At 32.1% G+C, this 135,971-nt stretch overlaps 1 protein-coding gene across 1 annotated transcript; it reads right to left on the reverse strand.

Moving 5' to 3' along the window:
* Positions 1–585: 585 nt before the first annotated feature.
* Positions 586–55,097, reverse strand: LOC143049569 (uncharacterized). Its single transcript, XM_076223172.1, has 15 exons — positions 55,005–55,097; positions 43,709–43,782; positions 42,544–42,626; positions 26,325–26,621; positions 24,713–25,026; positions 23,071–23,212; positions 19,252–21,244; positions 17,742–17,845; positions 15,733–16,131; positions 11,010–11,179; positions 9,490–9,601; positions 8,685–8,792; positions 7,316–7,591; positions 5,847–5,900; positions 586–5,537 (listed from the first exon to the last, which is right to left on the reverse strand). Exons 1-15 carry the CDS (start codon positions 55,095–55,097, stop codon positions 5,341–5,343), a joined length of 4,416 nt encoding a protein of 1,471 aa, XP_076079287.1. The 3' UTR covers positions 586–5,340.
* Between the last annotated feature and the right edge of the window lie 80,874 nt (positions 55,098–135,971).

Consider the following 135,971-nt stretch of genomic DNA (forward strand, 5'->3'; position numbering starts at 1 on the left):
GCAATAAATGTTTAACTATTATACATTATCATAAATGACAAAGTTCCAAGTTTGGAGACCAGTAGAAGCTTAACAAACCATGTAACCAGCATGTCTAATTTCAGAAAAAATGTTCTTTCATGATTTTCAATTTTTAATTTTTTTCTTTCAGAAAATCTAAATCCAGACTATTTGCACACATTTAGTATAGATACTTAAACGTCATAAAATGAAAGTTTTACCGTGAAAACAACAAAAGGACTTAGCAGGTATGTATCATATTAGTAGAAATTGACAAAATTTGGACAACCCATAATTTTTGGAAAATTTAAAGATGGTCGAAATTCCGACAATACTGCACTTGTTTACTATATGTTCAGACTAGTGTACACGTAAAGTATAAATCTTATTGGTTAAAATCTGGAGCAGTTAGTAAAATAAACTATTTACCTTTTGGGACAAAAGGACATACTGACAGGGGTAAAAAAAAATCATATACTCAATTGAAACCAAATGCGAATCCTCAACTAATTGGCAGATTCTGAATTAAATGATGACCACAAAGGTTTATTTCATTTGGCAAAATCAAAAAAACAAAACCAAAAATATTTTATGAATAATATATTTTTATTAATAAGCAACACAACTAGTCTAAATATATCAATACAAATCTTGTTATCGTTTATAAGCACAATACAGGCATGTTTCAGATATCAAATAGTCATCTTTTTTTACTTGAAAACTTATTCCAACTACAATGTACATTTTTGTCTATAAATATTAAATAGTCAAGTTTATTTTCTCAATTTTCTTTCCTTTCCTCTTCAACACCATAATCATATTGACCAAGTTTCTTATTGTGTATTACTTGCAATCATAAAAGTCACTTTGTCCAAATTTGCTGAACTTACCAGATCTGACAAAAATGACAGAATACACAATAGAGAATTTGCCAACAATAAAGGTGTGCTTGAATTTAAATTTGGTTGAACTCTTTGAACCTTCTTGTCCATCTTATTTATGTCAAACATGTTTTTTTTCAAATACCAGCTGTACTTTTCCAAATATTTATGACTTAAAAACAATGAATTAAAGACAATGATATAGATATAAATAACAATTAAACTAACAAACTAATTAGTCTGACATTTAAAAAATACATAAATCAAAACCTCTCCAAGATAAGGCATTTAAAATTATAACTACTGTGCATACATTTTGTGGATGTTTTTTCCTCAAAACACAATCTTTTCTCTAAGTCTAATCAAATAGCATGACAATAAAGTCTTCATGAAAATTGAACACGTTTGATTGTATTTAAACATTTTACCAAACATCAACCCTGTTAAGCCGTATATACAGCATGGTAAAGTTTATAATTCGAGATTTAGACAAAAGAATTTAATAGTCAAATCCCCAATAAAGTATGGGTGGCAAATATAATTAACCAACCTTATTAAACTCAGGAAAGTTTGCTATTCTATTGTTCATTCAAGTTTTGAGAGAACCAGCACTTGATCTAACAATTGTTTATAAGATTTGTATATTAAGTTGCTTATAATGTACTATCTTAACTTTAAACATTGTATTTTTCATGTGAAAATTATTGACTTTAAACTAAATCATTCACATGATTAAAAAAAATATTGGTTTGAAGCTGATCCATTAACTAATAAGTAATGTCTGGAAGTTGACCATCACTACGCATAAAGACTTTGCAGGGTGTCATGTATGTCCTCTGTATAAAATATCAAACTTTATGTAGCCATTTAAAAAGACTTAAAACTATTCCTATATATATGGAGCTTTCATTCATAGTCAAATACTGATAATGCAAGATAATCTAAGAATTCTTTTGTATAAATTAACTGATCATTATTTCAAACATTTTTTATGAAAATCTCAAGAAGGTATACTTATGCCACCTTGATGATCATTAAACTCAAAAATATATAGGTAAACAAACTTTCAGATGTTCACCAATGATCCATCTATATATCAGAAATAGTATCTGCAGAACAGAACTAAACACAGAATTTTATGAAGTTTTATTTAACTTGGGAAATTGTCAAAAAAGGTAATTCAATACATGTTGTTAGTTAGAAAGGTATATAGCACGGCTGATCTAATCACCTATACCTTTGTCATAACAGCAGAAAGTAGTTATATTTATACAGAAAAAAAAACGTTATCAACTACTACCAATAACAGTTCCACTTGTTATACACTTTGTAATATGGCTTCCCATCTATGAACTCTATTCATATAGTATAATGCTTACTACTGATAAGAAATATAAATATATATAATCTTACCAGTATGAAACTCTCCAATTTATTCATGGAGAAATAGCATTCAATTATAAACAAACAATATCATTTTTAAGCTAAGATGAATATTACTAAGCAATGTCAATTGGAATCATAATAATAAAACAAATTAAATAAAAGCTATAGACAGGTCTGATGCTGCATTTGACTTAACAGAAATTGTGTCTATCCCATTTTGATAATTCATTAAAATATTAAATTAACTATTTCAGATAAATCTGATAAAGAAACACAAACAACATTTTTATAAGAAGTTAAAGGAAACAAATATTTTTTTAATATTAATCATCTCAATAAAACAAAATAATAAATATAAATTTCAAAATAGCATTTTGGGATATTCTAGATCTTATATTTCATAATCGATAAGATTTTTTTATGAGGAATATATTGAAAATTCTGAATCAAAATGTTTTTTAATATAACAAAAATTGGCAAAAAAAAACCAATTATCATAAGAAAAATAAATAGACAAAACCTTGACCAATTGTAAAAACATGAACAGACAAACGCAAATTCATATAAAACACAACACTAAGCTAATATTGATCAACACCAAAATCCAAAGGGTGAACTCAAGTGCTCAGAAGAATAACTACCTCCTGTTAGACCCGTGACACGCTTTGCGTTGTTAAACAAATATATTATCTTTAAATAGTAAGAACAACGTCAAATCAAATTAAGTCCCTGTTGAATTTCATTCATCAGGATTCTACAGGAATAATACTTAAATATTCATTTGAAAACAAATTTCTTCACTTGAGGTATCTTAATCAAAGAGGATAATATATCTGCTATCATTAGAGGCTCATAAGTCTATATGTCAACATCTTTATAAATTTTTCAAGTGGAATTTTTAAAACAAGATTTTTTTTTACCAAACCTCCAAATTCAACTCATCATTGAACAAACAGTTACTTTCTAGATTCCTTATACCTCTTTTATCAAGCTGAAAACACATGTTAAGAATTTCATAAAAAAAGCTGATTTAGTTATTACTACAGACAATATACTCACATATACATATAAGACAAAATCATGTTGTATGAAATGAATGTCAATGATATAGTACAATACTGTTCTGCTTGTTAATTTAAAAAAAAAATCAAGGCTCTTTTGATGAGAATAGTTTTCTTTGATGCTCTTGAAGATCAGTTCAATAGCTTATCATTTTGAATTTATCTCGTTTCGAAATTCAAATGATCTTTTATCTAATATAAGAAAAAACATATTTAAAAAAAAAATCAGTTTGAAACATAAAATTGAACACACTTATGCAATCACAAATACTGTTCCTCAGAAGTTTTTAAATTATCACCTTCTTGAATATGATTAATTTCATAAATATACATGTAAATCAATATACATATATTGATAAACAATAAACCCCTATAAATCTTCTAGAATATGACTACTTTTTCAAATATATATGTAAATCAATATTAATAAACAATAAACACACACACATCTTCTTGATTATGTTAACATTCATAAATATACATGTTAATCAATATTAATAAACAATAAACACACATACGTTTTCTTGATTATGTTAACATTCATAAATATACATGTTAATCAATATTTATTAACAATAAACATGATAAATAGAGAATAATACATGGTTAAATCCGTATCATATGTTGTATCAACCCGAGGCACCAATATCAGCCCAAAGGATGATATTGGTTGGGGGTGATACGGCATGTGATACGGATTGTGACTTTTTTTATACGTTTTATCATATATTTCAACAGGAGAGAATTATATTATATGAACTGTTTTTTTATCCATAGCACTGGGTTACCTTCAGTTCTATTTTTGTCTTGTTTTAAAACCTTAAAAGAACTGCACAATTACTTATGTGAAGCACCTGGGTTACCTTACAATTTGCGTGCTGTTGCTTTAAAAATATTTTGTTTATTGTATTTTTTTGTGTGTTTTGTATTTTTCCTAGTTGCATTTAGTGTGCCAAAAAATATGAAAACTTGACGTTCATGACGTTACATGCCAAACAATGACGTCATTCAATAAATTGCGTCACGCTCGAATGATCATTCATTTTGGACCTATTTTTAGGGAAAAAATTTCTTAAGCTTACAAAAATAAAAACTGACTTTATGTATAAAAAAAAAGTAGGGGTGTGATAAAGGGTGCACATCAAAGTTGAACAATATGGATTAGACAGCATTGCGGCAAAACTACTGTATTTACTACTAAATATATGATAAACACTCATAAAACTTCTTGAAAATGACTACTTTTACAAATATACATGTATATCAGTATTGATAAATAATAAACACACATCTTCTTGAACAATATCCCACAAATACATATGTTTGTATACTCCAGTTGACCCAAACAGTATTTGAAAAACAATAAACACACAAAATACACAAATAAGTAAAGTAACAACAAAATAAAATTCAAAACATTTAGAGAAATTCCTCATAGTATTTTAGATCACTCCAAATATCAATCATCAAGTTATTCATCACAAAAAACTAATATTTATCAAGCTAATCATCACAAACAGTAATCTTATATTCATCAAAATATTCATCAAATACAATAATCAAAGCTTATTAAGATGTTTTCAATGTTTTTAAAAGAAAAGGTTTGAATGTTGAAATAATACATTTACCATTACAGTTAAATTATCATTTGATAATATTTTTTAGTTAAAAGGTTTATCTATACAAACATATTTTACTGTTCAAATTTATAAATAAGTGCAAAACATCTTATACACATATATTAATTTCATTTATAGCAAACACACGCTGACCTGAGCAAAAACATAAATTCCAAAACTTCTTAGGAATCAAAATCAAAATATTTTTTTTAAACTGGTATTGTTCAACATCAATCATACAAACATTTTCACAACAATTTCAATAGAGTTTGCAACTGTCAACATAAGGTGAATATATAAAAAGATTTTTTTTTATATACGATTCAGATATTTAAAAAAATTCTTTAAACTTTTATTAATGACATTGCTTAATAAATGTTTCTAATAGTATATTCAAGCCAAGTATGTTTTTACAGTGCCTTTAATATACACTCTACACATAGGACATTTTCTCATTGCTGGAGCACAATCAATGCAGCAGGCAAGGTGTCCACATGGTAGAAAAGCTATAGATACGTTTTTATCCATACAAATTTTACACATCACCTGTTCTTTCAATTGGGTATTTTCTTCTTGCAAGGATCTGATTTCTGTAAATAAACAATATTTCATGCCATATTAAACAAGAAGATACACCTTATGTCCTGCAAAGTATTTCCCTGCTCATTTCTAAACATAGACATTGACTACATATATTTTAAGCATAGTCATAAAGGAAGAAATAGGCAAGTAACAGTGAAAGTAATGTTACTCTAAGAAAAACTTGATCTGTGTTGGGTGGTCATAAGAATTGTGTATAAGTTTTATAACATTTGGTTGAGGTAAACTCCAGTTACAGAATGGTTCTAAAGAGTCAATGAATTTGGATATCAGTCTGAGATGTTCTAGAGAAAACTTACCAGCATCACTGACTTTTGAATGGGCAGTTGCAGCTAGTGCACCTTCTTGGGCACCTAATAAAACATAAAAGATACAATATGTTAATGAATTTAGCACAAGATACCAATTGTTTTTAGAGCAAACAGTACAGTTAAAGGGGAGCTAATGACCTCAATAACATAAAATGTTATTTTTTGCCACATCAAACTATGATATTTTTCAACAAATGTTTATCATTCAAATTGATTTAACTTGAAAACTAGTACATTGACCCCCCTCTTTTTAATAAAATGCTTTGCTGAGCGCAGCTGGATATGTCTGCCAAGGGTCTAACCTTGAACAGTTGGGGCAAAAACGGAATTAATATTCAAGCTTGATACAGGTCTGAATTTGGATTGTAATTAAATGTTTGACATATTATAGGTTTCTGAATAAATGTAGTCAAAGAACTTGAAATTGTTAATATGAATTGAATTTATATTCAACTAAAGGTTTCATGCTGTTGTGCAATACACTGTGCTGTTGCTCAATACTTAGTAAATCTGTTGTCAGACTATCAACAAATAAAGTTAAATTTATTCTCAATGTCATATAAGAAATTGATGAAAATTAAAAGGGAGCTTACATCAATAGATATAAACAATTCACCAAAGTTTCATGAGAATTGCTGAGAGCTGCATTTTTGAGGTGATTGTCCAAGAACTGGAAAATACCACCTTTTTGAAGAATAAACCCTCATAACTCAGATATGTAAAATATGAAATTTATAAAATTCTAAAGGGAGCTAACATCAATAAATATAAACAATTCACTTAAGTTTCCTAAGAATTGCTGACAGCATTTTTGAGTTTTTGTCCGAAAACTGGAAAATCACCCTTTTTTTTATGACTAAAACCCTTTAACTCAGAAACATAAAATCTAAAATTTATAGAAATCGAAAGGGAGCTTATTTCAATAGATATAAACAATTTACCACAATTACTAGCAAGTTGGTGAAAGCAATCTCGATTTATTGTATGAAAACTGGAAAATCCCCCTTTTCTTAATGAATAAAACCCCACAACTCATAAACTTAAATCTAAAAAAATGCCCCTTTTTTATGACTAAAACCATCTAACTCAGAAACGTAAAATCTAAAATTTATAAAAAACGAAAAGGAGCTCACATCAATAGATATAAACAATGCACCAAAGTTTTATACAAATTGTTTAAAGTGTTTTTGAGTTAATGTTCGACATGTTGACGACAGAAAAAATGCATCATTTTTTTCAATTTTCAGTTATAGTTCAACGAGCCAAAGTTGTATTCAAAATTGTAGCAAAATATGTGATAAGCCCATTTACCGTTCCTTGACCTAAAAGACAAGTCAAATTTATTGAAATTGTACCTGAAAATAACAATTTCTGTTTAGACAGTAGATCATCATAATAGGCTGTCTGGACTCATTTTATAAAACTTTTAACATTAAATACTTTTTCACATCACTTACCTGCTTCTGTGGTCTTATTTTCAAGTGAGCTAACTGATAAAGATGGGAGTGATGGTATTGAACTTTCGGGTGGATTAGCAGGCTGAGCCTGAATGATCCTCTGATTTGTCTGTCTTTCAACTGATGATGTAGACATTTGTAAGTTTTGTTGTCGAGACTGACTTCCACTTACAAGCTGAGTGTTTTCAGAGTTTACAGCTGTATTTGACCCTAGTTCATTATCATCAATAGAAAATACAACTTCAAGAAGTTCAGTTGCTTCTATTTTCTCTTTTCCTAAAATGTAAAGTCAGCAAAAAGATGATTTCAAACTCTCATTCATGTGTAGAAAAAAATAGCATGAGATGAAGATACATGCACTTGTTTCAGAAGAAATAGAAAGTATGAAATGGCTGCTTTGTCTCTTATCATAAAACAGTACTATAAATCTATCAAATAATATCCTTACATGTTATTACACATTAGTTTATCTTATTAATTATAACAGTTATGAACTATGAGGCACATATTTACTATAAACTTTGAAGAAATAACATAAGAATTTGCCAGAATTTCATCATTTGTTTTTTCATCTTCTTCATAATTTGTGCAAGAGCATAACCACCATTTTTTTTTGCCACATAACGTCTCATACACTTAGCATTAATGCTTATACATGTATAACATTTATAGTAAAATCAAATGCCCCTCCGAAAAACCAGGCCATCTCAATACTAAGGTGCAATGAAACAATCAATTTGTAGATCTCAGTTTGCTTATTTTATCTATTCTGTTTTGTTCCTGTTTTCTATAGCCATTGTAGCATGTGTAGTATTCAAGAAAATTTCCAACATGACAGAGGCTCCAAAAAGCCTAAATTGTTGACCTAGTGTATATTAGTTCCTGAGAAAGAAACACAACACAAACTTATATTGTTGACTAGCTCAAGCACTGCATAGAATAGTCTTGTATAGTCCGCAGTTTTATTCTTCAAATTTGAACCTACCAGTCAAAGTGCAGACTAAAGAGTACAGTAAGCAAGAAATGAAAGAAACAAGAATGTGTCCATAGTTCATCGATGCCCAATCCACACTATCATTTTCTATATTCAGTGGACCGTAAAATTGAGATAAATTTGGCATTAACATTAGAAGGATCATGTCATAGGGAACATTTGTATACAGTTTCAAGTTGATTGGACTTCACCTTCATCAAAAACTACCTTGACCTAAAACTACTGAGTATCCATCTTGACTAACAATGGCCAACCGTGCAAGGGCTGTATAGCCAGTCAAGGTCAATAACAAGTTATGATGGTCATTGCAATTGAAAAAATCCTTCTACTTAAGATCTTAGAGTTATATTTAGTAGTTATCAAGAACACATTTACCTGGATTATTACGTTTCATGATATCAATAGCTCTTTGTACTATCTCATCAGTATATCCCATCTCTCTTACACTTGCCACAGCTGGATCAACATTGACATTGGCAGCAACTGCAAAAGTCATTTGCATGTGTAATGTTATTAATAAGATTTTAACTATATGGGAAAAATTAGTTCTACTAAATTGTATTTTATGTACTTTTTTCAACCAAATTGATGCTTTCCAAACTCAACATAACATCAAAATTACTCAGTATTTGAATATATATTATTCATTTCTTTTACACACTTAGATTTAATGCAGTTATAAAGTGAGGCAGGTTGTTTTTCAGAAAATCAAACAATCTGCTATTTTTTATTCATTGCCACGAAGAATGATAACTCTTCTGAATAAAAACACTAAAAACATTTGAAACAATCACAGTCACTGTCAAAGTCGGAATTATAATTTTTTGTAGCATCTTTTTAAAAGGTTACCTCTCTTAAAGGTTCCTTTTAATACTTTCCTTGAGTGATTGCTAAATACAGATTTGATGGTGTTATATAAAAGGTTTATTGCACTTATATTGATGAAAATTGTCCCAACAGTGTACAATATTGGACTTACAAGCAATATGATATACTGTTCGGGTCAATTTTCCCAATATAAGTGCAAAAGCCCTAAAATATATTACACCCTGGTACTAGCTATTTCATATTTAGATGGACATATAAAGTGTAGAAAACTGTATGCTGTCCTGTAGATGTATTTTCTTTTTTCATTCATTGATGTTAAATCCACATGTTCAATTCCTTTTTTTTAGTATACCTGGCAGAGATTCAAAAGTAGCAGGAGTGGGTGCCTGTGTTTCTGTTTCTGGCATATTTGTCGTAACTGCAGTCTGATTCTTGGCACTACCTGATGCATTTCCAGAGGCTTGCTGTAAATGATACACAAATATTTTTGTAAGACCAAGGATTTGTATAGTAAGATCTTACTATACAAATCCTTGATAAGACAAAGTAGCAGATTAAAAAGAGAAAATACATAACTTAGAAATTTAAGCATTATAGTGCCTACAGACTTAATCAAAATATCCATTTTCATTTTATAACATCAACTATATTTAGTTGTTGGAATCTATTTGTATGACAAAAAAACACAAAAAGCTGTCTAACAAACAACTTTTTTCTGACCTATAGTTGTTAATTTCTGTGTCTTTTTGTCTCTTATGAAGAGTTGTCTCATTAGCAATCATACCACATCTTCTTTTTTATATATTCATTAACTCTGGATGTGTCAGCTCCCATAACAAATAAAGTTTAAAGCCATTTTTAGAAGTGAAAATGTGAGAATGAAAGTCCACATAACTATCATTTTCACAAAGTTTTAGAAGTCTGTAATATTTGGACAAATCAGCAGAGCAGAATCAAACTTCAACTTAATCTAGTCAAAGCCTGATATTTCGACAAATATCAATAGGGCAGTAACAAATTTAATTTGATCTGTAACTCATTCTAGTTGACTTACTTTAAACTAAAAATTAACTTAATATGTGAAGGTGTTTAGACAAAAAGTACCTGTTTAACTGTAATTTTCATAGTCAAAAGCCATTAATTTCAAAAAATTATGGTGGAGCAGAACCAAACATAAAATCAATCTCTTACTCGTCATAGTTGAATCACATACTAAAATTCAGCTCATTATGAAAAGGGGTAAGAAAATAAATCTGAATAACTGTTCCTTGTGGAATTACAGAATTAGGGATAAGGGTAAACTATACTGCCTGCTGACCGATTTGTGGCATATTATATCGGATCATTCAATTGGACATCAGAATAATATAAAATGAAGAATGTGTCTATGTGCCACAGATTCTGCCTCTTGAAAATATGCAAGAGTCAACTTCCGTATTCACAAAGTTAAGATTGTTTTCTGCTAGAAGGCTTTGTATCTAAGTTTCATAACATTTGGTTATATAATTAAGAAACTAAAGATAGAGAAAGAAGGCGACAGATTAAGCAATTTTTATGCTTATAAAGGGGCATAACTATGAATGGCAAAAGTGAAACCACCCAATTTTGAATTTGATTTGTTATTTGTATAATATACATTGTGCATAAATAAGTTCAATACTATTTGGTTGAGGAAAATTAAAGCTAGAGAATGAAAACCAATTTTGGGGATATTTGGGACTGACAGGACAAACAGACATGGGTAACTGGTTAAAATATGACATCTAATATGTCTTATAAAATTAGCAGTATCAATTCAACTGCACCAGAGTTATAGGTATCTTTTCACATTTAATGACACCTCTATGATGCTTTATCATTTGGTTATCTTACCATTTCAGCTTGACGTTTGACAATGATTTCCACAAATCTATGACCTCTGTTTTGTCTAACAAATGCACATTTTGAAAACCACCGAGCATGCTCCACCCAAGGGTCATCTCCAGCATCCCAGTTTCTTAGCCCTCCACCACAGAAAAAGCATCTGCAGTAATCATTATAGCCTGAAAAGTATTAATTTCAGTTAATATAGTTCAGTAACATTTTGTTTATAGACTTCGCTGAGTGCAGCCTTATACAATTGCAGAGGTTGAACTCTGAACCGTTGTGGCAAATTTGGAGACAATATTCAAGCTTGATTCTGTCTGAATTTGGATTGTGATCAAATTTTTGACATAGTATAGGTTTCTGACACAAAATAAATGTCAAGATCTTACAAATCTATTGCACAATACTGTGCAATTAAGATTATTCTTAAAAATTAAAAAAAATTAAAATAAAATTTGAAACCCCTTAACTTTTTGATCCTTCTACTTGTGGTATTAAACATTGTGATACCATTTCAGAGCAATGGAAATACTTAAAGACAAGTTAACGTACTGAAATTAGAAAAATGCTTGTTTTGGGCCCCTTTTTCCAAAACGGTGGGGACCATCATCCCAAAAATCAATCCCAACCTCTCTTTTGTGGTATTGAACCTTCTTAATAAATTTCATAGAGATTCATTTAATTAAACTGAAGTTATTGTCTGGACACCAAATGTGCCTTCGGACAGCGCAGACGACGACAACATCATACCATTATATGAACCCAATTTTTTATTTGCGGTCATATAAAAAAGGAAAACTGTAGATTTAATGTAAACATTAAACAGAAAAATGCAATAAATACTTACGGCATTCTAAAATTTAAGATGCAGTTGCCCACTTCCATCAAAATGTATCTATACATCAAATTCAACAAGCATTTCAATCTTTGAAACTATAACCTTTTTTTTTAACAAAAACAGAAAAAAGGTTCACTGTTATTTACAACGTAATAACATTCAGACATCTCTTACAAGTAACTTTCATCTATTTTGAAAAATGATTGTTGGTAAGTAATAAGATCTTCTGAATTGTGAACATCCTTCAACAGTCTGGTGGTAACCTATAATTTCAAGCAAAATATTTTGTTGTTGAAGTCTTGTTTCTCTAATTACCTATATCAAACAAAATGCAAAAACGGTTTTTTAAGGTACTATATATATTGTCAATTACTTCTGACATATCTTCTATGTTTCCTCATTTTTTGGAGAAAAAAATAGTAAGGGCGTGGAAACAGAATATTCAACAATTTTCCATTCCCAAAATGGACAGAACTCTGAAAGTGATGATACATATTTCAATCTTAGTCTGAGTCAGGTGGAAATAACGTATTGTGTGAAGGTATATGTTTTAAAACCTTTAGTAGAGGTAAAATAAGGTTAGATTGTGGAATTGTCAAACTCAACATTTTTTTTCATTTAAAAGGTAACATAACTCAAGAAGGATGGTAGAGACGCAATCCAATTTCAAATTCAATCTGTGTTCCAAAGTAATAGGAATTGTGTTTCAGTTTCAGAACATTTGGTTGTGGTAAAGGTTAGAGAATGGAAGCCAAACTTGAGAAGTACAGATAAAAGTTGGGTAAGCCTTAATGCCCCTTCCTCAATGGTTGGGGCATAAAACTGACCAAATTCATATGAAACCTGCAAGTAGGACATCTACACCTTACAATCATTCCATGCACCAATTTTAGTGGCCCTATTGCTTTATGTATCTAAGAAACAGATCAACACAATAAAACATGTACAATGGCTAAGATGTGTCGAAATGACACAAATGGTCCAGTCTCAAAAAGTTGAAAATCTGCAATTTCAACAACACTTGTGAACACAAACATGATGGTGGTCTCACATATAAAAAATCAGCAATTTTTAAAGTCATAAACCCTAAAATTTCTGCAAAACACATCGGAGCAAAACTAAACTTAAACTTGATCTGTAACTCATCATGGTTAACTCACATACAAACAATCCAGCCCAATATCTGAAGGCATTTAATTAAAATGTCTGTATAACTGTGATTTTCAGCAATTTATCAAAAGTCCATAGCCTGTAATTTCTGCAAAAATTAGCAAAGTGAAACTAAACTTGAACTTGATCTGTAATTCATCATGGTTAACTCACATACCAAAAAACCAGCCCAATATCTGAAGGCATTTAGAAAAAAATGTCTGTATAACTGTGATTTTCAACAATTTATCAAAGTCCATAGCCTGTAATTTCAGCAAAAAATTAGCAGAGTGGAACTAAACTTAAACTTGATCTGTAACTCATCATGGTCAACTCACAAACCAACCAGATGCTCCGCAGGACGCAGCTTTATACGACCGCAGAGGTTGAACCCTGAACAGTTGGGGCAAGTATGGACACAACATTCAAGCTGGATTCAGCTCTAAATTCGGATTGTGATTAAATAGTTGACACAGCATAGGTTTCTGACACAGAATGAATGTGGTCTAATGAACTTAAAATATTTTTTTTGCCTTTGAGCAATTCACTATGCTGTTGAATATTAATCCTCTCAAAAAAATGTTTGAAGAAATGTTCTTTTTATTTATGAAATCTGAAATGAGAAAAATTTAACCCCCCCCCCATTTTTTTTTCACATCCCACTTTCCCTTTTTCCAAAACTGATCTCAATTCAAATTTCTAATGGAGTTTGCAACAATAACAACTCATTTAAATACATCATAAAATATTAAAATGTAAAATAAAGTGCTTGTTGTCACTGAATGGTAAAGATTGTTTTAATTTATCAGTTGGTAGTAAAAGTGAATACCTATACATTGTATATTGTATAAAACAATGATTTAAGTTGATTCAACTACTATTCTGGACAAAGAAAGATAACTCCAATTGAAAATCTCTATCTATTGCACAATATTGTGCAAATAGATATTTCTTGCTATTGCGCAATACTGTGCAATTGAAAATATTTGCTATTGCACAATACTGTGCAATTGAAGTTTTCTTGCTATTGGGCAATACTGTGCAATTGAAAATTTCTTGCTATTGCACAATACTGTGCAATTGAAGATTTTTTGCTATTGCTGAATACTGTGCAATTGAAAATTTCTTGCTATTGCACAATACGTAATATAATAATTTTGGATCCTGATTTGAACCAACTTGAAAACTGGGCCCATCATCAAAAATCTAAGTACATGTTTAGATTCAGCATATCAAAGAACTTTAATGTAGACCAATTTGAAAACAGGATCAAAAATTAAGAATCTACATACACAGTTAGATTTGGCATAACAAAGAACCCCAATTATTCAATTTTTGATGAAATCAAACAAAGTTCAATTTTGGACCCTTTGGACCCCTTATTCTTAAACTGTTGAGACCAAAACTCCCAAAATCAAACCCAACTTTCCTTTTGTGGTCATAAACCTTGTGTTTAAATTTCATAGATTTCTATTTACTTATACTAAAGTTATTGTGCGAAAACCAAGAATAATGCTTATTTGGGCCCTTTTTTGGCCCCTAATTCCTAAACTGTTGGAACCAAAACTCCCAAAATCAATCCCCACCTTCCTTTTGTGGTCATAAACCCTGTGTCACAATTTCATAGATTTCTATTCACTTTTACTAAAGTTAGAGTGCGAAAACTAAAAGTATTCGGACGACGACGACGACTACGACGACGCAGACGTCGACGCCAACGTCATACCAATATACGAACAAAAAATTTTCAATTTTTGCGGTCGTATAAAAATCAGTCGAATATCTGAAGGCATTTAGAAAATATGTCTTTATAACTGTGATTTTCAACAATTTATCAAAGTCCAAATTCTGTAATTTCAGCAAAAAATTAACGGAGTGAAAATAAACTTAAATTTGATCTGTAACTCATCATGATGGTTAACTCACATTCTGAAAATTAGCCCAATATCTGAAAAAAAAGTCTGTATAATGTTTGTTGCGGAATGACAGACAAGGGTAAACTATCTGGCACTGACAACTTGTTGCGGGGCCATAAAAATGAGTTCAAGGGCATAAAAGCACTGACAAATATACATGAACATCTTACAATCCTTCCATACACCAAATATAGTTGATCTATTGCTCATGTTATCTGATAAACATTGATTAATGAAGATCAAATGAAACCTGCCACTCAGACATTCATTCCATACACCATATGTAGTTGACTGTATGTATGCTTATAGTATCTGAGATGCAGACTTGACCACAAAAAACCTTGATTACTGATCAATGAAATGAGGTACGAACAGACTGACAGGCAAATGGTGGGGTATAATAACCTTGCAATGATTTTATATACACATCATAGGGTATAGCTGACTCATATAAACCCTGACTCCAAATTTCAGAAATCCTTGTAATGTAGTTCCTGAGATAAATGTGACGAAAAATTTTCAACTTCTTGGATGTCATGTGTAAATTGATGTAAGTGTCCCTGAACAGGAAGTTGTTGAGTGATGAATCTGAAAACGCATCACACAATTAAACTGGCTTATATAAACCTTAAAACAAAATTTCAGAAATCTTTATGACATGTATGATGCAGTGCCTGAGAAAGATTCCACAAAAATTGGACTGATGGATGAAAGAACAGGACAGACTGCGATAATAGTATACCTCAGTATACAGAGAACAGTATACCCCCACTTTTTTTTAAAGCAGGGGTTTAATAAAAATGCTTTTATATAATTTATAATCTACCTGCATAAAAAAAGCCAGCGAGTGCCATATCTCTTGGTGCTTGGTCTAGGTATCCAGGCCATCCTTGGAAAGTACTAATTCTGACACTTAACTGAGCATATGCAGGGTATTTTGGCCTTTCAATTGTAATTCCAAGTTCTTCAGCTCTGTCTCCACCACCAATTGGCTGACGAGCAGGTCTTTCTAATACATCTGCTGGTCTTTGTGAATTATTATGGCCTGTAGTGGATAGTGAAGCTTGGTCTGTTGAGACAATGGACTGTTGCAATGTTGTATTGGGTTGTCTGCTATGATATTCCATTCTACTATCTGCTGTATTATTTAATGCACTCTGCACAGCGGATGGTTGTACAAGTCCATTCTGAGAAGTTGCAACATTGTTCTGGACAACAACATTTTCTGTAAGGTAAAATTAGAAGTCATTCACATGCAAAATTACAAATTATTTTTTCCTGGATGAATTGGTCCTGAAGAAACTCATTTAGCATGGATAACTGATTACATTACAGATTTAATTGTTAACAGAGATTTTCAGTTCACATCAAAACTAAGATCCTTGAACATCATGAACATATATCTATTAAAAGGACCCTTTGGGGAAGTGGGTGATTTGTGATTAAAATGGCACAAAAAAAATAGAAGAAAGTGCCCATTGGACTCATATGCCCCTGTTTGTAAATATTGTCAATGTTCTTATTCAAACTAATTAACTTTTAATTCAGCAATTCTTCCATTTATAAAGGGACATAATTTGAGGTGTAAGGTGATCCAAAATTGCTTCTATCTTCATATTCTAACTGTGATTGATAGTTGTTTAATTAGCAATCATAGCACACAAAAAAAAAAACAAACCAATTTCTATTTTGTGCATAAGTTTCATAACAATTGGTTGAGAAAGAGGAAAGTTAAGAGTGTGAATATGGCAAATTCAATCATTTTTTCCATTTATAAAGGGACAATAAGTTGAATAACAAAGGAAGGGTGAAAGCTTACGTGATACCACTAAAATTTAACCTTGATCTGTGTTTGGTGGCAATAAGCATTGTGTATAAGTTTCATAACATTTAACTGAGGCAAATAAAAGTTAGAAAGGGGGGTGGGTGGGTATCAATAATTATATATATTGCTTCCAAGATAAATATTAATGGACCATAGTGAAGCTTTTAATTTTTAGCTTTCATTAAATTTCATATAAAACCTTTTTCTTCGTATTATCTTCTACATATCAAACCATAATCAGATAGAATTACAGCTTATTTTACTAACTTTCTCATGATGAATAAACTAGCAAATTTGTCAAGACTTATGGCAAAAGACTATTTCCATATTACTGACTCTTTAGTCCCAATTGCATACCATTCAACAGGTTACTTTCTTTGTGGTATGACATCCTGGTACTTTAACATATGGTAAAGTAAAAGTAACTTTAAAGAACTTTCCTCTCAATGTGTTTAATTTTAATTCCTATGGTGAGTACCAGAATGTCCTACCAGAGGAAGTAACCTGTTGAAAAATTATATAATCCAGAGTCAAACGTTGGTAATAAGAAAATTATTAGAGCTGGATATAACGGATTAGCCATTAGACACTTGTGTCAAAGGATATGTTGATGTTTAGATATATGTCTTTTGTAACTTTTTAAAGTTGTTTAATAAACAAATAACACATATTTCCTTTACTCATTTATAAGTAACTAAGGCTTACTTACATATGTCAGCTGCGTCAGATAGAAATCAATCTTATGCAAGTGTACGTGAACATGTACATGTATTTAACTCTGATTGATTTCGGAACATTCATATACCAAATACAATGAAATAAAGGTTGAGGTTTGTTCCCTTTTAAAGCATTCGATCAACAATTCAACTTGCAAACAGTCCCAAACTTTTCATTGAAATTTTTTTCCAAACCAAAATAGGTTAACAGATGTAGAAATGTAGATTTGCATAAGGTGGATTTCTATCTGACAAAGCTCATATGTTGATAAAGATGTACACATAAAAACATACCTAAAGCATTTCTTTGTGAAACACCTATACCATTTGTCAATGCTGGCCTATGCTGATCTTGTGCTCTTACTGGGATATTTGTACTCTCAATACCACACACCATTCTTTAGAAAAGAAGAAATAATGTTATTCATTTAATCTAATTCTTTTTAACTTCTGTGGACTATTTATTGAACCAATTTTCACAGAAAATTTAATATAATGCCAAAATCAAGTATCAATAAAATTAATTTTTTCAATCCACTAAAATTGGTACCCATGTACATATTAAATAAATCCAAAATACATTTTATTGTACCATCATTACATGCAATGATGCTGTCTAAATGCTAACTTTTAAGGAAAATCAATGATTTATTAAATAATATTCATTTTTATTTTTAAACATTTAGAGAGCACCTTCTGAAATGCTTTGCATGCTTTACTGATAATGATTGAATTTTTATGATGTTGAAAGTCCCTAAGATAAGGTCTTTTTACAGGTATTATGAAAAATTTATAGATTAATTATAAAATTATTACTAAAAAAATGTTTGATAAAAATTTCAAAGTATTAACTACACAAATGTTTCAAATGAAATGAAACATGCCTAAAAATCCCATAAACATGAGATGCTTTAATGCTTATACATTTGTACTATCTTATTCCAAACATACTTGATATACTTTTAAACAGGGATTCACTTTTAAAATGACCTATAATAACAGTTTAGCATGTAAACTGTGCAAAATTTTCAATGTCATGGGTCTATATATGGGTCACAGCTAAATGCCCCACCGTAAATATGCACGAGTCAATGTACTAATTATTGACACTATTGTTTCTTCTAAAGCTGATAACATATATTTCTACATGTTGATATTAGTAATTGCTTACAGAATTGAATGCCCTTTATGTCCAACAACATTTGGCATGTTTGGTAGAGGTAAACTAAATTTAGAGTAAAAAATGACAGAATTGTCAATTTTTCCATCTATAAAGAGGCATAACTCGAAATCAATAAAAATGACACGACTGATTTCAAACTAGTTCTGTGTTTTGTGGTTATATAACCTTGTGTATAAGATTATACTCCAAGAAATGATAAATTTCAAGTATCTCCCAAAAGAGCAAATATTAACAAAAATAAAAACCCTGACCATATGCACACCTTCAATATATGTACAAACAGCCATCAAAGTGAAAACTTCCTAGGATTCAAACTGTTGGAGGAGTTATGCAAACAAAAATATATATCCATAACAGGACAGACGCGTAAGGATAGAAAGCTTTAAGGCAGAAGGACGGATTGATGGACAGGGATAAAACAATATGCCTCCTAACTTCTAGTTTCAGGAGGAAAAAAATGGAGTCGCAAATAAATGCAGACAAAAGCTGTGATGTCAATGACACAGAGATTAAGATTGGTATATGTCTGGGTTCTGTGACTTGAGACCAAGGCCCAACCAAAATAACTACCATCATGCTATACTGCTTAATGTTTTGAACAATTTCTATGTTTGAACTCACCTGCAATCAGGGGATCTCTGTCTATGTATTTCTCTTGGATTGTCCCATCTTTTAAAACCATAATATTCCATCCCACAACTGAAACACTTGACCCTGTCTTCAGTTCCAAGATAAATAAATCCTTCATTTGCAAGTGTAAGGGAACTGACAGGTATTCTGACAGGAAAATCTTCAAAAGTTTTCACTCTCATCCACTCATAACATATAACTTGTTCAAAGGTAAATTCCTTGCCAGCAACACATTCTCTAAAGTAACTTCCTAAAGAGTTAGCAGAAAATGTTGGGTTATTCTGGGCCTCAAGGCGTAACTGATAAGCAGTAGAAATTGATGTATTGACAGTTGAACTTGTAGCTCCTGTTGAACCTTGACCATCATGTCCTCCAACAGCCATTCCAAGCATATTTGCAGATGAACTTGAAGGAACATTAGATTCTTCTATTGAGACTAGACCATCAGGTTCATCATCCTTTTCTGGGACACTTTTTGAAGATTGGGGACCACTGTTAATGTCATTCTTAGTTGGGCCATCTAACAAATCCCTTGTATCATTTCTGTTATCTTCATGATTTTCTAAATCATATCTGCGATTGCCAACGTTAAAACCAGGATCATCACTTTCTATATCAGATGCTTGACTACTGTGCTGATCATTTCTAGTAGCTAGCTGACAATCCGGCAACTTTCTAGCAACAGGACAAACTACCAAATCTTGATGAGTTTTCTGTGTCTTGTAATTTATAATTTCATCTAAAAACTTTCTTTTGCCATTTCCTTCCTGTTTTTCTTTCTGTAACAGTAAATCCTCCTCCTCAGATGGTAGTTCATTTTCTAACAAAGAAAAAAATCCTGAATCTCCAGCGGTATTTTTTCTTCCTCCAACATGCTCATTAATATCAGTTCTTGGTGAGACAAATTTGATATTTTCAGAGGACTCAATTCTGTGATGAACACATTCACATTCAACATCTTCTATGTTTCTATTAATATAACTAGATGTGAATGTAGGCTGGGTTTCAATTGACAAACTGTCCTCATTTATACCAATATCATTATTTACAGAAGCAAATTCGTTATCTTCCTTATCAAAATCTGAAATCTCTGATTCCGCTTTCTGAGCTTTAATCTGATCATACATAAATTCATCTGGCATTCTTTCCATATCACTCTCATTATAATCTTGATATAATGGAGTTGAACTTAACTCTCCTTCCAACCTGTTCCAAATAATCTTTTCATTCAAGCAACTGCATATATCCCTATTTCTATGTATTAAGCAGTCACATAATTTCTTTTCTTTTCTTTTTGCAATTAAACTAGGAATTTCTTCAGTACTGCATACACTGTATATATCATCTAGCTCTGTATATGCATCATCAGATATCTCTTCAAGCTCTGTATCTTTCTCATCAGATATCTCATCAAATTCTGTAAGTGTCAAGTCAGGGACATCGTTGGACAAATAACAATCAACAAACGTAAACTGACATGCTAAACAAGGGCATGAGGCTCCAATGTAACAATCTTTATCATCTAAATAATCCAAATACTCTGATTTTAATTTGATTTGTGAATCATCTCCATCAAATTCAGATATTTCTTCAATATCACATCTCTCATTTTGCATGTCTGCATCTGCATTTGTTTTGTCAAGACAGTTATCTGTATAAGCATGATCATCTTCAACACAAAAATCATTTTTTGAAAAGTACAGGAGCTTCAAGAGTATATACAAATATGCGATGTCCACTTTTTTGCAATTATGTTGTAACTCTGTTCTCCTTGCAATATCAATTACAGAAAGTACATGCTGTTTTCTTCTTTTCAGCAATCTGTGCCTATAATTTATATCTTGTTTAATCTCTGATTTACTTGTGTGTTTTTTAAAGCTGCGTTCCTGATGGAAAACCATTGCCAGGCATGCCCATACCATCACCCAGGCAAAAGCCATATTTATGTGATGCATATCTTCAGTATTCTTACGCTTTGTGTTTTCTAAAGAATATAAGATAACAAAATAAATGTTCCACAAAATCTGGAATAAAGATTCTAAAGAATAAAAGAATTTGGATAATAATTATAACAAGCATTCTGAGAGTATTGCATGGCAATACATAGTCCCCCTTCAGGGTAAAAATTACATTATACTGGAACAAAATGTGAACTTGTTCTATAACTTGCCACGGTGTAAACAGTGTGAAACTCTGATTATATTAGTGAATTTTTCAAGTCCAAGTATAAAAATACACTGCTGGCTCTGTATATGATAATCTTCTAGCATAAACTTCAATATATCAAGTTCCAAATAACCACAATATATCATATGAGAGAAGTTATGATGACAAGTTGGTTACTAAATATTTTAAATATTTTTTAACATTGTCAATATCTAGAGGTGAAACTGTAAATAAAAGGCTCCAATGAGCTTGTTTTGCTTAAGTTTAAGAAGAGATGATTATTGATTTTATTGGATCATATGAAAGAGGACCTGCGATTCATCAATCCTGTAAAATTTTGTTAATGTTGGTTACACACTTTTGGTTGAAATTATGCATCAAAAACTGTTGCAAGAATAAAATTGGGTATTCAAAAGGCATTTTTAAAACATGTTTTGAAAAGTCATGAAAATGCATGTAAACCACATCAAAAATTCTTGACATTAGCTTCAAGACATCTGTGTACATAATATACTATCTAGCACTTCTTTAATCTGACACTTAATTTTTAATTTATTCAGGCTATTTTCACTGAATGTGCTTCTCATTTTTATTTATCTGAAAACCATCCAGAAATGTCATGATTGCAATGGTTAGAGGTCTTATAGGGCCTGACATTTCTATGTCCAAAGACAATTAAAACTTTAACTGTATCCTTCCAATTTCAGTCTACAATGCTTCAGTCTAGAAAATAATCATTATCCAGGTCTAAACAACTGTACTAGCTGAGAATTCTATTCATTGGAAAGTCATCATAAATGCTTTATACTTCATTATGTAATGATGCAAGTATACTGCAGTATTATTATTCTTTGGGGCCCCAGAGTTCTTGAAAAAAATAAATAGGAAATGTTTCCATGGGACAGAGATGATGCCCCCACTTGTATATAACATTATAAAGGGACATAACTCAAAACTATAAATGTGATGCTACTAAATTCTAACTTGATCTGTGTTATAAGGAAATAAGTATTGTGTACAAAATTCAAAACATTTGGTTGAGGCAAACTAACATGGGAGAGTGGAAACTAAAAATTCCACAACTTTTCTATTTGAAAGGGTCATAACTCTTGAGCATTAAACCTGACATAAGCAAAAATTCAAACCTGATCTGTGTTTTGTGGTAATAAGCTTTGTGTATAAGTTTCATAACACTTGGTTGAAGCAAAGTAAAGTTAGGGAACAGAAACCAATTTAGGAATGTATGGGCGGACGTACAGATGGACAAGGGTAAAACGTAATGCCCTCACCGATATGACGTGGGCATAAAAATTCCTGGTGATCCTGGAAAAAATCTGCTGGTAATCACTGTTATTTCTATTGCAAAATACCCAAAGTTGTGTTGGTTCTTTGCAAAAATAAGGAGGTCAAAACCTTTTGACCACCACTTTATGAGAACCCTGTCCAGGGAATATAAAAGGATAAATTCAACATCTTGTCTTTTGCATAAAATTAAAAGAAATCTAATTCCTGATCACATGTATCTTTAAGATGTTTAATACAAGAGCAAATGCTCTACATTATGGGTTAGATAGAGTGACTGACAGCAAGAATAAAATATCTTTCTTTGCGGGGGTACTATTTAAAATTTTAGAATCAACCTACCATTTGTCTTTCCAAAATTATTGTAGTGTGTAGATTCTTCAAATTCTTCTTTTTTCCCTTTGCAGTAAGCCATGTTTTTGTTTCCTTCGATAACAATGTCTGTCATCAAGCATTTCATTTTTTTTTTCTCGAAAGAAGTCGGCTAAAACAGATAAAAATAAATCCACTTTAATTAAGAAAATAAATCAAAATAAGTTTTATTTAGATCTTTAAAACCCTCCTACTGATATACAATATATGGGTGTTCTATAAAAAAACAAGCATTCTGTGAGTATTTACTGGCAATGCAGAGTCCTCTTCTGGTTAAAAATTTGTTGTATATGACAAAAATTCAAACTTGATCTATAACTTGTCATGGTGTAAAATACATAACAAATATTAAGTCAAAATCTTCAAGCATGATGAATAAAAACCAAAGGCTGTCAGAGTGACAGAACACCGGTATTCCTGCAGAGGTCAAGCCATGAACAGTTGAGCAAGTATAGACACACCATTTAAGATTAAAACAGCTCTGAATTTGGTAACCCGAATAATTCAGTTGTTATATTACGCTCCCTATTGATCACTACATTAAAACCTTGAAAGGCGGAGAGAATCGGACAGGTTAATGAGTTATGAATTTGGATTTTGAATGAATATTTGACACAGCATAAGTTTTTGACACAAAATGTACTGAAAAAATTGAAATCAGCCATTTACCTTTTATGGTCAAATATCCAAAATCTAATTATATAAGTACATTGTTAGAAATAGATTACATGTATCAAACATGCCAAAGAACCACAAGAATTCAATTTTTGATGAAATACTTGTAAATTACTCAATTTCTGTTTAAAGGGAAATAACTAAAAATTCATATTATAAAAATCCCTTTTGCTACAATAAGGTCTACAACTCAATAACAAGAACAGCTTAAATCATGAAAATTAAACTTGTCCTTCGTTTAGTCACAGGAAACAACATACCTAAATTTGATAAGATTTCGTCAAAGCATTTTATGTAAATGAACAGATACTGTTCGGCATCCCCTTACATCCCCAAATTCACATGTAAATAACAAATCAGCCCTTGTCAGGCTGTATAAGAGTAAGAACAAGGAAGAGATGTACTCCTAAAACAGTATCTCACTCCTTATTAAAAAGAAAACATAATAATCTAATTGAGTGACTAAAATACAGTTGTATAGGAGTGATTTCAAATTTGGTTACTTGTAAATAAGTTCTGATCGTAATAACTTTGTCAAAAATTACTGAAAATCAAAAAGAGTGCTTATCTAAGTAAATGCTCAGCTGGTAAAAGAGATCCTTTTGTTTTATCAGGTGTAAGAATTTCTAAATATGTCAATATTTACACTTCTTTATTTTTGTTTTATTATTTTGAAGTTAAAACATTGTTTTATATGCTCTATAGAATTTGATTTTGTGTTTGAAAAGGTTACTAATTCTTAATCAATATTTTTCACATTGAAGCCAGTTAAATGTAAAGGAACTGCAATAATGCTATCTTATTACCATAAATCAGATGTTAGAATTTTTCTCTCATAAATTTTTTTTTTTTTTTGTGTCTTTAAGTTTTATATAATGTAAAGATATATACCGAACAAAATACCTCAACACACATGATTAGAGGATCTTTTCCTTACCTGGATTTCTGGTGTTGTATTTTCTTTCCAAAGCTTACAAATAAAAACTGATGTACTGTTCCTGAGCATTAATGGCATTTGTACTATCAAGTCAAGTTTATAACTGCCATTTGTCAAACATTCAATGTCCAACCATTTTGATAGCAGCAACAGCTCTTCTTTACAGAAGACATCACTATCTATACCTTCAGACATTAAATTCCATTCAAGTGCTATTGAAGTGTATGTATTCCTGCATACCAGGTGTTTAAAGGCATCAAGTAACAAGGCATGTTCATGATGTAGATTGTGTGTTGCCCAAACCTCATTCTCACCTGAACAAAAAAATTTAACAATGAAAAAAAAACCAATAATGTTTTAATATAATCATGATAATGTAACTTATGAATTCTGTCACCAGCATGTGTCTTTAAAGATACCTATTTTTCTTTCCCCTCCAACTTTTTGGACTTTATCAAAAAATCTTTTGAACTATTTATATAACATGGTAGATACGACACTCATGTACCCATCTGCTGCAAAATTAAGTAAGATCATCTGAAGAAACTTAATTTTGATTTGTTACTCACAAATTAGCTTATCAATGCAAAATTGGCTTTATATATATACATGAGTATTTATAATCATGATATTGATATAAAGTACCAACAAGTACAATTTCTATGAAATTTTCCAATAAATTTTAACATGTTAAAAAAAGAAAATATCCATCTTAATAACTTGAATGCCTGAAAGCCTGATTTTAAAACTTTCTTGCTATCGTACCCAATGATTCGACCTTGAATACCCATGAGGGTCTTGCAAGGTCTGTACATGATTGTAAAATAAACCAAGAATATGTTTCTGGAACACAGATACCCACATGTAAATATGCATGAGTCAACTTCCACTTACAGATGCAGGATTCTCCAAGTTAAGACCGTTTTGTGATAATAAGCATATAAGTTTCCTAACATTTGGTTGAGGCAAACTAAAGATAGAGATCAATAATGATAGATTTAGCAGTTTTTCTATTTCTAATAGGGACATAACTCATGAATGGTAAAATTGACACCACCCAATTTCAAATTTGATCTGTGTTTTGTAGTAATAAGCATTGTGTATAAGTATTATAAAATTTAGTTTATGCAAACTGATATTAAAAATTTTTTTATGTTTATAAAGAGGCTTAACTCATGAACAGTAAAAGTGACGCCGACCAATTTTGAACAAGATCTGTGTTTTGTGGTCAAAAGCATGGTATATAAATATCATTAGGCTCACGTAATGCCCCCTCTGCTATGGTGGGGCCATAATGTTTTAATTTAAGCCAAGCTGGTTGGAAGGCATGTCGCCTTGACACATTTTGCAACAAGATGCCCGATGATGAAAGTTTGATTCCAATTAGCATGATTAGACTTGTAGTTTTAGAGAAAATTTTGTAAAATGCAATAAACACAATGATAAAGTTGGATGATGATGTTTATTAACAGTTGCTAGTGATAAGAACAGCTTACTTGCCTCTAGGTGTCTGGTGAGCAAAAAAGGTAGACACAAAAAATTCCTTTATCCTGATGGACTCACATGAACTGAACCTGACTTGGCTTATATCAAAAATAAATATTTTACATACCAGAAGATTTATTGTTCAAGCCATAGTACTGTATCATTTTCTCTGAAAGTCTATCTTTCCAAATGGTTCGTACAGCAGGAGGGTGAAATTTCAAATAAACTTCAATATTCTTTTTTAAGACATGTATGAAGTTCCCAGGTAGTATTGTGATAAGGTTCCCACTTTCATCTTTGTCTCCAATGTCTTGATAAGTCCTTTGTTTCTTTATTGTACTAATATACATGAAATAATGTTCCAAACAATCAGATGACTTCATCTGTTCACTCCATTTAGGAGAATCTTTATATGGTGTTTTTCCTTCAATAAAAAATTCTTATAATTATGTTTTTTTTCTGCTATTCCTGTGAAATAACCAATAAAACTAAGCCTTTTATTTGTTTTTAGTGTCACTGAGAGCATGTGCAGTCATCATGGTCATAAAAATATAAAACAACACGTTTAATAATTTATTGCGTCCGAAGCGCTTTTCTGGATTTAACTTCATCAGGAACGCTCAAAGCCAAACATTTGAAATCCGAAGATGTATATTTTTATATGACCATCCATACATCGATCATTCCTGCAAAGTTATACAATTGTATAAGTGGTCACAGGTGTAATTGAAGATAACCAAGTGAAACGTGTGATGACTGTATCACATTTTCCCCTATACATCTAGTGCCCTAAATTATATTTGTTTGTGGTTATTGAACCATAAAAAGGAAACTATTAAAATACAATTGACAATTACAAGACAGAAATGTCAGACTATGAGTAAACCTTAACAAGATATGGTGTTCCAGTTCTTCAGCCATATACAATGAAACACTGACACTTCTAGCTTATTCAAAAAAAAAAATTTCATGTTTTTTTTACATCTGAAGATTATGTTTTAAAGTATATTGATGGTCTGTATAATTACTGAAATTGTATACAATTAGGGAAATTTATAGCTCAAAATATTGCACAGACCCATGTCTTTCATTGAAAACTACACATTGAACTCTTAATGTTTTGGTGTTGCTTTTCAAATATGCTTTTTGGGTAACTTGTAGGTGTTATTGACAAACACCCAGATCTCCAATACAATTGGACATGGGTTGCAATTGATATACAAAAATAGACTGAAAAGATATAACAGCAATAAACTCTTGTGTAATAAGCATCTACCTATATTATACAAGTTATTATTGCAATTATGTCTAAAAATAGATTCTGTAATCATATCTGCAACAATTGACAAATGAGGCTTCCAAGAGTTTGATTATCTCACCTTGTAAAAATTGCAATCAGTATAAAATCTTCTATAACCAGTTTAAAAATTTAGCCAGTTTGACTTTATTGCAGATCACATTTTGCTTTTGAAATAATTTTGACCAACATTCAATTACAAAAGGATATACATGATATATTCCTAATATAAAATATAAAATGCCTGATATGACCACAGAGGTCAAACCCTAAACAGTTGGGGCAAGTTTGGACACAATATTCTAGCTTGATAGTGACTGAGTTTGGATTGTGATAAAATTTTCGACATAATATAGATTTTTGAGTGACACAAAATAAATGATTTCAAAGATCTAAAAAATTTGAAATGGCACATCCTATTTACTAGTACCTAGTAAGGTCTGATATCCAAAATCGAACAACATGGTTCATATGTGGTTAGTTTCAGCATATAAAAAACACTAAAAAATTCAATTTTAGTTTAAATCAAACAAAGTTTAATTTTGGACAGTTTAAACCTTAATGCATTTGTAATTTGAAAACAGGGACACAACAAGAACGTGTCCCAAAAACATGGATGCCCAATCCACACTATCATTTTCTATGTTCAGTGGACAGTGAAAATGGGATAAAATCTCTAATTTGGCATTAAAATTAGAAAGATCATATCATAGGGAACATGTTTACTAAGTTTCAAGTTGATTTGACTTTAACTTCACCAAAAACAACCTCAACCAAAAACTTTTAACCTGAAGAGGGATGAACAAAGAATGGATGAATGGATGGACAGACGCACAGACCAGAAAACATAATGCCCATAAATGGGGCATAAAAAAAATAGTACATTAAGATTCAGCATATCATAGAGCCACAATAGTTCAGTTTTTGATGAAATCAAGCGAAGTTTAATTTTAGACCCTTTAAACCTCAATATAGACAAAAATGAGGCCCACATATTCAAAATAAAATGCTTTGCTGAGTGCAGTTCTGCAGCCTGATACGACCCCAGAGGTCAAACCTTGCACAAATTTGGACACAATATTCAAGCTTGATACTGTCTGAATTTGGATTGTCATGATTGTGATAAAAAAATTACATAATATAGGCTTCTGACACAAAATAAATGTGGTCAAAGATCTTTCAAACATTTTGAAGATTTCTTCTTGAAACTTTTCAAAAGTTGAAATTTGAAAAGTTTTTAAAAAAATATACCGGTAAATCCCTTTAAATCAAAGCACCAAAGGCGCTGTAGGCAGTTAAATAAAAAAAGCAGAGGCAAACTTGGCAGAAGTTAAGACAAATATTGTTGAAAAACTGGTGAAAATATTATCTCGGCTATTTCTCAAGTATTGAATAATTTTTGTACCCTAAAAGTTTCACTATCCAATCCCGCCACTTTCAAAAGTTATGTCCAATTATTTATTTTAACATTTTTATTAGTTTTTATTGTTTTACATTTGTAATTCCTGGTCTTTTAAAGCTTACTATGCATTATACATGAAGGTTTTGCTAATAGTTACAAGCTGCATGGAGGAATATACAACTGCTTACCAAATACCATTGACTTTTCATAAGTTGTCCTTTTTGAACAAACCTTTCGTTTTCTAGTTTGAATGGTTTTACACTAGTAATTTCTGGGCCCTTTATAGCTTGTTGTTCGGTGTGAGCCAAGAAATTAAAAGTGACAAAGTTTATCCAACTGCACACCAAATATCATAAATAACTGACCTTATCAAAAACTAATACATATTAGTCAATAGACCATGACAAAGGGGGTGGGCTAAATATTCTGGTAATGATACCTACATAATTTTTGTATGTTCCTGTCCCAAGTCAGGAGCCTGTAATTCAGTAGCTGTCGTTTGTTTATGTGTTACATACCGTAGAAAAGGGTGTATAGTCCGCGGTTTTTTACCCTGGAAATGAAATTGATGGATGCGGTGCGGACTATGCAGTACTATAGGATTTCATGACATTTTTTTTCTGAGGTTTGGCCAAGTAAACAGAAACATCATGTGTTGTCAATGTTATAATGTATTCTTGACAACTCTTTGTATTTTTTAGAAATAAAAGTATTCTTGACTACTCTTTGTTATTATTTTTAAATAAAATAAACAATCTAAGGGAGCTACCATTTGATTTTTATGGGGGGGCTAGGATGAAATTTGAAAAAAATAGGCAGGACAGGAGTTTTGAGTAAAAAAAAAAGGCAGGATGAGCAACTTTGTAAAAAAAAAAGGCAGGATGACAATTTGTGTAAAAAAAGTCAGGATAACTAGTAAAAAAAAAGGCAGGACCGAATAGAGTAAAAAATAAAAAGGCAGGACAGAGATTACAACTAAAAAAAAAAAGCAGGACAAAATTTTTCATCCTAGCCCCCCCATAAAAATCAAATGGTAGCTCCCTAACAGTGTTGACTTAGTAATTTGCATAAAATCAGCCTTTGATCGAATGTCCGCTTCGTTTCGGATTTGGTAAAATTTGTGTCCTTGCATTTTAACAGTGTACCTGAATCCTGAATATCAATAAAAGATGAACCTTCAATGGTGAAACCATTATAGTCAAGATAAAACCTAGTGAAATCTTCCCAAGATCGATTTCGTTTAATGTTATTCACGTGTGTACAAGAAAACCACGATGCGCCATTTTGAATATTTGTGATTAAATTATCAAATCAAAGCGCTGTAAGCGCTGAAGGCAGTTAACCAAAAACCAAGGCAACCGTAATTATGAAAACTGTGGCAATGTTGCCTCAACATTAAACATTCATATATAGTACATTCATGTTTATCTAATGATTTATTTATAAAGGCAAATAATTTATATGTCATCAAGGTTTCAAAAGCAATGCATATATCAATGTATATTTTTATATGGTGAGTCTGCAGTGGGACAAGTTCCCAATGATTGCAGTTGTTCTACTTGGTAGTTAACCTTGGTTTTATTTGACTGCTAGAAGTTCAATTTGACTTAGTATGAACATGTAATAGTATGAATGGACTGGTTTCCCTGGAAAGAAAACTGAGTTTGTGTTCTATAGTACAAAAGTTATGAGACACGAATCAGACAAATGTTCACTACAACAGGGATCAAAGGTGAGGTCTGACTGTCCCATACATATGAATATATATAATTTAAGGGTGGGGATCTCAACGGTTTTCAAGTTCTCAAACAGGTAGGGGTAGGCAGAGGATTTAGGGGGGCAGGGGGCCCAGCCCCCCCCCCCCTTTTGGGAAAAAAATTGGTTGCTTATATAGGGAATCACTGAAGCGTGACTGGAGCGGGCCCCTCTTAGGTCAGTCATTGGGCCCCACTTATGAAAATTTCTGAATCCGCCACTAGGGGTAGGGTGACCCTAGGGACTTCCCCTACATTTCATTTTATTTGTTATATTGTCCCATACATGAATATATATGGTTTAGGGGTGGGGATCTCATTGGTTTCCAAGTTCTCAAACAGGAGGGGTCGGGTGACCCCAGGGACTCCCCTATATTTCATTTAATTAGTTATATTGACCCATACATGAATATATATTGTTTTGGTGTGGGGATCTCGACCGTTTCCAAGTTCTCAAACAGGAGGGTTGGGATGACCACAGGGACTTCCCCTATATTTCATTTGATTTGTTATATTGTCCCATACATGAGTATATATGGTTTAGGGGTAAGGATCTTGACCATTTCCAAATTCTCAAACAGGAGGGTGAACAGTGACCTCAGGGACTCCCCCTATCTTTCATTTGAATTGTTATATTGTCCCGTACATGAATATATATGGTTAAGGGGTGGCGATCTCAATGGGTTTCAAATTCTCAAACAGGAGGGGGTGGGTGACCCAAGGGACTCCCCCTATATTTCATCTGATTTGTTATATTGTCCCATACATGAATATATATGGTTTAGGGGTGGGGAACTCGACCATTTTAAAATTCTAAAACAGGAAGGGTGGGGTGACCCCCAGCGACTCTTCCTATATTTCATTTGATTTTTCATATTGTCACAAACATGAATATATATGGTTAAGGGGTGTGGATCTCGACCGTTTCCAAGTTCTCAAACAGGAGGGGGTGGGGTAACTCCATGGACTCCCCCTATATTTCATTTTTTATTTATTATATTGTCCTAAACTTGAATATATGCAGGGGCAGATTCAGACGGGGGAGGGTTACGGGCTTGCACCCCCCTTAAATTTGCAAAGCATGGGTTGTTCTCAGCTTAATAAAGAATATTCCGATAATTTTACCTCAATTTTTTTTAGCCTCGCTCTGCTCGGCGAAAATTTAAGTTTGCGCCCCTCCTAACCTAAAATCCTGGATCTGCCCCTCATATGGTTTAGGGGTGGGGAGCTCGACCGTTTCCAAGTTATCAAACAGGAGGGGGTAGAGTGGCCCAAAGAATGCCACCTATATATCATATGATTTACTTACATTAAGGTATATATAATATAGTTGCATTATTTGTGAAAATAAAGAAAGAAACTTTCAGCTACTTTAATTGACCCTTCAAAATTGAGAAAAACAAATAACCCCTCGAAATTGCAGTAATATGTTTACACTTTAAAAGCATCTCACATGCATTATCATTATTTATCATTTATAAAGAAACTTTAGACTGTGACCATGAACATGTATATAATAATTGTTAGATATACTGTTCCCAGCTGTCACGTTGTATTGGATTTTTAAATTAAAATTTGTCAAAAAGTAATTTTGAGTTTCTGAATAAAATATTTTTCTGCTTTTTCTTTCTTTTACATATATCTTTTGGTTTAAAATACTAGTGTTTATATTCATTTACCATGCATAGATGTATTTTTTCACCTGCTTGGATTTATTTTGTAAATGATCGCCAAACCCGGAATTACCCTTATCCGCTTCCGGAATCGGATCCGATTTAGAATTCACGGCCGCCATTGTTATGTGTTTACAATGTTGTTTTTGTCAATCAGATACGATTTTACTCGAATTTATACAATATTTGTCGGCGATTTTCTGTATAAAGCTAGCGGTTGAACAAAATGAACATCGCCAACATGGATAATAATGATAAAAATAAGTTTTTAACTCGTTTAATTGGAGACTTTGGTGAACATGGTGAAAAGGTTTGCAAAGTAATTTCTTATTAAATTCTTTCAAGTGGAAGGTGACTACGTCGGGCGTAGCTAGAAACCAACTATCCTAGTCGAAATTCCGCTTTCAAAAGTGGAAGGTCGCGGACCTCGGACCACCGCTAATTTGCACACCTGCCTCCAAATTGAAAAGCTACGAAAATTTCTTTTTCTAATTTGAAATTGCCGCCAACAGCATGAACAGTTAAACTTATTATATAATAGACTACTGACGTAGTTGTACTACGTATTGATGACAAACAATATTCCTACGACTTTTGTCATTTGGGAAATCTAAACTACTTGTCTTAAGAGATTTTCGGCGATTAAATATTTCATACAATTGTTCTTTGACATCTTAGCTAAAAGCACAAGTCATAATGAACTACACAAGGATTCTTAATAAGCACTACTTCCTATGTGTAACTTTAAAACTTTTGGATAAATCGACGATCATTTAAGGTTTTTCTGGTCATATTTTTTGTAATCCAGAATAAAAAGTATTAAAAAAGTGTTCAATTAGTTATATATAACATAGTAGCAAGCTAGATAATAACAATGGCAAGTATTTCAAGATTTATTGGGTAGAACACAAATCTAGGGTGCTCGCATAATGCAGCTTAACTGCATAAAAATTTCGTATCCGACTTTTTGTGTTTAACTCTTAACTTGTCGACTTAAATAAATCAAGACCTAACATTTTTAAATTTTAATTTGTAACCATTAATACTGAAAGTGTTAACCTGAAAGAAGTGGAATTTTGTATACGAAACTATATTTCCAGGTGAAAGGTCACATTGTACAGGTGTATCGTCTTACATGAATGAGTTTACAGGTTTGTGTGTAAAGCAATTAATTAACCATGTCAACTTTAGATTTTCCTCTAAGTTCAGTATTTTTGTGATTTTACTTTAAACTAAAACACGATGAAGGAAACCATCTTGAAATGACCTTAATTGACATCGACAAAATCTATAAATACGTATTCAAATGAGGTCCCGATTGAAATTGCAACGGCCCTGATCGAGGGGAGGGTCTAAAACGCGGAAATGGAAAACGCGGAAATGAAAAATGAGTGTATTATAACTAATATCTTTGGAACCGCTAAAGCTAAATTAATAAATAAAACTGATTTTGAAAGCTAATATAATAGTCTATAAGGTAAAATTAAAAATATATATATTTGATTATGCTTTTTTACCGAAAAGTTGACCGGAAGGCTTTCTTAGTGCGACTCTGGCAACAAACTTTTGAACATTAAAACTTAAATTCACGAAAAAGCATATAACCCGGTCAAAGTCTGTAAATTGACTCTTAAAGACATTTAAATGACAAATAATATGATGTAAAGAAATAAATAAATATATTACTATAAAAGGACAAAAAGTTGACCGGAAGAACCCCTTGTACACAAATATTGAAATGAAATTTTCATTTTTGAATTAAAATTCACAAAAATATAAAAAGCCCGGTCAAAGTCTGTAAATTGACTCTTAAAGACATTTAAATGACAAATAATATTATATAAAGAAAAAAATAAATATATTACTATAAAAGGACAAAAAGTTGACCGGAAGAACCCCTTGTACACAAATATTGAAATGAAATTTTCAACTTTGAATTAAAATTCACAAAAATATAAAAAGCCCGGTCAAAGTCTGTAAACTGACTCTTAAAGACATTTAAATGACAAATAATATTATATAAAGAAAAAAATAAATGTATTACTATAAAAGGGCAAAAAGTTGACCGGAAGGCCCCCTTGTACACAAATATTGAAGCGAAATTTTCAACTTTTAATTAAAATTCACAAAAATATAAAAAGCCCGGTCAAAGTCTGTCAATTGATGCTTTAAGACATTTGAGTAGATAATAAATAATATGTAATAAAATTAATGAGCAAAACATTCAAATAAAGACAGGAAATTGTAGACCGACATTCTCTTTAATGCTTTTGAATCTATCTCTTAATATTAAATTTTATGAAGATTTTTAAATCAACCTTACACGCTATATCATATTAGGTGATGCTTATTAATTATTTTATTTTATTTATGTTTGATTGCATTATTTAAGTATAAATTATATATTAAATGATTAATAATTAGTTTTTTTTCGCTCTCATCATGTATGTAAGGAATGTCGTTTTAAAAAGAGAAAATGATTGGAAAGAGCTACCAGTAGATTTACTGGCTTTGGGTTTTTATTACATACAAAATTTTGAGAATTATGAAATTTTACGTGGACGTTCTGGTTTAGGAAATTATCATTTGAAAAAAGAGTTTAGTAGAGCATTTATTTCACCATCAGATGTTATTTTTCCAAAAAGAATTGTAAGTCCAGATGAGGTAATTGAATATTTAAAAAACGACAAGCCACTTTTTCAGTCTAATTCTTTCCAATCTGACACTGATCCTTTAGGCAATTTAAATTCACAGGAAATCATAAAACAAATGAAAACACTAGTACTAATCAGGTCAAATTAGAAAATAATGAGGTAATAGCTAATCAACAACCTGTCATAGAATACCCGACTGATAGCAGTCAACAAAGTTTGGCACGATTTATTGTTGACAATAATTTAATTACTTTGGTTCCACAACAAGGTGCGTTTATTGTAAATGGCAGGAAAGGAAAATACTGTGTAACTCTTTTTCCAAAAGAAACATGTCAATGTGAATCCTCATCTACTTGTTTTCATATTTTGGCTGCAAAAATGAGTATAGGGTTACAACCAACAAAAAAAGATAACGTCGTTAGTTTAAGGGCCCTTTCAAATAATAGCAAGAAAAAAATTGACAAAAAATCAGGAAGAAAACAACCAAGAGCAAATGATTATGGAATTGAATTCGAACCTGCGCCAGATTCACAATTTTCTATAAATACTCCTTTAAAGCAAAAATTGATGACAACACCTTCAACGAATGGTAGCATAAAACCTAATAAAACGCCTAAAATATCAACCGAATTTTCAACTCCTAAATCAAAAAAAAAAAAACTTGAACTAAGTGTTATCGAAGAAGATGCGGGGGAAACACATATTATAGATGAGAAAAAAAAATTCGACCGAAGTTAATAAATCACTCCCTGTGAAAAAAAAAAGATAGACGATATCAACTTAGATGAAATGGAAACCCCCACTAAAAAAACAAAAACTCTATCAGATCTCCGGTGGATAGGGTATTGCAGTCAACAACACAAACAAAATATTTTAAATAATAATTATCTTTGTTCTGATATCATTATTTCAACACAAAATCTTCTGAAATTTGAGAATATCAGTTGACGCAAATCTACGGTAAAGACAAGAAAAAATTAATTATAAGAATACCCGATGTCCAAAAACAACAAAACAGCATAGATTGTGGACTTTTTGCAATTGCAAATGCTCTTGAATTTTGTCAAACTGGGTTTAAAGGAGGTACTCATATCACGAGCAAAAATATATGAGAGAACATTTAATTCATTGTCTTGAAAATGGTAAATTCACACATTTTCCAAAAAATAATTTCGGTAAAACTCCTAAAAATCTGAAAACTAAAACCCACATAATCTCAATAAACTGTGACTGTGGAAAACCCGATACGATAGAGGATATGGTAGGTTGTGAAGGGAAAACAGGGCGTAAAATGTGTGATGTCTGGACACATCGGTCTTGTGCTAAAAAAAATATGAAAGAAAACAGCTGGTTCTGCGAAGTTCATAGATAGTTCAACTGAAATTTTATATCAATTTAAAGCCCCGATTTACAGTTTAGATAAATCTGAAATAAATCTTAAAAATGTTAACAATACATAAATAGATAAATTAATGCCACTGAGTTAATCAATAAATAATTAAGCAAAATAAGGAGAGAAAAAAAGAAATAAATCTTAAAAATGTTAACAATATTAGCTATTCTTGAAATTAATTAAAACATTAATTATCCTACATAAATAGATAAATTAATGCCACTGAGTTAATCAATAAATAATTAAGCAAAATAAGGAGAAAAAAAAAACCAAAAAAAAAACAATAACTCTGCCAACGCCGGTCCCAAGCCCGGGTGAAAAAGGAGGAGGGTTGTTAATACCAAAATGGAACATTTGAAATATCAGAAATGATAAGTATGTTGATACTATTGAAATTAAATTAAATGTAATAGAAATAGCAAGTTCAAAGTTGAAAATTTCACTTCAATATTTGTATATAAGGATGCGTTCCGGTCAACTTTTTGCCCTTTTATAGTAATATATTTATTTTTGTCTTTATATCATATTATTTGTCATTTAAATGTTTTTAAGAGTCAATTAACAGACTTTGACCGGGCTTTTTATATTTTTGTGAATTTTAATTAAAAGTTGAAAATTTCGCTTCAATATTTGTGTACAAGGGGGCCTTCCGGTCAACTTTTTACCCTTTTATATTAATATATTGATTTTTGTTTTTATATCATATTATTTGTCATTTAAATGTCTATAAGAGTCAACTTACAGACTTTGACCGGGCTTTTTATATTTTTTGTGAATTATAATTCAAAGTTAAAAAGTTCACTTCAATATTTGTGTACAAGGGGCCCTTCCGGTCAACCTTTTGCCCTTTTATAGTAATATATTTATTTATTTCTTTATATCATATTATTTGTCATTTAATTGTCTTTAAGAGGCAATTTACAGACTTTGACCGGGCTTTTTATATGTTTGTGAATTTTAATTCAAAGTTGAAATTTTCACTTCAATATTTGTGTACAAGGGGGCCTTCCGGTCAACTTTTTGCCCTTTTATAGTAATATATCTATTTTGTTCTTTATATCATATTGTTTGTCATTTAAATATCTTTAAGAGTCATTTTACAGACTTTGACCGGATTATAAGCTTTTTTGTGAATTTAAGTTTTAATGTACAAAAATGTGTTGCCTGATTCACACAAAGAAAGTCTTCCGGTCAACTTTTCGATAAAAGAACATATTCAAATATATTTTTTTTTAATTTTATCTTATAGACCATTATGTTAGCTTTCAAAATCAGTTTTATTTATTAATTTAGCTTTAGCGGTTCCAAAGATATCAGTTATAATACACCCATTTTTCTCTTCCGCGTTTTTCATTTCCGCGTTTTAGACCTTCCCCTGATCGAGTATAATGTTTGGGGGTTTACACGATACATAGCAAGTACGGAGAGACACGATGACAATTAATAACATCAGCTTGCAGTAAATAATTAAATAAAATACATATCTTCATACAATGTAGAAATAAAATAATCAAGTATTCTTACAAATCCAAGACTTATACTACAGAGAGGAAGTAAGACAGTGCTTTTAAATATTTACCTTAAGTAGGATGGAATCCACCAAATTCAACGGCGTAATAGCCGCAAAATAATATCCATGCGCCGTTCATGCCATTTAGCAAATTTTAATGCCTTCATTACAAACATTTTCGGCGATGAAATTATTCTTACAATAGTTCACTTACATCTTCCTCAAAAGCACAGACGATAAAAAGCTATGCTTAACTTTTTAATTAGCACTTTTTCAAATGGGGAACATCAATTGTTTTGGGAAAATCGACGATCATTTAAGTAATCTTACTTATATTTATTGTTTTTTATAACAAAAAGTCTGAAAAAAATGTCTAATAAGTTATAAAGAAACTACCAGACCTGCCAGATCAGAGCAATGGCACTTTTTCAAAAAATCCCAGGGGGAACCCAAACCCAGGGTGCTCGCATAAGGCAGCTTAACTGCCTAAAAATTGGGGAACCCCCCCCCCCCTTTTTAAAACCCCCTTGGAGGAATAACCCCAAATCTCAATCTCAGCCTTTCCTTGTAGTACAATTTCAGAGAGATCCATACACATAAACAAAGTTATTGTCTGGTAACTAGAACCAGATGCTCCGCAGGGCGTAGCTTTATACGACCGCAGAGGTTGAACCCTGAACGGTTAGGGCAAGTATGGACACAACATTCAAGCTGGATTCAGCTCTAAATTTGGATTGTGATTAAATAGTTGACACAGCATAGGTTTCTGACACAGAATGAATGTGTTCTAATGAACTTAAAATTTTTGTTTCTCTTAGAGCAATTCACTATGCTGTTGAATATTAATCCTCTCAAAAAAATGTTTGAAGAAATTTTCTTTTTTATTTATGAAATTTCAAATGAGAAAAATTGAACCCAATTTTTTTAATCACATCCCCCTTTCCCTTATTCCAAAACTAATCTCAATTAAAATTTCTAATGGAGTTTGCAACAATAACTACTCATTTAAATACATCATAAAATATTAAGGTGTAAAAAAACTGCTTGTTATCACTGAATGGTAAAGATTATTTCAATTTATCAGTTGGTAGTAAAAAGTGAATATACATTGTATATTGTATATAACAAAGATTTAAGTTGATTCTGGACAAAGAAAGATAACTCTAATTAAAAAAAAATTTGATATTTCACAATATTGTGCAATTAGATATTTCTTGCCATTGCGCAATACTGTGCAATTGAAAAGACTTGCTATTGCACAATACTTAATATAATAATTTTAGATCCTGATTTGGACCAACTTGAAAACTGGGCCCATAATAAAAAATCTAAGTACATTTTTGGATTCAGCATATCAAAGAACTTCAAGATTTCAATTTTTGTTAAAATCAGACTAAGTTTAACTTTGGACCCTTTGGACTTTAGTGTAGACCAATTTGAAAACAGGACCAAAAATGAAGAATCTACATACACAGTTAGATTTGGTATATCAAAGAACCCCATTTATTCAATTTTTGATGAAATCAAACAAAGTTTAATTTTGGACCCCGATTTGGACCAACTTGAAAACTGGGCCAATAATCAAGAATCTAAGTACATTTTTAGATTCAGCATATCAAAGAACCTAACTGATTCATTTTTTGTCAAAATCAAACTAAGTTTAATTTTGGACCCTTTGGACCTTAGTGTAGACCAATTTGAAAACGGGACCAAAAGTTAAGAATCTACATACACAGTCATGACAGTTAGATTCAGCATATCAAAGAACCCCAATTATTCAATTTTGATGAAATCAAACAAAAGTTTAATTTTGGACCCTTTGGGCCCCTTATTATGTTGGGACCAAAACTCCCAAAATCAAACCCAACCTTTCTTTTATGGTCATAAACCTTGTGTTTAAATTTCATAGATTTCTATTTACTTATACTAACGTTATGGTGCGAAAACCAAGAAAAATGCTTATTTGGGTCCCTTTTTGGCCCCTAATTCCTAAACTGTTGGGACCTAAACTCCCAAAATCAATACCAACCTTCCTTTTGTAGTCATTAACATTGTGTTTAAATTTCATTGATTTCTATTTACTTAAACTAATGTTATTGTGCGAAAACCAAGAATAATGCTTATTTGGGCCCTTTTTTGGCCCCTAATTCCTAAACTGTTGAGACCAAAACTCCCAAAATCAATCCCAACCGTTCTTTTGTGGTCATAAACCTTGTGTCAAAATTTCATAGATTTCTATTAACTTAAACTAAAGTTATAGTGCGAAAACCAAGAAAATGCTTATTTGGGCCCTTTTTGGCCCCTAATTCCTAAAATGTTGGGACCAAAACTCCCAAAATCAATACCAACCTTCCTTTTGTGGTCATAAACCTTGTGTTAAAATTTCATAGATTTCCATTCACTTTTACTAAAGTTAGAGTGCGAAAACTAAAAGTATTCGGACGCCGGACGACGACGACGACGACGCCGACGCCAACGTGATAGCAATATACGACGAAAATTTTGTCAAAATTTGCGGTCGTATAAAAATGCTGTTTTTTGGCCCTTAATTCATACATGTTTTGGGCAATTAACCCCAAGCTCAATCCCAACTTTCCCTTTTGTTATATGGAACCTTTTGGTACAAAGTCAGAGAGATCCATACACTTACACATAAGTAATTCTGTGGAAACTAGAAAAATGCTTGCTTGTGACCCCTTTATTTTTTACACTGAATTCCTAAACTGTTGGCCCCAAAACCCCTAAAATAAATCCCAACCTTCTATTTGTGTTATCAAACATTGTGGTACAATTTCAGAGCAATTGAAACATATATATGCAAGTTATTATACTGAAACTAAAAAAATGCTTGTTTTGGGCCCCTTATTCCTAAACGTTTGAGACCATAATCTTCAAAATCAATCCTTTTCCTTTTGTGGTATTGAACCTTCTTTAAAAATTTCCATTCTCTTTAACTAAAGTTATTGTCTGAAAACCAATGTGTCTTCAGACGACACCACAGACGCACACAAAGACGACATGATACCATTTTAGATCTCTCAAATTTTTTTTGCGGTTGTATTATAAGAAAAATACAAGGTTAGAACCTCAGACAATCAAAGACTTTTAATCAATCCTATTGAGTCATTGGAGTTGGTTAAAAGATTTGTATTTACTTTCAATTGAAAATTTCTTGCTATTGCTCCGTTCTGTGACATTGTGCAATACTGTGCTTTTGCACAATACTGTGCTATTGAGCAATATTGTGTCTTAGAGCAATATTGTGCAACATTGTCCTTTGTGCAATACTGTGCATTTGCAAAATATTGTGCTTTTAAGCAATATTGTGCAATACTGAGCTATTGTGCAACACTGTCCTTTGTGTAATAGTGTGATGTTGTGCAAATTTTAAGCTACTGTACTATTGTGCAATACTGTAGAATTTTGAAGATTATTTTCTTTTCATGAAACTTTTGAGATTGTTTCAAAATCAAATAGGCTTAAGAGAAAGCTAACAGAGAAATCTAACAGAATAATTGACCATAGTTATTTCTACATTACAATCTGTTGTGGATAAGATATTTAGGACAAAAAAATTATCTACATAGTTGTTTTGTTGACTGAAGAAAAGCCTTTGACACGTTAATCATAATCAAGTAAAACTAGTAAAATCACACCTTGAAGGAAATTAATCCTGTTCATGAGAAGATTTGAATAGAGTGTGATACATTGACTCACATTCACTGTCAAACCCTATACCCTATTTCTTTTGTTTATGTTTTTAAGTTTGATACTCTTTCCCCTTGGGAAGATTTAAATGACTTCTTATGAATTATTGAGAATGTTATGAAAAATATCTTTAAATCAGCAATGGCTCTATATCAATGGCTCTTCAACTTTGTACTTTATTTGGCCTTTTTAACTTTTTTGGATTCGAGCGTCACTGATCGGTCTTTTGTAGACGAAACGCGCATCTGGCATATATACAAAATTTAGTCCTGGTATCTATGATGAGTTTATTTATCAACCTCATTTTTTGTGATACTCTGTCTTTACCCACAAATAGTTGTACTTTAGATTTATTAAACATGCTAAACACTATTGTTTGAATTTTTTTCAATATTTTGAGTTATATGTGAGTTGAAATAATAAGAACACTGAGCGAAACTATTGCTGACATGGAAAGTAGTGATTTGGCCAATGGAATTGTATGTCTGCATTTATCCAGCTCTCAAAACCAATTCTTATCTACAAAGCTCTAAAGAGAGATATTTCTTATAAGTATGAGAACTCTCTATAAGCAGGGCATTTTTTTATGCTTAAACATGTGCAATTTTTCAATCAATTTGACTATTACAATGAAAGCACTGTCAATGAAAATATGGTATGAAGCCATAATTGACTCTTCTGTTTCAAAATTGAAAGAATTATTCAATCCTATCAATATGATCAAAATCATGTGATTTCTTATCATAAATGAATAACAAGTAGTTGTGATGTAATTGTGACATAATAAGAATGCTGAATACCATCTGTTTCAAATAAAATGACCAATGTCTTACCTAAAAAGAGATTTTTTAAATCTAAATTGTGTACAGATTAGGAAAATAAAGAGATGAGAACATTCACACTGGCTACTCATATGAATAAAAACATATTAATATTGTTACATTAATTAACATACCTGTTGTTTCTGTCTTAACATGATTAATGGCATTCCTGAAACTTTTTAAGTGTTGTAATACCAAAATCGTATCTCCAATAGGACTAAAATTTGAAAAGAACAAAATTATCATAAAGTAATACTAAAATCCAGAAGTGGTGGAATTAGAATTCAGACTAGAGGCTACAAGTACCTTTTATTGCTGACCTGGTAAAATATAAAAAACAAGAATGTGTCCTCAGTACACGGATGCCCCACTCGCACTATCATTTTCCATGTTAAATGGACCGTGAAATTGGGGTCAAAAGTCTAATTTGGCTCTAAAATTGGAAAGATCATATCATAAGCAACAAGTGTACTAAGTTTCAAGTTGATTGGACTTCAGCTTTATCAAAAACTACCTTGAACAAAAACTTTAACCTGAAGTTGGGCCAGCGGACACACGGACGGAGGAACGAACGGAGGCACAGACCAGAAAACATAATGCCCCTCTACTTTCGTAGGTGGGGCATAAAACATAATGCCCCTCTACTATTGTAGATGGGGCATAAAAATAACAACTAAAACTATTAGCAATATAAATTGTTCACATCTTTTACATTGGAACCAGGTTTGATCGTGCATTAGATTAATTAAGTAATGTTTAACTATTTGTAGATCTGACTGAATAATTCAATCTGTTTGTGGTTTCTCTTAACATCTATATCATATAGTTTCAAGATTATAGTCAAAAGCTCAAAATACTTTCTGTGCATCATTTTCATCAGAATAGCAAAAATAACCACAAGGTTATAGTCAAACCTGCCTTAAACATTAAAGGTCACCTCGTTTCAGCAGTCACAGGTATCTCTATAGGTCAGTTTCAGAACCTCCAAAATGTTTTCACTATATATTTGAACTCAAATCAAGGCCAGGGGTCACCTGTCTACACATTTACCTCATTTTTGCACAAAATCTTTTATTCAATTTTGAAACAAGAATGTGTCCATTGTACACAGATGCCTCCCCCCCCCTCCCCCCCCCCCCCCACCCACCCACTATCATTTCCTATGTTCAGTGGACTGTGAAAATGAAATAAAAACTCTAATTTGGCATTAAAGATCATATCATAAGAAACATGCGTACTTAAAGTTTATAATGTTTCTGTTATATATGTATATGAATATTATGATAATGTGATAATTACCTATTTTCAACCTGTTTTTCCAATGGCAGTTCTCGTATTTCTGTGAATGGCACTGTAGATCCAAACTGAAAAACCTTGAAAAAATAAATTCATTTGAACTGACAGATCTATTCTGGGAAGAATGTGCCAAAAACAGATCTTCCTGGCAGAAGGGTTACATGTATAGATAATAGTTATATAGGACAACAATTACAAATGTATTATATGATAATGTCACTAATAACTTTTTGCTATATATTTCATATAAAAGTACAGCTAATAAAAAGTAAATAAATGAGGAATGTATCCATGGGACACAGATGATGCCCCACTTGCATATAATGTTATAAAGGGACATAATTCAAGAACTGTAAAATTGGCACTACCCAAATGTGAACTTGATCTAAGTTTTCTGGTAATAAGCATTGGGTATATTAGTTTCATGACATTTAGTTGAGGCAAACTTAAGTAAGAGAACTAAAAAAAAATCAGCAATTTTGGCATTTGTAAAGGGAGGTAACTCTACAACAGCAGATGTGATGGTTTTGTTGTACCCAGAAGTATTGTGTATAAGTTCCATAACATTTGATTGATGCAAACTAAAGAAGGCGCATGGGGCATAACTCTAGAGCAGTAGATGTGACACCACCGCAATTTAAACTCAATCTGTTTTGTTGTAATCAACATTGTGTATAAGTTTCATAACTATAAAGTAATAGAACAGAAACTAAACCAGATGCTCCGCAGGGCGCAGTTTTATATATGACCCCAGATCTAGAGGTTGAACTCTGAACGGTTGGGGAAAGTATGGACACAACATTCAAGCTGGATTCAGCTCTAAATTTGGATTGTGACTAAATAGTTGACACAGCATAGGTTTCTGACACAGAATGAATGTGGTCTAATGAACTTAAAATGTTTGCCTTTGAGCAATTCACTATGCTGTTGAATATTAATCCTCTCAAAAAAATGTTTGAAGAAATTTTCTTTTTATTTATGAAATCTGAAATGAGAAAAATTTAACCCCCACTCCAATTTTTTTTCACATCCCCCTTTCCCTTATTCCAAAACTGATCTCAATTCAAATTTCTAATGGAATTTGCAACAATAACTACTCATTTAAATACATCATAAAATATTAAAATGTAAAAAAAGTGCTTGTTATCACTGAATGGTAAATATTGTTTTAATTTATCAGTTGGTAGTAAAAGTGAATATACATTGTATATTGTATAAAACAATAATTCAAGTTTATTCAATTACTATTCTGGACAAAGAAAGATAACTCCAATTGAAAATTTTTTGCTATTGCACAATAAGATATTTCTTGCTATTGCGCAATACTATGCAATTGAAAAAAACTTGCTATTGCACAATACTAGTGTTTAAAAAGTGTTCAAAATCTTTCATTAGATGAACCTGAAATTTGAGGCCAAAATTGGCCCTTACCAGACCTACTCCTTTCATAGATTTCTATTTACTTAATTATACTAAAGTTATAGTGCGAAAACCAAATGTCTTCGGACGACGATGACACAGACATAAACGTCATATTACCAATGTTATTTCAACTGATCGGGAGGAGCTTACGTTTTAATTTGCATAAGGACAGTCTATTTGAAAATGTGTTTAATAAGGATGATTGCCGTTATAATAATTACTGATTTCTAATCATCTATCAGTGTCATCAAAGGAATTTACAAAACAATGACTGGACACTTCATCGATGAGTTTATCCTAAAACACCTATCTATAGATGGACTGGTTTATTGTGAGCGAATCGGTTAAACTCCGCCCAGTCAAGTGAGATAAATTGAGTAATACCAATATATGACCAAAAAATTTTTAATTTTTGTGGTCGTATAAAAATGTGGCGGAGTTAAACATGTTTATATGAGATCTCAACCCTCCCCCTATACCTTTAGCCAATGAAGAAAAGTAAACGCATAACAATACGCACATTAAAATTCAGTTCAAGAGAAGTTCAAGCCTGGTGTCAGATATAACCAAAGAAAATAAACAAAATGACAATAATACATAAATAACATCAGACTACTAGCAGTTAACTGACATGCCAGCTCCAGACTTCAATTAAACTGATTGAAAGATTATGTCTTCATCATATGAATATCAGGCACAATCCTTTCCGTTAGGGGTTTAGTATCATACCATTATAACATATATACATGATATATGAGAAGAACATAACCCTTTGTCTTGCCAACAACTGGTTTTTAAATAAATGTGTTTAGTTCTGATGCAAAGACCCTATAAGTGAATCAATATTAACCATGTTAATGCCAAAATATGCAATCTTTAAAGACCTGAAAACAGTATGGTAACTATATCCTTTCTTAATAAGTCTATTTAAAGGTTTTGTTAGCTTCTGAGGTGAATACTGACATTTTTGTGCTTTATAAAGAATATTTCCATAAAAAATTGAATGTGAAATAGTTAATACCTGAACTTATAAGAAGTCTGCATGTTGAGCTATATTTACGAATGATGTTCTTATACCTATGATAAAATTTAGTAAATGTTTTGACTAGTTTGTGATATCCAAAACCCTGGTGTAATAATTTTTCAGTAATACATAAATTTCTCACGTTAAAATAAAAAACATTGTTACATACACGAGCAATTGTACAAGTTGAGATATATAAACACTGTAAGATGGTGACAAGGGAACGTCACCATCTAAAAACGGATAATTAACGATAGGAAACGAAAGATCAAGATCGAGGAAAGGGCAGTGGTCATTGTTAGTATTAGCTTTATTTAAAGTAAGTTCAACAGGATAAATTTCATTAGTATTTTTTTTTTCTTTTTTTTTTTTCTCTCTTTTAAGAAATAATTCCTTTTTTTTATCTTTTATTTGTTTTTCAATAGTCAGGATTTAACATACATGTACCCCTACACTACCACCTGACAAGGGTATCAAGGGGTTACATATTATAGAAAATAATTCAGTAAACAATTTTTATCACTGACAAATTGATTTTTACAATTGTAATATTTAAGGTTACATATTAGTTGAATATTACATGTAAAGGAGACCAAAATTTTTCACACACTTGGACTCTGTTATTTTTCTCTGCAATATAATGTTCAAGAAATTGGTATTTTTTTATTCTATTCTTTAACCCAACCATATTTGGTTTTGTTTCATTTAATTTACATTTGTATATATAATTCTTTGTAATTATGACTAACAGATTCAGTAATAAACTTTCATGTTTGCAACCAAGAAACACATTCTCTTTGTTAAGAACAAAGTTTACAAAAAAAAAGATTTACTGCATTTGAAAAAGATTGCCACAATTGAAAAGTTATTGGGCATTCAAAAACAGTCAGGGGTACTACTTGTACAAGTGTATTTTATTTACCTGAAGAAGTAAAAAAAAATGTACATATATAAGTAAATAAATAATGTTTGAATAATCTCCCCTTAATTTTCTAAAAAATTTACTTGTATAAGTAAATTTTTCTTACAATCCCACAAAAATCCTCAAGTTTTGAGATGTAAAATCATGCCTTTAATGATTTTTCCCAGGTTTGCTCAAATTTTTTCATTAAAGTTCAATGTTTCATCTCATTAATTCATCAAAGAAACTGATTGAGCAAAGATCTTGTATATTTGTGCAAGGCAACCAAAAATTGCTTCTTTGGGGCTTGTAAATGAGCAGTGTTATGAAGATAACAGACAAATGGGATTTTCATTGTCTATGAAATTACACTTAAAGGATTAGTAAAGACATCTGTAAAGGGTACACAATTTAAATTTCTATTAGAGCAAAGAAATCTTAAGAAATCTAGAAAAGAAGAAAGGATGATTTTTTTACTTATACAAGTAAAAAATTCTGAATACCTAAGGGACATAACTCAGCCAATTTTTTTTTACCTATACAAGTAAATAAAATTCACTTGTATAAGTATCCTACAAATTTACTTGTATGTGTATATTTTTTTTTACTTCTTTAAGTAAAATAAAATACACTTGTACAAGTAGTACCCCTGACTGAAAAAAAAGGTGTTCAATGGTTTCTTCACCAAGTTTACAAAAAGTACACATCTTGGTGTCTTTTAATTTAATTTTGTATAAAAAGGTATTAGTTGCTATGATTCTATGCAGAAATTTGTATTGAAAGGTTCTTAAATAAACATCTCTACAAGATTTTTTGGTTATCCTGAAATATTCTGACCATTCTGTTAAATCAATAATCAACAGTTCTTCCCATTTCAAAAATTTGACTGTTGGTAGTTTTATAACTTTATTTACTAAATTTTTATATACAAATTTTGCTTTCACATTACCTATAATTCTCTTTAAAAAAATATCACCATTATCAGGCTTATCCAAATCTTGCTTTAAACAGTTCTCTTTAAGGCATTTTTTCATAGTCTGAGGGATTCTTGAAATCAGACCATGATATTTGATAAAATTGTTGATTTTTACTCTTTCTTGAAATTGTTCAAATTTATAAAAATTCATATTTTCTTTATTAATTAGGTCACTTACTGACTGCACACCTCCTTGTTTCCATTGAATATAATATGGGAAATCATCCAGAGAAGAAAAGTTCAAAATATCTAATGATAAAATGTCACTGACAGAATTCTCAGTAATAGGTTTTGCTATAGAAAAGCATAGTAAAACATCCTTCCAGAAGGGATTTTTACATCTTTTAGAAATCTCAATTAGCTTTTCTTTCTGTAGATGTAAAACCCTTTCACCCCCATACTTTGTGAGGTCTGCCAGTAACAACTGCTGCCAGCCACCAAGTGGGTTTGACATCAGTCTTTTTATCCAACTAATTTTTAAATAGATATTAAAGGAATGAAGATGTACCATATTAAGTCCACCTTGTGAAATATCACCAATAAGTGTGTTACGCTTAATTCTGTCTGGTTTTCCATTCCAAATAAAATGATAAAATAGTGAAGTGAGCTCTGTTAACCTGGATTGTGATAGGTTTGGCAATGCAGTCATTAAGTGTACCAATTTTGAAAGAGCAAGAGATTTAACTACTGTAATTTTCCCCAATAATGTTAGTTTACGATGTTGCCAGCTTTTCAGGATTGCAGAGACTTCTTTAATCTTCTTGGCAAAATTAATTTCTGTGATACAGTTTAAATCTAATGAAAATTCAATCCCCAAAAGTTTAAAATTTGAATGTGACCAATGAAGTTTTAAATCAGGACAAAGAATCATATCTGAATACTTTTTGTTTCCAACCCATAGTGCTTTTGTCTTTGAAGCATTTATTTTTAAACCTGAAATTTTATAAAAAGATTCAAAACATGAAAGTGTTTCCCTCAACGATATTTCCTTTCCATCTAACATAAGAAATGTGTCATCTGCATACTGGCTTAAAAGTAATTCATTATTATCAGTTATTCCCCTTATTTCAGGATTATCTTTTAATTTTAAAGATAGTAATTCAACACCAATAATAAATAAATAGGGTGATAGAGGATCCCCTTGTCTGCAGCCTCTTTCCAATTGAAAAAAATTAGAAGTATGTCCATTATTTATAACACAACTTGATGCCCCTGAATATAAAGTTTCTAGCCATTTACAAACTGAAGGCCCAAAATTAAAGCTTTTTAAAGAATTTTTAAAAAATAACCATTCTAAGGAATCAAAGGCCTTTTCAAAATCAACAAGTAATAAAAGACCTGTCTTATTATTTTCCTCAAGATAGTGCATTAAATCATAAAAAAGGTGTGTGTTTTCACCCATAAATCTATCTTTGATGAAACCTTTTTGTGTATCACTTATGACAAATGGTAAAACTGGTTTAAGTCTATTAGCTATAACAGCAGAAGCTATTTTCATAACAGGGGTTCAAATCAGCGGTGGTCCGAGGTCCGCGACCTTCCACTTTTGCAAGCGGACCTTCGTTTTGGTTACTAGCTACGCCCGACGGACCTTCGATTTGAAAGAAAATAAAAAATAACTTCGCAGACCTTTTTATCAAAATTTCCAAATAAACGATCTCAAAATAAATTCTCATCTTTATTATTCATGACAGCAATATTCATTTTATCCAACCGCTAATTTTATACCGAAAATCGTTAAAAAGTAATTTGTAAATCCGAGTGAAATCGTATCTGACTGACAACATCAACATAGAAAAACAATGGATGCCATATATAAACCGGAAATGAAGATAATTACAATACCGGATCAGTTTCCGGGACGGATAAGGGTAATTCCGGGTTTGCCGATCAAATACAATAAAAAAAATAATGTCAGGCTTGAAGTTGTGACAAAATACATCTAAGATTATGAAATATAATCACTAGAATTGAAAACCAAAAGATATATGGAAAAGAAAGAAAGACCAGAAAATATTTTAGGTTGAAACTCAAAATTACTTAATAAGTTTTTTAGTTGACAAATTTCCATGTCAACATCCAATACAATGTGACAGCATTTTTCTTTTATCATTAATACATGTGGATATGACATGCAGATGTTTTTAAAGTGTAAACAAATTACTGCAATTCCAAGGGGTAATTTCTCCTCAATTTTTAGGGGCCTGTAAATAGCTGGAAGTTTCGTACTTTATTATCAAAAATAGTGCAACTAGATATGATACAATGTAACAAAGTAACAAGCTCTAGTGGACTTTTAAAATCGAGTTGAAGTAGTGTGAGCCCTGAGGTAATGATATGATACAATGTAACAAAGTAACAAGCTCTAGTGGACTTTTAAAATCGAGTTGAAGTAGTGTGAGCCCTGAGGTAATGATATAATTAGTAATTAATTACTAATCTTGGTTACAACACACCTACCAACAGTGACACCCTACCAAATAAAAAAAAATAAAGATAATATGAATTCATAATATACAAGACAATTATATTTATTAGTTTATTGAACATATTATACAACAGTGACACTGACAATGTAACAAGATAACCTAACACCAAAGGCACAATAATTTTGTATCTTACTGTGTTATAAAATATTTCAAGTAAAAGTAGGACCTGCAATTTAGGTTGTGGACCTTTCAGTTTTGAGTGTCAAAGGTCCTGGACCTTCCAGTACCAAATGTTAATTTGAACCCCTGTTCATATCAGTATTCAAAAGACTAATAGGGCGCCAGTTACTTATATACTGTCTGTCTTTCCCCTCCTTAGGAATGCATGTAATTACACTTTGATACTGAAAATCAGAAAATTTTCCAACCTCATATCCAAAATGTAGAGACCGAAAGATGAAAGGACCAATATCTTTCCAAAAAAATTTATAAAAGTCTACTGTGTACCCATCAGAACCTAGACTTTTACCATTTGTCATCAATTTTAACGAATCAGCACACTCTTTAAAAGTTAAATTTCCCTCACAAAAATCTCTTTGCTCTTCTGTGAGCTTAATGTTATGATTAAAAAATGATGAATCATCACAATCTAATTTTTTGCTTGAGTATAAATTTCTATAAAAATTTTGTTGTTCCGTTAGAATTTTTGATTGCTCTGATATATGTTGACCTTTATCATCTATTAGTTCTGTTATTGTTTTCTTTATAAAATTTTTCTTTTCTAATTTACAAAAATAATTTGAACATTTTTCACCATTCTCATGCCAGTTAGAGCGGGATCTAAGCAGCAAACCTTCAACCTTCTTTTGTCGACAATTTTCTAGTTCAAGCTTTTTATCAAGTAAAGATTTTTGAACCTCATCATTTGGAGAATGGTTCATAATAGTTTCTAAATGTAAAATATTATTTTCAAGTTTCAGGGTGAAATTTCATTAGTATACATACTGAAGTCGTCATTATTGCGAGCAAAAATATCATCCAAATATCTAAAAGTATTATCAAATTTGTGTATCAGATGTTGTTTCAATGCGTTTTTGCTGATTTTTGTCATAAATTGTAACTCATAGCAATACAAAAACAGGTCCGTGATAAGTGGTGCACAGTTAGTCCCCGTCGGAATACGAAATCTCCAAAGCGAACAAAAATGTTATCTAGTAAAATTCAAGGGCAGATATAGTATCAAAGCATGTCCAATTGACATAGTTTTTTAGTTTATTGGTACTAAAAAATGACCTAAAAGAGTTTGAACATATATATTCACATTCTGACTTTTTAAATGCCCATTTAATTATATTAGGTGTGTGAATTTTTTCTTAATGAGAATGTGAGGCAATGTGGTATATAGGGTAGAAAAATCAAAACGTTGAACAGACTCATAATCACCAATATAAGCATGCAATTTATGAAGTACTTCCAACGAGATCTTGACACTCCAAAAGTGAATTAATTCCACTATTTTCGAAGGCCTTATTTGAACAATTTCTTATCAGGTTTTTGATTGTACCAAGAGTACTGGTAAGAAGAATAGACAATTTAGTAGTGGAACAATGGCTTGAAGACGAAATAAATCTATATTTGTAAGGTGTTTTCTGTAGCTTCGGAAGCTAATACATAGTTGGGACTTTCATAGTATTTGGTTCTCCTTGTAAAGCGGTAGCTAAAAGTTTATGTTTGTTACAGATGTCGTTTTCTGAAAATGGAGTCAGTTGGAATGTTGGTGAATTGATGATTTCTTTTTTCAGAACCTCAATGTAAAATTTACATCAAACAATAATAATATTATTAGCAGCTTTATCGACCAGGACAAAAACAAATTCCTTGGCTAGTTCTTTTAGTTTATGTTTGATACGAGAAATAGATTTATTGTGGTCATTGTTAAGAGTAAAATGATCTTTAAAATGTTGAATACGTGTATCAACTATGTTACATGTTATTACTGAATTAAAAAAGAGTCCAAAGATTTTTTGTCAGCTTTTTCCTGTTTTATCAATGTTTAGATTCATCATACCAATAAACCCCAAGAATTCAATTTTTGTCAAAATCAAACAAAATTAAATTTTGGACCCTTTCAACCTTTAACATGTTTAAGTAGATGCAGAGGTCTAAACCTGAACGGTTGGGACTAGTATGGACACAACATTCAAGCTGGATAAAGCTCTGAATTTGGATTGTGATTGAATAGTTGACACAGCATAGGTTTCTGACACAGAATGAATGTGGTCTCATGAACTTAAAAAATGTTATTTGCTTTTGAGCAATTCACTATGCTGTTGAATATTAATCCTCTCAAAAAACAAAAATATTTGAAGAAATTTTCTTTTTAATTTCTGAAATCTGAAATGAGAAAAATTGATCAACCATTTTGGACAGAGAAAGATAACTCCAATTTAACATATTATGTTGGCAAATGTCCAATGAAGTTCATTAAACTTAATTTATTGGCAAATTTCCAATGGAATTTATTAAATAATAGAGTTTTTGGCAAATTTCCAATCTACATAATTTAAAAGCAGTTTAGGTGTGATATTCAAATGAGTTTCAATTATCAACCCTATACTGCTTTTAAATTATGTTTTGTACCTTAGTAATTGTCCATTTACCTGGAAACCCTTTTCCCCCCTTTTTTGCACCTTATTCCTTAATGGTTGAACCATAACTCCCAAAGACAATTCTTACCATTCCTTTGTGGTATTCCAATATCCAAAATCTAAAAACATGGTTAGATTCAACATATCAGAGAACCCCAAGAATTCAATTCTTGATGAAATCAAATAAAGTTCAATATTGGACCCTTTAGTCCTCACTGTGAACCAATTTGATAACCGGGCCCAAATATCATAAATCTAAATACATGGTTAGATTCAGCATATCGAAGAACCCCATATTTTCAATTTTTGTTGAAATCAAACAAAGTTTAATTTTGGACCCTGATTTGGACCAACTTGAAAACTGGGCCCATAATAAAAAAACTAAGTACATGTTTAGAATCAGCATATCAAAGAACCCCAATAATTCAATTTTTGTTCAAATCAAGCTAAGTTTAATTTGGACCCTTTGGACCTTAATGTAGACCAATATGAAAACGGGACCAAAAATTAAGAATCTGAATACACGGTTAGATTTGGCATATCAAAGAACCCCAATAATTTATTTTTTGATGAAATCAAACAAAGTTTAATTTTGGACCCTTTTGGCCCCTAATTCGTTGGGACCAAAACTCCCAAAATCAATCCAAAACTTCCTTTTGTTGTCATAAACCTTGTCTTAAAATTTCATAGCTTTCTATTAACTTATACTTAAGTTATTGTGCAAAAACCAAGGAAATTGCTTATTTGGGCCCCTTTTTGGCCCCTTATTCCTAAACTGTTGGGACCTCAACTCCCAAAATCAATCCCAACCTTCTTTTTGTGTTCATAAACCTTTTGTTTAAATTTCATTGATTTCTATTTACTTATATTTAAGTTATTATGCGAACTAAAATTATGCTTATTTGGGCCCTTTTGGTGTCCCCTAATTCCTGAACTGTTGGAACCAAAACCCCAAAATCAATCCCAACCTTTCTTTAGTGGTTTCAAACCTTGTGTTTAAATTTCATACAGATCCATTCCCTAAAACTAAAGTCGTTGTCCAGAAACTAAAAATCTTTGGACGACGCTGACGACAACACAACTTGGTACTTATAGTAATATACGAATGCAAAATTATTTTTGCGGATGTATAAAAATTGCATTTTACCCCTATTTTCTATTTTTAGCTATGTCAGTCATGAAGGTTGGCAGGTGGGTTCATCAGACACATTTTTTAAACAAGATAATGTGTATTCATTTGTGTTCATGGGTACCAATTTCTTGGAGTAAGGAAAACTAATATGTTTGTAAATATTTAATTTATTGGTTCTGCCGAAGTCTGAATACGAGCCTATACAAAAGTTGTCATTCATTGTACATTTAATTTTGTGGTTCAACTGTAACTACGAAATCCACGAAAATTGGTATCCAACAAATAATGATGATTCCACTGAAGCCTATAATGATTGTGACCAAGTTTGGTCAAATTTGTCTCAGTAGTTTCAGAGGATAACAAAAATTTGTTAAAAATTTACTATAAAGGGCAATAACTCCTTATTAGGTCAATTGACCATTTTGGTCACGTTGGCAACAACCCAACAACAATTTGTCTGATACGTCTGAAAATTTCAGGACAGATAGATCTTAACCCTTTGGGCCATGTTAGCTAAAAATGTGTTACAGGTAATTTGGCATTGACTAGCTACTTTAAGTCATTTCATCATCTACTATCTCCATACAGTTCTTTTCCTTCATCATGTTTATCATGTTAATGAAAGAATTAATAAGATATACATATAGTAAATAGTTATATCTGTAAAGTAATTTTCATTGGCATTTGCAACAACAATACAAATTTCAAAATACACGCATGAAAATTGAAGTAAGCTTTTTTGTTGTAAAACTAAGTTTTCAACTCACCATGCTAATCTTTGCTGTAGATTCGTCAGGAGGAATACTTTTAGAATTTTTTCCTGGGAAGCCATCAGGAACATGATTACTACATAACACCATTTTTAGCATTGGCACTTCTAAAAATATATATTCAAGAAATCATAACTCATATACGTATTATCATTATCATTGTTTTATGACTCTGTCTGTTTAAATAAATGTTCCTGTTCAAAATTTAAGCCATTAGTGGTCAAATATTTACCAATGTGCAATTAATTTAAATCCCAAGAACAAAATATGTATGTACATACATTTGACATACTGTGCATGCTTAACAACAGTCTCTCCTAAAATAATTGTTAATAAAATTGAGAGTGGAAAGGGGGAATGTGTCAAAGAGACAACAACCCGACCAAAGAGCAAACAACAGCCAAAGGCTACCAATGGGTCTTCAATGCAGAGTTGGCTTCATCATATTTACAACCAGTCCTCATTAAGTCTGATGTATGTGTAAAGATAATAAGTCTCATCTGATTGAGTTTCCAACTTGCTTTGGTTACTCTCACATAACTTTATAGCGATCATTTAACTTTTAATAGACATTCAATGAAGATATTCTGTCCTCCCATGGGCCTTATAGCACCAATGTACATGTACTATAGTTTTATATTTTTTATGTCAGTGTTGTCCTGCTAAATTTTATAATACAATGAATGAAATTTGAACTACATATATGACTTAAGAGCAAAAGTGTTATTTCATATTCATATAGTACTATTGGAAAATTTTGAGAACATTGATGCACGTACATGTATATATAAAAAAGAAAAACAGAGAATCAAATGTTAGGATAAAATAAACAGTTATCAAAGAGGTATATATGTCTTGCTTTTTTGTAATTTCAATAACGCAAATGTCAATGAATGTTGAAATAAAATAGCAACACTTTAACATGCAAGTTTTGCAAATATTCAAAGACAATGAATCATAACTGAAGGTACATGACTAGACAATCTCTGTGTAAATGAGATGTGAGAATGCTAATACAACTACATACCAATTATCATTGACTTATCATTAGAAGTTCCCTCTAAACAATCCTAAACACAAACTACAGTTATACATGTAAACTAAGCAATAAACCAGAACTGAAGGGACAGGGTCACATAATCTCCACGGTTATGAGATGTGCCAACTTTCACTGACCTACCACTAGTGGTTCCCCATAACCGATCTAATCACAAACTAATACATGAAAACTAAGCAAAAGTTTCAAAGTCCATGGACTATGACTGAGGGGGTAGGGCCAAATAATCTCCATGGAAATGAGATATGCCAATCCCTATACAACTGCGTACCAACTTATTTAAATGCATTCAAATGGTATTTAATGATGAATATATACTTTACTTTCACTCAATACCTCTTAAGTCTGTAAAATGTATATAATTTGAAAGTACAATGACCAATTTGTAGCTAATGTTACTTGTCTATTGGATAGAAAATACCGTGGCAGATGTAGATTATTAAAGTATTATCAGTTTCACCCCAAGAAAATATTAATTTTTCATGAATAAATCTTAGCAGTTAATCAAAATGATTTCCAAAATTAAATTCTTACTATCTATAAATAACAATGAAATGTAACTGTTTCCTGTTAAGGGGATCCCGAATTTTCCCGCCAAAAAGCACATGTCTTTCAACAATTGTAAACATAGCTTTCAATTTGTGATCATGTATTACAGCTTTAATTAATTTAATTTGGATATATATATATATATATAGTATATAACCAAAGTTAAACCAGATGCTCCACAGGGCGCAGCTTTATACGACCCCAGAGTTCGAACCCTGAACAGTTTGGGCAAGTATGGACACAACATTCAAGCTTGATACAGCTCTGAATTTGGATTGTGATTATATAGTTGACACAGCATAGGTTTCTGACACAGAATGAATGTGGTCTAAGAACTTACACTTAATCAAAGTGATGGATATCACTCATGGAAAGATTAGAAGAGTAGTTTGAATTATTTCATATTAAGGTATGGTGGGGAAAAATGAACATTTATAAAGCGCTATTGCTGAAAATTGCATTTACAGCAGGTCTTTAGAAGGAAACTTGCTTTTCCAGTATGAGGATAAAATGAGCTCAAATTAAATACTATGGGTCTCTTAATTTACACTATTTTATTTAAACTGCAGTTTATATCTTATCGAAATTATGTTGCCGGTTCTGAAGATGTTTCAAAAAACAAAAAATGCAAAAATTCTAGTAAATGTTACCAACTATCCTTGTAAGACATAAATCTGGACCAACAGCTTAAAACTTTAAAGTGTCAACAACAAAAATTTGAAAAATGTTGTTTTGGGGTATTTTGTAAGTTGAAACAGAGGTTATATGGCATTGAAGATTAAAAGTTTTAGAGTGCCTATTGATCAATTTTTAAAGTATTTTTCAACACAGGGCATTGAAAAACTTATCTTATTGAAATGTGGATTCTTTCTTGAATGCAAAAATATATATTCACTTCTAAAATAGACTTAATGATTGATGGAAAATAAACTAATAAACAATGGTTTGTTATAATTAAAAGTTTTAAAATTCCTGATAAAAAAAATTGTACTAATTTAATTGTTGATTAATTACAGGTGATTATTGGAAATTTATCAAGTAAATTATAGGCATTACTTTTAAAAATACCTTTCATTTACTCATATTTATATTCATATTTCATTTTTTTTTAAGATCTTGTTAATCCATTTATCATTTATCTTTCAGATATATAATTTACAGAATCACTTTATAAATGTAGATCAAAAGTAATTGCCAATAAATAAATCTAGCATCCTTATAAATACCAAACATCTAATATACACATTTGTGTATTCAATTATGAGGTAAAATACTTGTGTATTAAGAATTATATGTATATTGAGTGTTCTGTATAATTATGTAAGACTGAGGTTGATAGGTAATGTGGTCAATTTGGTTGGCAGTTTAGGAGGTGGGGCATTGTAATTTAAGGTCCACCTGGTCTCTGATTGTTTACTGATAATGACAGTTGTCAATCATACTAGTTGAATCAATACCCAGTTACCTAATCAAAATGTTTTTTTAAAAAGCCTGCACATCAACACACCTTAATGACATACATTTTTGAATGAACTGCTCCAATAATATACCCAGTTTTTTTCAGTTTATATGTGTAGTATGTGCACATACATGAGAACCATTGGGAACTATATTTCAGTGTGAATACATTTAGTAACAGTAGCTAACCTGTCCTGTTGTTAGGGAGGCCGGTGCCTAAGTAAAGATTTAGAACAAGTTCAAATCTTTCCAAAAACTTAAAATTTTTACCTATTTTGGTCCAATATCCAAAATTTAAATACATGGTTAGATTCAGCTTTTCAAAGAACCCCAATAATTCAATTTTTGATTAAATCAAGTAAAGTTCAATTTTGGACCCTTAAGACCTCAATGTGGACCAATTTGATAACCGGGCCAAAATATAAAATATCTAAATACATGGTTATTTTCAGCATATATCAAAGAACCCCATATATTCAATTTTTGTGTTTTAATTTTGGACCCCGATTTGGACCAACTTGAAAATTGGGCCTATAATCAAATTAGATTCAGCATATTGAAGAACCCCATATATTCAATTTTTGTTGAAATCAAACAAAAAAAGTTTAATTTTTGACCCTTTGGACCTTAATGTAGACCAATTTGAAAACCGGACAATACTGAGCAATTGAATATTTCTTGCTATTGCCCAAAACTGCAATTGAAAATTTCTTGCTATTGCGCAATATTGTACAATTAGATATTTCTTGCTATTACGCAATACTGTGCAATTGAAGATTTCTTGCTATTGCACAATACTGTGCAATTGAAGATTTCTTGCTATTGCGCAATACTGTGCAATTGAAAATTTCTTGCTATTGCACAATACTGTGCAATTGAAGATTTCTTGCTATTGCTGAATACTGTGCAATTGAACATTTCTTGCTATTGCGCAATACTTAATATGATAATTTTGGACCCCGATTTGGACCAACTTGAAAACTGGGCCCATAATCAAAAATCTAAGTACATGTTTAGATTCAGCAGATCAAAGAACCCCAAGAATTCAATTTTTGTTAAAATCAAGCTAAGTTTAATTTTGGACCCTTTGGACCTTAATGTAGACCAATTTGAAAACAGGACCAACCAGATGCTCCGCAGGGGGCAGCTTTATACGACCGCAGAGTTCGAACCCTGAACATGGGGCAAGTATGGACACAACATTCAAGCTTGATACATCTCTGAATTTGGATTGTGATTAAATAGTTGACACAACACAGATTTCTGACACATAATGAATGTGGTCTAAGAATTTAAACTTAAAATTTAATTTAAAATTGGACATTACCTATTGTGGTCCAATATCCAAAATCAAAATACATGGTTAGATTCAGCATATCAAAGAACCCCAAGAATTCAATTTTTGATGAAATCAAACAAAGTTCAATTCTGGACCCTTTAGACTTCAATGTGGACCAATTTGATAACCGGGCCCAAACATCAAAAATCTAAATACATGGTTAGATTCAGCATATATATCAAAGAACCCCATGTATACAATTTTTGTTGAAATCAAACAAAGTTTAATTTTGGACCCCAATTTGGACCAAATTGAAAACTGGGCCTATAATCAAAAATCTAAATACATGTTTAGATTCAGCATATCAAAGAACCCCAAGGATTCAATTTTTGTTGAGATCAAACAAAGTTTAATTTTGGACCACGATTTGGACCCACTTGAAAACTGGGCCCAAAACAAAAAATCTAAGTACATGTTTAGATTCAGCATATCAAAGAACCCCAAGAATTCAATTTTTGTTGAAATCAAACAAAGTTTAATTTTGGACCACGATTTGGACCAACTTAAAATCTAAGTACATGTTTAGATTCAGCATATCAGAGAACCCCAAGAATTCAATTTTTGTTGAAATCAAACAAAGTTTAATTTTGGACCCCGATTTGGACCCACTTGAAAACTTGGCCAATAATCCAAAATCTAAGTACATGTTTAGATTCAGCATATCAAAGAACCCCAAGGATTCAATTTTTGTTAAAATCAAACTTAGTTTAATTTTGGACCCTTTTGACCTTAATGTAGACCAATTTGAAAACGGGACCAAAAATTAAGAATCTACATACACAGTTGGATTCGGCATATCAAAGAGCCCCAATTATTCAATTTTTGATGAAATCAAACAAAGTTTAATTTTGGACCCTCTGGGCCCCTAATCCCTTAACTGTTGGGACCAAAACTCCCAAAATCAATCCCAACCTTCCTTTTTTGGTCACAAACCTTGTGTTTACATTTCATAGATTTCTATTTACTTAAACTTAAGTTATAGTGCGAAAACCAATGTGTCTTCGGACGACAACGATGACGACAACAATGACGCCAACGTCATACCAATATACGATCGCAAAAATTTTGCAGTCGTATGAAAATTAAGACTATCTATAAACTCTTATATGTGTTCTGAAGAAGAATAAATAAACAGGTCATATATTTCACTTGAAAAGATCGTTGGTGCAAAATCTCCCCCTTAGCTGTTATCTTTTTATCTACATTGTAACAGTCAGGGGACTTACTGAAATAAGTGATTTTTAAATCACTTATTTGAGTAGCAAATTCGATGTTTTGTCACAAATTGGGATTTTGTAGTTTTTTCAAAATTTTAAACAATTAGGTTTAAATAATATCTTTTAATTAGTAAAATTAAAAAATATGAACTTTTTGCTTCTTTTAAGTAGCAAGGTTTATGCCTTTGATGCTATCATTTAGCTGAAAATTCTATTTTAGGTGAAAAAATGCTATATTAAGTTTAAAAACATAATTAGTCCCTGGATCATTAGTATTCTATATTTAAAGCTACAATAAAATTAAATCACTTCTTCTAGTGATTAATTTGTACTACTTAAATAGGTGATTATTAAAGAAAGACAACTCTAACTTCCAACCTTTATGGAAATAATGTTACTTGAATCAGTGATTTAGAAAATCACTTGTTTAAGTAAGTCCCCTGACTGTCTAATGATGTAATTTGTTTATGGAAAATGGCTAAATATGGTAAATCATGTGATTGCAATGGACGACTTTCAAATTTGTCCTTCACTGGAAAAACTAGTCAATTTTGTGCACCTTTATGACGTTTTTTAATAGATAGAGGGGATTCCCTGCATCCCTGCATTATTAATGTTCATCAAGTGGATAAGTGATGGCCATCGTGCAGGATTATATTTGTTTTATGGTCTATGAATATCTATCTATATACCACATTTCATGGTCCCACAAAGATATTTAAAATGTATACATTTTACTTTTTCCTATCATCATTGGGGTGTCTTGTTAAAAAATATGTTTGATAAACCAACCCGCCTACTCAGATGGTTGCCATGGCTAAAAAAGGAACATAGAAGTCAGTGGCATAGCCAGGGTTGAAATGATGTGGATGCAAAAAAAATTTGAACCATTTTATGCAGAAAATGATATTTTTCAGACATTTTCCCTGGGTGCATGTGACTTCTTCAGAATCTTTTAAACTAGAAATAATGTAGGTACTTAAGGCCAACTAAATTTAATTAGATTTTCATCAAGATTTTTGAAAATAATGGGCTAGTGGAGGATTTAATTTCATATGAAACACTCTTCTGACATGTTCTTCATACATGCAAGTGTAATAATAAGCTAATATCATGTACAATGTGTATACATGTATAAGGAATCGTACATTTCTCTGATTGGCAACCACTGTTCTACATGCAATTTCCGCTTTAGAAACCTATTTATAGTAAACAGCAACAACTTTGATAAATGCTCTCTTCAGTTGCCCTACACCAAATTTATTTTGCTTTCCAAGCAACAGTTTGTAGTCCTCATAAAATGAAGCAAATGCGATTAGTATGCAACACAAGCATGACAAGTAATATGAGTACACTGTACAATCTGAGAATAAAATGAAAACTCAAACAGTGTTGCAAAAATACAGTTGGTGCTTATTCAATTTATGCAAATGTAATATTACAATGTAAAACATGAACTTAACAAAGAAAAATTGTTTAATGACTCTTCTGAGCATGCTGAGGGTATACAGACAGAGGGTGTTTGCTGTTTGTCAACAAAAAAAGACAGCTATGTGTAAATTTAAAGGGCTTAGTCAACTTTTTGAATTAATATAAGGTCTTCAAACTAACATCTTCTTGCTTGTGTCAATTTCTTTAATCCAGTTATGTTTTTGTACCAATGCAGGCAATGTGTTTCAAAATTCTTGCACTTTGAATATCATTCATAGTCTAAATTTCCTGACAAAAAGTCATTGTATAAATACAAAAAATCCAGTTTTCTAATCACAGAAATTTGTGAAATACCGCGATTTGCGTTTCTGGACACCGTGTATTACTGTGTATTACATAAATATATCATGCCCTTCTCATAATCAATCTCTATTCTCAGTAGATAATCACATGGTCATGATGGTGTCGTCATAGAGCAGCAGAATATGTTGACTAAATCATTTTGCATGTTTGGTTGATTACTGGAGGAAATATGAAAACTAAAATTTGTAACAGGAAGTTTTTAATGAAACAAAATTATTGACGATTACCGGTAAAGGAAATTAACAAATTCCAAAAATCATATTTTTTTTATTTGCAGGTGGAGTTGATTTCAGAGGGGCATGCGGGGATGAAAATCTATTAATTCATTTTAATTGACCTAATCACAATTCCTTAATGAAAACAATGCTGATTGTCAATTATGAATTCAGGTACAGAATGTAAATATAATGGTCGATTTCACCTGCTCGGCAGACACAGGAAATAGACCGATTTCAATTTCATCCGTCACCGGAAAAAATCTTCAATTATGAGCGCCTTTATGAAGTCATTTACCAGATAGAGGGGATTGACAGTATCCCAGCACTATTTACGTTCATCAAGCGTCTTAGTGATCGTCATTGTGCAGGATAAACTAGAAATAATGGTTCTTCTGTAGGTACTTAATGACAATTTCCTAATGACAGCTGTGCTGATTGTCAAGTTTGAGAATTCAATTAGCCGAACAATTTGTACAATATAGAATTATAGTTTTCCAACCACTTGCTCAACATTGAAATGGTAGTGACGACACCCCTTAACGCACAAATGACGTTTACTAAAACCAGAGTTTTTGAAGGAAAACCATCAAACTTGAAAGTTGTCTATTCCAATGTAATAATTTTTACCCTTTGTCGTTGAAACTTAGAAAATGTTATCTTCTTCTTCTTCTTCTTCCGAATATGGGAGAAGACTCCTAGGTAGGAGTCTAAAACTTCCCGGAACTTGTGTGCTATGTAACGTAATGGTACCCAAATTGCACCGAGTACCCAAATTGCACCTATTTAGAAAAAATAGCAACAGAAATCTTGCAACATTTCCTAGAGACTAAACAATTTGTATTTTTTTGATTTGATACTATGCACGTCTTTCAACATAGGTAAACATATTTAGATATACACAAAACGTTCACAGTATTTATCAACAGATGGACTGTTTACTGAAAAAGAAAAATGTTCGAAAACGTCACCGTACGACGTCATCAAAACGTCATCTTTTTAAAATTAGCAAAAACAATATATTACATGTATTATAAGCATCCATTTTGTAAAATATGAAGAGTAAGCATGGACTAATATCCAATTGTTCAAAATATTTGAAGAAATTAAACAAAAGCTCGGTTATTAGACTTTTGACGATGTGAATTTAAGCATGGATGCAATTTGGGTACTCCTCATTACAGAATCCTGGATAGTTTGGAGGTTGATTCAAACCCTTTTTTTTATGGACTCAGTATGGATTAAAAATCAAATTAGTGTACCTATACAATGAAGAAGGATAGGGCTACAAAATAAACACAGTATGGACATATTTTACTTGATCATAAAAAAAAGTAGGTGAAAAAACTGTCAAAATAGGTGCAATTTGGGTACCGTCACGTTACATATGGACTTAATTTAAAAATAATATGACAAAGAAAATAACATATATATATATATGGGTCAGAATTTACTGTCATGGAATTTGTGTTACATCTGACAATTTCTTAAAATGTACATGTATAGTCAATTAAGATTCAGAATGAATAAAACATAAAATGGAAGAAAACTTGCATGATGATGATATTTATAATCCCAATAGAATTCCACTTTTTCTGATGCAAGTGTTTCTTATACTAAATTTCAATGTGATTTTTGGTGGACATTTTGTTGAATTTATCGTGTCCGTAAAAATCATGTGGTTAAAAATACTTCTCAGTTGATTGTATCTTTCAAATACTCTTTGCTATATGAATATTAATATCAATAAGAGGTGTTAGATAACTATTTAATGGTGCTTAATAGGGTCTACATGTCATATTAAAACGAGAAAATAGGTTATATTTGCAGAAATTGAAGATGTAACATTTTGTGTCATAAATGTTACATCCAAAAAATGTTACTTAAAACAGCTTTGAGATGTTCCCTGTCAAAAACATGCAGATTTACCCGGAGATAAACTGTTCCAACATTCGGGTATAATGTTGTGCATGGACGGTTTTTCCTAGAAGTACTTCAAATACGCAAGTGTTGGACATCCATGAAAATAGTGTCAATTTGTTACATCTTATATATACAACACTAATAAATTAAATAAAACAGAACCGATTAACATAATAGCAATATTCAATTGATGTTTTGAAAAATTTATGACATAATGTCATACTAATGTACAACCATATTCAACACATGCAGTCTTTTCAACTTTCAATGGCAGAAAACAAGGTTGCAAAATTGAAGGAAGTGCAAACCAGACATTAGTTACATCATGTACATGAAATATTTCAGTTATATTTACCACATAAATATACATGTAATGAAGGATTACTGTGATTAATTTTGTTATTTCTAATTCTGATATCATCAAGATTGTTAACCTGACAAATTTGGTACGGCTAAGTTTGATGTAAACAGATTTATGATAGATGAAGAATGGTACAACCATTTCACTGCAATAAGTCCGTGTAGAATATGGTTAACTTTCCTTGTATAGGCTAATGAAAAATTCATGAATAAAAGTAACCCAATTTACACACGAAGATTAGTTCACATTGCACCACAATATTAATACTAGGAAAGGTCCATGAAAAGATAAGCTAATATAGATACTGCAGTATATGGTGTAACACTGAAACTAAATCAATTTTTGATGTAACAAAGACAACAAATTTGAAAAATAGTTTGTAATAAAAAAAGTATGAGGACCCAATTGGATTTAGTCAACTTTTTTTTTCATCTGCACCATGCATTTCTGATATCCTGTAACCTTTCACCAAAAATTGATTGTGGTATATTCAGAAACATGAAAAGAAAACCGAAATTGTGTCCTGTTGCATCCATGAGTTTAAAAGTGAAATTTCTTGAATATGGTTCAAAATTAGACAGAATACTGCTAGTATTTAATCTGTTTAGAGATAATGAACAGACTTAACCCTACACAGATGTTAAATTGTTCATAGAATTTCTGAAAACCAGTATTTACAAGAAGTTTTGGAGTCTGTGTTACATCATTCAATGAAATGAAAAAATGTCACTAATATCATGTTGCATGAACAAGTTATCTTTTTACATACAGAAATGAAAAGGCCTTGATCCATAGGTTTAATTTACAGCATGTACAGTGGCCTTTTCATTTTATGAGTAGTTTTAAATTTTCTAAAAAGACAGTTTTGGATGTAACAAAAATTTCATGACAGTAAATTCTGACCCATATAGATATACATTATGTACAGTGGCTTTGTAGTTTAATAAGTTATTGTGGATCCTTCAAATGTTAGAGTGAATATGCCACTTTTGAAGGATTCCAGGGTGTCAGACATACCTATTGCTTCAGGTAGTGTGTTCCAGTCCGAAATAGTGCGAGGATAAAATGAAAATTTATAGAAATCTTGACTTGTTGATATTGGCCTAAATTTATGTTTCCCCCTAGTACGTCTATCAGATATTGTTAAATTGTCCTAAATCCCCAATTTATTTTATACAGCATAGTTAATCTAGCTTTTTTCCTTCTTATTTCTAAATTTTCCCATTCCAATGATTTAATTAAATTTGAAACTGCTCCTGGTGATCTGTCTTTATAATCATTGAAGACAAACCTGGCTGCCTTACGCTGTACCTGCTCAACCTGAGTGATGTGTTGTTTTTTGTACGGATCCCAGACAGGGGAAGAGTATTTGACGACTGGATGGACAAGTGATGTGTACATATATGTAAGGTTCCTTACGTGTGCAGTTTTTACAGGTAATATTGTTTTTATGTGTTCCCCAATCAAGATCATGGCTTATAGTTACGCCTAAATATTTACTGTCTTTTACTGCTTCTAAAATATGATTGTGCAATATATAATGAAAAGCGGAAGGTTTACTTTTTTTAGAAATATGAATTACATAACACTTCTCAGGATTAAAATTCATTTGCCAGTCCTCTTCCCATTTTACTATTTAAACTAGATAAATCTTTTTGAAGTAATTGTGCATCAGAACTATTATTTACATTTCTATATCAAGCTCAAAAGAAAGGTCACAAGTATTACATATAAGTTTTCATTGTTTGTTGTATATTGTTTGTTTTTATTTAACATGATAATTTGAACTTGCTTCTTTCAAGGGGGGGGGGGGGGGGCAGACATTTTTCTGGACGTCGTCGTGATCACCTAGGTGTTTTTCAGCTCGTGATTTCAGGATTGACACTTTCGGGATGTCAGGATTTTTTTTTTATTAAAATTCTGGACCTCGGGATTCTATGTTTTTAAGTCAGGATTTCGGGATCAGGACCCCTCCGACCCCCTCTACTTTCGTTTTCAAATGTTAAACTACAATGTATACGTCGTCATGCGATTGGCGGCTAGTCCGATATTTAGACCGCTAACGGTTTTCTTTCAATATCAATGTATTATGTACATGTAGCATGTGTATAGGGCATGATCGTCGGGAAGCGTAATAATTTTGTTTACATAAATAATTTTCAAACACTCCGTCATGTACCTACATTCTATTGTGTAACATAATTGTTTAAAATTTCGTTTGATTGTTCTTCTGAAGCTGGAGTCACCTTTTTAGTGTAAATGTAATCTGATACGATGTTATAAAGTCACTTAATAAAGGCTAAAGCTGGTTTTTTACGTCTAACACTTTGTTTACGATTAACTCGTGCAAGCTCGTTCAGCCAATCGGAAAATTTCGAATGGACAATCGAAACGGGTCTCACTAATTAGCGACAACAAGCGTCAAGAAGCGACAACAAGCGTCAACAAGCGACAAGAAGCGACAACAAGAATTATTTTAGCGACAACAAGCGGCAAGAAGACTATTTAGCGACAAGAAAACATTTTTTTTTTATTAGATATATAGAAATTTGTATTTAATGGTTTTTTTTTAAATATACGAGCAGATATGTCTAATTAAAATGTTTTATTATATAGATAGACAAAGAAATGGAACATTTGTGAGGAAGAAAGAGATTGTAAAGTTTATATTAGTATATTAGTAGATGAAGAAATTTAACATTTGTGAAGAAGAAAGAGATTGAGCTTCTTTTTTCATTTTTAAATATGAAGAATATGTATAAGATAATGCATGTATCTGTTTTCATCAAAGTCAAAGTATCATAATAAACGAATGGAGATATATGGAGCGGGCATAATGGAATATAATATTTTGATTCATTTGCTTAATACTATGCTCTAAGTGTACTCTTGTTATGTCAATTCGATGCTTTATTTATAGAACTCTCAGCCACGCTTTGTCCCGTGTTTTATTGCTACAATAACAGCCAATTAACACCTTCAACTTTGTACACGCGTCGGACTATACAATTACACGCGCCAGAATATACAATCATTGTAAATAATGAACACCTGTTGAAAACTCAAGATTGTCATTAATTTCCTTTCATCTTCAATCAATATGCATAAACATGATAAATATCGTTTAATGAGGCAATAAACAAATAAAAAGATGAAAACATTCACATTTCAATTTTCGTTTCCTCCTGTTTGATTTCAGTTCTTTGTATTTCACAATTTGTGTCAATATTTTCAGGACAATGATGCACAAATAATTCATTTTGCGAGCTTAATATATATTGCACGAAAAGAGTTTTAAAAAACAAATTATAAGATAAATAATATGTTCTAAAACACAAGGAAAAGTAATCTCATAATACAATAATTAAACGTAATACTGGCTGTTATTCATAATAGATTATAAAATATTATGTAAATAATGTTTCATTTTTTCTATCAATTTTAACTTTCTTGTCACTAAAATTATTTTCTTTTGCATATTCTTTTAACATTTATTGCAATAATTAATTTTAATTAAAAAAAAATGTTTTCTTGTCGCTAAATAGTTTCTTGTCGCTTGTTGTCGCTAAAATAATTCTTGTTGTCGCTTCTTGTCGCTTGTTGACGCTTGTTGTCGCTAAAATTCTTGTTGTCGCTAATTAGTGAGACCGATCGAAACTACTCGGGCCTTTCTGATTGCATGATTTTTTTTTAGGTACTGCATAGCGAGAATAGCCGAGTAGTTACGATTGGTGACGGGAGCGTCTTTTCACCACAGAACACCACAGCACACCACAGAACACCCAAAATGTACCACAGAACTTCCGACATACATGACATATTAATATAGCAAACATTCTTATCGTCTTACTGCTCATTCTTTTTATAATTTGACATTTATTATTCAAATAACTTGAATGTTTCTTTTTATGCCGTTTGATTCACTATCGTTACGCCCCCAACTGAATCACCGGCAATAACATATAACACATGTATATATACCTAAAGATTATTCATGATTTCAAATTATTTGTGAGATTTAGGTTAAAATACATTTTAATCTGTTTTGTGATTTTTTAGGTGGTATGGGTGTCTTTCGCCATCTTGGATTGTAAAAAACTGTGAATCTAAGGTCCAGATTTTCAATCAAGTTAGCAAAACTTGATCACTGTTGATGTAGTTATCATCGGCAAATAACTGTATATATATAATGTGAATTTGCATTTAAAAGAACAAATTTATAAGATTATAATTTATAAATGTAGAGTGGGGTGCTCATTTTCGCCACATCTTTCCATGTTTTCTACAGTTTATGTTCAGGTCTAAATGTTTTTGAAGTATACTGATATTTCTATATGAAGATAACTTCAAATGCAAAATATTCTTAAGTTTGAAAACCGGTTTGTTTTAAGAAAATCATCTGAAAAGTTAGATTAAAGGGTGTTTGAAATTTCCGGATGTTTTGTCAATGGGGGACACATATTCGCCGTTTTTACACATCTATTTAAAACCAAATAACCGCAGCTTTTAACAATTTTTATCAAATCAATTGCATTATAGATGAAAAGCAGACATTTCAAAGGTATAAAGAATTCAAAATTAGGGCATTCAGTCAAATATTTACTTAGAAATACTTCTTTGAAATCGTGTTTTTTATTCAGGAAATTGTCCGAAAATCGTTGTCCGTTTTTCAGTCATTCTCGGTAGGAGCCGCAATTTTGTCTCAGTTTAAAAAAATATTATATTTGTTATAAAAATATAATTTACGGGTACATTTCTTCAATTTCAGCCATCCTTTGAAGTTTTTACACCTCAAAATCCTTAAAAGGCGAAATTGTGTCCCCGGCGAAAATGAGCACCCCACTCTAATGTTTTTGAAAATTTTGATGCATTACGTAATTATCTGAGGGTGGTAAAAAGGGGGGTGCTTGCACGGAAATAATTTCTGTCATGAACGTTGCACGAAAAATAAATACTTTGATGTGAACCTTATGTGACTGAGTCACTGTCTTCTTGTATACAGTAAAACTATGTTTAACTTGATATTCCCAAAGGAATTGTATATTTACACATTTATGATTAAATTGGTTTACATGCCACAAAACCAGGTTCAACCCACCATTTTTTTCTTTAAAAAATGTCCTGTTCCAAGTCAGGAATATGGTCATTATTATATTATTGTTCGTTTCTGTGTGTGTTACATTTTAACGTTGTGTTTCTTTTGTGTCGTTTGTTTCCTCTTATATTTGAGTGTGAATTCACATTATTATAAGACGTGTCACGGTACTTTTCTATCCCAAATTCATGTATTTAGTTTTGATATTATATTTGTTATTCGCATCGGATTTTGTCTAATGCTTAGTTCGTTTCTGTGTTTGTTACATTTTAATGTTGTGTCGCCATTTTCTTGTATTTAATGCGTTTCCCTCGGTTTTGGTTTATGACCCGGCCGGATTTGTTTTTGTCTATCGATTTATGAGTTTTGAACATCGGTATACTACTGTTGCCTTTATTTACGGCTTTTCATGAAAAAAGTATTTCTTGTCGATCCCTGCCAAATCTTTGAATTTCATTTGAAAAATACTGAGCACGCAAAATAAGCATTTGAAAATCGGGATGGACAAATGACAACTTATTGTACGCTGATTCCAAAAATACAAGGTTTATATACAAAAAAATATAAATAAGGGAGATAATTTTCTACTTCCGGTTCAAAATATGTTACTTCCGGTACTGTCTTTTAGATTACTTGATGCTGATTCCAAAATTATATGGTTTTACATACTTTTACAATCATTTATTACAAAAATTAGCTACTTCCGGTTTGCAAAAGGTCACTTCCGGTTAGCTTTTTCAACGTCATATTGCTTGCAACCTAATGCAAAAAGTCTAATAGCTTTAACATGAATACATATGAGATAAAAGCAAAGGTCAAAATCTTGAATGTTAAATTAACATATGACCTTGAGCTCAATTTCAAGGTCATAAACCAAGGACCTCTAATCAAAAGACTCTAGGTCTTTACTTTATATTGTTAATGAGTTATATTGCCATACGACTGATATTAGATATAAAAGGGGGGAAAACTAACATCAAATGTTTACGTACCCTTTTGACTAAAATTTTTGTGTAACTACATGTCGCGACTAACAATTGTGTGAAAATATTTTGTCGATATCTTATAAGATTTCTGAATATGAGCGATAACAAGACAAAGTCAAAATTTTGAACATAACCTTGACCTTTGACCTTGACCTTATTTTCATTTTATTGAACCAAGGACCTCAAATCAAAAGACCCTAGGCCTATGTCACTTATCGTTTACCAGTTAGAAATGCAAATCAGTTATATCATATACAAAAGGGGGGATAACTCTCATATGGAGTCTCCGGATAGCTTCGACTAAAATTATTCATTTCATCCTGAGGATATAACGAGCAATTTGGTAAAATAAATTTGTGGGTTTCTTATTTGGTTGCGACATATAAGTGATAACAAGAAAAACAGTGTTCGGGGAGATAACTCTTACATGGAAAAGATTTTTGTTACACAGTGTCAGTTTCAAAAGCGTATTAACTCTTCGATATCATATACAAAATATCTAAGTGACATCTTGTGAAACAAAAGTAAGCAAAGGAAAGAAAATTAGGCGGAAGAAAAAAAATAATAATCAGAAGAGAACTAATAGGTCTTTCCACGGAAAAGTGGAAAGACCTAATTAAAAACCAATTCTTCAGAGAACAATTGAAGGTCTTTCCACCTCGATAATAAGAATGAAGTTTAAAAAACGATGTTAGAAAATGTCACTCCTTGTTGATGTTATTTGGTTCTTCAAATTGATATAAAAAATAAGAAGGACCTGTCCTAATAGGTATATGCAGAAGACTTGAAATAATTTTTATCAAAGGTCAAAATCTAGAATGTCAAATTGACCTTGACCTCAATTTCAAGGTCATATGTCAGTGATCTCAAATGAAAAGACCCCAGGTCAATCATTTGTATGGTTGTGGAGAAATACTGATTTCAAATACATAAGGGGAGAAAACTCCTATAAGGGTTAACCAAAACACTTCGACTGAAAAAGATTGAAGTTGCGCCTTTTTGTAAACAGCAATTTGGCAAACAAATCATATCATTTACTGTAACAGTTTCTTTTGAATAACGATAACAGGCAAAATTCAAAATTTATAACATGACCTTGACCTTCGACCTTGATCTCAATTTCAAGGTCATAGGTCAGTGAACATAAAACGGAAGACCGGAGGTCAATCACTTGTATGGTTGTGGAGAAATACTGATTTGAAATACATAAGGGAAGAAAACTCCTATAAGGGTTAACCAAAACACTTTGACTGAAATAGGTTGAAGTTGCGCCTTATTGTAAACAGTTATTTGGCAAACACATCATATCATTTACTGTCACAGTTTCTGTGGTATAACGATAACAAGCAAAATTCAAAATTTAGAACATGACCTTGACCTTCGACCTTGACCTCAATTTCCTTCAAATGGACCAAGGACTTCATATCAAAAGACTGTAGCCCTCTACGACTTATAACGTATGAATTGATCCAACAAATCGCCTATCTTAAATTTTCAAAGGGAAATAACTCCCATAAGATGTCTTCCGATCACTAAAGTCAAAATAAACCAAATCATTCTCAAGAGTAGACAACCAATTTGGTGAAAACAGTTTGCTAAAATCTTTTACGGTTTTAGAGATATAGTGATAACAAGAAAAAGGGGACGCGGGGAGATACCTATAAGAATAAGTGTTCTGTCACACAGGGTGAGTTTTGAAACCCCCATTACTGTACAACATCATTGGCCAAAAAATCCATTCGATATGTTGTAAGACAAAAAAGCATCTCAGACGGCAGAAGAAAAAAAAATAATCAGAAGAAAAACAAAAGGTCTTTCCACGAAAAGTGGAAAGACCTAATAATAATGATTTATTTTATTATAGTGTCACATATTTGATCAGACATATATATACACAATTACATAAACAACACAAAATAAAATGACCAAATATCCAGCCTTATGTAGACTTATGAGACACTTATGTACAAACATTTCTAAAATCTAAAGGTTAAAAAAAATCACTAAACAAGTCATTTTTGTCTATATGTGAGACAATATCTGAAAAAGTCTAATTTCCATGTCCCGCACTTCACCAGCAATTATTTTTTTATTCAACCATCTTTTTTGAAAATTTTAAGTTTCAGTATAAACTAAATTATATAATGCACCATGGCCTGCCAATTAAACACTCATTCTTATATTTCTTCCAATAAAATATCGTAATTTAAATGTTCAACCCCCCCCCCCTAAAATCATGTTGTCCTCTGTGTTATTTTGAAAACTAAATCATTCAAATAATATCCAAATTAATTAAACAGGCGTCCGATTCTCTCATATATGATATATTATATAATAAACTTGCCCCTAATTTGTCTTTTTATATTATAACTATAGCATGTAATAAAATTTTGCAAATTTTAAGAGAAAAAAAATTTGTCCCCAGGGGTGATTTCCCTCCTGTTACCACTGGGTTTTTTTTACCTGTGGAAACGTTTACAAGACCAAGAGTTATTTTCCCATTATGTATTGTGAAGAGCATCATTTCCTGAATGCATTAGTACAAAGAAATAGTTGGAAAGGCGGCTAGGTTTAAAATTCAAGCCCATCCAAGGTAAGAATTTATAGAAAAATACTTATTGGTGTTCTATCCTGTTACAGCCTTTTCTTACACTTTCTGAGAATATTTTTAAGTGTGCACCACAGCATTAAGTGTGTTTTAATATAATCTTTTTAAAAGTTATATGTCACAGGAAATACACTTACATTTAATGTGATAAAAAGGACAAAAACTATCGCGTAATTCCTTTCTGTTACGTTCTGTCATGTTACCTGATAAAAAGTAACAGCATAACCATCATCAGTAACAGGAAGGATGTTCAAGACAATTTCACTGAAGAATCGAAAAGTTAATCTACTATATGCCAACCATTTTATTTAATATAAGTTATCACCATCATATTAAATAAATTTCTAAATAATATACAGTATATTTAATAAAAAAATTGGTTTTTTGCTTTTGGTAACAGCAGAGAACATTGTGCAATTCTAGTTTAGTAGATAGTAACAGAAAGGAATTTATTTTAGAATTTTTCCTTACCTAGGCAGATTTTTCATCTTGCAAATACAGTTTCAAAGGATAAATGACATTGTTTGCTGTTATCTTCCAATTGTGACCAATTTAAAATGGTGTATTTTTCTTAAACTTTCAAATAAAGCAGAAAAATCCTTTCTGTTACCAACTCTGTCCTGTTACCGTTGTGCTGTTACTCAAGATTCTTTCATGTTACCGACATATCTGACTATATTTAAGTATATTTCTAAACCTTTTGTATTGCAAATGCTAAAATAAATAATTGGCATTTGATAAACTATTGCAGGATATACTAGTAAACCACAAATATTGTCTTAAACTTATTCCTTATTCCCATTAGAAACTTTTTAAAATTGATTCACTTTGGTAACAGGAAAGAACTGGATTTGTTTTGTACCATTTTTAAAATGTTTCCTTATTAAACAATTGTTTGAATTACAGACAACAGTTCCTAGATCCCCAATGTGTGTTCTTCGATTTGTGCTATTAAAATACTGGGTCTAAAAAAAATGTTTTGTTTTTTCTTATTTCCAAAAATTAGACTTTTTCAGATATTGTCTCATGTATAAAATTCCAATTCTAAAAAGAATTGAAAAAAAAATTAAAAAAATTTACTTATCTTTTACTTAATTTTCAGTACACCCATGCTAACATTTTTATTTCTAATGGAAATTTCAGTTGTAATAGTTTAAATGAAAGCTTGTCAGATTTGTGATTCAGAACATAATAATAAACACACCTTACATCTATTTTGATAAGATTAAACTGCATTTAGGCCGATTTTGGGGGTATTTGTGTGTGTACAGTGTCAGAAAAACACATTTCAAATGATTTTTTTTTCCGATTTTCTGATCGCCTTGATACCTGCAAAAGGGACTTTTTAAGAACGTTAAAGGGAAAATTCGCGATTTTTTTCTTATGGTTTAAATATGTTCATAATGACAGAATATATATATTCACAAAGTTTTATCGCTAAATGTGCAGTAATAAAGGAGAAATTCAATAATTAATGAAAAAATATTAACTACTTCCTGTAGGTCGTGACGTTTTCTCCTGGTTTTTGCATGCCGGGATTTAAAATACAATCATTAAAAGTCTTGGTTTTTAATCATATTTTAACGTAATCGTAAGCGCGCCGATGACTTATGCTTTATCTAATAACCAGCCGATAATAAGAAGATAAAACGCACAGACGTGCAATTGTACACATTCATGAGATAAATTTTCTATGTTAAACGTATATATTCGAATTATTTTTGTAGACAACACAAAAAGTTATAAAATTATTTTAAATTAATGCATTTTCGGACTGGTAAGGTGAACAAATTAAAGTACAATAATCTGTAAAGACAATATGTTGGTGTACTCTTATTGACCTTTTACTATCCCTGCTATGACTAGGTTTATACGATGTGTGTATTCACGGTTCTGTGACAATACTCGTAGATGGCCTGTTTAAAGGTAAATTGTTATTTGCACTTCGGTATTTAACCACGCCTCTAGGGCACACCTTGCCAGGTGTGACTGTCTACTCGGATCAGTGGATTATAAAACAAGGGAGCATTTAATACACACATTAAAAATACAGGTGACTAATAAAAATAGATCGCCGTGGAATTATTTAATTATATTTGGTGCTATTATTTATTGAATTCAAATAAATTAATTTACTAAGAAATAAACAGTTTTCGGTTAAAGACGGGAAACTTAATTCATGTGTCAGAATAAAATGATATACACCTCTTGTCCTTGATTTAAGTCTCATAAAAAGGGGGAACTTAGAAATTAGAAATAGCTTTACCAAATCATTTTGATTGTCTTTATTAGGCAAAAAAATGTACGAGATCACTTACATTTAGACTTTTGAAACCCATGTATTAATTAATATCTGAAACTATCTGAAGATAACTCTACCGAAGCGGAATATAATTGTACGAATAAAGAAAAAAAAAGTTTTTAAATCTTTGCACATTTATGATTAATTATTGTTATCTATTGTTCATTTAATTATACGTAATTAGTACCTTAAATATGTCTACCGCTCGGCATTAAATCTTGGTGTGGTAGGAAGGGATTATTACATATAGATTTTATTATTTGGATGAGGATTTGAGCTAGCCTATAAAAACACATTAATTAGTTAACATACATTCGAGACCAAAGGATATTAACTTTGCTAATTCAATTAACTTTTACTCACATATATTTCTCTCATGATTTGTGCGTGTTTGTTTCTATACGCACTAGAGCCAGAGTATACCGAAGAAGAGCTCCATAAAATGGAAGCTGCAGAAAGTTCCCGAAATCAAGATATCCTTAGCAACCCTCGCCAGTTTAACACAGCCGGATTGGTGTTCGTGTACTAAAAGCATAGTTATGCCGTTATTGACGGAATGTCTTTGTTGCCCCGAATTTACTCTCTTTGATGGTAATATTGAATTGGGTGAATGCATTAGTGACAATATCGATTTCAGAACAGTTTGTCTGAACCCGGTTGTTCTTGAAACAAGCTGTATAAGTTTTCCGAGGTACAAGCGCCATAGAGGGAGAGCTCCAGACGTACTAACTCACAGCCATGTTCACATTTAGTTGAATTATATATACTTTTAATTTTGTTCACTGTTGAAGGCCATACCGTGACTTATATAGCTGCTTAAGTCCACTTCATTTGGGTAAGTGTCTCCCAAGTAAACAAACCACAACTTCTTATTTAATCAAATGACTTATCTTTTTGCGAAAGTTTGGTATGCAAAAGTGCAAAGTTATAAATGAGTGTCTTGCAATATCGAAGTGATAATCTATTTGTCAGATCTCTTATATCTTTTGACGAAATCAAACCATCATGGTATATTCTGCATTTGTATAGACCGAAGTGTACTAAATGATATTCATATTATACATGTTAAATGAATGAACAAATATTAAACCTATCTTTTTATTGTTTTCCGCCCATGTCTGCTCATCGCCAGAAATAAAGTTTGTCGCACGAAAAAATGGTATTAATTCCAGAGTCAAAATTTAAAGAACTTATTTTCCATGTTTTCTGGTATTGTACGAAAGAGAATTGACCTAACAAAAGAATTGCTATCTTAGGCTGTTAGTAACACATGTAGAGCAGTGGGTCGTTGTTGGACATATAAATCTTAGAAAGTGTATCATCTGTTAAATTTGCAGGTCACTGAAAGGGAAAGTCCCAAACGGAAGTAGGTGTTGAGGATGATTTTTTTTTATCCAGTGACACATATTACATGCGTATTCTTGAACGTTTGATACATCATTTACTCTCAAATTGCAAAAACGAAAACTTCCAATTGTATTTATAGTATTTGTATTTTTATCCATCTGATGAGTTAACTAAAGCCTTTTTCAACTGATTTGTATAGTTCGTTCTTCTTCTTTTGGTATACAATAGTCTATCGAATTCGTTGATTACATACTGTTGGCATACGTGGACTAGTCTATTTACAAAACTTTTACCCCAATTTACACAAAATGTATGTTTCTTTCTTATGTTCAATGTATACATGTATATAATTTAAATTGCGCTATAGTTCCGTAACTTTCTATCCAGGCGTATAAACGAATCGTCGGCAAATGCGTACATTTTTTAAAATCAACATTTCTGGTATGTTCCAATCTGTCCTTTACTATTGACGACGAGTTTATATTACATTTTCTTAAATTAACCCTTGGAAAAAATATGTAAATAGATTTTTATTTCTTCAAATCTTTTTTTTATGTATTATTTATATTTTTATAAATAATATTCTTTACACCAGAAATGTTATTTATAAACAAGCGTATGAGTTAAGTAATGACTAGTATATTATATCACTTTCGGACACGCAAGACAGAGATGTATATTATAAACCTGATAGTTCAAAATGGAAAGTTATAAGTTATCGGCCGTGTACACCGATCAATACCTACGGAAGTGAAACGATGCATGAACTTGCAAGCCCGACAGGAAATCGCTTGAATACCTGGACGTGTCACCTCACACCCCTCACAATACCTTTGGGAGTAATACCTTAAGCCATGCTGGTGATCAGATGAGGGAAGATCCGAATTTATTTGAATAAAGTTTATTACTTTAAAGAATTATGAACGAATTACATTTTCGAAAACAATTTTCACGGAACACTTATTTATGATTTGAACTTTGACTTTTTAATTAATTCCAATATTAACAGTTTAAAAATAACTGACTATGGTTATTTAAAAAAATAAGAACATTTTCCGTATCAAGTTAGTTAGTCAGATAAAACAACCGTACGATTGACAAGATATCGACACGCAATTACGACTACATCGGTTACTGTAGTTTTGGTCCTTTGTGGTTTATAGACATATCGTGATTTTTGATCGTAGAAGATGGGAAAATGGCGGAACGCAGAGTATTGATACTCAAAATTTAAAATCGATGGTGATCTCTTATCTAGCGGAATAAAACTTTAATATCTGTAAATTTGAGAATTTTTATACAGAATGGACATAATATCAATTTTTGATTTTTTTGCGAAGTTTCCCTTTAATTATTACTCTAACGACAAATCGTAGCTTCTTTATCATTGTATGTAACATATTATCTACAAACTAAGTTCAATCAGCGTACGGGAGGTTCATGTCTATCCTGTTACCGCTACTTAAATCAGCCGTTTAATTATTCTCCCTATAAATATTGAATCAGTCAGTGTTGATTTCAAAAGTGCAAAGTAATCTTTACATTTAAAACGCCTCGTTTCTTCAACGACGGTTTAGAGAAAAGAAATTTCAAGACATTTAGTGAAAAAAATAGGGTGTACTTTTTTCATGCCTATGCTGTTGCCAACAATTTTGATTAATTACACCAACAGTAGGCTTGTATAAAGTGTAATAACCGTGTTGGAAACCAAATTCACAATAGAAAACTATCATCACTTCACCAAAGGGAGTAGTTATTTCACAACAGCAATCAAAAACGAAGAAATTTGTCTATCCTGTTATGTCTATCCTGTTACTATGGTTGCTATGGTTACAGTAACAGGATAGACAATTGTAGACAAAAATGTCGTTATTTTATATTAACATATAGGTGCAAAACGAATGAAGTATTTCTTTGTTTGAACTCATCTTAAGGTTATAACGTCTTAATCTTCCCAATTAAGCATTTACAGGTGCAATACTGATATCGGTAACAGGATAGACAAAAAAGGTAACAGGATAGACTTTTATATAGTGATATATATCTGAAACGTACGTTCCTGTTACCAATGAAATAAAGAGAAAAGTAAACTAACTTATGAGGGATTTACTTGATGTTGGGTTTGTTTGAAAGGGTGAAAAAATGCCGAAAAATATAAATTGCTATCTTAGACTTGCATTACTGGTGGGAATTTTTACAACCCTTGAAAACCAATTTTTAGGGGCATTTTTCAGTACAACCCGGAAAATTGGCAAATACTCTATCATTTCACAGAATGAATATATATAGAAGTTTATTCTCTTGAAAACCATCTAATTGGCTACGTAAAACAAGCTTAACATTTTATCTAAACCTTTTCTTAATAACCCAAAATTTCTTTTGAAAATGGTAAAAGGATAGACAAAATATTGTTCCACCGATCAAAAAATGTTTCAAGATATTCTTGTATGAAATCATTAAGATTGCATTTTTTAATATGTTGTTCTTAAAGTCCTTAAAGTACTGTTTGTGTTTTGATTTGCTTATGTAGAGGATTGTTTGAATAAGTAACTTTTAATAAATTTTTCAATTTCAAAATTCAATTTGAATGACCCGTATCGCTCAGTTTTAACGTTTGTTTTGTATTTAAACGGTATGTCCTTAATTTCTTTCCGTTTACATTGTTCGAATCGTCAAACAACTCTAAGACTTGTTTGAATCACAGGGGCTTGTTACAATTGCCGGGTTTACTATCCATACGAACCCCAGTAAACCCGGCAATTGTAACAAGCCCCTGTGTTTGAATTCATCGTTATCAACAACATCAAAGCGTTCCTTAATTGTTCGCATTACAGTTTTTGTAGAAATTAGTGTATCATTAAGAATAGCAGTGGCATCGATCAACGGTTTCAGCAAAACTTTTCACTTTAACGTACCATCCTTTACGTCGATTTTTAGTCCACTCGGTAACCTTTCGAGTTAAACGCGTATCATCAGATCATGCAGATCGCAATATCCGACTTAATAATCGTATGCAGTTCTTTGTTTCGTACAACACGAGGTCCAACCCATATCTCCTCGAATCGCAGTATTTGCCGTGTATCTTCCAACAGACATGAAAAAGTTAGCTGCTTTGTTCTGAATAGAGTTTATTACTGAATAATTACATTAGATGTATGTTTCATTACAATACGTTATTCTGATTGGCTAATTAAGCAGTTGTATCACTCAATAAAACTTTTCATTCATGATGACACGAGGTCCCACAATAAAGTGCACAGGTAAATGAAATAAAAACTTGATAAAAGGCGTGTTTTCATGATCCTATAGGTAAAAATGTAATTATAAGTATTGAATGCTTTTTTTTGTAATTTTATAGGGTTGTAAAAGCGTTGACCGTGCGCACATTTTAAGTATGAAACGCTTCCGCGCTTCATACAAAATGTACTTTGGTCAACGCTTTTACACCCCAATAAATTTACAAAAAAGAGCATTCAATTCTTAAATGCAATTTTGTGCCCCATATTCTCGAACTATAAAATAACACTGGTGCAACCATAGTCATGTTCAAAGCTAGCACGATTCCTCTTTCATTCGGATACGATATAATACAATTGGTGAACTATGTATTTGAAGCGTCTTATTTTCTTCTACCTATTTAAGGAATGACTGTAATATTTTTTCTGTCTATGAAGATATAACATAAAAAATTTGGTGCACACTGAATAACGCGCGTAGCGGGTTATTTAAAGCCCAAGTCCCACTAGACCACGATCGCACCACGCTCACCACGATCTAAAATAAATTTAGATCGTGGTGAGGTCGCGGTATGAGCGGCATGAAAATGTAAATTTTCGTTGCTTTCACGATACTACTACGTTCTCACTACCAGTGGCGTAGCAAGGTCATTTTCAAGTGTACGCCCGAACCTTGGTCTGGGCCTGAAGGCCCTATTTGATCCTGGCCAATGAACCAGCTGGTAGTAGATGAGCGTGTGCTAAGCTTCCAAAAGTTCAAAAGTTATCGAAATTGACATACCATTCCTGTCATTGAAAACTCGTATCAATAACAACATTCTTTAGATTCAAAATGGTTATTTTTTATGTTTAATCTATTCATTGTTTATTTAGAATCGTAAATGAACATTAAAAATGAATAATTTTCTGAGTTGTTCAGGTCCTCTCTACGCTTCTACAAAGACCCCGCTACGATTATACCACGTTCTCACCGCGCTTATTCTGCGACCTCACTACGCTTATCAAGATCTTTCTACGCTCTTCACGTTCTCACTACCAGTGGCGTAGCAAGGTCATTTTCAAGTGTACGCCCGAACCTTGGTCTGGGCCTGAAGGCCCTATTTGATCCTGGCCAATGAACCAGCTGGTAGTAGATGAGCGTGTGCTAAGCTTCCAAAAGTTCAAAAGTTATCGAAATTGACATACCATTCCTGTCATTGAAAACTCGTATCAATAACAACATTCTTTAGATTCAAAATGGTTATTTTTTTATGTTTAATCTATTCATTGTTTATTTAGAATCGTAAATGAACATTAAAAATGAATAATTTTCTGAGTTGTTCAGGTGCAATATTAAAATGTGTAAATAGAACCCTGGTTTTCGCCTGAAACTTCTCTGAAATATTTTCATTTAATTTCTGCACAAGTTTCATAACAAAATATGGAGGTTTATAAATTTATCATGTAAATTAACTCGACATCATAGATACCAGGATGGAAATTTATTCTTGCGCTATACGCGTTTTCCTCAAAGACAGTTTCATTAACTTTGACCACGGTTTTACAAATAATTTATATGTACCAAATTTTTACCTCAGAATGTAACTTCTTCAAGAAATTCCTTTTAAAAATACATAAATTACGGGAAAATCCATATATATAATTTCGTCATGATGCGCTGGATACTCCTTTGACTATAAACATAAACAGTTTTTTTTTATCCAGCTATCGTAAAATCATGCGACGGTTTGACAAAGTTATTAATATATAAAAACTTTAACCACATGGTCCGAGACCACAATTATTTCGTAGTGCATTTCTTTTAGAAGATAAATGAAAAAATTAAAAAAATGCCATCTGCGCTATCTCAATGAAATTTTTACAGTGTGTTGTACTACTTTTTGGACAAATTATATCAAAATTATAGAAAACTTCATAGGCTCTAACTCAAGATATGGACAATTTTATGTTTAGAGCGTCTTGAAATCTTTTGACAGCTTCCGAAGTGCTAATTTTCAACCTTTTTCAGCTGGACCAAATCACTACTTTCCTTTAAAATTCTGAACCCAATTTTTTTTTACAGTGTATTTTCACCCCCCCCCCCTTTCTTGCAATTTGAGGCATTAAACATAGAGAAATAAATTTGGAAGAGGTAAAAAAAAAAATTAATGGCAAGTAACATACTGTCAACACTAGGGACTATATTTTCGAAAAAAGGAAAATCAAGGGACCACATACTGAACCTACATCTACACAGTTATAATTAAAAAAAAAAAAAAATGCAAACCACATTTCGAATCTAAGTACATAAAGAATTGCTTTAAAAAAGGAAAGCGAGTATAGAAATCACGGTAGATTTAGACTTTGACAGAAAATGAAAAAATATATAAATATGACACCAATTTTGTCATTTTTATTCGAAATTACAAGCAATTGAAAAAAGACTTAGAAGGTTGATGTACTGTTAACCAATTCTTTTAATAATATCTAGATGAAAATATTTTGTTTTACCAAATTCAAGTGTACGCCCGGGCGTTTTGATGTAAACGTAGCTACGCGCATGACTACGACCATACCACGAGTTATCCGATTGCAACACGATTTTACTGCGATTATAACACGTTCTTACCACGATTATACTACGTTCATAGCGCGATCTTACTACGTTCTCAGCAATAACTTCAACATCGATATCAATATGTCAGTTCAATTTCTCCTATTTCTGATTAAATCGTAGATTTCTCGGAAACAATACAGTCATGCCACCAAAATCTACCAGAACACGTGGGCATGGTGGTAGGAGTTGATGTAGAGGCAGAGGGAACAAAGTAACGAATCCTGATCAAGCAGAGATGTCGGACCGACCAATCAAATCTAAATTACAACCTATTGCTGGTCAATAAAGCTCAATGACGATATTTTAGTGAACGATAGCAGAGATGACATAGATGTATCAATATATATAAGAAGATGTGGTATGAGTGCCAATGAGACAACTCTCCATCCAAGTAACAATTTATAAAAGTAAACCATTATAGGCCAATGTACGGCCTTCAACACGGAGCCTTGGCTCACATCAATCAGCACGCTATAAAGGACCCAAAATATCACTAGTGTTAAACCATTTAAACGGGAAAACCAACGGTCTAATTTATATAAAAACGAGAAGCATGGTTGAGCCGTTGGAGCAACTGGATAATTATATTCAAACAAACACAATCTAGGGAGCTTTTTATATATTTTATGTGAAAATGACAATGAGAAGGATGGTCGTAGTGTGAACGTAGTCAGGTCGTAAGAAGAGCGTGATGAGGACGGCAAGGGCGAGCTAGAATCGTACTATGGTCGTGAACAGCGTGGTATAGTCGTTGTGGAAGCGTAGTTGGGTCGCAGTGAGAACGTGATGGTCGTAGTGAGGTCGTGATAACGTCGCTCTGTGATCGTAGCGCAGTCTCTCCGATTAGAATCACGCTTTCACTACGCTGTCGCTACGATTGTACAGCGACCTTTGCGATCTTACTACGATCTTAGTGCGCTCTCACTACGCTTCTACTACGACCTGATTTCGCCACGACCGCACCACGATTGTTTTGAACATGCTCAAAGTTGGCCACGCTCTTCACGATCTTGAAGACCTCACCACGACCGTGATACGACCTTACTGCGATCTACACGATCGCACTACGATCATCAACATTTGCATTTTTTTTACAGATCGTAGTGCGATCGTGGCCTAGTGGGACTGGGGTATAACAGTGTGCACCACATTTTTTTATGACCCTTATTAATTAGGTTTAGGCTATTCTCTGGAGGATAATGATATTTAAGTGCTACTTATCACGTTTGTGTTAAATATGGATAAGTATATGTTTTTTTCTTTACTTTAAATTTTATATATGAAAATTCCCGGTCTATTTATAGATACACAGGAAAATCCACTCTAGTGTGCATCATAAAATATTTATTCACCATTAACTTGATTAATCTGTAAACTCTAAATCATAACGTAATTGTTAAATCAATATCAAAATCGTGTTTTAACTTTTAACATGCTTAGACGGTTTAAATTATTTGTCAATTCATGTTATGTCAGGCGCGTTTATCATCTACATATAGCTGAGGGGGAGGACAGGGGTAAGGGAGACAGGGAGAAAGGGGGTAGGAGAAAGGAGAAAGGGGATGGGAGAAAGGAGAATAAGGCTGGGAGAAAGGAGAAAAAGTTGGAGAAAGGAGAAAAAATAAAATATCTCTCCTTTTAAAAAATAATCTAATATTTCAAGAAAAAATATCTCAAAAGGAGATGTTTTATTCTAATGGGAGAAAGGAGAACGGGGGTAGGAGAAAGGAGAAGAGGGGTGGGAGAAGGGAGAAGGGTACCCCCTGTCCTTCCCCTCATAGCTCCTCTTTTAACCGTCCTATGACCGAAAACCGGAAAAGAAAACATTTTTCTGCATAAAAAGGTCCCAAAATGTTTTCGCCTAGCTCCGCTCATCAGAAGTTACTTGCACATTGTTTCTTTCTAGCTATACGTCCCTGAGTGTCAACGCGTCAGTCATTTTGAGAGGAGTAAATCGATATATATGAAAGGAAGTTAACTAAATCAAAATATGTCAGGGATGGATTTCCCTCAAGTATTTAGAATACATGTGTTTGATGATACATACTGTTAAATACGCGTTATAATTAAATTACCTATTGTTTAGTATCCAACTATCATTCCTCCGTTAATACTATGTTATATATTGTATAACTTTAAAACGTATCGTATCATCTCCTTGAAAACTTTCACTTTTAAACTGAAATCCTTTTACTATTTATTTAATTCCTGTCGTATGACAAACCATTACTCAAATTCATCAACAAGAACACAATGAATATCTAAGAAAAAAATACATCCTTAGTACTTTCGGATATTAAAGGAAATTGGTTAAAAGGGAAAGTAACAACATCAAACCACATTGAATATACAATTATAACACGTATAAAGTGGAGTAAAAGCGGAGCAAAAAGCAAAAACAGATTCGAATGGCTTCAAAAAAACACCAGACACAAAATAAACACACTTAATTGGTCCTATCTGGATATACATTTGGTTCGGTACTTGCGATCTTACCATATACAGCAACTGAGTACAGCAAAAGATGTGTATCAAATACATTTCACGGAACAGAGGCCATTGCAAACATTGTCGAATTCTATCGTAAAATTTTAGATTAGATTACAATATTTATAGACCCGAGGGTAGCCATACTAGAAATTCAAATATAATCAACACACAGTTGGAATAAAGGAAGAAATATAGAATACAGATGATTTCAAATCCCAAGACAAGGAACTAGCAGAACAAGTACTAAAACTCAATAAACTCCTCATAGAAACCAGGATTGAAATTTTATATTTACACCAGGCACGCGTTTCGTCTACAAAAGACTCATTAGTGACGCTCGAGTACAAAAAAGTTTAAAAGGCCAAATAAAGGACGAAGTGGAATAGCATTGAGGACAGATGCACGATCAATAACTGTAGATTGTAAAAAATATTTGCTCGAATCAAACGATGTAAAAATGACCAAATAAAGTACGAAGTTGGAGAGCATTGAGGACCAAAAATTCCTAAAAGTTTTGCCAAAAACAGCTTAGGTTATCCTTTCCTGAAGTAGAAAAGCCTTCAAAGTTTTGTTCACAGTTAATAATAAAACTAAACCACTTGTAATATATATATAAGTGAAAAAAATAAACATGGAAATAAACATTCAGACGTTGAAATTTTCGAACAACCTACAAGGAAAATCTAAGTTCAAAAAACGAACTCGCCGCACAGAAATAGAAACAAACAAGCAAAACTTTGATTGTTATGTAGAATGAGTCAAAGCGACAACAACCCAACCATAGAGCAGAAAACAACAGAAGGCCACCAATGGGTCTTCAATGTAGGGAGAAACTCACGCATTGGGAGGCGTCCTTCAGCTGGCCCCTACACATACTAGTTCAGTGATAATGGACGTCATACTAAACTCCGAATTATACACAAGAAACTAAAATAAAAAGTCATACCAGACTAACAAAGGCCAGAGGCCCCTGACTTGGGACAGGCGCAAAATTGCTGCGTGGCTAAACATGTTTTTTTAATATCTCAACCTCCCCCTATACCTCTAGCCAATGTAGAAAAACAAACGCACAGTTAAACTCAGTTTAAGAGAAGTCCGAGTCCGATGTCAGAATATGAAATAAAAGAAAATAAACAAAATGACAATAATACATAAATAACAACAGACTACTAGCAGTTACTGACATGCCAGCTTCAGACCTGAATTTAGTCGTAAGTTTTTTTTGTGAAATCGACCCAAGACCTCAATTAAACTGATTGAAAGATTATGTCTTCATCGTATGAGTATCAGGTACAATCCCTCCTGTTATAATTATGGGTTTAGTATCATATCATCATGGAATATATGAAAAGAACATAACCCGTGTCATGCCAACAACTGGTTTTAAAATGAATGTGTTTAATTCCGATGCAAAGACCCTATAAGTGAATCAATATTAAAGCCAAAATATGCAATCTTTAATGACCTGACAACAGTATCGTAACTATATCCCTTCTTAATAAGTCTGTGTAAAGGTTTTGTTAGCTTCTGAGGTGAATACTGACATGTTTGTGCTTTGTAAAGAATATTACCATACAAGATTGGATGTGAAATACCTGAACGTATAAGATGTCAGCATTTTGAGTTATATTTACGAATTATTTCCTTGTACCGATGATAAAATTTAGTAAATGTTTTGACTCGAAAACCTTGGTGTAATAATTTTTCAGTAATACATAAATTTCTCTCGCTAAAATCTTATACGTTGTTTTATACACGAGAGAATCGTACAAGTTGATATTTAAACCTTACCATATATAAAGCATGTCAATATCAGCAGCTGTTCACTTCAACATTAAAAAGCAACATGTCATATGCGGGTTTGGAGACCATAATCACACTTCCAATAAAGGCCCGTTCAAAACAATACTTCTCATACTATTAGACATGATCACCATAAGCCGATACCGAAACCGAAACCGAAACCGAAACGATAGAAATGATATTTGTAAACTGTTTCTGAAATCATTTATTAAATATTAACATAACAATGTGTTTTTTTTTTTATATATACAAAAATACTAGTATACCAATAACATGATAATTATATTGTGACCTGAGGTAATTTCCATAGTAGTTATTTTTTCAGTAAAATAAAAAAACGTTTGTAAAATCTCGCTCTGAAAAATATCCAGTATCATGAATGAATGAATTTGTAATGAAAGCATACTGCAAAGGATTGCATTTGGTTTTTGTTTGGATTATTTGTTTAACTAACTTCAAATGGCAAATAATACATGCATAATTGAGAACATGTTGACCACTTAATAAAAATCAATGCTGCATCGTAAGTCGATCGACTGCGTAAAAGGGTGAGACACGGTCTTCTGCTTGAACTATTGTACATATTCATTTAAAAAATGATTCAATGTTAAAGGGGTACTAGCTGCCAAATTCATGTTCACCGATTTGACTCAAATTCTCATATTTTATTTATAACAATGTAAAACATTTTTCCAAACTATTAAAATTATCAAATAAACAATTTACAGAACATGGTCTCCACAAGATTTTGCTTCGTTTCGTGTGAAATGTAGCCAAGACGCTATCTAATTAACTATCGAGTTGTACTTCTATGACCATATAAGGGATGTAAACATAAACACAGATATGAAAAGATTAAGCAACTCGTGCAATTGGATTTTTAAAGGTCTGTTAGATTTTGTATTATATATTAAAAATTTATTTTTATCGTCGTTTTTACCTTTATTAGAATGGTTTTGTGTGGATCGAATCTGTTAATCAAATTATTTACCTTTGTTTCACGTTCAATGTTGACATTCTTTTCCTTTAAATATCCGAACACAGACGGACAATGCATGCGCTATTCTATCACTTTCTACGGGGTTAAATTGGATTTCACATTGATATGGATTTAATGAGGTCGAATTATTCACTTGCAAGTGAATAATTCATTATCAATGTTTATAAGTTTAATTTGACAAAATTGAACCATTTCAGCTAATAAAAGCAAATTATTATTTCACTTTCTCACTTTCATAAATGATTGAACAAAAAAAAAAATTATACTTTTGATTTTTTCTATATCTCGTAGCTACTGCCCCTTTAACACGATGATTACAATAAACACATGGTAAATAGGACTTACCTCTATCTAATCACTGTTCTGTAGACGTAAGAGACTGTTTTGATCTCTAGAAATATAAGTAAAGAGATCCTTCAATGACTATTCAAATGAAACATGTTCTTCATTTTTCATTATTGATCTTCTACAACTTCTTAATTTTTATCCGAAAACTTCTAGGAAAATAATTTGAAGAATAATGCATGAATAGTTCACAAAGTGAAGAAGATTAAGGCAAATGTTTTTTTTTTTCATTTACGTGCATAGGATTACTATCGCTTCTAGTGTAACATAGTCACTGATGGTATCTGTTAGTTTAAGTAGTCAGTACTGTGTTATGATACAATATATATGCTGATTTAGAATTCTCTACTACTAGCCATAATAAGACTAAGTCCAACTCCCCCGTCAATATGTATCTCTCTCAGAAGCCGTAGTAAATAGGAAAACAAATATCCCCAGGAGTATTTCTATGGGCTACAAAGTGAGCACATTTCGGATGTATGGTCAAAATACGATAATTTCGTGCATTTTTGGATATTAAAGTCTCAGAAATTCTTTGGTTGAAACCAACATTTTAAAATGTTCTGTCACAAAAAGTTTCCGAAGTTTATATTGATTCCTTAGGCACAACAATGTTCTGGATAAGCACATCTTATTGCTACTAACCCAATTGCAATGCGACTTTCCTGGAATAATGAAGAGAGGTATTTTACAAACTGTCTTTGATTAATGGAAGGAAAAACAATATGCCTGTTTTTGATTTTGATTGACCTATTTTAAAAAAAGTGTTTATCTCTGAAAACTACAAACAAATTATCTCAAACCGTCAGAAATCGTCTTCTTTTTCTTGTGTATTTAAGGATTTTTCCATTTGAGCAAATCTAGTTCTTAAGAGCCTCTAAATGTAACCATGCGTTAGAAACAAAACCATATAAATGATTGTGTTGACAAAGGAAACGGATTTGGAATAAAATAAAATAATTGTCGCATGCTTTAGATAAGATGTAAATACAAACGTTAGGATATTTGGTTTGAACCAACTGTGAATGCACCACAATGAGTATATAGCATGTATAGAGACAGAACGGATATTTGATAGGTAATATCATTGACATCCTAGATACAAATGTTCAATTCATCACAGGTAGAATTAATTGTTTGCTCGGATCCCTTTTTTCTAGAGAAAGTACCTCTGTTTTGGCAATATTTTCTTATTATGTCTGTTTTTTAAACACATTGTTGTCATTATGCGACATTCATACATGTGAGAGGTTTAGCTAGGTGTATACTCCACAATTTTCTGCATGAGGAGCTGCCTGTTCAGAGTCAGGATTATGAAAGTTGTTTTCCATTCGTTTGATGTGCTTGAGCTTTTAATTTTGTCATTTGATAAAAGACATTCCATTGGAATTTGATATTTTTGTTATTTTACTTTCTACTAATCAGTTGTATTTAACTGGAAAAAACTTAACTCCTCATCTTCATTGTTTTTTCTTCTAAATATTGCAATTGGGATCCACAATATTTGAGATAATTTTATCTTTATTTTTTTGTAATACAACTAAAACATTATTTGTGAAATATTTGGTTCGTGTTAAGCAAATACGACAAAAACATTGCAAAAATTCTTATTTTTATGAAGTCTGTAACACTTTTTCTCTCTTTCTTTAGTGTCAATCATTGTTCTTCACAATTCATTATTCTAAGATCTTAATCCGAGAATTTACCTTTTCATTAGATATGAAGATGTGGTATGAGTGCCAATGAGACAACTCTACATCCATGTAACAATTTATAAAAGTAAACCATTATAGGTCGAGGTACGACTATCAACACGGAGCATTGACTCACACCGAACATCAAGCTATAAAGGGCCTCAAAAATTACTAGTGTAAAATCATTCAAACGGGAGAACCAACGGTGTAATCTATATAAAAACGAGAAACACTTATTAACCACATAACAGACGACAACCACTGAACACTGAAACAACAGTATAACATCACAACATAGAAAGATATAAAATATCAATTGGAAGACTCAAAAACGTAGTAACACAAATTTGCACACAATGAACAAATAAATTTGATCTGTGATACAATGCAAATACATAGTTAGTAAAGATAAGAGATGAATAATTAAGGTAAAACGTGAATAAATAGGTTTAAACTAAAAGTATAAAACCGCTGCAAAACGTTAAACAATGCTTAGAAAAACATCAACTTAAAAAAATATATGTTATATCAGTCTATGGAAGAAGCGAATCGATAAAAACTTTTCTTATATCACATAGCGATATTGTCTAATATGAATTGTAAATATGCAGACATTTCATGCGGAAAATGTTGTTTTCGGCAACGAAAAATTAAGAAAATACTAACTTTAAAACTTATTGTTTAAATATGAACAACAATTGAGTCTAAATATACATTCAGAAGTTAGTTAGAAGTAAATGTTTATGTCCGTGTAAAATTTGAAGTGCTGTGTTTTTCTTTTATACATAAATATACAAATGCTATTAGTTCTAATATCAATGCGATACTTTTCAAGTATCATAGCAGTGTTTTTGTTATATCAATATTAATACTTATTAGTATTAATATTTGACTGCTGTACCCATATTTTGACAACTTTACCTATTATGTCTGTTTTGTTAACGCATCGTTGTAAATATGACAGAATTTGATGAGACTGTCATACATGTGAGAGGTTTAGCACTAAAAAAAACAGGTTCAATCCACCATTTTCAAAATTTGAAAATGCGAGTACCGATGGGGTTTAATAAACAATGTCGTAATCAAATAGCTAAGTATCAAAATTATTGTTCACATATATAACAATTTATAGCAAATTTTATAATGAACGCACCGAAATAATATATATCTGATATGTTCGCAACGCACACATGTAAGACTTTCTTTATTGATAACAATGAAACTAACTTGTGACAAAGATGAATCATACTGTCCTCGTTCAGATTGATTCGACAAAATCTGACCTGTACTTTTGAATCTTTTTTTTTTATACAAATAAGACCGTTTGTTTTCCTGTTTGAATGGTTTAACACTAGTATTTTTGTTGGTTCCTATATAGCGTGGTGTTCACTACGAGCCAAGGCTCCGTGTTAAGGCCCTACTTTGATCTATAATGGTTTACTTGAAACAAATTATTACTTTGATGGAAAATTGTCTCATTCGAACCCATGCACCATCTTCTTATATCTATAAATCTTTAAAATTTCCCCTTATAAATAACTGCTTTCCAGTCCTCCAAAAACGTCGTTTAGATGTTTAATCTTTTGTAAAGTGCAATATGAACTAGCACACTTCTAAAGCTTAAACACTAACGACAGTTGTGATGGTACAAGAACGATTACGTCAATAAAAATACCAAATAAAGAGCACTGAACGATCTAAATTCATAAATATAGAAAAGATATATACACATTTCTACCGTCAACAGACATTTACATCTTATTTTTTTTGTTTTCTAAACATTTTGTTTAGTATTCATTGTGCCTGATGTTCATATGATGAAATCATAATCTTTCAGTCAGTTTAATTGAAGTCTGGAGCTGGCATGTCAGTTAACTGCTAGTAGTCTGTTGTTATTTATGTATTATTGTCATTTTGTTTATTTTCTTTGGTTACATCTTCTGACATCAGACTCGGACTTCTCTTGAACTGAATTTTAATGTACGTATTGTTATGCGTTTACTTTTCTACATTGGTTAGAGGTATAGGGGGAGGGTTGAGATCTCACAAACATGTTAAACCCCGCCGCATTTTTGCGCCTGTCCCAAGTCAGGAGCCTCTGGACTTTGTTAGTCTTGTATTATTTTAATTTTAGTTTCTTGTGTACAATTTGGAAATTAGTATGGCGTTCATTATCACTGGACTAGTATATATTTGTTTAGGGGCCAGCTGAAGGACGCCTCCGGGTGCGGGAATTTCTCGCTACATTGAAGACCTGTTGGTGACCCTCTTCTGTTGTTTTTTATTTGGTCGGGTTGTTGTCTCTTTGACACATTCCCCATTTCCATTCTCAATTTTATTGAAGAAATGAATTTATAACAAGCGATACGGATTGTTATTTTGCACTAAGAAATGTTCGCGTATTTATACGATGGGTTACTAGTCAAAAACGAAATTAAAATCTCTGTGGCAACAATACATCGGAATGCCCTTACGGTCATTGCGATGTAAAAGAGCGTCCATCAGGCGAGCTGAATTATGTTCATAGAGATATCGATTTACCAACGGGAAAAGTTTTTGATATCCAAAAAGAACTGTTATCCTTCACAATATTTTTTTTCTATGTTAATAATAAATACATTTCCTGTTTGACAAGAATTTTGATTTTCGTTGTTCAATTTATAGTCTGAGGTTACTCAGTTGGTATCTTCAAAGTTCGGGACATCCGCATTTGTACATTTTAATTTCTTTGGAATATTTATTTTACCATTTGAATATTCATTGTTATTTGGAGCTGTATTGGATTGGATTGTTTGAATGAATGTTTTTTTTCTTTTAAGTAATGATATTTTTTGTCTATTTCGATATTACCCATGTGGATAGGCTATAGCAGTGTGACCTCAAGGGCGGATCTAGCCGTTTTCAAAAGGGGGGTGCCAACCATATGTCCCCATTATAATGCATTGATCGTCCAAACCCCCGGACCCCGCCCCCTGGATCCGCCACTGGAACTATATAAGAAAATAACAGGTCGGTATGCTATTTACAACCGCATTTAAATTCCGCCATTGCACCATCACTTCAAATAGAATTAGTCGGTTAAACCATGTGATTGAAAACAATAGACTGAACTGGTTGTTAACACTTTCAACTATCAATAGGGTCAAGCAACATTTTCAAAATGATAAGTTCATGTATTAAAGCGTTAATTTTGTTACATATACGAAATTTTAGTGATATTGATCCTCAAACATTAAGCCGGTCATGAACTAAGTTTGTGAATTATGTTTGCGGTTTTCTTGACATGCATTGTGACGTGTCATCGTATTCATTTTATATTAGAAAACTATAGCAGTTACATTAGAAAAGTATCGCATTCATAGATTTTTTATATTAAAAAAAAACATCGCTATGATATAAGACAAACATCGCATTGATATAATAAAATATAGCAGTATCTTTGACTTATAGGTGATTTTGGCTAAGCAAACAATTGAATTCATCTCAATTGCATTCCACTGAATTTGCTAAATGATATTTATTGAATGTGTACATCTACAAATGATAAATCGTGCATTTATGTTTCATTTATTCAACAATTCAATTTTCTCGTTTGAATATACCTTGTTTGTTATAACATAAAATAATTCATGGAAATTATACAGCAGACGTGTGTCGTGTTAAATGTCACCCTATTTTAAGAAAAGAGCCATTACTTTATACCGAGTAATCTGCCTTTCTTCTTACAAATGCTAACATTCGTCTGAAATTTACCACAATGCAACTCGTTGATATAAGACAATATCGCTCGTTGATATAAGAAAAGTTTTTGTCGATTCGCTTCTTCCATAGACTGATTATACACACTCAGGTAAATGAAAACAATTTTGATGTTAAGTATACTTTTACTTCTGTATCTTCCGTTTAGTAATACCAAGAAATTTTCTATATCAATAAAATTAATCTAAAACTTGGTACATATGGAGTGAATATCAACAATAAAACTATACAATTGGTGCTCGATTAAAACTTCGTGTTCTTCGAATTCATGTACAGGTTCTGAAACAGTATTTAAGGAGAAATGAATTAATTTTGATGTTTATAATACGAAGAAGTGAAAGTTTGTAGTAATGCAAATCAATCAAAGCTGGTACAATGTATATAGACAAGAACCATGTTACATTTTATAAAAAAAACAAAAAAGCATTACAAATAGTATCAACAGGTCAAATTAACAAGAAAGTACGATTTGAGAGCTACTGACAGCTAGTTAAAAGCCAAAACAATTAATAATAAAAAACAGCATGCATCAAAGACTAAAATCAACAAAAACACATCCCAGGGATTTATAATTTTAACGTCATGGACAGTCACAGAAGGCAAAACAAATGTATCGACAGGTAGTAGGATAGCTAGGAGTTTACATCTTTATAAATAAAAATGATCGTGTGTGTACATCCCGTTAGAAAAGAAATACAAATTTATTTATGCTTTAATTTGCTGGCACTCTTTACAGCACGGTGACAGAATCCGAAAAGAAACTAAATGGGCACACATAAAACTTCCAAATCCATTTGAATATATAGTGTTTGATCAATCATTCATAAATAAGGTGTTCGTTTTAAACGAATGGAAACGTAGATAGCTAGCACTTACTGAATGTATATACGACTTACTAGTAAAAAATGCTGGGACAATGTTATCACATATATATCATGATGAAAAATAAACTTTCAATGAGGCCTCATCCGGTAACTATACTCTGACCCCGGAAGAAGGACACTTAATGCGACGAATCATGTGATTATTATGTAAAACGCAATAATCAACAAATAAATTAATAAAAAAAAACTGACAAGGCCATGGTTAGGGATTCAACAGACAAACAAACAAACAATAGATCATATGACTGAAAATATAGAAACCTAAAACCAGACCAACACTGAACCCATCAACCAAAACTGGGGTGATCTCAGATTCATCGGAAGGGTAAGCAGATCCTACTCCACATGTGGTACCCGTCGTGTTTCTCATATAAATACACACCTGGTATACAGTCTAATTCAAAATCGGTGTGAGTGCCAATGTAAACAAAGATCTTATTACGTAATTATAAATGTGAATGATTTGCAATTATATATGTTTATATATGTTTATATTGTAATATTTTTATATTTGTAATTGACTAACAATTAGTTGGATATATTATAATTTATAAATGTATGTAATACAGACAAAATAAAATAACAAGTACTAACAAAATTTATTATATACTACTAACGGTTAACGAGGTTGGGATAAGGTACTGTTATTTGATGTATCCACTAACAAATGTGAAAAGTATCAATAAAACATGATTTAACAAAAATCTGATTACAACATTGATAAGATAACCTTTACTGATATGTTTGTTTAAAGGGTCGATGAGTTTACACGGACTACATACTGAATCCGCTTTTATTGAAGATAAACTCATCATAGATACCAGGATTTAATTTAGTATATACGCCAGACGCGCGTTCCGTCTACAAAAAACTCATCAGTGACGCTCGAATCCAAAAAAGTTAAAAAGGCCAAATAACAATATCAATGACAATTCATGTCAGCACAAAAAGTGCTGACTACTGGGCTTGTGATACCCTCGGGGAAATAAATCTCCACCAGCAGTGGCATCGACAAATATTACCCTACAATTTAAGATATGAAATACCGTTGATGATAAGTTTTCTACAGATAGAGCCATATTTAATGATCAAACCTTTGTATCTTTGAACAATTTTCAAACTGATTTATTAAGGAAATCCCTGACTTTATAGTTTGTAGTGATGCATTGATTTCGTTCTTTAAAATCTATGATATCACTCCACATAATACCACAGTCACAATAGGCCACGATCGCACTACGATCGGTGAAAAAGTATGTTCGATAAGGTCCTCAAATGGCCCCCTTTTTTAGCGTAAATTTCAAATTCGGATTTATTGACCAATATCACGAAAAATTATAGCTAATACATTGATTAGCTTGGATATAAGCCATTTTGTTGAAAATTGTACGTTTCTGCGTTTCATTATGACGTCACAAGTTGTATTCATATTAATTTTTCACGAAAAAATGAATGAAAAAGAGTAAAATACAATAGATTATTGGACAGGAAAAATAGAGCGCATACGTCGACAACAGAGATCTTTTAAAATAATGTTTGTGAAGACATTTCACATGTCTTTTTTTAATATTAAGCTTTTCGACGCTCAACCTTATTTGGTTGAAATCCAGCTGATTTTGTCAAATTTCACCAAAATACCTTATCTTGACCTTTTAGGGATGTAAAAAATCAACGTGTTAGAATTAAACTTTGACAAAAACAGTTCTGTTTAACTTTCTCACATGTCTTTAACGAAATTTAAAACAATTATTGTCTTCTAACTTTGAACTATATAATTGGGGCCAAATTTGGCCCTTACTGAACTTACTCCTTTGTCGATCGTAGAGCGATTGTGCAGATTGCAGTAAGGTCGTAGTTCGGTAGTGGTGAGGTCTTCATGACTGTAATGAGCGTGACCAACCTTCAACATGTTCGAACAACCGTGGTGTGGTCGTGGTGTAATCAGGTCGTAGCCGAAGCATAGGTAGAGCACAGTAAGGTCGTGGTTAGATCACTAAGGTCGTTGTACCATCGTAGTGACAGCGTATGAAAAGCGCGATTCTATTCGGGGGAACTGCGCTACGATTACACATCGACTTTACTACGACATCACTACGACCATTACGTTTTTATCGCGACCCAACTACGACTATACCACGTTTATACCAAGCTGTTCAAGACCATAGAACGATTTTAGCACGCCCATGCCGTCTTCATCACGTTGTTCTTACGACTTGACTCCGTTCATACTTAAATCATCATGCTAATTGTCATTGTCATATAAATTATATAAAAACTCTCCAGGTCTTGTGTGTTTGTATGTAATTTGAACCTCTTGTTCTCTATCTCAAACGGCTAAACCATGCTTGACACATCTGTGTCATCCATATCGTTCACTAAAGCATCGTCATTTGATCTTGATGGACCAGCAATAAGTTGTGATTCAGGTTGATGTGGTCGGTCCGATGTATATCTTCTTGATCATGATTCGTTACTATCAGATCTCCCTTTACCTCTACCACTACAACCACGCCCACGAGTTCTGGAAGATTTTTGTTGCATGACAGCGTTGTTTTCCAGAAAATCAACGCATCAATGAGAAATAGAAGGGACGATACAGTATTTAGATGGAACACAATGTTGGCGATATAGCTGGGAGCGTAATAAGATCGCGTTATGAACGTGGAATGATCGTAGTATGGTCGTTGTAAGAGCATGCTTTAATCGCTGTATAAGTGTTGTAATATGGTGTTGCAATCGGATAAATCGTGGTACGGTCGTAGTGAGGACGTGGTGAGCGTAGAAAGATCTGATAATCGTAATGAGGTCGCAGAATAAGCGTGGTGAGAACGTAGTATAATCGTAGCGGGATCGTTGTAGAAGCGTAATGAGGTGAAAGAAACGAAAATTTACATTTTCATGCCGCTCATACCGTGACCTCACCACGATCTGAATTTATTTCAAAAATTAAAATTAGGTATGTCTTATACCGCAGTCACACTATGCCACGATCGCACTACGATCTGTGAAAAAATGCAAAGTTTGACGATCGTAGTGCGACCGTGTAGATCGCAGTAAGTCGTATCATGGTCGTGGTGAGGTCTTAAAGATCGGTAAGAGCGTTTATAATGCGGGGTTCACACATTGCCGATTATTGCTCCTGTTTGAGATCAGACAGAGATACGACACGAAAATTCAAAAAGTCGGATTTCTATTCTCAATTATCTGGAATGTCCTATCATTGTCTGAACGCAGTCGTTTAAGTTCGTAACAGATTCCTACGGGTCGGGAAGTGACTGAATAGTTCGGCGAAGTATCCCGACAGTTAGGTGCGTCCCGTAACATTCGGGGAAACTCAGCCGATTTTGTCTAGTCGGATTACAATCCTGCCTATGTCGTGACAGATTCTGCTGTATCGGATCAAAATCCTAACAATGTTTTTTTGTATTCTGGACGGTGTCCTTTGGAACGTGAATGATCTGGAGAATTTTTTCATTGCTGTTGTTCTGCCGATGCAGTCAAGAAAGCATCCAGACCTTGTCGATTGCGAACCGTTTTTTGCCGAAACCGTTCCGGAACAGTCCCGTTATTAATTGGAAATTCCTCAATGATACCCAAGTCAGAGTCCCGACAATTACAGAATACAATACGACTGAGACCAAACAAAGCCGTTTGCAATGCAATAGAGCGGACCTTGATAGGATTACGTTCCGACAGTACCTGATCATCCCGAGTTTGCCGACAGTTTTGGAACGGATACTTCACGTCAGCGTCGGTTCACTGTCTGATCACTGTCTGAAATCTGTCGGATAACATTCGGTAGAATCAGGACGCATTCGTGATAGACTCGGTCGAATTTTACCAGGTGAAAGATACAATTGGAGTCGAAGCGGATTGAGAACGAGATTATCGGGATAAATTGCTTGAAAACGGTTGAATATCGACGCTTCCTGAACAATATCTGATTGTTGTCGTGATTAAATTATTTGTTTTACAAATTTTAAGTAATTTGAATTTCCATCCACGATTCACAGGATCTTGATCAGACTTTGACAAATTTTAATCTGGATTGTTCTTGTCAAGGACGGGAGTAAAAATCGTGAATGTGTGACCCCAGTTTAACTTTGAAAATGCTCAAAACAATCGTGGTGCAGTCTTGGATAAATCAAGTCATAGTAGAAGCGTAGTGATTGTGCAGAAAGGTCGTGATAAGATCGCAAAGGTGGTTGTACCATCGTAGCGAGAGACTTCTCTACGATCTCACAGCGACGTTATAACGACCTCACAACGACCATCACTTTTTCACTGCGGCCCAATTACACTTCCACTACGACTATACCACGTTTACACCGCGCTGTTCAACACCATATTACGATTCTAGCACGCCAATGCCGTCCGTTTCTTACGACCTGACTGCGTTCATACTACGACCATGATGCTCATTGTCATTTTCACATAAAATATATAAATTCTCTCGTGGTTTTGTTTGTTTGTGTGTAATTTGGACCTCATTTTCTTTTTCTCTAACGGCCCAACCATGCTTAATACATCTGTGTCATCCCTGGTCACGTTCACTTAAACATCGTTATTTTAAGTTTGATGGACCAACATAAGGTTGTGATTGAGGTTGTATTGTTCGGTCCGAAATCTCTGCTGAATCAGGATTCGTTACTATCAGAGCTTCCTTTTTTCTTTATATCTACCCTACCACCCACCCAAGTGTTCTGGTAGATTTTTGTTTCCAAGAAATCTACGTATTATTTAGAAAAAAAAGGAATAGAATAGTATTGATATGGAACACGATGTTAAATTACTGCTGAGAAGATAGTATGATCGTGGTAAGAACATGCTCTAATCGCAGTAGAAATGTAGTAAGATCGTGTTAAAATCGAATAACTCGTGGTATGGTCGTAGTGAGAACGTGATGAGCGTAGTGAGATCATGATAATCGTAGAAAAAGCATGATGGGGATGTGGTATAATCATAGCAGGGTCGTTGTAGAAGCGTAATGAGAACGTAGTATCATCGTGAAAACTACAGAAAATAAAGTGTTCATGCCGTTCACACCACGACCTCACCACTATCTGAATAAATCTAAGATCGCAGTGAGCGTGGTGCGATCGTGGTCTAGTGTGACTGGGGTTTTAAACTTAGATATGATGTGTTTATATAAAATATGTTCCTTTGGGTAGATTTCGGTTGTTTGTAGAGAACCCCGGGTTATTTAACGAAAAATTATCAAGATGACGATAGGAATTGCTCCATGTGGCCACCAAATGTAACAATGACGTGTCTTTTTTAGTTTGGTCATAACATATGATTCTTGCAGGAATACAGTATGAAGTATAGAAAAATAAAGCAAAAATAGGAAAAATGTAGCACGTAGTTTAAAAGCACAACTAAAAATATTATATGAGAAAATAAATAATGAGGACAATGATTTTATAAAAGAACAAATATCCACTTGTGAAAAAGAGCTAAAATAAGACCATAACAAGAGTGGGTAGAAAAGGAGAAAAATAACGCGTATTGCCTAGGTCTTGAAAATTTTAAACAAACGAAAAGACAATAGTTAAACTGAGAAATAATGGGGTCATAGTAACAGATCAAGATGACATATTTTATCCTTAAAGAGATTTCAATGCTAATTATACTTTGAAAGAGGGGTATAATATGTTGCCTCTGTCTGTCCATCCATCCATCCGTCCGTCCATCCATCATTCCGTCCGTCAGTTCATCAGTCCGTCAGTGCGTCCTTCCCATGAATATTTTTCGTCACAATTGTCTCAGGAACTATAATACAAGGATTTCTATAATTTGGTTTCAGGGTTTATATCAGTCTACTATACCGTGTGATGTTATTTCAGATTCATGATTCCACAATTTCCTGTTTACCGAATATTTGTATGATTTTACAAATGATAGTCAAGATAAAAATGTTCGTCACATTTTTCTCAGGAACTACAATACAAGGATTTCTAAATTTTGTTTCAGGGTTTATTTTAGTCTTCTTTACCATGTGATGAGTTTTCAGATTCATCACTCGACAACTTACTGTTTACAAAACACTTGTATGATTTTACACATGATAGCCAAGTTGAAAATTTTCGTCACATTTTTCTCAGGAACTAAAAAGTTATCAAAGGTACCAGGATTATAATTTAGTACGTCAGACGCGCGTTTCGTCTACATATGACTCATCAGTGACGCTCATATCAAAATATCAATATATATAAAGCCAAACAAATACAAAGTTGAAGAGCATTGAGGATCCAAAATTCGCAAAAGTTGTGCCAAATACAGTTAAGGCTATCTATTCCTGGGATAAGAAAATCCTTAGTTTTTCGAAAAATTTAAAGTATTGTAAACAGAAAATTCATAAAAATTACCACAAATTTGATATTCATGTCAACACCGAAGTGCTGACTACTGGTCTGATAATACCCTCGAGGACGAAACGTCCACCAGCAGTGGCATCGACCAAGTTGTGTAAAAAGTTATCAAAGGCACCAGGATTATAATTTAGTACGCCAGACGCGCGTTTCGTCTACATGAGACTCATCAGTGACATTCATATTATAATAGTTATTGACGTAATACCACCATTGATTTCCCCTATTAGTCTTCGTTAAATTTGCACTTTTCAAAAAAAACATTGCAGAAGTTATCTTTGTTTCAAATATAGAAATACTTGGCATGAGTAAAGTTTTATCTTGTCCAGTACTATAGTAAAAATTTCACATAACATTTCATGGCAAATAAGAAAATAACCATAACTTGAAGCTAACCAATCAAATTTCTCCCCTTATTTAATATGTGTACAAGATTAAGTAACCATGTAATCTCAAGTTTACAAAATTTTCTATAGAAATCCAAAATAAAGAAAATAATGGTGCTTTGAAATACCCAAGACATATGCTTATGACATAGAAATGTTCTACTGTTATAAAATATAGGATTAATTACCTACAACTGTCAAATTCAAGGGAATATTTTGTCTACCTATTTTCGTACACAACCGGATGTGACGTACCATTATTTTGGTGGTTATACACCTATAAAGCCAAACAAATACAAAGTTGAAGAGCATTGAGGATCCAAAATTCGAAAAAATTGTGCCAAATACGGCTAAGGCTTTCTATTCCTGGGATGAGAAAATCCTTAGTTTTTCGAAATATTCAAAGTTTTGTAAACTAAGGATTTTTATATAAAAAAAAAGACCACATAATTGATATTCATGTCAACACCGAAGTGGTGACTACTGGGCTTGTACTGAACAAGGATTTCGGAAATTTGGTTTCAGGATTTATATAAGTCAGCTATACCGTGTGATGCGTTTTTAGATTCACCACTTGACGAGACGACTTCCTGTTTACTGAACACTTGTTTGATTTTACACATGATATCCAAGTTAAAAATTCACATTTTTTCTCAGAAACTGCAATACAAGGATTTCTGAAATTTGGTTTCAGGGTTTATATAAGTATGCTATACCGTGTGATTCGTTTTCAGATTCCCCACTCGACAACTTCCTGTTTATCCACTTGCGGCGGGGTATCATTAGTGAGCAGTAACTCGCAGTTTCATTTGTTTATACCACACTAAACAAAACCAGATATAGATGTTCAAAAATACATTACAGAAACAAACCGCAACTATAACATGTATAAATTGTCAAGAAGAAGAAGAAGAAAATAAATCTTGTGAAGGAAACGTAACGCTAGAAAAATTAACTATCGCAGTCAATAGTTTGAAAAACAAACGTCCAGGAATCGACATAAACTTTTATAAAAAAAAAAATTGGAACGACTTAGATTTGAAATTAACACTTGCTATTTACACAAAGTTTACCGAATCTTATTTATAAGAAAATTGATCCTTTGGAACTTGAAAATTATAGGCAAATATCATTATTAAATAGTTTTTATAAAATATTCTCATACTTTTTAACTTTAAGAATAAAAAAAATCTTAAATTTAATCATTGATGCTGATCAAAAAGGATACATAAAGAACATATTTATTGGTTTTAATCTACGCCAAATACAAGATGTAATAGATTACACAGATACGTTTAATATAGAAGGAGCAATTTTATTCATAGATTTTTCGAAAGCTTCGACACATTAGAATGGAATTTTATATATCATACTTAGAATATTTTGGTCATAAAAAACCTGCATAAATTGGATAAGAACATTGTATACAAATATAAATAGTTCTATATTTGATAACGGGTGGATATCTGCCCCCTATAGACACTAAGAGTTGTCCAGAAGGGATGCCCGTGCTCTTTCTTCTCTACTTTGCGTAATGTCAGTAGAAATAATGGCTAACCAACTAAGGCAAACACAAATATTAGAGGCATAGAATTAAAAATTGATAGTAAAACGCATAGCTCGAAAATCACGAAAGTTGCTGATGATACAACTCTCTTCCTAAAATCAAAAGAGAAAACACGAACAGAATTAAATAAAATAAAAAAAAAAATTAAAACCTTTTTCCGGATTACTAAAAACAAAACAGAAGGAATTCGGATTGGTAAACTCAAGCATTGTAGAGATAAAGTAGATGGCATTAATTTTACGGATAAACCCGTAACAGTGCTAGTTATATATTTCGGCTTTAATAAAAAAAAGATTGCGAAAAAATTGAATAGTGATACTAGATATGTAAAGAGTCGAAATATAATTACATCGTGGAAAAAAAGAAACGTACCAATCTTCGGTAAAATTCTATAATAATTAAAATCCTCATTATGTATCCACAAATTACTTTTTTAGCAAACGTTACAGTTTTAAGTAATTCAAATATACTTCAACTAGAACATAAATCTTTAGTTTTATATGGGATGGTAAGAAGGATAAAGTTAAAAGATAGACGTTGGTATCAGATTACAACAATGGGAACGGCTAAATATGACCGACGTAAAAAGCTACTTCGCCTCTCTTAAGATAAGATGGGTCTCTAGATTGATACAGGCAAAACAAGAAAATTGAACATTAATCCCAAAGCCTTAATCTAAATAAAATAAGGGGAAATTTCCTAATTTTTCGAATTAATTTAAATAACCAACCTTTAATATTTTTTTTTATATTACTCAGATATACTCCAGAATTTTTCTTAGATATAATAAAGAGTTGGATTTTAGTTCATGAAACGAAAAACACAGAATTAAAAAACTTTGTCGAGATAAAAAAAAAAAGCAATTTATCTGCGGTAATGCATCTATAAAGTTTCCCCAAAAAAAGCCGCTTATTATGCATAATTGGATACACAGTGAGTTCATGTAACTTAAAGATATTATTGACGACAATGGAAACATTGCCCACGATAAAATATTTTAAAAACTGCGAAAAACTAATAATTTGATTTCAGAAATTTCAATCGTCAAAAACTCAATACCAACCTCTTGACTAAAAGCTTTAGATACTCAGGAATCCATCAAATCAAAAGTAAAGTTACCAACAACTGCGTTGATGCCACTGCTGGTGGAGATTTATTTCCCCGAGGGTATCACCATCCCAGTAGTCAGAACTTCTGTGTTGACTTGAGTTATCATTAATTTGTTCATAATAATAAATTACCTTTTAACAAAACTTTGAATTTTTGACATACTAAGGCTTTTCCACCTCAGGAATAGATAACCTAAGCTATATTTGGCAAAACTTTTAGGAATTTTTGGTCCTCAATACTCTTTAACTTCGTACTTTATTTGGCCTTTTATCAAACTTTTTTGATTCGAGCATCACTGCTGAGTCTTTTGAAGACGGAACGTGCGTCTAGCGTAAGTGTAAAATTAAGTCCTGGAATCAATGATGAGTTTATTTAAACAGATTACTCATCAGTATAAAGAAAAAAAAACATTGGAATTGATAAGTTTAGCATCAAAATCGCATATCAATTCCTCGTTCAACAAAACATTTCTTCAAACATTGGCATAAATAAATGGAAAAAAAGAACTAAAAATAGACTTCAATTTTACCAAATATATATTTAATTTTATACACTTACATTTAAAACTGAATAAACTTAAAATGTTTCGATGAAAATTGATAAGTTACATTTTACCAAATAGAGAAAAATCTCTTCCAATGGAAAATCGAACCAGCCCATATTGTTAACTTTGTCAACTTAAAGACACGTTCATCACTTTTTTATCGAACGTAAATTTCAAACATAATTTTCGGAAATTATAAAATAAACTTTTATCTCAAATGAACTTTAATAAAAACATCAACTTAAAAGATATTTTTATAGGTTTCAAAATAACAGATAGCGAGTTTATCGGATTCAATACAATTCTGACAATAGGATTTACTATCTACAAATCGTACTATGTTCCTAATCAAAGAAATAAATCTACTAATATATCCATTCTCTTTAAATCTGAATTGACGAATGAGTAATATCCTACAGTTTAGACAAAGAATATACTACAGTCCAAGTGTTTCAAAATTTAATTTAAAGATCAGAAATTTGTTTTTCTCTTAAAACAAAAACCCCTTACGATATTTTTAAGATACCGTAACTATATAAATAAATTACTCATCTAATAAGTTTAAAATCCAAGTAGAAAAGGAAACTTATCTATATGAAACCCTGTTCTTATATATACTAACAATTTCAGGGTACATTACAGTTAAAATGTAGCGGAAAGGTAATTGTAAACAACTATAAATGTATATTCAAGTGTTAAAAAAAAAGGAATAAATCGGCTATTAAAGGGACGGAATTAGTCCCCATAGGAATACTTACTACCTGTCTTTACACTTACATGTATATGTATGTTATCCAAGAGAAAATTTAAAGATTTAATCATATCTTCACATTTCAGGTTAGTGTATCTAACATTCGTCCCAGTAAGAGGCGTCAGTCGAGTTAATTAAAGAAAAAACATTTGCAACGAGTTTTTCCAAAAGACCTTTTAATAAGCTACGAAACTTTTTCTTGATAATTTTGCGTGAAAGTGTGGTGAAAAGAGTTGAAAATCAGAACTGTCAATAGAATTAAAAGGACAATCAGGAGTAAGTATTTCATCTAAAACATCTTAAAAATTCTTAACAACAAAAAATTTTTAAGATCATTATTTCCATAAACGTTATTACAAAAGTTGATAATAATTAAGTTCGTTGATAGTAGTAAAGTAAATGAGGTAGTTAGAATCATTGTTGATTAGAAGTACAACACTTACTTGAAGTGGAGGTGAAACGAAATTCTAATGGTTCCTGTGGAACGGACATGGAAAAAGTTTTCATTGCTGTTTTTTGGCCGATTGAGTCCAGATTGCAACCCGAATGCGAACCGTCTTCGACGAAATCGTTGCAGAACAGTCCCGTTATTAATACGAAATTCGGCAATAGTACCCTCGTCTTAGTTTGCAATGCGGTACAGCAGCAGACTGTATCTGTCGGATTAGGACGCTGTCGGAACAGATTATGTCATTTAGTATCATGCAAAAGATATAAAAGGATTGAAATCGGATTGAAAACGAGATAATCGGGACAAATGCGGTTGAAAACGGCTGAATTTGGACGCTTCTTGAACAATATCTGATTGTTGTCGTGATTCAATAAATGTTTTTACATATTTTAATTAAAGTTTGAATTTCAACCCATGATTAATAGGATGTTGATCAGACTTCTGATTATTTTTTTTATAGGGAATGCTCTCAACAAGGACGGCAGTAAAAATTGAGAATGTGTGACCCCAGCTTAACAGAGCATCTTTCATAACATGACGACACTGTTTCCAATTTATAATAGTTGGAGAACAATGATTAGGTTCTTTCGAATATATCGATACAGTTTGATGCTTTTAACAATTATAAACACAAACAAATGCAACATGTCGTTGCAAATCCTCGTACCGAAATAACCAGACACCAATTTTCACTTGTTTTGAAAGTAAATGGCTGTCATATATTAATTTGTTACGGTGGATCAGTCTCTTCATAATAAAAAACTTATATGTATGTGAAAAGAAACTGAGACTATAGTTCTACTGAAAAAAGTAATGGTAAGTCCAGTAAGTAACTAACAAATTAAAGTTAATTCCTGATTGGAAGTTCCCAAAAGAGGGACAAAAGATACCAAAGGGACAGTCAAACTCATAAATGGAAAATAAACTGACAACGCCATGGCTTAAAATGATAAAGACAAACAGATAAAAATAGCACACATGACACAACATAGAAAACCAAAGAATAAACAACACGAACACCACTTAAAACTAGGGGTGATCTCATGTGCTCCTGAAGGGTAAGCAGATCCTGCTCCCAACAATACCATTGATTTTTTATATCCGATTTTTCTCTTCTGACGGTGTTGTGTGTTTGGCAAATTGATAATATAACTATTAATATGCATGTTTGCTTCCTCGTGCAGTTCTATTGTGACAAAATAAATATGAAGAATCAACATGCAGCAATATTAACGGTCTCTGATGAAAAATAATAAAACCTTTGAGGAGTAAGCTTTTGCTATATATTACCATTTACATCTAATGTAAATATACATAATCTTGACATCTTTTAGCATATTTCGCAGTTTTAATATCAATAGGGAAGAATTTATAATTTTTAAAACCAGAGGCTACTCGTAAACAAGATAAAGTATTTCCTGTCAATAAAACATTGTATAGAGGGCGTGTTTTGATAAATATAACATGTTGAGAATCTTCATTCCTCGCCCATCTTCTTTTTACCCCAAAATGTGATACACTAACACTGTTGACTGATTTTGCGATTGCAAACGACACAAATGATTGTTCCAATTGCTGTGGCAGACAATGATCCAGATTTGTATCCCGTTACAATTTGGAAATTCTTATATAGCAGTCAAAGTAGATTTGTAAATGGAATTGACAATAACTTAGACATTTTATATTGGTCAGGAACATTCTTTCTTTTTAGAAGCCTTGGCAATATACATTTGATACATACTTCTGACATTTGTGAATGTATGGCAATTCAAACGTTTAATGCAGATATGCAGTTTCCAATACAGTAAAAAAAAACGAATCTATGTCAAACATATTTGTTTGAACATATTTATAGGTAAACTACTGTTGTATATATTTACACATAACTTCCTTTTATGTTCCGTTCGAATTTCTTCCCTGTCATTTAAAAAGAATAACGATATCAAGTCACACAATGTAGATTATCAGGCGCACATGTTTTCAACTAAATTTTAAAAGAGAGACAAAACATACCAGAGGGACATTCAAACTAATTTGTCGAAAAAATTTAACTACGCCATTGATTAAAAAGAAAATAAAACCCAGCAGACAAACAAAAGTACATAATACATAACATAGAAATAGAAAACTAAAGACTGAGCAACACGAACCCAACCAAACACTGAAGTTATCTCAGGTACTCCGGAATAGTAAGCAGATCCTGTTTCACATATGGCACTCGTCATGATAAACTTGTTTAAATTCAGGTTATTGTAAATATTTTGTTCTTCGAGTCGTGCTAGCTGTAGTAGAGAGGGAATTTCAATGAGCAAACTGTCACCCGTCGTCTAGTTTAAATTCATAAATGCATGAAATAAAAAAAAAGTTTGAAGATCAATTCAATGTCAAAAAATTGATTTATAACCCCAAAATTCATAATTGTCCTTTAAACCGTATGTTATTGTTCTTTATAAATTAACTTAAAAATTACGGAGTGCATATTAACGTCTATGCGGCAATGATGTCTATTGATGGTGGATAATTTTTAAGCGCCGTATATTTGATGTGTTTGCAGTTTAACAGCTCTTCTGCATTCCGGGACATTTTGGACTTGTATACGTTTCCCATCGATGCAAAGCATGATTATTACAACATTGATTACTGAAATTACGCAACTTGCAATTTCCTTTGTGGCGAAATAATTATCAAAAGAACAGGTATTCAGACATGTCGTCTTCATTTGCATCTCTGTCGGCTTTAGAATAGAATGAACATCAACGCGCGTCTGGTACAAATACATTTCAATCCTGGTATCTATGATGAGTTTATTGAACGTGCATTATGATTTCAAAAGAAGGTCTGATTTCATGTAGACCCTTTGAAATTCCTATCACAGGCAAATGTGTATTTGACGAAATTTTTTCAGAGGTTTCTTATCGGGGAATTCGAAAGTCGTAATTTCTACGATGTTTTTTTTTTAATTTGAGCTACAATCCGCAATCAAGAAGAAAAACAATCACCAAAGAGTCAAAGCTTAAGATCTCGTACGCCTGACATGACAATAAAAACAAACCAAAAAAACAGTCCGTTTGTGGACCAAATATTCTGACTATTTGTGTAAATACGGCTTATCAAAATTCAAAGAAAATGGCAAAATCATTGATGCTTCCTAACAACACAGATCTGACTACTGGGCTGGTAACAACCACTGGATTAAAAAGTTTACAAGCAATGGAATCGTTGCAGTGGTAAAAGATTACTTTTTCTATTTTTTCCTAAAAACATTTTCAAATGTCCTGCATAAACAACTATTTCGCCTAGGAATGAGACGACAAATTATCACATTAATTCAATAAGTCCTTTATCTGCAACTCACCCGAGTATGTCAAATGATTATTGTTAAACAAACACGTTTAAAGATGCAATTACATTTTCGTTTGTATTTTATCTTACTAGATGCGATGGTTGGATATATCAATGTCTAAGGACACATATACTTATGTAATAAGGTTCCTTCAATTCCTATCAAAGAATAATCATCTTTATTCTATTTTGCATAGGGTTTCATGTAATCTCTTATTCATCCTCAGTCTACTACACCATCACAGTTTTAATGCACCAAACACAAGATTTTTCTTTCAATATAAAGGCAGTTACTTCTGAATTTCTTCTTTCAACACTTGCGTTATACAAAACAGCATCCAACGAGATTAGACTGGTGTTTCATCGTTAAGTTTAGACGAAACTTTCGATTCAATCTGCACTTTACATTCGTCTTAACAATCACCGAATTATTGTGACTTGATCACCTCAATTTTGTTTGGTCAATATAATGAATGGGTTTGCATTGAAAAAATCGTTTTCTTTATCAATGTTTATTTGATGTTTTGTTAAATAAGCACTTTTGTCTGTATGATACTTGAAATGACTAAATGATAAGGCAATGTTATGATGTCCTTTGTGTACATCAGACGTAGTTGTGGAATGTCTTAAGTAAGTACGATCGTGATCGTATATTTCGGAAGCCATACATACGAAGCATTATTTTGAAATGAAAAGGCCTTATAAAAGACTCATTGCATGCTCTTGGTTGCTATCAATTTTAACTTATTTAGTAAAATAAGTATATAGTTCTATCATGTCTATATTTCAGATCTTTGTGTATCTTCGACCTTTTTTGTAACTTAAATTGTTGTTCTTAAATAATTTTCCGATCTTGTTAGAATTAATTGATTTTGACATGTTTGATGCTAGAGGGCTTGAACTGCATTTTGAAAATCGGTGCTCTACTTTGGTCTTAATTTATTTGTCATCACAATTTGACTTATATATCATATTTTTTGATTGAACAGAATATTGAAGGCTATAAAACAGTTTTCTTTCAATTAAAGATTTCAACGATAATGTATGCTTACATACAAACCGATAATTGATATCACTGGTAGATATTTGTGGACTTCCATGCACCTGGGTACCAGGTTTTTTATTAGCTCCATAATAAAAAACGAATCACTTTGTGAGTATTCATTTTTATAATCATTATTTGATAAAGAAAAACTATCCTAAATGAAGTGAGAATGTGTATGTGGGGGATAGACAGCGATAAAGAGAGAGAGTAGTTTTGCACGAACCTGGTTATAGCTGTTGATTCTCATGTTTTCTAATTCTCAAACGAATTACAGCAGACATGGCACGGATTCTAAAATAACAAATCACTGAATGAAATTGTTGGCACGTGATAATTCTGGTTTATGTCACTAGAAAAAAGTAAAATCACAAAAAAACTGAACTCCGAGGAAAATTCAATCGGAAGGTCCCTAATCACCTGGCAAAATCAAATGACAAAACACATCAAACGAGTGGACAACAACTGTCATATTCCTGACTTGGTACGGGTATTTTCAAATGTAAAAAATGGTGGATTGAACCTGGTTTTATAATTTTTCGAAAAACTAAGGATTTTCTTATTCCTGGCATAGATTTCCTTAGCCGTATTTGGCACAACTTTTTTTTTAATTTTGGATCCTCAATGCTCTTCAACTTTGTAATTGTTTGGCTTTATAAATATTTTGATATGAGCGTCACTGATGAGTCTTATGTAGACGAAACGCGCGTCTGGCGTACTAAATTATAATCCTGGTACCTTTGATAACTATTATAGCGCTAAACCTCCGTTATATTTACAACGATGTGTGAACAAAACAGACATAATAAATAAAATAGTCAAAATATGTGTACAGCAATCATCACTGTGTTACAATCTTAAAACAAACAATTTTATAAAAAAAAAAGCACACAAGCATCTTTCAAATAAAAACACATTCTTTGCTTCGCGTGTCTGACTTCAGAAAAGAATGTTCCAAAATGAATACGATTGTTGTCTTTCAAAACGATGGTGTTGACAATTTAAAACTTAAAACAAGATGAAACAAAAGAGAGTCAAACACTAAAAAAACTATTAATCCGGTTCTTATTTTGCTGTGATGAGTACATTTGTGCATTTTACCTTTGCAGTAATATAAAAACTTTTAACTAGTTTATCTTATGTATGTATAATAACATTTGTACATTTGCTGGTACTTGATTAAATATGACAACAAGTTTATTTTAAAATTCCTTTTTCTGCAAGCTATTAATTCAATAACATTACCGGTACCAATTTTCCTGCTTTAGATGCGCATTTCGACAATACATGTCACTTCAGCGATGCTGGTGGCCAAAATTTGTGAAATCCAAAGATTATATAAAAGGTGATGAGCGATAATTCAAAAGGTCCAAAATGTATCTACATATTTAAGTTACTCAATTAAGCCATTGATTATTGCTGTCATTTTCATAATTGTATTTACATAAGTTATTTTTGTTTGCCAATCTAATGTAAAAACAAGGTTAAACTGTTACATGTGTTATTCATGTTCTATATTTAGTTGAAAATAAATCTGAGCTTGAGGAAGTACACCACTAATTCATGGTCCCATTGCTTTCTATGTTAAAGTCCTCCATTTCAATCAGGCACACCTCTTTCATTTTAAGTTCAAATAAAGTGGCAATCATTGCATTTCAAAGCAACACTTTATGGTGTATTGTACTGGAAAATTCAACATACCTTTAATGGGATATAAGAGAGAACTGGCTCCCTGAATTTCGGATGTACCAAAACAGGTATTTCAGACCCGACACACAGACAAAATGTACCCTCTTTTTAAAATTTGGTGCAGTTTTTTTTTATATTTAAAATTTAAAGTCCAAAAGTGTTCAATGATATCAGTCCCTCAGCTTTCATTTGATGCCCAAATTACCTAAATATCCTACATATTTTGAAAGTTACACGCATGCGTAGGAACTATTTTGTGTGAAATATATACTACTTTTTGGTATGTGCTTTCTGGCCGGGCCCGAATTAGTGGTGTTACACCTTGAAGAAATCCAATGGGGAAATTGGTTAATCATTATCGCAGAGAGTTGAGATGTTTGGTTTCACATATATCATATGACTTCATATATGTTATAAGAAAGTTGGAAAATGTGTATTAAAGAAAAAAGTACAGTTCTAATTGAATGTATAAACAATTAAGGCATTGCAAGTTTCATTGTTTGGAAGGCATAATTAATGATGAAATATAAAATGTTTAATCAACCATAACACACCGACTAACAGTATTGTACGCAGAAGTTTAATCGCAAACCTTCTGGTAAGATCATTTGAATAAGCAGATTGTATTTGATTTTTTTCCTTGCAACTATCCCAGGTCTTAGGAGAATAATTATGGCCTCCATTATGTTAAGAAACTAATGCAGGAAGAGTAGACATCTATATGTTCATTTTATGTGAACATAATTATCAGAACTATACCAATATAAATGTTTGCACACATTCCTCAATAGAAAGAATCATGTCTCGTAATTGTAGGGTATTAACCGGTTAAGTATGGACTTTAAATTGATAATTTAAAAAAAAAAATCTGTTAATAAGTCATTAAAATAAAACTTTCGAGCACGCGAACGGACACACTGATGGGAAACGCACACTACCACACGACTTTCGTTGCTACATAAATACATAACATAACATATAAATTTCCCAAAAATCAAGATAACTTGACATCATCAATTCAGCCATGAATAATTATCTGATGTGGCTTAGTACAAGGCAAAAAGAAAAATCACAAAAATACTGAACTCCGAGGAAAATTCAAAACGGAAAGTCCCTAATCAAATGGCACAATCAAAAGATAAAACACATCAAACGCAAGGAATACAACTGTCATATTCCTGACTTTGTACAGGCATTTTCTTATGTAGAAAATGGTGTGTTAAACCTGATGTTATAGCGCTAAACCACTCACTTGCATGACATCGAAAACCATTAAATTAACAACGATGCGTGAACAAAACGAAATAATAGGTAACCTTGTCCAAATAGAGGTAAAGCACTCATCACCGTGTCATACTCTCAATCAGAACTATTGTATTTTATTTATGTATGCGAAATCAATCCATAAAGGATTGAAACATTTTAAGTCCTGTAACCGAATGGCTAGATTAAGTGTTTGGCGTCAGAATATAAATGTTACACTGGTAGAGATATAAAACAATTGTGTCTTTCAAAGTATGCAAAACTTATTAAACGAACAATAAGATAATGGCGGGATGTTTTAAGTAGAGATAGTTATCAAAGGTAACAGGATTATAATTCAATACGCCAGACGCGCGTTCCGTCTACATAATACTCATCAGTGACACGCAGATCACGTCATAAGTATCAAAGTAACACAAAAGTCACACGGACAAAGCACACTAGCAAAAATGTATTATCAAACAACACATTGACTGGGTGAATAAGTACCGATCCACTTCAAATGAACATCACAAAAAACAGACAAAACAGTAAAAGTAATATTAATAAAGACAAATAAAAGAACAATATAGCACGTTATTAAGATGATGAACAACGTCAGTACGCAGTATTTATACACCAAGACCATCGTGTATTATTTGTGAAGTTTGCATACTCACCTAAAATAAAAATAAAAATCATTTGAAATAATAGCATAAGTCATAACAATAATAACAAAAAGGTGTGACTGTGCAAATACAAAATTTGAAATCTATATTAACAAGGTAATTTTTGTTCAAATCTTCTACACATGTGCGTACATCATACGAATTGATTCTTTTAGGCTGTTAACATCATGATACATATTTTAATGTGACGTTAAAATGGTTACCAGTAGGTTGATATTTCATGCAGGCAATGTGTTTTTTCCTATATCCATCAGGACTAATTTTCCAACGGTATTTCTCTCACTAGCAAGTGTATAACATTCACAATGATGTATAACGACATAGGTCCGTATACATGGTATATACTGTTAACTATTTTTTTGTTAAAACTGTGTCACAGCGTATCTTATGGTTTGAAAAAGTAAAATAATTAAAAATAACGAGCTCCAAGGAAAATTTTAAACGGAAAGTCCCTCAGAAAGTCCCTTATGAAACGGGAAGATTAAAAGATCAAACACATCAATCGAATCTAAACTGTTAAATTAATATGTGTAATGAGACACAATACAAACACACTGGTTATGTCCCCTGTTATTGAGTTCTTGTCACTTATTTCTTCGAAGCTCAATTGCAGTCATAATAATAGGTAGAATCTCTAACCACATCCGTACATTTATAACACAGCTCTTACCTTTTACTTTACCGTCAGTCATACCATCCTTATTCACGTATATAACGAGATTTTGAAAAGGGTCTATTATTACATACGGATCAAGGAAGGAAAATGATTTACGATCCATTTACTAAGCCTCTTTAAAAATTTAAAGCTAGTAGTGATTGGATATTGGTATATTTATAATACTTTAAAATACTTCAAACTGTGCTGTGTAACGTTGATATTATCAATGAAAAGGACGTATGCTATAACATGTACAAGGGTATTTTTTTTATCGAGGATAATCAAATCATTAAATAGGGTGTTCTAATCAATAAGACGATAATATATTAAAGCATTTACCTTTAGGTTAGTGATAAAGTACTGGTTCATTTTTATGTGCCCTTTTGTGTACCATACTGAGATGAAGAAAGTAAACATCAAAGCGGTACAATTTCTTCATTTACTAACATGCCATGGTATATAGGGAAAACGGTACTATTTATTCTGCCATAGGCGACAATACTAACATTTTCTAAAAATACCACTTTTCATAATAAAAACTTGGATAAAACAGTTATGTGTGGTGATAGTACTTTATTATTCTGTTTTAAAAATTGAATCCAAATAGTATCATGACCAACTTCCAACGGAACTTGTTTATGTTATCCATGCCCACCGTCATTTTTCAAAAAAATTATGAAATTTTAGAAGTCTTTTCGAATAATTCTCTAGAAAATATTTCAATAGGTTTCAAAATTCATATAGTAAATATACACACTGCAGTTATTCATAGATAAATGAAAAAATATATTGTACCATTACATCCAATCACAGCGCTCCTAGGTCGACTTCCTTCACCTGCCTTGGGTACACAAAAGGCCAACCTAATGCTGGGAAAATGTAATAGTACCGTTTTCCCTATACCTTGACACAAAGCTTTACAGAATTCTTATGACACCATCAATGCAATACTGGGTTATTGTGAAAACCATGACTATAATAAATAATTGTATGTCCCCATTACTTAAAGAAACATGGATCATATCATGTCCCCACCCCTACATGCTGATTTACCTCTTTTTTACTTCTTTCAGAGAAGGCTTAATAAACAACCTGTATCCAATTATATCTTATCTTATTTAAAAAGAATAATAAACAGTTCCATTTAAACAAATAAAAATGACAGTTCCAATCAATTTGTATGCATTTTATCCAAAATTTATAACATAAGCACAAATTCAAGATTTTCATACTAATCTCCATTCCATGCTTTAGTATATGGCATATTGAGGTTCAAAATTTCAGAGCTTGCTATAAAATCCATTATTCTGTCTTAAGATGATAAAAACAAAGATATTAGACACTTAAAACATTAAATCTTCAAACTACTCAGCTGTAAAGTTGCCTTTGTTGTCTGTATTAATCTATGAAAAAGCTGAATTATGTTTCTTGGGAGTATTAATTTCAAACAAAAGTCCTTTCAAACAGTACAAAGTGACAAATTATATATGCCTGATATAATAAAAGATAGAAACTACAAAATGAAGCACTATTGAAATATTTGCTACATGAATTGCCAACAATGTGAGCTTTTTTTTACACAGGAGAGTATAAATTCTATCTAAATTTGGCCTCAAGTGGGCCTCTTTTTTCTTAGATTGACAATTTTAACAGTGAAAATGCTTCTAGTATGACCAAATATTGCTTTACTACATAAACAGTATACAAACTTAACCAGTCAATAACCAATTTTAATATATTGTGTCAAGGGAAATACCCAATTGATACATTTAAGAAATTACACAGCAAAAAAGGCAAATATTTCAGTTTAAAATATTTGTCGCGACTTGATTTCTGGTGTTTCCAATTGAACTAATCATTGCGAAAGGTGAAAACATATACAAAAAAACAATAGTTTGATGCATTTTATACAATATAGTTAATATTGAAATCCTAGAATAAAGTTTTATATCAGTACCCATCAATTTGACTTATTATGATGACTCAGCACTTTTCTCCACACAGTATTAATCTCGGTGAAAAATTTCTATTGTTTGTGATAAAAATCAAATGGACTAATCAAAAGCTTAAAAATACTATAATAAAACTGAAGTCAGATTGATTTTGATTTTCCTTGCTATCCTCAGTATAGGGAAAACGGTACTATTTATTCTGCCATAGGCGACAATACTAACATTTTCTAAAAATACCACTTTTTATAATAAAAACTTTGATAAAACAGTTATGTGTGGTGATAGTACTTTATTATTCTGTTTTAAAAATTGAATCCAAATAGTATCATGACCAACTTCCAACGGAACTTGTTTATGTTATCCATGCCCACCGTCATTTTTCAAAAAAATTATGAAATTTTAGAAGTCTTTTCGAATAATTCTCTAGAAAATATTTCAATAGGTTTCAAAATTCATATAGTAAATATACACACTGCAGTTATTCATAGATAAATGAAAAAATATATTGTACCATTACATCCAATCACAGCGCTCCTAGGTCGACTTCCTTCACCTGCCTTGGGTACACAAAAGGCCAACCTAATGCTGGGAAAATGTAATAGTACCGTTTTCCCTATAACCTATACTCCGTAATTAAATATAACTAAGCACAAATACAACGGCTAGAAGGTGATACGCTTGACAATCACATAGTATATCGTATCATAAAATTCTGCCTACTCATTGGTCGGTTTTGTTATTTTGTTATGCCTCACAAATATTTATGATAATGTAACTAAAATACAATATTGTCCCATTGTACTATTCGAACTACGGGAATTTTATTTATATCAATATAAAACATTTATCCAAATTACATAAAGTATAAAATAAACAATACATCTGGCATTGGCTTGATAATATGTAGCTTCTTATCGTGTATATTTTAGTTTAGACGCCATCTAATTTACTGTCGAATTGACTTCCGAATACTTCAGATTGCCATGGAATCGAAATGAATACAAATATAATTATAAAAAGTAAACAGACTCTTCCTTGTTTAATTTCATATTATAGATTTATAATTTATGTCCATCATCGTTTTATATTAGAATATTTTTTTTTTGTTGATCGAATCAGTCAATAAAAGGATTTACCTTTGTTTAATTTTCAATGTTGACATATTTTCCTTTAAATAATCGAAAACACACAATGCATGCGGTATCCATCTCTAGCTAAGGTGTTAAATTGAGGTTCACAGGAATACGGATTCAATGAGGTTACTGGCTGCTCAAAGCGATGTATTATTTTACAATTTCACTTTCATTAAGGATCGGAAAAAAGTCATATTTTATAATTTGTATATATCTCGTAGCTAGTGCACCTTTAAATATTGTTTTATTTTGACTAGTATATTTCAAGCATAAATCCCCAATGCGTTAACGGATTTAAAGAGATTGTTTCGTTTTAGTGTCGAAAATGAGGATTTAATGTTTTTCTAATGTTAGAGATGAGCCAAAAAGGAAGTAGTCATTCGAATAAAAATACGATTTTGAGACTGTATATACAGAAATATTTTTGTTTTATAATTATGATTGAAAATTATTCCTGTGAACAGTATCTAATAACCGATGTGTATGGTTCCAAAAATATTTTTCAGCATTGAAATTAAATCAAGAGTTGCAAATTTCAATCACTTTTAGGTTTATGCAATTAACAAATATACAACAAAGTAATTCATCAACAATGATGCGTTTTTGTTGTTGTTTAGTTCATTTTGTAAGTGTAAATTGCAAATATTTCTATAACATTGTTTTGAATTGAAAAACTCATAATTCATAACTTCCTGTTGAGTCTTATGAGTACGGAACGCATGTCTGTCGTGTTAATTTGGAATCTTCGATAAGTTTTTATAACAACTGGATAGATGCCACTGCTTTTTATAGATACTTTGTTTTCAGTGGTATCACAAGTCCAATAGTTGCCATGACTTATAATTGATACGGATATTATTTTTTCTTAAATACTATGATACTTTATGGCTTTTCTGCGAGCATACACAGGAAGGCTAAGTCAAAATTTGAAAACCATATTGTTTAATATGGACTTACCATTATTGACGATGTCTTACTAAACCACTTAGACTTCAAGGCAAAATTGAGATTCCGAGAGATATCCCACCATCATTCACGAAATAAAATAAATTAGAAAATTAGAAAATTAGAGCTCTTGTACTTTATACTGAATACCTCTATTTCACCAATCTTCTAATGAAAAACGATATATAGCCAGGTCGTTTAGATGGTCGACTAAATAGCTGTCTTAAGGTTTTACTACAATTCTTTCTACAGTAAAAGGTGGCCTTTTTGAAATATTGTGATAATGTAATCAATGAAATGTGGATTCTTATAAATTATAAAGGTCTACTCCTGAAGTGTTTGTAATATAAAAAATGAAATAAGACCTGCAGTTGTTGTCAGAAAACATTTACAATAAAAATAAAAAGTTATGCTGTAGAGGTAACTAAAGGTTTCAATTCAGACAGACGCCTCAAAATAAGATAAATGAGCACTTTTTAATAAACTAAAATTGGAAGCAGATGGAGCAAAGATGAAAAAATAATGATATCAATTGTTAAGAACATTACCTGTTTATTATGCTCTAAAATCATTTAAAGATGATTTGCATACTTTTGAAAATATAAAACATCTTACAGACAATACAACTGATGTAAGCTATATAAATAGCTATTGTTATTAAATTCAATAAAATATCATTCACAAAAATATGTGGATCATTGAACAACAAATAAAGGCAACAGCAGTATATCGCTGTTCAAATGTCATAAATCGATTGAGAAATATTGATAACAGCTACTCATAAAGGAAAGGAAAGTTGATTACAAAAGCAGACTATCAGTAATAAATTTATTTATTATGGAATAAACCAAACAGATTTATTCATTTCACATCTAAATACTCAGTTAAGATTTTTTTTGTTCATGGAAAGCTGATCCTGAATCCTTTTTTATTGATAGTGTTCATACAGTTATATGTTTCCTCCTTTCATCATGACAGAACAATGTGTAAAGACAAAGGCAGACGTGTTATTTGTGGAACCATTTAGGCCAACCCAACAATGGTTTGTTTAAGTAATGAACCATTAAACAATCCGAAATCGATTGCAAATCAGATGAATTTCAGAAAAAAAACTTTCTTTACTATCATTGCCAGCTGAGAGTTTGACTGTGTGGAATATATTTTGTACAGTGTACAAAGAGCATACATGAAAAACATAGAATGAGAACAGTGTACGAAAGTACCTAGTGCAGCCAAGAACTCAGGGTAAAGCAGATTTTCTCCTCTGATGCGACTGTTGCTTAACGGTAACAGGAACTTTCCGGATTTTTAACCAAACGAGTTTATAAGACATGAGACATACAGTGGTGATCACTTTCAAGCTGTAATCAAATCTGTCAGAATCTGTCAGATGAACTGTTCTAGGACAGTTTGTAATACTGCTATCATAACACAGTTCTAACCTAGAACTGATTTTCTACCTAGAACTGATTTTCTACCTAGAACTCATTTTCTACCTAGAACTTATTTAGACAGTTCTACCAAGAACTGAAGTAGACAGTTCTACCCACAACTGATCCTGACAGTTCTTCCTAGAACAGTTTTAGACAGTTCTACCTAGAACTGACAAAACCAGAAGTAAGTTCTACGATTAACATAGTTCTACGACAAGGACAGTTCTACCTAGAACTGACAAAACCAGAAGTAAGTTCTACGATTAACATAGCTCTACGACAAGGACAGTTCTACGACTAGAACAGTTCTGTGATTAGAAATAAACTCATCATAGATACCAGTACTAAGTTTTTTTTATATACGCCAGACGCGCGTTTCGTCTACAAAAGACTCATCAGTGACGCTCGAATCCAAAAAAGTTAAAAAGGCCAAATAAAGTTCGAAGTTGAAGAGCATTGAGGACCAAAATTCCTAAAGGTTTTGCCAAATCCAGCTAAGGTAATATATGCCTGAGGTAGAAAAGCCTTAGTATTTCAAAAATTTAAAATTTTGTAAACAGTTAATTTATAAATATAACCCTATCAACGATAATTCATGTCAGCACAAAAAGTGCTGAATACTGGGCTGATGATACCCTCGGGGAAATAAATCTTCACCAGCAGTGGCATCGACCCAGTGGTTGTAAATAACCTCATCATAGATACCAGGACTAAATTTTTTTTATGTACGCCAGACGCGCGTTTCGTCAACAAAAGACTCATCAGTGACGCTCGAATCCCAAAAAGTTAAAAAGGCCAAATAAAGTACGAAGTTGAAGAGCATTGAGGACCAAAATTCCTAAAGGTTTTGCCAAATCCAGCTAAGGTAATCTATGCCTGTGGTAGAAAAGCCTTAGTATTCAAAAATTCAAAATGTTGTAAACAGTTAATTTATAAATATAACCATATCAATGATAATTCATGTCAGCACAAAAAGTGCTGACTACTGGGCTGATAATACCCTCGGGGAAATAAATCTCCACCAGCAGTGGCATCGACCCAGTGGTTGTAAATAAACTCATCATTGATACCAGGACTAAATTTTTTTTTATATACGCCAGACGAGCTTTTCGTCAACAAAAGACTCATCAGTGACGCTCGAATCCAAAAAAGTTAAAAAGGCAAAATAAAATACGAAGTTGAAGAGCATTGAGGACCAAAATTCCTAAAAGGTTTGCCAAATCCAGCTAAGGTAATCTATGCCTGAGGTAGAAAAGCCTTAGTATTTCAAAAATTCAAAATTTTGTAAACAGTTAATTTATAAATATAACCATATCAATGATAATTTATGGGCTGGTGATACCCTCGGGGAAATAAATCTCCACCAGCAGTGGCATCGACCCAGTGGTTGTAAATAAACTCATCATAGATACCAGGACTAAATTTTTTATGTTATCAGTTCTACGGCTAGAATTGATTTGGTCAGTTATATGCATAGAACAGTTTTTAAAACAATTTTTCTTAAGTTTAAATGAGTCAAAGAACATAATGTATATTAAAAAATATGGAACTGTTCTACGATCCTGACAGGTTTGGTCAGTTCTGCGGCTAGAACGGTATAAAAAAGTTCTGCTGACAGTTCTACGGTTAGAACTGATTTAGTCAGTTCTGCGGTTAGAACTGTTTTGGTTAGTTCTGTCGTTAGTTCTACGACTATAACTGATTTGGTCAATTCTACATAGAACAGTTTTAGACAGTTCTACCCTTGAACTGATCCGGACAGTTCTACATAAAACTGATTAGGTATAACTGTTCTAGGACAGCATGAGCAGTAAGAACAGTGCTTTGACAGATTATTCTGACAGTTCTAATGAGAGGTTATAAGTTATCCCCACTGTTGATAAGGGGTTTACGCGAGCCAACAATAACAGCCGCAATGAAATATTACAGTCCAAACTGAAAACGCGAAGCAAAAATAGTTTCGTTTGTTTCAACATACAATCTGGCATCTACTAACCTCTCCCGTTTGATCCATGCCAACTGGCAGATTATTGCCAAATATAAAAAAAAATTATTCAAGATCTGTCCCACCTTCCTGTCTTAGCTTTTCGAAGACCAGCAATTCTGAAAGACTTACATGTGAGAGATGATGTCTCCTTTAATGAAAGCTCCTGAACTGAAGGTGCAACTCGTGTGGTAGCAGACGATGTCAGACTTACCAATAAATACAGAACACGCAAACATTTACTTGCAATTACACTGGGTCCGTATACAAATATATTGCAACGGAGTTTTTTTCAAAGGAGAAGGTCCGGTAAGGGCCGATTTTGGCCTCAAATTTCAGATTCACCTAACGAAAGATTTTGGACACTTTTTAAACACGTAAGTGTCTATTTTAATTGATTCAATTAGTTTATGAGAAAGATTTTAACTGATTTAGTTTAAAAACGCTCCGATTAAGGCTTAAATAAGAAAAATCTATCAACTATGCAAAGAAACGTCACTTTTCAGATGTTTTTTGTCAAAAATGAAAGTGACCGCATCCGTGTTCATTCTCAACCTTTAAATATGTTATGTATTATCATCAAATACAACTCACATTTCAATATTATGAATGAACACCAATGCGGCCACTTTCATTTAAGACGAAAACCGTCTAAAATTTAACTAAAATGCTTAAATTGTGAAGATTTCAGTATTTTAGCATGACTTAATGATGTCAGTACCCGATATATATGCATGGGAAAAAGTATATGAACGGGAAAAAGCTGACAAAAAATCTTTGGACTCTTTTTTTAATTCAGTAATGAAGATAGTTGATATACGTATTCAACATTTTAAAGAACATTTTACTATTAACAATAACCACAATAAACCTATTTCTCGTATCAAACACAAACTAAAAGAACTAGCCAATGAATTTGTTTTTGTCTCGGCCGATAAATCTGCTAATAATATTATAATTGTTTGACGTAAATTTTACATTGAGGTTCTGAAAAAGGAAATCACCAATTCACCAACATTCCAACTGACTTCATTTTCAGAAAACGAAATCTGTAACTAACATAAACTTTTAGCCACCGCTTTACAAGCAGAGCCAAATACAATGAAAGTCCCAACTATGTATTTGCTTCCGAAGCTACACAAAACCCCTTACAAATATAGATTTATTTCGTCTTCAAGCCATTGTTCAACTACTAAATTGTCTATTCTTCTTACCAGCACACTTGGTACAATTAAAAACCTGATAATAAATTGTTCGAAAAAAGTGGAATAAATTACTTTTGGAGTGTCAAGAACTCGTTGGAAGTACTTGATAAATTGCATGCTTATATTGGTGATTTTTAATTTGTTCAAAGTTTTGATTTTTCTACCCTGTATACCACATTGTCTCACATTCTCATTCAGAATCAATTCACACACCTAATTAAATGGGCATTCAAAAAATCAGAATGTGAATATATATGTTCAAACTCTTTTAGGTCTTTTTTTAGTAGCAATAAACAAAAAAACTATGTTAATTGGACATGCTTTGATACTATATATGCCCTTGAATTTTTACTAGATAACATTTTTGTTCGCTTTGGGGATTCCGTATATCGTCAGATTATCGGAATTCCAATGGGGACTAACTGTGCACCACTTATTGCGGACCTGTTTTTGTATTGTTATGAGTTACAATTTATTACAAAAATAAGACCCATCGAAACAACATCTGATAAACAAATTTAATAATACTTTTAGATATTTGGATGATATTTTGGCTCTCAATAATGACGACTTCAGTACGTATATTAATGAAATTTATCCTGTTGAACTTACTTTAAATAAAGCTAATACTAACAATGACCACTGCCCTTTTCTCGATCTTGATATCTTTATCACTAATGGAAAGCTGAATACTAAAATTTATGATAAAAGGGATGATTTTTCATTTCCTATCGTTGATTATCCGTTTTTAGATGGTGACGTTCCCTTGTCACCATCTTACGGTGTTTATATATCTCAACTTGTACGATTCGCTCGTGTATGTAACAATGTTTTAGATTTTAACGAGAGAAATTCATGTATTACTGAAAAATTATTACACCAGGGTTTTCGATATCACAAACTAGTCAAAACATTTACTAAATTTTATCATCGGTATGAAGACATCATTCGTAAATATAGCTCAACATGCAGACTTATACGTTCAGGTATTTCACATCCAATTTTTTATGGAAATATTCTATATAAAGCACAAAGGTGTCAGTATTCACCTCAGAAACTTACAAAACCTTTGAATAGACTTATTAAGAAGGGATATAATTACGATACTGTTGTCAAGTCATTAAAGATTGCATATTTTGACGTTAATATTGAGTCACTGATAAGGTCTTTGCATCGGAACTAAACACATTTATTCTGAAAACAGTTGTTGGCATGACACGGGTTATGTTCTTTTCATATATGTTATGATGGTATGATACTAAACCCCTAACGGGAAGGATTGTGCCTGATGTTCATATGATGAAATCATAATCTTTTAGTCAGTTTAATTGAAGTCTGGAGCTGGCATGTCAGTTAACTGCTAGTAGTCTGTTGTTATTTATGTATTAATGTCATTTTGTTTATTTTCTTTGGTTACATCTTCTGACATCAGACTCGGACTTCTCTTGAACTGAATTTTAATGTGCGTATTGTTATGCGTTTACTTTTCTACTTTTGGTTAGAGGTATAGGGGGAGGGTTGAACTCTCACAAACATGTTTAACCCCGCCGCATTTTTGCGCCTGTCCCAAGTCAGGGGCCTCTGGCCTTTGTTAGTCTTGTATTATTTTAATTTTAGTTTCTTGTGTACAATTTGGAAATTAGTATGGCGTTCATTATCACTGGACTAGTATATATTTGTTTAGGGGCCAGCTGAAGGACGCCTCCAGGTGCGGGAATTTCTCGCTACATTGAAGACCTGTAGGTGACCCTCTGCTGTTGTTTTTTTATTTGGTCGGGTTGTTGTCTCTTTGACACATTCCCCATTTCCATTCTCAATTTTATTTTTTACAGAGTTTGTCTTTAGTGCCGTGTGGAGGCAGTAGAGTGCCTCCCCGTGCTTCAGGTTTATGCTCTTATAATAAACTAGATTATGGAGTGTGAGTCTGAGCGAGAACTGCTCTAGTTCAATACTTTAGGAATATGTATCAAAAAGTTGTATTTCAATATTCAGCCCCATTCTACTATTTAGTCAGCCATCAGTCCTACCCTGATATACCCTATCTTTTTCGGGTAATTTATACTGATAGCGTTTGACATTTTTAGCCTAACAAATTTATCCATTTTATATAACTTAAATTATTGTATGCTGGGTCATATTCTGGACGCCAATCTTTGCTCCTTTATTATATAATTCACTAACAAAACAATTATGAAGCTTAGAAATGGAAAATTACTAAATACTAAACTTGTTCAAAGGGTATCTACACGTCTCAATCGTCAAAATTGGTTATCAAAAATATTACCATCGCTAACATTTTTAACAATAAAAATCGTGGTTACCCTTCTGTCGATAAGTGTCATGCCAAAAAATGACTTACATGTCCCCGTCTTTCCACCAACAATACGGTAAGGTCCACGTTTAATGGTCGCACATTTTCTTTAAATTTTGAAACTGATATAACTTGAAAAACAAACAGTACTATTTATTTACTCACATGAAACAAACCGGGATGTGGTATTCAGTACGTAGGAGAAACTGGACGATATTTATCTAAACGCACTCAAGAACATCTGTATCGTTTTAAAAGACCCAATAATTCAAAAGTATCATTTACCAACACCTTAAGAAGCACAACCATCCTTTTAAATATTTAGCAGTTCAACCTTTAGAAGTAGTATAAAAGCAGCCTGGTGAATCGCATTCAAAGTTTGTACGATCACGGAAAATAATTGAATTAAATTGGATTAAAAAATTACAGACAGTTTACCCTCTCGGTCTAAATGATAATATCATGGGAATTGGTAATATATCTAGAACTAATTCCGTTAACATTTTGGATATAGTTTCTAAAACTGTTCGTAAAAAACGTTCTCACGGTCATAGCACAAATCGCAATCAAAGAAAATTTCGGGCCAATCATACCAATATTTCGGACCTAATTTCTATTTCAAAAAACAACGGCAGACATTATCAATTGTGTAAAGATGTTAATATCAGTGAAAATACACCTACTTCATGTAATTGCAGTAATTCGGAATATATTTATGGACCCATTTCCCATGTTATAACAGGAGATCTTAACATCGTTCAAGACCGAGAGTTAAAATCATTCCTCAGTAAAGGACCTAAATATCGTCCCCCGTCTATTATTAATTGGAATGAGTGTCGTAATATCATCCACGACTCACTCCATACTTACTGTATGAAATGGATAAAACGGGAAAAAGCTGACAAAAAATCTTTGGACTCTTTTTTTAATTCAGTAATGAAGATGGTTGATATACGTATTCAACATTTTAAAGAAAATTTTACTATTAACAATAACCACAATAAACCTATTTCTCGTATCAAACATGAACTAAAAGAACTAGCCAATGAATTTGTTTTTGTCCCGGCCGATAAAGCTGCTAATAATATTATTATTGTTTGACGTAAATTTTACATTGAGGTTCTGAAAAAGGAAATCACCAATTCACCAACATTCCAACTGACTCCATTTTCAGAAAACGAAATCTGTAACAAACATAAACTTTTAGCCACCGCTTTACAAGCAGAGCCAAATACAATGAAAGTCCCAACTATGTATTGGCTTCAGAAGCTACACAAAACCCCTTACAAATATAGATTTATTTCGTCTTCAAGCCATTGTTCAACTACTAAATCGTCTATTCTTCTTACCAGCACACTTGGTACAATTGAAAACCTGATAATAAATTGTTCAAATAAGGCCTTCGAAAATAGTGGAATAAATTACTTTTTGAGTGTCAAGAACTCGTTGGAAGTACTTGATAAATTGCATGCTTATATTGGTGATTTTGAATCTGTTCAAAGTTTTGATTTTTCTACCCTGTATACCACATTGCCTCACATTCTCATTAAGAAACAATTCACACACCTAATTAAATGGGCATTCAAAAAATCAGAATGGGAATATATATGTTCAAACTCTTTTAGGTCTTTTTTTAGTAGCAATAAACAAAAAAAAAACTATGTTAATTGGACATGCTTTGATACTATATATGCCCTTGAATTTTTACTAGATAACATTTTTGTTCGCTTTGGGGATTCCGTATATCGTCAGATTATCGGAATTCCAATGGGGACTAACTGTGCACCACTTATTGCGGACCTGTTTTTGTATTGTTATGAGTTACAATTTATTATAAAAATAAGCAAAGACCCATCGCAACAACATCTGATAAATAATTTAATAATACTTTTAGATATTTGGATGAAATTTTGGCTCTCAATAATGACGACTTCAGTATGTATATTAATGAAATTTATCCGGTTAAACTTACTTTAAATAAAGCTAATACTAACAATGACCACTGCCCTTTTCTCGATCTTGATATCTTTATCACTAATGGAAAGCTGAATACTAAAATTTATGATAAAAGGGATGATTTTTCATTTCCTATCGTTAATTATTCGTTTTTAGATGGTGACGTTCCCTTGTCACCATCTTACGGTGTTTATACATCTCAACTTGTACGATTCGCTCGTGTATGTAACAATGTTTTATATTTTAACGGGAGAAATTTATGTATTACTGAAAAATTATTACACCAGGGTTCTCGATATCACAAACTAGTCAAAACATTTTTATAAAGCACAAAGGTGTCAGTATTCACCTCAGAAACTTACAAAACCTTTGAATTGACTTATTAAGAAGGGATATAATTACGATACTGTTGTCAAGTCATTAAAGATTGCATATTTTGACGTTAATATTGAGTCACTGATAAGGTCTTTGCATCGGAACTAAACACATTTATTCTGAAAACAGTTGTTGGCATGACACGGGTTATGTTCTTTTCATATATGTTATGATGGTATGATACTAAACCCCTAACGGGAAGGATTGTGCCTGATGTTCATATGATGAAATCATAATCTTTTAGTCAGTTTAATTGAAGTCTGGAGCTGGCATGTCAGTTAACTGCTAGTAGTCTGTTGTTATTTATGTATTATTGTCATTTTGTTTATTTTCTTTGGTTACATCTTCTGACATCAGACTCGGACTTCTCTTGAACTGAATTTTAATGTGCGTATTGTTATGCGTTTACTTTTCTACATTGGTTAGAGGTATAGGGGGAGGGTTGAGATCTCACAAACATGTTTAACCCCGCCGCATTTTTGCGCCTGTCCCAAGTCAGGAGCCTCTGGCCTTTGTTAGTCTTGTATTATTTTAATTTTAGTTTCTTGTGTACAATTTGGAAATTAGTATGGCGTTCATTATCACTGGACTAGTATATATTTGTTTAGGGGCCAGCTGAAGGACGCCTCCGGGTGCGGGAATTTCTCGCTACATTGAAGACCTGTAGGTGACCCTCTGTTGTTGTTTTTTATTTGGTCGGGTTGTTGTCTCTTTGACACATTCCCCATTTCCATTCTCAGTTTTATGGTATTGTCAAAATAGCCCATATATGTGTAGCTGAAGCATTCTACTTTCCGATAAAAAGCTAAAAGATTACAGTTTAAGAATTCTGTAAAACTGCTATATTTTGGGGCCAAAAAGGGGTCTTACTGAACGTACTCCTTTATTCCTCCACCGAAAAATCAGTATTGAAAAAAGTATCAGCGTATTGATTCGTGATAATTTGTATAATGCTCAAGTTTACTATTACAGTGTGACAAAATAAGATGTCTCGATAAGAACTATTTGCCATCTTTCTGATGAAGGATTTAGTCACTTAGTCTAAAAAAAAATCTATGTTTGTTTATGATTTTATTTTTTATTGGTGCTGTTGTACCCTTTTAGACTTGCTTATAATACATTATATTTTGTGGTGCATAAAATTGTAAATGAAAATGGGGAATGTGTCAAAGAGACAACAACCCGACCATAGAACAGACAACAGCAGAAGGTCACCAACAGGTCTTCAATATATATATATATATATATATATATATATATATATATCATTAGTGCGTCTAATGGAGTCAGGACGGGCTAGGTCGAAATTTAAAAACAAAAATGCAGGACAGAAATTTTGAGTAAAACAAAAGGCAGGATGAGTCAATTTGCCAAAAAAAAGTCAGGATTACAAAGTATGTAAAAAAAACACGCTCGAATAGAGAGATAAGCAAAATGCAGGACAGAGATTGCAGCTTAAAAAACGACAGGATAAATATTTATAGCCTAGCCCCGCAACATCCCCTGAAATCAAATGGTAGCTCCTAAAACAAGCGACAACTCTACGACAGATCCATCGCATTGCTATTGAAGGTGATACACGGCTGAAAACACATTTTATAATCAGAACAACAATGTTCAACTGCACATTTGCGAAAGGGATTTTTTTTTCTTTCCTCGCTAGGATTCGAACGGGAATATATTTTGAATATTATTTCTATCCTTATTATTATTGTAAACAGCGTATCGGTATATTGATGTTTCGCTGATAGATCATTAACTGCTATAAAAAAAAGTCGTCTTTAATATTAAGCAATAACTTATGAAAAACTTTACCTGTATAAATAAAGGCAATAGTAGTATACCGCTGTTCGAAATTCATAAATCGATTGAGAAAAAAACCAAATCCGGGTTACAATCTAAAACTGAGGGAAACACATCTATTATAAGAGGAGACCTACGACACAACAGAAACACAACAATAAAATGAAACACACATAGAAACGAACTATGGCCATTTTCCTGACTTGGTATATAACATTTTAAGAACAAAAATGGTGGGTTGAACCGGGTTTTGTGGTAAACCTCGCACTATAATGAAAATGTTAAATATAACAATAAAATGACACCATAACTATTAATACCATGTGAAATTGTATTTAAAATAATTTGGAAATTCCAAAATATAAGTGAATGATTATACATAATGCATTTAAATATTTTTAACTGTATATTGTAACGTTGGCTTTCTTAAAGGAAGTGTGCTACAATGGGGTTTTTATTTTGTCAAGGACATCGAAATTATTTCACGGGGAGTGCTATATGACTTCACGGAAATATTATATTTAAGTATTTGTTTAAGTAAAAATAGAAAGATTCTTTAAATGGCTATATATGCCCTCTTGCGTATCCTCTTGTGTTATAGAAAGGAAGTAAAGTTTGAGACGGAAAAATTTGATGCATGACTGTATTTTTTTAGTTTCATTTCTGTATTTAAGACTTGGTCATGATCTATAATCACCAACACATAAACATATACAAATAAGAAGTTGTGGTATAACTGGCATTGAGAAAACTATGCACATATACTATATATATTATGGTACTTAAACTAGTTAACATATTAAAAAAACGAATTCAAAGGATGAGTTTGTTAAAATATGTTAATGAGTAAGACAAATACTATATGTTATTTGTAATATGAATATATAGATAAAATGATTTTTGACAGCTTGAATATTGGAAATTGTTTATTTTACCGTTCTATCGAATGAAATTGAAGCTTACGCGAGTAAGTGTTACGCTCCGCGTATGATCTACCGCGTATTTCATTTCATAAATCCACCAGTAAGTACAGGACATGTCGAACTTTCACGATGTTTTTTATTCAGAGGAAAACGAAGTCATTTAAATGTTAATTGAAATGAAAGACGACGATCAATTATCACAAGGTGCGGCAGCAACATACGAATATATCCAGTAATCTCAACTCGCGACCACAATCGAGTGTAATATCAAATTGACAATCGATTTTTAAGACATTGAGGCTGATTATTTTGACGATCTGACTACTTCAGAGGCAGTAAATATAACGGATGCTAATTTAACACTTTCGCAAGCAATGACCTTTACGATGTTCAGGGCGAAGATAATTTTGACTATGGAACCTTCCAATCTTTTAACTATGCGCGGGAACCAAATACTAAAGAAGTCGAAAAAAAAGGATTAATCGTTTTTCAACATTTGTTTCTGCTGGCGAGATCGATAAACTAATAACTTCAGAAACCCACCAAACTTCACAAATCAACACAAAATGGGCTATATAAGTGTTTTATAGTCTGATAAATACCTTTTTTTTTTTACTATTTTACAAATGAGGGGGGAGCTAGAAGTCACATCGATTTTGAAATTTAAGAATTGTTGTCAATAGATGTTAAAACTATCATCATGGAATATAGCCTACAGAGATTTGTCTAGGTGGCGCGGAAAAAAAGAAACGAATATCCTCCGAAGTCTTTGTATGACATCGTGTGTGGTTTAATGAGACATTACAATTCTGTGGTCATTTGATGTCTTTATACAAACAAATTCATCACCACTTCAGTAGACTGTATTTCATTATGCCTTTAAATGTTTGGCTTGAGTGAAGGGACAACCATCATAAATTGTTCTCTATTTGAACTTGGAGAAGATGGAAATAGAAAATACATCAGATTTATTGGTCGAAATAACAAAACTTTCGACGGTGGTCTAGATTATAAAAAAAAAAGCAAAAGGATCTAAAAAGAAAAATCACAAAAATACTGAACTACGAGGAAAATTCAAAACGGAAAGTCCCTAATCAAAATGCAAAATTAAATGATACAACACATCAAACGAATGGACAACAACTGTCATATTCCTGACTTGGCACAGGCATTTTAAATGTAGATAATGGTAGATTAAACCTCTCACGTGTATGACAATCGCATCAAATTCTGTAATATTTTACAACGATGCGTGAACAAAACAGACATAATGGGTAAAATTGTCAAAAAAAGAGGTACATCAGTCATCACCGTGTCATAATCTCAATCAGAATAAAAACAAACAAATAATTAACAAAGAAGCACAAAAAAAGAATCTTTCAAATTTAACAACCACATGTATTGCTTACTTATATATGTATATTAAATCAACCCATATAGGACTGAAATATTTGAAGTCCTGTGACTGAATGGCAAAGTTCAAATCAACTCTAGTGTAGATTTGCGTTTTTGATGTCAGAATGTAAACGTCACACAGGAAGAACTATGAAATAATTTTATCGGTCAAAGTCTTTTCAAAATTATTATAAAACAATAAAATAATGCCATTATAATAGAACAATAACATAATGCCATTATAATAGAACAATAACATAATGCCATTATAATAGAACAATAACATAATGCCATTATAATAGAACAATACATAATGACACTATAATAGAACAATAACATAATAGCATTATAATAGAATAATAAAAAAAATGGCATTATAAAAGAACAATAACATAATGGCATAATAATAGAACAATAACATAATGGCATTATAATAGAACAATAACATAATGGCGGGATGTTTAAAAGTACAGAACCACGTCATATGTACCAAAGAAACATAAAATGTCACACGTACAAACATTCTTTGAATGACAGCTAATTTGTTTTTATTGTTAATTTTCAAGATATCGAACAAATAAAGAAAATAATAAGTATTTTTTAGGTTGTTCATTTAATTGAGATATGCTTAAATTTATAAATTTAAAGATTTTATACAAACTGGTTTTACTCGTTATTTTGGAAATTTGAAATTTGAAACTATATATATATATATATAAACATAATTTTAAGGGTTATTACCAAAAACTAAACAGTATTCTTTTCTTTATATTGATAATAATTCACTTGCAATTTCAGATCATGAAAAGCATTTGCCGCCACGCTTTTGAGCCTATTATCAAGATTAAATGTAATAGAGCAACGTAATGGTGTTTTTCGTGTTGTGTGTTGCGTTGTATGACAGAGGATGTACAGAAAAGCCTATAGTGAGGTAAAACAAATCAGGGCCACAAACCAAAAACCGATGGCAATACATCAATAAAAAGAGGGGAAAACGGAACACTGAACTGCAACAAAATTTAAAAACAAAAACACACCAAAAAAAAACCAACATACATGGAAACTGACGATTTGATACAATCGGCATATTCCTGACTCGTACAAGACGTTTTCAAGAACAATGGTGTTTGAAATTGGTTTTATGGCTATCTTACCTGGCGCCTACCGCTTTCTAAATTAATAACATCAATTTTATCAGCAATCAAAGAAAATAGAGAATGGAAATGGGGAATGTGTCAAAGAGACAACAACCCGCCCATAGAGCAGACAACAGCAGAAGACCAACAGTAGGTCTTCAATGTAGCGAGAAACTCCCACACCCGGAGGCGTCCTTCAGCTGGCCCCTAAACGAATATGTATACAACTGTTCAATAGTCACACTAAAATTTAAGACAAAAGGGACGATTTTTCATTCTCTATTATTAATTTTCCATTTTTAGATGGTGATGTTCCTTTGGCACCATCTTACGGTGTTTATATTTCACAGCTCGATCGCTATGCCCGTGTCTGTTGTGACGTCTTTTATTTTAACAAACGAAATCTATGTATTACTAGTAACTGATTAAACCAGGGATATCTTACCATAAATTACTTAAGACCTATACTAAATTTTTCCATTGATATAAAGATTTTGTTTTGAAGTTTGGTTGTACCTGTAGAAAACTTATTACAAACGGGATAGCACATCCTAATTTTTACGGTAATGTTGTTAACCGTGCCCGGAAATTAAGAAATGATCCTGGTAAACTTATCGCTCCTTTAAATAAGCTTATTCTAAAAGGTTACCTATTCAACACTGTAAGAAGATCATTGAATATTGTTTTATTGGTATACATATTGAGTTGTTATCAGTTAATTAAAAGCAAACTTAATATGACTAGTATGTTATATACATATACACCTTCATGGATCTACAATCTGTCGATACCTGTATCTTGGCATTGCACAAGGTCATGTTTTTCTCCGACTGTTTATGACGTCTTTACAATAAATCCATTGGATGTTGGATGTGTACGGATTGATAATTAATTCTTAGATGCATGTTTATTTGTTGTTAGTGGCTTTGAACTAGCTGTCAGTTAACTGCGAGTAATCTCAGATCTGTTCCTAGTGTCTTTTGGTTGTTGGGATGTACAAGTACCCGGCCATGTCCACTTGTATTTTTGTCCATCTGATGAGCTAAGCCTTTTTCAACTGATTTCTATAGTTCGTTCTTATGTTGTACTGTAATAGTGTTACGGTACTTGTCTATCCCAAATTCAAGTATTTAGTTTTGATGTTATATTTGTAATTCTCATCGGATTTTGTCAAATGTTTTGATGTCTTTTCGGTCATATTCATGTGTTATGTTAAAGAAAATTAATCACCGCCTTCATTTATTAGATTTGATTTGGTTCAACGTAATTTGTACGATATATTACGGTTGCAGTTTGATTCCGAATTAACCGGACATAGAATATAGGTCATTGTCTAATTGCTACCTCAGTATTACAATTTTCATTGTTATTAAATGTAATATCAATATTTAGTACAAATATAATATTGAATCAATCCTAATTCTATATTATTTTTGACAGATAGTTTTATTCATTCAAATGTGACGTCATTTTTCATTTTTGGTGTGCTGTTTTACAAATTCAAATGTGACGTCATTTGTTTGTCCCTTTTTTACAATTTCAAATGTGACGTCACTTTGCGTTGAGGCCTTGACTAATTCGGGTGTGTCTATTTTTTGTGTTGGATTGTGTTGGATTTTGTCGGCTTATGTAATGTATCCGGTTGTTTTCTGTAATTAGTTAATACTTCAGTTTTATCATATATATCTTTTATATAGTCATTTTATAAAATTGACTGTTTGCAAAACTATAAATTATTCTAAATAATAGGGATGTTCTGGTACCTTACAGAAAACCCTGGCCGTTTTTGACACAACTTTTTTGAACATTTGGTCTTCGATGCTGTTGAACTTTTAACTTGTTTTGGCTTTCAAACTTTTGTATCTGGTCTAGTAAGTCTTGTGATGTGGACAAAACGCACTTCTGGCGTATTGAATTTTAAACCTGGTGCCTTTTGTTAGCTATTATTCGTGTGTTTCTTTGTTAATTGTGTTCTCCTATTGATGTGTATTGTAGTCCTGTAATGTTGTGTTGTCATTTTCATGTTATAGTTAACATGGTCATAAAAGAGGGACAAAAGATACCAAGGGGACAGTCAAACTCACAAATCTAAAATAAACTGACAACGCCTTGGCTAAAAATGAAAAAGACAAACAGACAACCAATAGTACACATGACACAACATAGAAAACTAAAGAATAAACAACACGAACCCATAAAAGAGGGAGGTTTGGCATGCCACAAAACCAGGTTCAACCCACCATTGTTTTCTTTAAAAAATGTCCTGTACCAAGTCAGGAACATGGTCATTGTTATATTATAGTTCGTTTCTGTGTGTGTTACATTTTAACGTTGTGTTTCTTTTGTGTCGTTTGCTTCCTCTCATTTTTGAGTGTGAATTCACATTTTAATAAGACGTGTCACGGTACTTTTCTATCCCAAATTCATGTATTATTGATGGTATATTTGTTATTCTTATCGGATTTTGCCTAATGCTTAGCTTGTTTTTCTGTGTGTGTTACATTTTAATGTTT

The sequence above is a fragment of the Mytilus galloprovincialis genome, chromosome 10 (genome assembly GCF_965363235.1).
Source record: "Mytilus galloprovincialis chromosome 10, xbMytGall1.hap1.1, whole genome shotgun sequence".
Lineage (NCBI taxonomy): Eukaryota > Metazoa > Mollusca > Bivalvia > Mytilida > Mytilidae > Mytilus > Mytilus galloprovincialis.

Excerpts from the sequence above, each read along its gene's own strand:
- LOC143049569 (XM_076223172.1), bottom strand. The coding sequence starts at position 55,097 with ATGGTGTTATGTAGTAATCATGTTCCTGATGGCTTCCCAGGAAAAAAT. Across the intron at positions 25,027-26,324 it reads CTTGAACAATAAATCTTCTG|GTGAGAATGAGGTTTGGGCA; the intron begins GTATGTAAAATA and ends TTTTTTGTTCAG. Across the intron at positions 7,592-8,684 it reads CATGAAACGTAATAATCCAG|GAAAAGAGAAAATAGAAGCA; the intron begins GTAAATGTGTTC and ends TTTACATTTTAG.